This window comes from Centropristis striata, chromosome 11 (assembly GCF_030273125.1).
Source record: "Centropristis striata isolate RG_2023a ecotype Rhode Island chromosome 11, C.striata_1.0, whole genome shotgun sequence".
NCBI lineage: Eukaryota > Metazoa > Chordata > Actinopteri > Perciformes > Serranidae > Centropristis > Centropristis striata.
The window spans coordinates 31,284,520-31,406,415 of record NC_081527.1 but is presented as its reverse complement, the minus strand read 5'-3'; the positions used below and the strand labels follow the sequence as shown (position 1 = coordinate 31,406,415).

At 37.6% G+C, this 121,896-nt stretch overlaps 10 protein-coding genes and 1 long non-coding RNA gene across 12 annotated transcripts in view; 6 read left to right on the top strand and 5 right to left on the bottom strand.

The window, feature by feature from the left end:
• Nucleotides 1-913: 913 nt before the first annotated feature.
• apol1 (apolipoprotein L, 1) lies at nt 914-19,659 on the bottom strand. The gene is made up of 39 exons (XM_059345386.1): nt 19,450-19,659; nt 19,269-19,322; nt 17,664-17,735; nt 17,365-17,430; nt 17,162-17,230; nt 16,600-16,668; nt 16,441-16,509; nt 16,267-16,314; nt 16,002-16,073; nt 15,853-15,921; nt 15,673-15,720; nt 14,163-14,234; nt 13,990-14,058; nt 13,294-13,362; nt 12,520-12,588; nt 12,276-12,347; nt 12,117-12,185; nt 11,968-12,030; nt 11,789-11,851; nt 11,628-11,687; nt 11,226-11,291; nt 11,080-11,127; nt 10,913-10,987; nt 10,661-10,708; nt 10,397-10,465; nt 10,203-10,256; nt 10,015-10,086; nt 8,200-8,265; nt 7,873-7,929; nt 7,727-7,786; nt 7,553-7,609; nt 6,710-6,766; nt 6,460-6,549; nt 6,297-6,347; nt 4,873-4,926; nt 4,149-4,226; nt 4,009-4,048; nt 3,445-3,496; nt 914-2,214 (listed from the first exon to the last, which is right to left on the bottom strand). The coding sequence occupies exons 1-39, from the start codon at nt 19,450-19,452 to the stop codon at nt 1,245-1,247; spliced, it is 3,309 nt and encodes a 1,102-aa protein (XP_059201369.1). The 5' UTR covers nt 19,453-19,659; the 3' UTR covers nt 914-1,244.
• Nucleotides 19,660-21,300: 1,641 nt separating this feature from the next.
• Nucleotides 21,301-57,943, bottom strand: tep1 (telomerase-associated protein 1). Its single transcript, XM_059344061.1, has 55 exons — nt 57,771-57,943; nt 56,549-57,081; nt 56,202-56,402; nt 55,919-56,068; nt 54,921-55,085; nt 54,699-54,836; nt 53,738-53,809; nt 53,408-53,532; nt 52,198-52,355; nt 51,696-51,805; nt 51,484-51,562; nt 50,575-50,767; nt 49,496-49,946; nt 49,194-49,346; nt 48,864-48,935; nt 47,972-48,093; nt 47,462-47,527; nt 46,768-46,911; nt 45,440-45,731; nt 44,506-44,624; nt 44,170-44,283; nt 43,901-44,018; nt 38,147-38,335; nt 37,865-38,052; nt 37,632-37,773; nt 37,177-37,356; nt 36,970-37,062; nt 36,159-36,294; nt 35,821-35,980; nt 35,308-35,441; nt 35,116-35,204; nt 34,220-34,331; nt 33,629-33,839; nt 33,281-33,401; nt 32,751-32,875; nt 32,553-32,652; nt 32,149-32,304; nt 31,646-31,858; nt 30,656-30,712; nt 30,403-30,538; nt 29,508-29,762; nt 29,239-29,390; nt 28,401-28,508; nt 28,180-28,284; nt 27,758-27,887; nt 27,550-27,635; nt 27,145-27,271; nt 26,913-27,043; nt 26,706-26,827; nt 25,501-25,647; nt 24,773-24,872; nt 24,483-24,612; nt 24,272-24,354; nt 23,057-23,161; nt 21,301-21,903 (listed from the first exon to the last, which is right to left on the bottom strand). The coding sequence occupies exons 2-55, from the start codon at nt 57,077-57,079 to the stop codon at nt 21,784-21,786; spliced, it is 8,016 nt and encodes a 2,671-aa protein (XP_059200044.1). The 5' UTR covers nt 57,080-57,081; nt 57,771-57,943; the 3' UTR covers nt 21,301-21,783.
• Nucleotides 39,993-42,835, top strand: ftr66 (finTRIM family, member 66). The gene has a single exon (XM_059344062.1). The coding sequence runs from the start codon at nt 40,060-40,062 to the stop codon at nt 41,731-41,733; it is 1,674 nt and encodes a 557-aa protein (XP_059200045.1). The 5' UTR covers nt 39,993-40,059; the 3' UTR covers nt 41,734-42,835.
• Nucleotides 57,944-59,333: 1,390 nt separating the features above from the next.
• On the top strand, nt 59,334-69,245 carry zgc:66427 (uncharacterized protein LOC406256 homolog). The gene is made up of 5 exons (XM_059345067.1): nt 59,334-60,112; nt 61,782-61,877; nt 61,966-62,071; nt 65,302-65,403; nt 66,678-69,245. Exons 1-4 carry the CDS (start codon nt 59,587-59,589, stop codon nt 65,357-65,359), a joined length of 786 nt encoding a protein of 261 aa, XP_059201050.1. The 5' UTR covers nt 59,334-59,586; the 3' UTR covers nt 65,360-65,403; nt 66,678-69,245.
• A 4,068-nt stretch (nt 69,246-73,313) lies between these two features.
• On the top strand, nt 73,314-76,926 carry LOC131980009 (protein lifeguard 1-like). The gene is made up of 5 exons (XM_059344132.1): nt 73,314-73,583; nt 74,172-74,372; nt 74,968-75,096; nt 75,552-75,695; nt 76,648-76,926. Exons 1-5 carry the CDS (start codon nt 73,314-73,316, stop codon nt 76,780-76,782), a joined length of 879 nt encoding a protein of 292 aa, XP_059200115.1. The 3' UTR covers nt 76,783-76,926.
• Nucleotides 76,927-84,796: 7,870 nt separating this feature from the next.
• LOC131980010 (protein lifeguard 1-like) lies at nt 84,797-92,888 on the top strand. Its single transcript, XM_059344134.1, has 5 exons — nt 84,797-84,912; nt 88,582-88,745; nt 89,558-89,752; nt 92,436-92,564; nt 92,658-92,888. The coding sequence occupies exons 2-5, from the start codon at nt 88,593-88,595 to the stop codon at nt 92,754-92,756; spliced, it is 576 nt and encodes a 191-aa protein (XP_059200117.1). The 5' UTR covers nt 84,797-84,912; nt 88,582-88,592; the 3' UTR covers nt 92,757-92,888.
• A 2,245-nt stretch (nt 92,889-95,133) lies between these two features.
• Nucleotides 95,134-105,916, bottom strand: parp2 (poly (ADP-ribose) polymerase 2). Its single transcript, XM_059344129.1, has 17 exons — nt 105,589-105,916; nt 103,993-104,202; nt 103,520-103,687; nt 103,206-103,276; nt 102,646-102,696; nt 102,259-102,355; nt 102,061-102,136; nt 101,879-101,981; nt 101,635-101,788; nt 100,130-100,268; nt 99,958-100,021; nt 99,732-99,866; nt 99,497-99,624; nt 98,949-99,048; nt 98,217-98,315; nt 97,840-97,964; nt 95,134-96,195 (listed from the first exon to the last, which is right to left on the bottom strand). The coding sequence occupies exons 1-17, from the start codon at nt 105,659-105,661 to the stop codon at nt 96,036-96,038; spliced, it is 1,953 nt and encodes a 650-aa protein (XP_059200112.1). The 5' UTR covers nt 105,662-105,916; the 3' UTR covers nt 95,134-96,035.
• Nucleotides 105,917-105,967: 51 nt separating this feature from the next.
• On the top strand, nt 105,968-112,394 carry mettl17 (methyltransferase like 17). Its single transcript, XM_059344135.1, has 14 exons — nt 105,968-106,296; nt 107,130-107,271; nt 107,359-107,508; nt 107,614-107,701; nt 108,441-108,522; nt 108,726-108,799; nt 108,890-108,984; nt 109,097-109,167; nt 109,903-110,010; nt 110,205-110,273; nt 110,404-110,454; nt 110,556-110,648; nt 110,903-111,099; nt 112,137-112,394. The coding sequence occupies exons 1-14, from the start codon at nt 106,228-106,230 to the stop codon at nt 112,228-112,230; spliced, it is 1,383 nt and encodes a 460-aa protein (XP_059200118.1). The 5' UTR covers nt 105,968-106,227; the 3' UTR covers nt 112,231-112,394.
• A 3-nt stretch (nt 112,395-112,397) lies between these two features.
• sdr39u1 (short chain dehydrogenase/reductase family 39U, member 1) lies at nt 112,398-116,319 on the bottom strand. Of its 2 annotated transcripts, XM_059344130.1 has the most exons (6): nt 116,131-116,319; nt 115,510-115,616; nt 115,279-115,361; nt 114,519-114,640; nt 114,046-114,198; nt 112,398-113,340 (listed from the first exon to the last, which is right to left on the bottom strand). In XM_059344130.1, the coding sequence occupies exons 1-6, from the start codon at nt 116,144-116,146 to the stop codon at nt 112,913-112,915; spliced, it is 909 nt and encodes a 302-aa protein (XP_059200113.1). In that variant the 5' UTR covers nt 116,147-116,319; the 3' UTR covers nt 112,398-112,912. The 2 variants fall into 2 exon arrangements, with proteins under 2 accessions (XP_059200113.1, XP_059200114.1); XM_059344131.1 differs by lacking the exon at nt 116,131-116,319 and having other exon boundaries at nt 115,514-115,574.
• An 879-nt stretch (nt 116,320-117,198) lies between these two features.
• LOC131980392 (uncharacterized) lies at nt 117,199-119,347 on the top strand. Its single transcript, XR_009395223.1, has 3 exons — nt 117,199-117,284; nt 118,736-118,770; nt 119,141-119,347. It is a non-coding gene; the product is annotated as an uncharacterized LOC131980392 (long non-coding RNA).
• Nucleotides 119,348-119,591: 244 nt separating this feature from the next.
• The window catches only part of ltb4r2b (leukotriene B4 receptor 2b), an 8,117-nt gene continuing 5,812 nt past the window's right edge, over nt 119,592-121,896 (bottom strand). Inside the window, exons 3-5 of the mRNA XM_059345430.1 lie at nt 121,843-121,896; nt 121,695-121,738; nt 119,592-121,045 (exon numbers count right to left, since the gene is read on the bottom strand). The exon at nt 121,843-121,896 is cut by the window's right edge and continues 147 nt beyond it. Coding sequence (XP_059201413.1) covers nt 120,793-121,045; nt 121,695-121,738; nt 121,843-121,896 — 351 coding nt within the window. The 3' untranslated portion in view covers nt 119,592-120,792. The remainder of the gene's footprint in view (nt 121,046-121,694; nt 121,739-121,842) is intronic.

The window sequence follows — 121,896 nt, the reverse complement described above, 5'->3', positions numbered from 1 at the left end:
CTCCTACATGAAAGTGCTCATTTAACAGTCTTTAGATTATCTTGAGTGAAATATGTATTTTCGATTTTGGGTTGGACTGTCCCTTTAACAGAACCACAACTAAAGTTGACCTGACACTATATCAACATTATGTTAAATATGATTTAGGGGAACCACAATAAGTACATTAAAAAATATGCCAATATTATATTAAATGGTCAAAAAAAGATGGTTACTTAGGTATTATCAGATATGTTCCATGTGTTCTGGAGAAAAAGATACTTCCTACAAATGTTTCTGAACAACCAATTTACACATTATCATTAATGTATCACAACATTCCTTATGTTTTAATGTTGTGAACTGATTCAGTTAATCACTAGTTTGAAATGAGATATTAGCTAATAATAACTTATTGATGGACAGCTGGTGCAACCCCATCTTGCTTATTTCACACCATGATTTTGTCTTTTTTTTTGTGTAAAAATATAGCTTATTACAATCATTCTTCGAAATAAAGCCAACATCATCGAGCCAAAACAAGATATATATAAAAACTTCACACATCAGATCAAAAACCTCAAGCAGAGGATGAGGGGGATTGGTTTTGTTGCAGCCCTGATTCCAAAATAAACAACAAAGACAGAGAAAATTAATGCAACATTGCATCATAGTATATTTCTAAGGCTTGTAAATAATAAAGGCACTTACCCCTAACGGTATCTCTACCCCTGGTCAGTTCAACAAAGTTCTTGCGTTTCAATATGAACCAACACACTTTGATGACACTTTAAAGTCTAGATTATAAACTCTTTCTACTTATTTATTTAATTTATAGAAACTGTTCTATCCAGATACATGATTTAGTTAAATCTTTGAATCCTGTTTTCTTAAAGACAACATGGCAGTTTCACACATTGGCACAACAGCCAGAGAAGCAGATATGATACTTTATGTACCAAGAAGCCTCAGGTCCTCTCAGTAGTGTTTATGGTGTTTAGAATCAAGAAGTCAAATTCTTAAAAGAAAAGTCAAAAAGTTTCAGAAACTAGAGTATTTCTTATTCAAGAAAAGGCCTGGGTTTTTGTTTTATATTTTAAGAAATGAGCACCAGCCACCTCATAGATGCTAACAATGTTGCATTATGCTGAAGTTTTGAGCTGCTACTTATTCTGGGAGTCTGACAATTCTTGAATCTTCCCTCTGAAACTTCATAATTAAAGCTTTTAGACAGTTTAAGGCCTTCTCTGGTTTCTAAGTTTCTGTCAGACATATTCTCTGTTCTCATAGTCCTTTTTAATGGCTTTCTTAATGCGGTCGATTTCATCTTCACTTGAGCTTGAGTCGTATTTGTACTCTTTCTCTTTCTCTTTCTTGTCACCGTCTGAAGGAGCCGTATTAGTGTCTGCGTTGTTGTTGTCTGGTGCGGTTGCCTGCAGCTCCTCTCGGATCCCGTTGAGCTCCACCAAACCATCGTGCAGCTGCGTCGCCACCTCCCTGATTTTGGCAGCGAACTCCGACTTGGCCCCTTTCTTCAGTTCTTTGGAGTCTTTGGCCACAAAGTAGATGTCCATTCCTACAAAGAGTCCGGTGAGCACGCCAGTGGCCATGCTGGCGATCTGGACCGCTCTGGCTGCTGTGCTGCCCGCCACGTTGGCGATCTGCACCACACGCATGATCTCGTTAGCGTTGATGAGGATCGCCTTTCCTGCCATGGCGCCGTCCTCGTAGAAGCTACTACTGAGCACGGGGAAGTCACGGTTGTAGGCGTGCTTTTTCATCTTGATCAGATCGAACTTCTTCAGGTTCTCGATACCCTGCTTGACGAATTTCAGGCACTTGTTGAGGTCGACCATCTTTTCCTGATAATCCTGCACAATCTTCTCCACCTTCTTGCGGTCCATCGAGTTGTTGACCTGGTTGGAGATGCCGGCGCCTGCTGATGTCAGACCGCCCGCCGTGGCGACGCCCAATCCCACCGCCGTCACAATCAAGGACACTCCCATGGTGACCGGGGCCAGAGCGAGGCCGGTGATGGTGCACACGCCCCCGATGGCACTAGTGGAACCCCCGGTGATCTGAGCGATCTTTGTGTTCTTGCTGAACTTGTCCAGGCCGTCTGCCATGGTGTTGAGGTCGATGACGTGCTGCCACAGGCTCTCAGCGCGCTCTGAGAACAGTTTGTTGAAGACACGGATGCCCTTCTGCACCTTGTCTGCGGTCACAGCGAACGCCCTGAGACAAATAAGTTTAAAAAAAGAGTGATTACACAGAGCACAGTCACTGTATCTCTCACTCATACTAACATATGTAGCCGTGCACAGTCATGGTTTATTGGTCCCAGTTTTGAAATGACCAACTTCCTCCCTAAAAAACTGGAGATGATACATTTACATTTTTTTCAACAGTTTCCTTTTGAACTACTCTGCTGAAGAAATCCTCTCAGTTATAACTGCTAACAGTGGATCCTGTGAGAAGATTTTTACATGTACATATCTTAAACCTTTGTCGCTATCTTCATAGATACATACCACAGAGAAAATAATGCTGACAACCCCTTTAAAACAAAACTGAGATTATTTTATATGGCCAACAAAGTCTTTTAGGTAGCTATGACAACACCTAGTAGCCTTAAATCTCTGTGTCGGCCCTCTGCAAGGAACCTTTGTGTTATTCTGGACACTGACTTCAAGTTTAATAAACAGATAAGCTCTACAGTCAAAACTAGCTTCTTCCAGCTACGAATATTGTCTAAAGTAAAGGCTTATATCCACAGAAATGATTTTGAGCAAGTCATCCATACATTCATTACATCACGTCTAGACAACTGTAATTCTTTGTTTGTTGGTCTCGACCAGTCAGCAGTGCTACAGGTTGTCCAAAATGCAGCCGCCTGCCTGCTGACTGGAAAGAAACGGCGTGAGCACATTACTTCCATCCTTGCATCTTTGCACTGGCTACCTGTACATTTTAGGATCCAGTTAAAGGTTTTATTAATTTTCCTTAAATGTCTAAATGGTCTGGCACCGTCTTATTTATCAGAGCTTTTAAAATCCCACAGTACGATGAGAGCACTTAGATCGTCTAACCAGCTGCTCCTGGTCGTACCGCGGTCCAGACTCTGGACTTGTGGGGACAGAGCCTTCTCTCTGGCGGCCCCAAAGCTGTGGAACAGCCGACCTCTCCAGGTCAGTTGAGCACTTTAAAACATTATTAAATACCTATTTATTCTCCTTGGTGTTCAGTCCCAGCTAGGCAAGAATCCTTGGCTTTTTGACTTTTTATTCTTTTATTTCCTTTTTAACTCTAACTCTGTTTTGAAATGGACTTTTTATTACTATATACTATTTTATTGTTTTCATTGTTTTTATTTATTACTAGATTTGTGTATGATTTTTATTGTATTTTCATACAGACACAGCCAGGTGAAATATTACAGTATGTCTTATTTGAACATTCACTTACTTGGCCTCTTCTTTTTCTGTCATGTCCTCATCTTGAGGCGTGTCCTCCCAAGCTGAGAAGGTAAAAGTAAGACAGGATGATGTTAAGCTTTCTCATAATGTCACATACATTGGCAAAAGTATGTGGACACAAAACATCCAGAACATCTTATTCCGAAACAATGGGATTTAAATATGATGCAATAACAACCTCCACCTTCATAGTTTCAGGCTTTCCACTAGATTTTGGAACGTGTCTGCAGAGATTTGTTCCCTTAAGGCCACAACAGAAATAAATAAACCCAGAAAACATTTTTTAATGGAACTAGCTATGCGCACTGTAGTGTTGAAATATTCTTCTTCTGTGTTATACTGGACAAAATACTATTATATTGAAGAGAAAAACAAGGCCACAGTGAGTAAAATGTGAGAGGAGCAAAAAACCACCTGAAACTGCTTGAGGTTCAGTGGGTTAATTGCTACTTAGGGGCCTAAAAGAAGCTGCCTACATACTTTTGGTCACATGGTGTAAATGGTTTAAGATGAAAGAAAAAAATGGGCCCTGCACACATTTTATTCAACTTACACTCCACTGTGTTCCACCATTCCATAAGGTCCTCCACATCCTGAAAGACACCAGAAGATTTACATTGATTTGCAGGATTTTATCCGAAATGAAGCATACGATTTTATTAAAATGTGACATATTTTGCTCCAGAAACCAACCCGTTCATCTTCAGGTCTTGCAGGGTCAATGCGGAAGTCTTCCAGCTGGTCAAACAAGGTTCTATTTCCACCTTCATTCTGAAACAACAGAAATAATACAGCTTGAGTTCATATATTAAGACTAATAACTCTAAAGTGTATGTCAGTGAGACAGAAAAGGCTGAGAAAGAAAAAAAAGTAAGTATTCAAATCAACTTATCAAGTGTTACATATCGCCAGTTTCACTTTTATACTGTATATGCTCAGAAAATGAGAAGTAAGTGATGGTTAAAGGGATTCTGAATGCACTGCTGGTTTTGCAGAAGTTAAAAAAAATTTAAAAAGGAAGCAGAGAAACAAGTTTGGGCGCATTGCAACCTAATCTGTCATCGACACGCACAAACACTGTGAGGTTGTGGGGGTGGGTTTCATGTCGAGAGTGGAAAACACATGTTGACTATAATAGTCTCTGTTGGGAGCTGAGCGGACACCCTGGAGACAAATATATGAAAGAGGTTGTTTACAGGGACGGGTCAGGTGACTGAAACAGGGCTTTTGTAATCCTGAACCACAATGACTAAGACTGCAGGACGACAGTCTGGTGGACAAATATGCTATAATAGAGTGGGTGGGAAAAGGTTAATAGTTACTTTCAATGTAAAGCTCCATGGGAGAGAGAGGAAAGAAAGAAAGAGAAGAAAGATCAAATATACATATTTGTCTCATTCTGTGTTATTTTCTCTACCTCTGCTGCGTTGCCTTGAGCTCCATCCTGCTCTCTCTTTTGTTTAACTTTTCCCTGAAACACACCAAAACACACAGTTAAATCATTTGCAATATCAATATGAAATTTTGCTTTTGGGAAGATTATGATTCCCAAACAGTCCAGACAGATACAACACAATGTTTCTGAGGCAGAGAGCTTTTCTGCAGGTAGAACTGATCTTAATGATGACAAAAAAATAAATTATTATTATTATTATTATTATTATTATTATTATTAATAATAATAATAATAATAATAATAATAATAATACATAATTTATATAGCACCTACCGCAACATTAAATGCAGTTAAAAGTGTTTACAATAGAAAAAAATAAATAACAAGGATACAAGGAGCAAAAAACATTAAATATAAAATAATACAAAGAAAAATGTAATAATATTCTAAATTAAATATTAAAACCATAAAACCAATATAAAGATAAAAGTGGAAATAATTAAAAGCTTCATTTTAAAAATAGGTTTTATTTTGTTTCTTAAATCTCTTGATGGAACACAAAAATAAAAAATAAAAAAACTCTGGTCAAAATATTATTGGAATAAATAACTTATTTTTCTGCTTTTTTTAATTATCCGCTAAGTAACTAGCTTAGTAATTTGCTTGTAGTGTTGAAGGTAGCATGTGCTTGGAATTTCAGCTATGCTAACTCAATAACCTTGCCAAAATAACACGCCTATTTTTAGTTAGCAGCAAGAAAGATATATCGGTGACAAACAAAACAAAAAAACTGTCTTTGATTTTTTGGGACCATTTGTGTTCAACTGGTACGTTTATGAATGTACAAAGCCAATTGTCAGCAATTTGCAGACTTTTGCTCTTTATTTAGTTATAATTAATACATTTAGTAATTCATAAAGTTAATACCCAAATGTTCTAATTTATCTTGAAGTGTTCTTCTAGTTCATTTGCTAAAACCCTGAAAAAAAGTCAGTTTTTTCATATTCACCTGCTACAAAAAAACAACTAGGTATGAACCCCCAAATTTCATCATTTAATTAAGTATTAATTAACTTAATTAGCAAGAATAATAAGCACTAAATGTTTGAAATATGTATATGAGGTGTGCAGTGCTTCATGTGAGTAACATGTAGTATGACGTAAGCCAGATCAGTTTACACAAATTCTAGTTTCTCCAGTTTAGAGACATGCAGAAACACACCATCTCCATAGTGATACAGATACACAAACAACAACTTAAACAACAATTAAAAACAGCTCATCATTTGTTCAGGATGTAAGGATGCAGATGGTGTGACTCAATGATATAAACTGCTTAATGTGCCCAAAGTGCCATTATACCAGCATCTGCATTGTTCAAAAAAGAGAAATAATTGTCCACACGGGAGGAACAAGTTTGTGTGTGTTACATGTTTGAGTGTTACCTTGACCCGAGGCATGAAGGGATTGTGTTTCTTAGGTTTCTTGACTTTGGCCTAAAAAGAAAATCAGAATTACAGAGTTACTCCAAAGAAAATTGAGGTCAAAATATACCTTTAGCAGTAATTCATTCAACAAGCATTTAGTTAAAGATATTAGTTAAAATACCTCTGTTTTGTCAGTGCCATCCTTGTCTTTATTTTCCTCTTTGGATGAAGAATTGTCTTCTTCTTCCAGCCCTTCATCATCAGACTGAGCCTGAAGTAGACAAACAGTGAGAACATAGTAAGTAAGAAATAAAATAAATAAGCACCTTTGTCAAACGGAGGAGGTAAAGAATAAAATAAAGGAAATACAAACAACTGAAGTAGTTGAAAGAACATAAATGTCTACACGAAGAGCAAAATCAAGAAAATACCTTGGCTCCAGCAGCTGACATAAAGGGATTATGGCGCTCTTGTTTTTTCGCCTTGGTCTGTAAAAAATTGGCACAGTGACAGTGTTAGGTGACATGAGAAGCAATAACTGGAAGATCAACATTTCATTACAGCTGTTGCGTTGTATTTGAATGTAAGCTGCATCTGGGCTGAATGTATTCCACAGTTCATAAAGAAGGATCCACACCTCTGTTAATAAGTATTGTGTATAAAACAATGCAAAACTTTTACAAAAAATTGAAAAATAATGCCATGAAAAACATAAAGCCTTGGGTTTGAAACAAACATCATATAGCTTCAATTAAGATCTGGAACAATATGGTATTAAATATATAAAACATAATCAGATAAAGACAATTTTAACACTCTGAAAGCTTCTTAAGGTAAAATAAAAGTTGAAAACTGTATGTTAAGAGGTTGAATCGCATTATGACTGATAATAAACATGAGCTTCCATAACAACACACTGACAATAGCCTGAGGGGCTATTGTCAGTGTGTTGTTATGGAAGGTTTTGTTTGCCACATGTGATTTGCATGGCCTGATACAAGTGATAAGAAGGAAGCAGGAACTAGAACAATGAGATCCAGTCAGATAAATCACCAGTAAATACTGTTTGTGTTTGTTTTCACCTGCATGTAGCAGCAGAAGTGGGTTCATGCCTCACAAAGGTCATTAAAAAGACATAGTACATACTACATAAGTCAATCAGTCAGTCTCTATAGCAGTCACTGTGTGTATCAATCACATTTCTGAGCTTAATACCAATACTAATATCAATTATTATGACAGTTTGACAGACAATAGTAGAGGGATAAACTCACTGTTTTGCTCTCTGTTGGCTTCACTTCATCGTTGAGGCCTTCATCATCTGATCGGCTCTGCAGAAAATTACACTCAATTTACAGGATGTTTTAGCAAAGAGTTATATATAAGATAAGATAAGATATAAGATATCTTCAAATATATTCATGTTGAAGCAGATAAATAAACTGTACCTGATTATCCTCAGTATCTCCTGTTTTTGCTTTGTCGTACGTGGAGGTCCTCTTCATCTCCTGTAGAGAGAACACAGCCTTAACAACACAATAAAACAGACAGACAGTTAGATGACAGTGACTTCTTCTCTGAGTTGTGTTCGAACCTCCTTAGATGGTCTGGGTGGGACCGTTGGAGTTTCACTTCTGTTCTTCCTCTCACGCTGGATCATGTTGCACACACACATAAACAGAGTTACACAGTGTGGTGGAGAAGGAGGACAGGAGGTGTGAATATAAGCAGATTCAGGACTTAAGAAAGAGGTATGGGGATGGGGAGGATGTGGTGGAGTTCCAGTGGAGGATGTGGTGGAGTTCCAGAGGAGGAGGAGGAGGAGGAGGAGGAGGAGGAGCGTGAGGAGGGAGGGTATTTTTGATTGATCAGCCGTGTGGGGTCCCTGATGACTCATGGGTAATGTGACATATAGACTCACCGGTTTCGGTTTCTCTTCCACTTGTTTCGCGTTCTCCTTGAGCGTCTCTGTGTCTTCAGTGTCCTTCTGAGCATAGGACAGTAAATATGAGCTATTAAACTGAATCAACTCAAATCAGATCACTTGTGCAACGATTAAAGGTCCACACCAGTGGTTTTTTTGCATGTTTGACTCTAACAACAAATCATGTACTGTATACGTCAAATATTTGGTGACCAAAAGCAAATGCATGTTCTCAAGTTTCAGATTTCCAGATGTGTTTTTCCTACTTTTCCCAGCAGCCATTAGTTGCCATTTATTTCTGTCAGCCATGAAAATTAAGTGACTATGTAACTTGTTTTGAGTTGTCAATTTTCCGTACTTCATCACAGTGAACATCAAGTCTGAAGTCTTTTTTTTGCCAAAACTACTTATCTGTATATAGAACAGAACTAAATGCAAACAGAATAGGGAGGAAGGAAAAATACATTGTAAGATTTAAAATTGAAATAGGGTAAAACATGCAAAATCACTGGTATGGTAGTTTAAGTGTGCACTACTCATTACCACCACCTGTATCACAGTCACAACTGCAGTGACTTTCCGATCCGATCATGATAATCTCCCTCCCCACCTTCACCATGACCAGACACTATCAACAGCATAGTTACTTTATGTCCAGAGCGGAATGGATTCAGTTTGGACATGGCTCCAGCCATGGCGCTCTGAGGGAGGGACACATCATCCAGAGATTTAAGGAAATGCCTCAATGTGTTAATTTGTATAGTATTTGTCGTCCAATGAGTAACAAGAAAAGAATGAATGCTAAACTAGGTTTGAGGTAATCTAGGCTACCTTCATTAATAGTAATTTCAAGCACCAAAGCGCACTGCTGCACAAACTGGACGTTTCTTAAATCTGTAAATTAATTTGCAAATTAACTGAACCATTCATGAACTTAGAAATTACATTTAGAAATAGAATGCTTCATTACTTCTAAAAACAGCGTTCTCTCTTTAGTGTCAGATTAAATTTCCAAACCATCCAAAGAAACACAATATAGGTTTTCCACAAAAGAGAACAGAAACATTGATGATCCAAATGTAAATTGTCCAACTCAGTATGTATTTTATCATTTAAGATTAGACTGACGAGCCATTTTAAGGACAGTGACCATGCATTCCGTTGTAAACAACACCATAAATGTGTCATCGCACTGTATGACACCTGTCAAATTTCCATATTTTCTGGTTTCCCTTGTGATGTAGTTGAGTTTCATGAGACACAGTTTTGCCTGGCCTGGGGCGCCCTGTTAGCCGAGAGGTTTTTGTGCTGGTTTTATGTCCAGGCATGAACTTTTTTCCTGCACGGCATTCCTCCTCTCTTACACCATTGTTCTGTCACTACTGTGAACCAGGTAAATCAAAGCATAAAAATACCCCAAATATTTATAAAACCAGTTTTGTCTGTTTTGTGCAAAACAAGTTGAAGATAGCTTATTACAGGTGTTTGTTCCCTGTGCAGTTTACTAAAGGTTTGACATTCTCAACAAGACCAGGCAAGTCAGGTTAAGGTGGACTGCAGACAGCCAGAGGTAAAACCTTTGACTCATGACTACAAAACAAAAAAAAAACAAAAGTCGTGATGAAGCCAGACACTAAACCCCTGACGGCATCAGACTATTCCCCTAGATTAATAACAGCTAAAGAATTTGTTGATGCTTTCCTAGCCCTCAATTTGGCAAATGTCTGCTGAATAAAAATAACCAGTTAAATGTCACAAAGTTCTACAAAACTGAGACAACAACAGGAAAAAGTAAATGTCAAAGCTGTAAACCTGTATGTTGCTTGAGGACTTCTCACTCGCAGGTGGATCCTCCTCGTCATCTGAGCTGCTCTGCTTGTCATGCTGCAGGGAGAAGACAGAAACCACACAGTTTAATATTTAAAAAACAGTCCTCTTTCAATGCAAACATTCATCAAAAAAGACTTCTATCAAAACATTGCAAACTAAACCTTTCTTACTTTCTGTGCGGATCGAAATGGGTTGAGCTTTTCCATCGCGTCAGAAAGTTTACTCTGAATATCAAACATAATACAAAGAGAAAAAAACAAAAACAAAGTAACCATATGCGAAATGAATTTAAGATTGTAACTATTACAGAAAAGCTTTAACAAAAAAAGAAGCAAAATTAACATTTAAGAAAAACCTTACAAACCTGTTTGTGACTGTGCTGGCTGTCTCCTTTGTCCAATGTCTCCTCTGAGTCAGAGTCAGAGTCCTTTTTCTGCAGATGGAGACAATATTTATCATAAAATACAATCATACATCAAACATGGATTACTTAATATTTAAAAATATATATATATATATATTTTAAAGTTTTAATGCAATAGATCAGTTAGGTTCAGGGGAATGTTAAGGGGAAAGATGAACTGATGACATGCAGCTAATGTCAAGAGTAAAGTACACCACCTCTTACCTGTTTATCAGTGTAGAACGTGCTCTTCATCATCGCACTAAAACCATTCTGAAATAAGACAAAGACACTGTAAAAACACTATAGAACACACTAAAAAAAGAGTATAGTCATAACCTTCACCTTAACAACACAGCAGATATTATAGACTAAAAATGGAGCCTATCGCTAATATAAGAAAGCTGATTTTCATGTCATGATGTCTCAGTAGAGTCCAGACTTTTTTTTTTAAGTGACTCTGATAAAATAATCCACCTGCTTGGCTTTGGGCTTCTCTGTGGTAGAGGTATTCTCTTTTGAGTCTCCTGAAGGTTCAATCTTCTCCTTATCCTGTTGCAACACAACACACATTGCCAAAATGTCATAATGTACTGGCTGCTAGAGTCATTTATCAGATGCAGCATTAGGTGTGATACAATTACCTGAGATGAGGTGAAAGGATTCTTTAGGATCTTCGCTCCCACTCCGCCCTGACAGACAATCAAAAGCAGTTCAAGTTACTAACTGATATTATCTATTTTATATTCTGTTAGTGTTTATAGAATGCAGGTGCAAGTTGATATCTCACTTTTGAAGACTTCTCTGCAAGACTGTCACTGCTGGCAGAAAGTTCAACATCCATAGACAAATCCTCCTAAAAAAAAAAAAAGGATACAGCACACAGTTAGGATGATGCAAATCAGATGAAAAAATGTGTTTGATTTCAAAGTGACACAAAAAGGCTTAGCTACTGAATAAAAAAAGAAAACAATTTAGTAAATCTAATAACAAATGAAATGGTTGTTGTACATTTGAAAATCTGACTATAATGTGTGTTTTTATAGTTTCTGGCTATCATAAATGGTCTAATTTTAGCAATCTTTTTACAAAAACATGGATTGAAAAAAACCCCAGATGGATTGGTAAATTAATAAAAATCTGTTCACTCCGAAATTTCCATCAAAACGCCCTTCATCGACAAACTTCTTACCTGAGATTGAGATTTGGCCATTTTCTTTCTGAACACACCACTAAATATTCCTCCTTTCTCCTGAAAAAAATTATATAAAGCCAACATTTAATGTTACAACATTTACTGTGATGTTTTTTTAATATTACAGTCTTACAGTGGCTGACTGTAACAAACCTCACCTTAGTGTTCTCAGACAGATTGTCGTTGCTGCCTGAGAGCTCGCTGGGTTCAGACAAATCATCCTGAAGACGAGACACAGATGTCAACCAACTGATTTAATCCTGTCCCGCTAATTTATAGTAACATGATTTAATGTTGAGAAGAATAAGCTGAAGCAATACTCCATAAATGACATTACCTGAGATTGTGTCCTTGGCTTTGGTGATTTTTTAAACATCCCACTGAACATCCCTCCTGTCTCCTGGAGAAAAAAAATACATGTTTTTAGGCAAAACTTTTCCCAGAATGGAGGAACTGAGTAAAGTGGCTTGCTTTCAAAAACCTTACCTTAGTGTTGCTATTCACAGAAAGATTGTCTTTGCTGCCCGAGAGCTCGCTGGATGCAGACAAATCCTCCTGAAGGCAAAAAACAAACATCCATGATTATTATAATCTCCTCAGGGTGTAACAGGTCAAAGTGAGACCAGAGGGATGCACAGCTCTCACCTGAGATTGTGTCCTCGCTCCAAAAGGCTTTGGGGATTTTTTAAACATCCCACTGAACACCCCTCCTGTCTCCTGGAGAAACAGTCACAAATTTTTGCCCATAATTAATAATGTGAGCAAAGTTTCATTTGGAAAGGTACAGACTTTACAAAGTATTTTGCCATGTCTTTCAAATGCTGATGAATGCAGCAAAACAAAAAAACACATGTCCAAAATTATTTTTGAAAGTTTTCAAAAACCTCACCTTAGTGTTGCTATTCACAGAAAGACTGTCTTTGCTGCCTGAGAGCTCGCTGGATGCAGACAAATCCTCCTGAAGGAAAGAAACAAAAATAACCATAGTGATTATATATTATATAGTGATTATTATCATCATCATCTCCTAATAATGTAACGCAGGTAAAAGTGTGACCAGTGAGACACATAACTCTCTTTCGATACTGAAATATCGATACTTCAGATACCAGATCTGTATGCTCTAAAATCGATTCTCAAATGAAAATATCTTTTTTATAATTTTATGAACTTAATAAAATATATAGCCTACTGGAAAATGTGGATAAAAAAAAATAACATTTTAACTATATAATATATTATTATTTATAATGAGTCTAATTTGCTTTAACTGTTAAATAAATATTTTAAAATGTTGGTATTTACCAACTTGTGCAAACATTGTGGCATCTATTCAATTAAATATTTTACTGGCACTTTTTGAGTGACCCAGGATTATAAAAAAGAAAGTGTTTGTATCCCCTTATTCCCCTTATATATATTGTGAACGAGGCTGCTACCTCATTATACTTCTGAGTTTAAAATAAATAGCTAAATAAGTGACTCTGATGTCTTGTATTCTTAAACTATTTGAAATACACTCCTTTTTTTAGATTAACCAGGCAAATTAGGTGTATTTGCACAAAGTATTGGTATCGGATCGGTATCGCCGATACCAGCCTGAATTTTACTCAGTATCGGATCGGAAAGGAAATTGGTGGTATCGAACATCACTAACTCTCACCTGAGACTGTGCTCTTGCATAAGGCTTTGGGGATTTTTTAAACATTCCACTGAACATCCCTCCGGTCTCCTGAAGGAAAAAAGGATAATACAGGAATTTAATTAAGTCTTCTGGTTTCTGAAGTCAGATGAGTTGGCACAGACTTTAAACAACAGCCTGTTCATTCATCTGAATGCTGATGCATGCAGGTTTACCTCGCCCTTCCCAACACACACAAAAACAAATCAGGAACACACATTTACCAACTCTCCTGCCACTGAGCTGAGCTCTATACAAACAGCATTACGATACAGTTACAGTATCCCACAGTTCAATGACACTGCCACACACTCAGCCCTGAAAATCTGATGCTGCATTTCTGATGCAGGATATAAATAAACATCGAAATATAGAAGAATAATGACTTTTCCGTTTCAAAGAAGAATGCATCAATGTTTCTAGTGGTTGATGGGAAGATTTACAGGACAAAGTTGAACAGAAGTGAGTGCAGTTGGAAAGTGCACCCAAAACAGGAAAACAAACTTCATACAAACTACAGATGCAGAGTGGTGGGTTTAATATATACAGGACAGATGTGGAATATGACTGTAGCATTAGTAACAGCAGGGTGGAATAAATCAAAGTAAGAATTGGGTAGATAGCTTGAGCAACAACATCAAGTGATAAAAATAGCTGTTGTAGTTTGACAAACCTCACCTTAGTGTTGCTATTCACAGAAAGATTGTCGTTGCTGCCTGAGATCTCGCTGGATGCAGACAAATCCTCCTGAAGGAGAGAAACAAACATCCCATTTCAGATTATTTTTTATCTCCATCTCTTAATGATGTCATACAGATAAAGGTGAGAGAAGTGAAATGCACAGCTCTCACCTGAGATTGTGTCCTCGCTCCAAAAGGCTTGGCAGGTTTTTTAAACATGCCACTGAACATCCCACCTGTCTCCTGGAGAAAAATACATACATGTTGAAATCAAAATGATATACATGTTGAAATCAAATTAAAAACATGAACAATTGTTTTGTGTTTTGAACTGATGCAGCTGTCAGATGGACAGGCAGGGATTTAAGTGCTTTACACGTTGGCCAGCAACTCTTCCAAACTGCTGATGCATGCAGGTTCAGGCTTGTGCTTCCAAACACCCACAACAACAAAAACACACTCTTGTCAAACTCACCAGCCAATGAGGTCTATACACCTACTGTAGGTTCAATGACATCAACAACATATTTCACCAGCTAACACTGAGGAAGATCTCAATGTTCTTTTAGTGTAGAATTTAATGTGATGCATTTCCCACTTCATTTGTGTGTAATACAGCAACATTTTGGAAAAAAATTTGAGAAATACACTACCGGTCAAAAGTTTTAGAACATCCCAATTTTTCCAGTTTTTTATTGAAAATCAAGCAGTTCAAGTCAAATCAACAGCTTGAAAGGGTACAAAGGTAAGTGGTGAACTGCCAGAGGTAAATAAAAAAAGGTGAAATATAACGTACATTTCAGAATTATACAAGTAGGCCTTTTTTCAGGGAACAGGAAGTGGGTTAACAACTTAACTCTATGGAGTCTTGGGCTATTTTGTCCATTTTTTAATTCTTTTCATGTCTCTGTAAGTCATTTTGTATCTTTTTTTGGTCATTTTGTGTCTTTTTTGGTCATTTTGTGTCTTTTTTAGTCATTTTGTGTCTTTTGGTGTCTTTTTTGTCATTTTGTGTCTTTTTTTGGTCAATTTGTGTCTTTTTTTAGTCCTTTAGTCCAACATAAAATGTGATTTTGAATCTTTTTTTAACTTTCAAAACACTATCATGCTCAATAAAGAATTGTAAACGTTGCAAATGTGCATTAATTTCAGAGTACACTGAGACATTAAACTGCATCATTTTCAATTAAATTCTGTAAAAGTTGGTGTGTTCTAAAACTTTTGACCAGTAGTGTATGTCTGTGATTTTGGTTACAGAAAACAGTTTACTTCAACTGTTATCCTCTAATTAAAAAAATATATGAGCATTTTTATTATATGTTTGGCAAATTTCACATAAATAATATATATAAATATACATAAATTGCATTCAACACACTGGGACAGGAAACAAGAAATAACAAAATATGTATGCATATCAGTAAATTAATAAATAAATGTGTTAATTAATACATAATAATTAGCATTCCCATGGAGAATTCTTTTCATCATCAAATGTACTGCCGTTGTCACATAAAAATATGAACAGAAATTAATTAAAATGTATTGATTTAATCTCGCTTGTATCTATTGACTTAATTGTGTCTAATTCTTGTACGTAATTATATTTTTTGTTGAAGCTGTATTTTGTATTTTATTTATATTTGTTTCCAGTTGTTTGTGTTTTGTTTGAGAGACTCACCTTAGTGTTGGTGTCATTAGTGTCTGTGAGCTCGATGTCCAAAAGATCCTGAAACACACGAGATGACCAGTCAGCCTCTAACAACAGGACATTTTACATCATAGGCATGTAGATGATGATAATATTTGACAGATGATACATGACTGTGTGCAGGACATCTAATAGAAGATTGTGTTTCACCTGTGAAGGCCTCCGGACATGTCCTGGTTTAGATCGTTTCAGTATTCCACCAAACACGCCTGATTTTTCCTAAAGAGAGAAATGCAGCAAAAGGTTTAATTTAAAAAATGAGGATACTAAAAATGCAAATATGAAGAAAGTAAACTCACCTTTGAGGACTTGTTGTCTGTTAAGCTGTCACTGCTGCCAGACAGTTCAGGATTTTGTACTGAGAGGGAGGCCTATTAGAACAAAAATATCTATTGAATTAATTGTGTCTCATTCTGTTATGTAATTGTCTTATCTTTTGTTTAGGGTTTTGATCTCTGACTGATGTACTTTGGTTTTGTTAATTAAGGTCTTTTTATTTGTTTCCAGATTTCTGTGTTTTGGAAAGTTTAAAAAAAAAAAAAAAAATTGGTTGATGAGTCTCACCTTAGTTGTGGTGTCATTAGTGTCTGTGAGCTCGATGTCCAAAAGATCCTGAAACACACGAGATTACCAGTCAGCCTCTAACAATGGGAAACTTTACAATGGGAAACTTTACATAATTTTATTTTACAGATGATATATAACTGTATATAGGACTACATATAGAAGATGATTCACCTGTGAAGGCCTGCGGACATGTCCTGGTTTAGTTCGTTTCAGTATTCCACCAAACATACCTGATTTTTCCTAAAGAGAAAAATGCAGCAAAAGGTTTAATTTCAGAGTGAGTGAGGAAAGTAAAAATATGACATAAAAGTATGAAAAAAGTAAACTCACCTTTGAGGACTTGTCTGTTAAACTGTCACTACTGCCAGACAGTTCAGGATTTTGTACCGAGAGGGAGGCCTATCAAAAATGAAGAAATTAAAAATCAAAAATACGTTGTTTCTTTTACTCATTTTTGTTGACAGATGCACCACACTCAGATACTCCGGCTAGAATATTTAGAGTAATTACAGAAAACTTTTAGAGAATTACAAAACTAACTTAAAAAAGACAGTAATACAATGCAAGGTAGGTTAATAAAGTGATCAGTATAATAAGTAAAAATCTTAAACTAGTATTAGTTTAGTCAATACATATTAAAAATGCCTAAAAGGTGATAATGCACAAAGATATTCAATATACTAGATGTAAAAACTGAAAAAAGTAGCAAAACCTCAAATTTGACATTTTAACTTGGTAAATGATAATGATAAATCCTAAGCGAAATTGCTGTTGACAAATCTTTTGTTGATTAACAACCTGCTTAATCAACTAATCATCTCAGTTTCTAGGTAAACAGTTACAGTTACAACAACATGTAAAGCACAGAAAGTTGAAGAAGGCCGTTACAAACCTGTGGCTGTCCCTCTTTGGCAGTTTTCGTCGTCTTCTTAAACATTCCTTTAAATACGCTTCCTTTCTCCTGAAATGATAATAAATAAGTCAGTCTGCATGCTAAAAACAAACACCGTCACTTATTTCTAAAGTTTATTTCCTCATTTTACATAAGTGAGGATGTAACACAAATAATTCAGAGAAATGTTTCCTGAGCTTCACCTTGTTGCTGCTGTCGGTAAGACTATCATTGCTCTTCGAAAGTTCACTGCTGACTGATAAACTGTCCTGTAAAGTAAACAAAGACACTGTGTTAGTAGATGCAATACATTTTACAAAATAGCAATTATTGTAATGTCACTGCTGTACACGTCAACAATTAAAGTACAGTTGTAGTATGAAATATTTAGTTATAAATATTGAATATGTCAGTGAGCAGTATTCAACAATGAGTTTCTCATAACAAGCGAGATGACACAAATCTGACATTAACTTTCACATGTTATTTCACATGACATCACCTGTGCTTGTGGAAGTGGTTCTGCAGACTTGGAGGGTTTTTTGAACATCCCACCAAATAATGCTGCTTTTTGCTGAATTAGGAGTAAAAAAAAGAGAGAAAATTATGCTTGAAAAAAAGGAATTATTGCATCTTAACCATATCAAATGCTGGAAAAAAAGTACCACTAATAATTTCTGTGGTTTTAGTCAGCATGAGTGGGTAACAGAAGGTAAACATTCACTGCCATGATCTGTGAGTCAGCAGCAGAAATCTGTCTCTCTGAAACTGGAAAAGATGCTGCAAATGATAAAAAGATGCAATTCTATGTTCACATCTCACAGTCCAGCTTCAAGTCCGGATTACAAGTCTGGACATGAAGCTGGTTTCATGTGTGGACTTGCAACCTTGATGACAGTAAATAAAGAGTGATTGTTCTGCTTCTGACTCTGGGAAAACTTATCATATTGCTGACTTTCCTGATAAATAATCACATCAAAAAATGAGACACTGAAGGATTAAATCACTGGATAGAAAACAGACAAACCATTGTGAACTGTTGGCTCTCTGCTTTTTGATTTTAGTTTTTTTCATGTATTTATCATATTAAATGATATGTTATTGTGCTGTGAACAACAAAACAATGTTTTGCTACAGCATTCTACAATACAAAGTAAATGAAAAGATAACAAAGTTTAATGCTTTAAATTGTGTCACCTGTTTGTAAATAAATATTAAGCATATATATATATATATATATATATATATATATATATATATATATATATATATAAATTCATTATTGGATTATTATTAATAATGCATTTATGTAAGAAGCATTTAAGTGTTTTCAAGGTAGGGCTGATTACTTCTTAATATACTGTTTGGTGGTTTAATTTTTTAAGAATGCATAATTGTTCAAAATAATTAATATGTTTTCAAGTTTGACTGCAAAAGTAAATATGCTAGGTTAGTCAGCTAAATGTAGTGGAGTACTCGAATAAAGTAAAAGTAACTTTTGCTACATGAGTATAGTACTTGAGAAATTGTAATTAACTTAGATAAGTTTATAAATATTATTATTAATAATGCATTCATGTAATCTTTATGTCATCATTTTTATTTTTTATTTATGTCATCATTTTTATGTTGTACATATATATACACAACATAAAAAATATGCTTACATAAATAACACACACACACATATATATATATATATATATATTACAATGTGTAGTTGTTTGAAATTGATAATATGTTTTCCATGTTAAATCTCGACTGGAAAAGTAATTAACACAGTAAGTAAAGATTTAGTAAGTAAAGCTGCCTGCCTAACGAAGTAGAAAGTACAATATTTACCTCTACTGTGTAGTTGAGTACAGCACAAGTACCTAAAAACGTTAAGTAACGTTTAGGTACTTGAGTTAATGTTGGTACATTCCACCGCTCATGTTGACAGTTTCAGTCAGTAACTCAGATTTAGGTCAGATCAGTTAACTCTGCTAAGTTAGCTAAACATGGCTGTTAACTGACTTTAGCGAACTACAAATACAAGTCTGAGGGACCTCTAAACACAAACGTTAGCTAGCTAAAGTTAAATTAAACACACTGAGAGTCTACTCACAGCAACGCCTCCCCCCTCACACTCCAGATCCAGATCCAGGTTATCGTATCGATCCTGTCAAACAGTAACACACATTTGATCCAACGGTTAATTAACCGACATTTTTAAAAACTTACTGACGATACAGCGACAAAAATGAACTTTATCTGTTTTTAAAGGACGAATTTAAGCGTTAACCCACCATTGAAGCTCCCCACGCCTGCCCTTGTTTAGTGTTAGGTTATTCCGATGGTTAATCGATGCTGGTATTGATCGAGAGTTTCTGTCCGTCCCCGTGTTACACTGTCGGCTGTTTCCACTCGCTGAAGCTGAGCAGTGAAAGATCCTCCCTCCGCGGTGAAAATAATGACAGAGAAAAAAAGGAAAAACAAACAGGCTTGAGATCAGACACTTCCCACCTATGACTTGTTTGGGGTTTTTAATAAAGCAGACTGAAACCGGAGGATCCGGTTTTTTTCTTTTTTTACCTGTGTTGTCTTCAAGGAGAGGGCGTGTCCGTTGGTCTCACCTGGGAGTTTGATATTTGCCTGATGCTGCTTTCAAGTGTTGCTCGGAAACTCCTGCTGTCAAATGCCCCATCGCTATTACCATCTTAATTCAAACATGAACATGATTGCTTCATGTTGAATTAAGCTCCACATATTCTCAGTATTGTCAAGTTTCCATCATACATATATATGTATGCGTATACACACACACACACACACACACACACACACACACACACACACACACACACACACACACACACACACATATATGTATGTATATCTACATATATATGATGCATTCAAGTACATAACTTTAATCATTATTGATTAGCAGATCTCTATTTTGTGTTAAGTCTGCATCTGCAAGGTAGCAAATGTTACAGATAAATGTAGTCAAGTAATATCTAGAATATTTGCTTCTAAAATGTTCTCAAAATTGTTAGCAAGAACAGAATAGCATTTGAGTAAATATACTCACATTTCACCACTGGAAAAAAAGAGACAAAATAAAGTATACTCAAAGCGGACAGGATATATGCTATATGATTGATTTTTTTTTGGTAAATAAAATAAATACATTTAAAAAATGCAGTGCAGGTGGAGGTAAAATAGAAAAAAATGTTGAAAAAAAGGAAATATGTTAAACAGGAAGACACTACACGCTCTCCAAAGTATACGGAGAAAAACATTTATCATAGTGCCTGGATTACCTTCATATTTTCCAAAATTTTACAAGTTCCAATATATCTTTGAACTATGGTTAAGTACACAGAGAACCCAGTCATCTATTTTTGCTGCAAAAACAAGAATTAGGAAAAGTTAGTTTCCAATGTTGCAGTCAGATTTTCAACCCAAACACATGTACTGTATAATATCTTGTTAATAAGCTATCAAATGTTAAAGTATGCTGATGTTTTTTTTTTAATATATTACCTAATTAAATAGTTGTATGTAATGATTATGTACTGAGTAGAGTTAAGGCCACAATTAATGTTTTGGCATAGGTGTCAAAGTCAAATTACAGGTCATAAAATGCTGTTTTAATGGGATTTGATTTATTTAAGACTTGGACTGTAAAGACTGTAAACATAGCCTAAGGCTAAATGAAACCCTCCAAACTATAGTTGAATTCTATAACATTATCATGTGGACATTAATTTACCCATTGAGGTTCACATCTCTATTAATTCTATAGTGAAATAACTGATATTCAGGAGCAGGTTTAGTTTTATTTACCGAACATGTCTTATCGCTCTAAATGTAGCTCATTGTCAGTATAACAGAAGCAATTCAGTGCAGATAACAGGGTTGTAAAAGCTGATAAGCCGTGTTTACATGTCTGCCAGGTAGCGGGGCCTCTCACCGAGTTACCATAAAACATGTCAAATACTAATTTAAGATAACAGGTTTTTGATAATCCACCATTCATTCTTTTGTCCCAGGGACACAAAAGACATGCTTCTAAATACTTATAATTTAATCTATTATTTGTTAAATTCAAAGAAAGTATTACATACAATTTATACATGGGTAAATCCATGTTTTCTCATTAAGTCCTTTAAGACAAATAAAATGAAACCAAACAAAAAAGTGCAGACTTAAACATTTGCTTTATTGTCAAAGGAAAGATCAATTGTTATTTACTCCATTATTCCACTTTAACTGTTTCATACCCACATTTCCATCTTCATGTTTTTACCATTTACAAAGAAAAATAAACTATTAATTAATTCAGCTCGCACAAAACTATATCTGCTAATATTTTTTAAGGCTTACTAATATTTTATACTTGCTTGTTACATTTGCAAGTTGTTTTGCGATACAAATTAAAGGCACATGGAAACAGATCTCTGCAACTATTACAGATGCTCATCCCTGTATGTGGTGTTAATACTTTACCTTCATTTATTTTATATGTATATATATATATTTATTTATTTCATATTCACCCTGACTCAAGCAGAGAGGAAGCAAAACATTCATGGCAATCTTGGGTTACTGTAGTGTTTAAGCATTTTTGAAGATTATTGTTTCCAGGAGAGGAAGTAGACCTTCCCCTGTCCGTCACCACAAACGAACATGGTGGGGTTTTCAGGGTTCACCTCCACATGTAGAACAGGACCGCCACACACAAACATTCCCACCTGGAGAAAAAGAGAGAGATCAGAAGGTGGATAGTTATTTGTAGACTGTTTAAAATCAGTTTTGGGTACTTTTCCAGAGGTTTTACGTCTGTTTGAGGACAGATTCTTCCACCACCAAAGCGAGTAGCTAATAAATCTTAACTCTGTACAGCAGATTGACTACAGAAGGGAAAAAAAATCATTATGCAATTTGAGAAAAAAAGTCTAAATGCTGAGAATAAAGTTGAAATACAATGTTGAGAAAAAAGTTAAAATGTTGAAAATTAAAGGCAACTTTTCAGTTCGGTAAAGTAGACTGCAAGTTACAACCAGATTTTCCTCAAAACATCTATTATATGTCTAAAAAAATCACATAAATTACATAAAAGCAGATTTGAAAATGATGAAAATGTGTTCCTGTGGCAGTAAGTCATTAGAGGAACATTGTTTAGGAAAGACGGCGTCTATTCGAAAACAGTTATTAAGACTAAAGGTAGTCTTGAGTAAAATCAGGTTGTAGCTTGCACTCTACTTTACCAAACTCAGAAAGTCAACTTTATTCTCGACATATTGACTTTTTTCTGGAGGTGCATAATGAATTATTTCCCCCTCCTCTCATTATTTGTTTCTCCTACCTGGCCCTAAACCACTTCCATATTTGTTGGTACTAGTTTACGTAAGTACACACATATTTTGTTTTACAGGAAGAAAAGTACTGAATGTTGATATAAAAATACAAAGAAGTTGAATGTTTTTTTGTAATTTCTTTGGCATATATTGTTAAAAAAGACACAATATTAACAGGAATTTGATCTAAAAAGGATAAAAAGGCATTTTTTTATTTAATCTTGACTTCAAATTAGTCAGAATACTGCAGAAGTCATATTTGGGAGTTAAATATGAACCGACAGCCAACATTTTATCAGGGAGAAAAGTGAGCCGGGCTCTGTCCAAAGGTAAAAAATAAACGTACACACTTTTTGTACAGATTAAACAAACAAATATAACATGTTAATTAGACAGCTGCTGGTATGTTGTTCAGCTAAGCTAAGTCTTCTGGCTGTAGCTTCTTATTTTAAAATACAAATACGAGCGTGTCATCGATCGGCCATTCTCATATCCGCCAGAGAACAAATATTTCTGAAGGCGTTGTGTTGTTTTGAGACTGATGTACCTGTTTCTTGGTGCTTCTGTCCCACAGCTTCATCGTCCTGTCGTAGGAGGCCGAGATGATGGTGCGGTCAGTGAGTTTCAGCACACTGATCCGGTCACTGTGAGCCTGCAAATTCAACATCAACATCATCATTAAAACTATAAAGTGAAGTTCTGGCTTAAATAAACAGTTATTTCTAATGTTTGCTTTTATATTTCCTTGATAAAATACACAGCTGCTGGTTATTGGCAGGCAGATGCTTTTTTTTATCTTCTTGTAGTTACCTAAGGTTTGAATTAAGGGCATGTTCAACGCTTAAATTATTGCTGAAGCAATTTGTGTTAAAGAGAAAATGAATCAACAACAATTCTGGTAAATAATATATTGACCAAGCTTTTCTCTGTGTTGCACTGCTTGTTTTTGTATCATTGGCCGGACAACACATCTGTGGAAATGAATGTGCGCGCATCATTTACTCACCCCGTGTTACCTTAAATTCTTGAAGAAAACTAATCCAAAACTAACAAAAAAACTTTTGATGAAACCCTAACCTTAACCCTATATATGAAAAAACTGAATTTTACAAACTACAAACAACATGTTACAAACAACATATTTTGTTTGTAATTTTTACTATTTTGCCTGTATTTTAAAAAAAACCCTCAAACAACTGGTGCAGTATAATTCAAGTCTCCAGCTGCATGTTTGTGAGATAGTTAATGTTGAAGTGTTTAGGAAAAATTTGTGTGTTTAGGAAATTCTGAGCAAACGACTGTATAAATGTGACTTGGATTAAACTGCACGAGTTGTGTGAGAGTTTGTAAATTGATGTTTTAATAAAGTTTTGCCTTTGTTAAACGTGGCCCCCATTTAGTTTTATACATCAAGAATTTTCTAAATTTTTTGATTCTTTGTTCACCGTGGAGGCAAGAGAGAAAAACTAAGAATTCAAAATACCAGAGTGAGTAATTTACAAAGAATTTTCAGGTCATTTTGGGGGTGAAATATTCCTTTAACAAAATCAATCATGATCAGTGATTAACCCATGTTGAAACCACTGTTGAAAGTAGCTGCAGTATTAGCTGCCTCTTTAAAAACTATATGTAATGTGAACCCTGCTGTGACTACAGTTTTCTCATTCCAGTAAATGCTGCTGCCTTTTATTTTGTTAAATGTTACATAATAAAAATATCAACTAATCTCTTGTGTTCAGTTCCAGAGTTTCTCCACTCTTACAGGTTTCTTGCTGCTCCACGAGGAAACCTCCGGAGGCTGGTTGAACCACATGTTGCCTTTGATGTCTCCACACACGACAAGATCTGAAAGAAAGTGCAACATGTTGGAAAATCACACAAGAAACAACAAATAATAGGCTGGTATGTACATGACTAGAAGCAAGAGCAGTAACAGCCTCAGTGGAAAGAGTAATATTAGCAGTTGTTCGTACCTTTGTCCACAGTTGCAGCTGTTATCAGGCTCCCCTTCTTCTCCTCCAACTCCCCCTCTTCTTCTTCTTCAGTATCCAGGTCAATTGAGCTGAAAGCTGAATTTAAAGAATATTTGGGCCCCATGGCAAACTGAAGAAAGAGGACAGACACAGCAATCAGCATTCATTTTTAAATAAAGTCTGTGGTAAACCAGAAAGGGGTTTGACTTCATTAGTCATTGACATGTAAGGATTTTTTTTTAATGTGCTTGGAATATTAGAATTATTGAGAGATAATATGAGAAACTCACGATGAAGCCAACTCTGATTCGGTTTTTTTCTTCGCCCACCAGCCACATGCTTTTCTCATCGTTGCGGATCAACCCCATAATTCGGACTGAGTTGGCCCACCTGCATGAAAAGACAAAGACATGAAGCTTAAAGGTTGGTTCAATCATTTCAGTGTGTAAGAAACAAAAGCCAACAGCACCGAAAACTGAGCTATCTGGAACTGAGCTGAACTGTGTCAGTAGAAGCTAAAATTAAAACCAAATAAAAAGCAAATTGCTCCATATATAGGCTGTGAATAATCAGAAAAAGCATTCTTTTTTTTTTTAAATATGTTTTCTTGAAAGCATTTTTTCTTTGATTTCCAACTCTGTATAATGTACTTTTTTACCAGCTGTACCTGCAAGTAATATGAAATATTTTTAGACATACTGAGACCTTGTATACATCTCAGAATAAGTACTCTGATCCAGGATACAAGGCTCCAATTAGGTTCTGTTAATCTAAGGTGCATTAAATGACCAATATTTACCACTTTCTGCTAACTGGAGTGATCCTGACGGGCTGCCGTAATCAGAATAGTTTGTCAAACTTGACAAAAATAAGCAGCAATACTTCAAAGGCTAACATCATCATCCAGCAGTATTTTAAATTTTGTAATCATCTCCACAATAAATGGGTTTGCTTTAATTAGAAATTAGAATTTCCCCGGTCTCACTTCAACAAAACACTGTACAGTATGTAGAGTTACCTGTTGACTGTGTAGTGCCAACTGTTGTCGTCACCATGTCTTGTGACATCAGATATATTTCCTGAGTGTGACACACCGAACAGGATGGAGGAGTAGATGAGGCGGACCACTTGCTCCTCCACTCGGTACGTGGTGACCTTCACTAGGCTGAAGCAACAGAAACACACAAGCTTGTTAATGTGCAGAATCAAACTGCTCACACATGCTACACAAAACTGTGTGAAAGCAAATGAAAGCGGGTTCTGTGCATGATCATTTTTATAGAAATTAGAATCAATAAATAGATTTGATACATGATTTAAGTTTCATAATATCATATCAAACCCCAACCCTGGCTAAATTGAGGATGAATGCTGCCAAATTAATTAATTATTTAATTAAATGAATGATTAGATAAATAAATAAACATGCAATATACAATATACACATCAACAATAAATGTACCAAAAATAATGCAAAAGATAAATTTAAAATAAATGAGAAAATGTGACATAAACTGATATTTGATGAGTTATCACATAAATTCACCTATTTATTTACTCTCCAATTTAGTTTTTTAAAATACATTTATTAATTGTTTAATTTATTCATGAAACTAATTTCTGTGCTCTTATGTAAAATTAATGTATTAATTATTTTGTATAATAATAATAATAATAATAATAGTAATAATAAAATTATCTATAAAAATAAATAGATACAAAGATAAATAGGAAAGCAAATTAATAAATAGGTTAATAAATACAACGGTCAATGCATGGTCAATGCAGTTATCATTTGATTATTTACCAGATCTGTTTCATGGCTTGTTTACAAACACATTATCTTAATTATGTATAATATTTATACATAAATAATACATAAATAATAATAATAATAATAATAATAGATAAATACAACAGTCAATGCATGGAGAAAAAGAGGCAAACATTGGAACAGAAATTTTGATTATCACATTTCTTCAATTAATTTACTGACAATTATTATTTATTATTATTTAATGTTTTGGTATATTTAATGGTATTCATTTTTTATAATATTTTTGGCTTCTATTGCCTTACATACTTTTAGTGAATGCAGGACTTTTACTTGTAGTGGAGTATTTTCACAGTGTTGATAAGAATTTGTTCAAAACTTCGGACTAAAAAATACAGTTTGGGTCCTGTATGTTAGCTGAGCAGTGTGACTGTTTTGCTGTTGTTTACCTTGCAGTGCTGTGTTGTTGATTCCACACCAGCTTCCAAACATCAACAGCGGGCTTCATGTAGCTGACAGCAAACTGGCCTTCAGGCATGGTGCAGATGGCTGTGACGGCGCCGTCTGAAGCCTGACGCACACAAACAGACACACTTTGTGACTCAAGAACATAGATGTGTCCAGCATACATCCTGTTTTCTCGTGAATGTCTTCACCTGCTTGTGTCCGACCACAGTGTTGTGCTGCCATAACTCCAGCAGACCAGATTCATAACCAGCAAGGAGCAGATCTCCTCTCTGGGAGAAGCACAGAGCTGTGACCGGTCCCCCCAGACTGGGAGGACTCTCTGGAAAGACACAACAAGTATTAGTTGCAAAAAGGGGAATGAGTTTAATGAATGCATGCACACTTTCCTTTATCAATCATATTAATTGAAGGCTGAATTACCTTTTGTCCACGTCCAGCATCGCAGTGAGCAGTCTTCAGAAACAGTGACGAATTCTTTGAGGAGTTCTTTGCTAACAACTCCACATATCGCACCGCTGTGACCCTGGAAGGTGCCAAAGTGCTCCACCTATATATAAAGACACGGAATGTTGGAAAGAGGAGAAATAAACATAAAAATAAGAGACAATGTCCACTCTTATTATGGTTAATAACCCTAAGGAAGTATTTTTGACACTGCAGCTAGAACAGTATTAAAGATGAGACCAAATGACAGAAAATGTGAGAATTAAACTAAAAAGCACATTATCGTACAAAATTTTAATTAATTATTGTAACAGAAATAGTTGATTAAATTGGAAAAAAATCTTTTAAAACCACATCTGTGTTATATTTTGGCTGACAGACCTGTAGTGGTTTCCAGAGCTGCACTGTGCCGTCATCAGACGCAGAAAAAACAGCCATTTCTTCTGGGTTGATCTCCTTTTTCTCATCTAAAAAAAAAAAGCAGGCATTAAAAATTCATATTGAAATAAGACAAGTTATGTTGTACAGTATGACATAAAGAGGAGAGGAGAAAAAAAAAAAAGGGTGCACTCATTTTCCAGACATTTACCAGTATTTTTCAGGAGACAGCAGTGGTGGATACGTTGCTTGTGTGCAGCGATGTGGCTGATTTCCATGTTTGTTTCCCAGTTCCAAACATGCAGCGCTCCCTCTGCACAGCCGGCCATCACATACCGTCCCTGCACACAGAAACACCAATTCAACACAGAAACACAGTGAATGCTGCTGGGAGTTTCAAAGACAGACCTGCAAGCTCATTTAACACAATTGAAATGTACATAATGGTTTATCAGGGGAGAAAGAAACAATACATCCTATTTTCTCTGATTGCATTTTTCTTTAATGGTTGCAATTTCTTCAAGTTGTGTTCAGTTGTGACAGTAGTCTGTTCCCGTCTGAGCTGAAATATGTCTGATTCCATCCACCAGGCAATTATCAGTGCCTCTTAAGGTAAATGTATAATTTTCTCACCAGACAGCAGACAGATGTGAGAGGATTCTTCCAGGAGATTTCTCCGACACGTTTGCCCGCCTCTAGATCCCACAAACAAAGCCTCCCGTCGTTTGAAGAGCTGATCTGCACAAGATTAAGGAAACACAATGATGCTGTAAATAACACAGTATACTGTAGTACTATGAATCTCTCAGATAATCACCATTCATATGCTTTTAATTAATGAAGTGAAGATTTACCACACAGTCTGGAGTCCAAACACAGCCGGTGATCCAGTCCTTGTGAGAGTGAGGGAGCGACTTGGAGAGAGCAGGAGGAGATGATTTCATATCCCACACCATCAGGGCCTGAGACAAAGACAGAGGTCAGCACTGACCCTACTTATACTGACACATTTCTCTAACTTGAAGCGATAAAATTCATAAGCACCACAAACAACATCTTTCGAATTAACCATCAAGTCAAATATACGTAGATGGAAAAAGGTTTAAACCAAAAAATGAAAATCCGAGAACAAGAAACTGTAGTTTGGATAAAATATTTTCAAACACACCTTCAAACTGTCCTTCAAAAGTATACAGCATGATTTGAAGCAGAGGATACTCCCTTACACCAACTCTCTGAAGACGCTAATAATTTCACTGTGACTTGTGGAAAATAGTGCTTATTTTTGTGAATCTGACTGTTTTTGCAATTGGCCAAATGTATGCAAATTACCTAATTTAAACACTTGCAAATAGCACAGGAGCATCAAGATGTCATTTGCTTGGCAGCACAGTTAGGGGTGAATTTCACCTTTTGTTTATTTTTGTGTTATTTCATGCAATCCTTGTTTTTGCCTGGGAGTGACCTCAAAGGAAGAGCTACTATGGAAGAAATTGTTTCTAAAGGCTGACAAATTTTATATCTACTCACAGTATATTGTGTCATATTGTCAAACCAAATGAACATAAAAATACTTCTTTAAAAACTGTTAAAATCCAGGTAGCAACACATTTCTATATTAATACAGTCAGTATTTGTATCAAAAAACAAATTCTGATATTGTCACAACTGTACATCACAAACACACTGTACCTGATCTTTGCCACCGGACAGCAGCTGTTCACCATCAGGGCTGAACGCCAGGCAGGTGACCCCCCCTTTGTGGCCCCTCAGGATCGCATGAGGCTCGATACAGGGATCGAGGGCCAGATCGCTCAGCAGCCACAGGAAAATAGTGCAGTCATCTAATCCAAAGAAGAATACAGAAGAGAAAATAATGTTTTCCTTTTCTTAAAAGAAGGATTAAATTATTCTGTGGTGGAAACAATTAAAACATTTAAAGGCAGCAGGTCATGTTTTACCTGAAGCTGTCGCCAGGTATGTGGAGTTTTGTGCGAAGGCCAGGACAACAGCTTGCTGCGCTCCAAATGTTCCCCACATTTCCAGGCCTCCCAGCAGCCCCTCCACTCCTTCTTTTCTCTTCCAGACTCTCACACGTTTGTCACTTCCTCCAGTCAGCAGCAGATCAGGTTCGGTCTTCTCTGCGTCCAAAACGACCCACAGCAGGCTCAGCACGGACACATACAGCCCCGCAGAGTCCCCCCAGATCTTCTCACCTGCGTTTCAATTTAAAACAGTTATCATTATTTACCAGATCTGTTTCATGACTTTTTTACAAACACATTATCTTAATTTTGTATAATACATAAATAAGGGAGGTGACTTGAATTAAAGCTCAAGTTCAAGATTAAAGCACATACTTGCATCACAATATATACACTAGGTTATTTATGAATTGTATTTGTATTATTATGTCTTTGTTATTCAATATAATATTATAAATCAATATTTCATGGTTTAGCTTCTGCCACATCAGTTTTCTATATCAAATATGGTGCGTTTTTATTAGGTGCATCACTTTTTGTTAATAGTGTTCCCTTGATTTAGTATATATTTCATATGTTTTCTGCTGCATCTATCTATCTATCCATCTATCCATCTATCCATCCATCCATCCATCCATCCTTTTTGGTAAAACCCTATTCTGGCAAACTATAATTTCCTCAAGTAAATAAGTAAACTTTCTTATTAAAGCACTCTTCCAGAATGTAATCTTCTAGAATGTAAATGGTAAAATTACAAAGTTGTATGATTGGAATTAAGGATTTAAATCCATTCTTCTCATTTTCTTTTGTTAGTTACCATTTACCAAAGTAAATACATTTTTTTAAAATCAATCCTTGCACGTAAACACACCTGAGTCAAGACTGAAGAGTTTGATGCCGTCACCGTGATATCCCACAGCAGCATAGTCTCCGTTAACAGCCACACACAGAGCAGCAGGCTCAGACGACGCAGACTTCAGTTTCTTCAGAGGAGGCTCCTGCTCGCACTGAAACACCAAATGAGGTGATCAATTTTTGAGAAAAAAACATCATGCCATAACTGTTCTATGTACAGACTTTGGCATGAAATTAAGACTTGTACACAATATGGATAAGGAGCTTACTTCATCACGTTTTAATGTAGCGACTGAACGGCCGAGTCCTCCTGACCAGAGATGAAGCTGTTTTACAGAAGGACAGGAAGACACAGAGAAAAGAGGCTATTTATTACAGAATAAAAGACAATGTGCTCCTCACGTTGCACTTTACTTTACTTGAGTCTTTTCTTTCCATGCTACTTTCTACTTCAACTCCATGGCATTTCATGGAAAAAAACTTAGCTTTTTACTTCACTACATTTATCTGACAGCTTTAGTTACTAGTTACTATTCAGCACAGAACACAAAGAGTTTTTTGATAATTGTTTAAGTCAGTTTTCATACAAAAACGTTTCATGGTTCCATCATCTCAGTGTGAATATTTGTTGCTGTTCCTTTTAATAAAACAACATTTTTTATGTGTTTTTTTGTAAATGTGTTACATTGGGATCTGGGCAATTGTGCCAGCCTTTTAAAGTAAAGAAAGTAATCAACACATGAATCCGTAATTAATTAGTCACTTGTTGCAGTGCAATACAAAATGGTAAAAATGAGCTCCACTGCAAATAAATACAACAGTAGAATCTGTCTTTTAATGCACTATTATTTAGTAGTAAAGGCTCTGAATATTTCGTCCACAGGGAGTTGGATGCACAGCCTCAAAAGGGACTGCAATATGTTTGTTTAACCAAAGAAAATTCAGAAAAGAGCAGCATTCTAGCGTATTAATCTTGTGAAGTCAGTCTACGGAAAAAAAGACTGACATGTTTTGATATGAATTTCGTGCCAGTCTTATTTTCTGTACGTTTTGTGCAAACAAACGTAGAAGAACACATATACAAGTCTTACAAATGTGTGAAATGTTTTAGTTATGGCTGTCATTTGTTAGATTGTTTTTGGTTAAAAAGTAATGGAGTCAGTAAAGTAGAAGAGTATTGATATTATAACAATCCTAACACTCTGGCCTGCACAGTTCATTTCTCTGATCCAGGTTCAGTGAACGCAGTGATGCCTCACCATGTGATCAGAGCCGGCGCTCAGCAGCATGCTCCCCTCGTCCAGGAAGGTGAGGGCGTCCGTGGCTCCGCAGTGAGCCTGGAAACATCCCACACAGGTGGAGGTGGGCACCGACCACACTCGGACCTCTCCAGACACAGAGCCAGAGCAGAGCATGGAGGAGGAGGGAGAGAAGGAGAGACTGCGCACTGAGCGCTTGTGACCAGACAGGGACTGAGGGAACAGACAGAAGAGAAATAATAAATAAAAAAAACCCAACAAAACAATGGCTTAAAACATTTAATGCAGACAGAAATACCTAGATATTTTAAGCAAAGATATTTAATAAACAAATAGTTACTCCAGTTCGTTGAATATGCACGTAGCCCTCTTAAGTAAATCTACATATATTTGTTTAAAGCGAACATATTTATCCTCAACAGTCTCCCTTAAAGGTTCATTTTGAAAAGTTAGTGTGCATTAAACTGACTTCATCTCTTGATAGTATCATCGTGATAACTTACCGCTAGAGGTTTATTCTGCAGCCAGTTCCACATAATCACATCACCGTTCCAGCAACCAGCAGCCAGCAGGTGACCCTCGGGGTCAAAGGTCACACAGTTCAAAGGGCTGGAGCTGGTCAGGGCTGCTATCTCATTACCTTTAGCAGAGGACCACACCTGAAAAGTAGAAAAATAATCAAATCCACATAATTAAGGAAGAATTTCATTGACTGTTTGAGTGACGTATACAATTTATAAAATAGCTGACAGTGTAATTCACAGGAATAAATTATATTGTAAATTTCTGCTGCCATAAATGTCTTGCTTCCTCGGACACACGTAAAATAAACCAAAAAAACACCTACATCAACAAACAAGGAAGTGATTTAGCACACAAAAATAATTGTGATTTGTTTAAGACTAACTTTCAGCATGAAGTCCAGAGACACCGTTGCGAGGTGTTTCCTGTCTGCAGTGATATCACTTCCTGTTATCACATTAGTGTGGCCCTCAATAAGAGCAGTCCTGTGAGGAGAAGAAAGATGAGTCAGTTCTCTGAAGAAAAACCTGGAATTCTGGAAGTGTGAGGATTTCATAAATTATTCTTTAATATCCACTGTCACCTGCAGCCATTCTGGACGTCCCAGACCTCTATTCGCCCGTCAAACGAGGTCGTAGCAAGACGTCCGTCCTTGAGAAAGACACAGCTGGAGATGCCGTCACAGCTGCTCACCAGCGACTTCAATTCCTGCTCACAGCCAGGAAAGAATTCATATTACACATTTTTGTTGCTCTTTTTCTCAGCATGTGTAATAACTGGAGAGTAACTCTTCTCAGGCAAACAATATGATACATTTGCAATCAATTTCTGCAGGAATCAGAGTTTTTAAACATCATCAAGATAAACCTTTTATACTGATTATTCTTCCATCATGGGTAATAAACAAGAGTAGTATAAAAAAGGGCGTACATTTAAAACAAATATAAGTAGGAGAATATAAAAGTATAGAACAATATCACCAATAAAAAAATAAAAAATTGAGTCATTTTACAGTGTTGTATGTACTTTTACTAGTAAGGGATCTAAATACTTTTTCCACCACTGCAGAAAAGCAAATTTCCACAGTATTATTATAGTAGTATTGGTTCATACCTGTCCAGTGTGAATGTTGATGAAATGCAGCGTTCCCTGTCCGGTGCCAACCACCATCAGATCTCCATCCGGGCTCACAACCAAACAGCTCGGTTCAGAGGAGAAGGTCGACACCAGCTCACTGCGATGAAACACATGATACCATCCACACATTACTATAACTATCAATATTAAATCGAGCTCTCAACATACATGGTTAAACAGACCCCCTTAAAGAATGATGCAAGCAGAAGATGCAGTGTATTAGCTGAATGAAAATGAAGATAACCTGCTGAAAATTAATTCTCAATGACAAATCGTGGATTTTGTGATCACTTCTTCTAACCACCTTGCAGACAACCTTGTTACCTCGTCTCCTGAAGAACTCGATAGTCATTGTTGAGCCACTCAACTACTCGGGGACTTCCTTTTCCCATCAGGTCTTGTGCCCAGGCGTGAGCAGAGGTGTTAGGAGGCTCGTTGAGGGCTTGCTGAATGAAAAGAGATGGCCAGGAGGAGAGCAGGCTGCCGTGACGCCGAAGGAAACTCTGGCAGTCTTCTACACGACCCTGGACGTCAGCTGAGAGCACAAAGAGAAGCTTGTTATATAATTTGAAATTTTTTTCAGCACTTTCTTGAGGGTGCAGATGAAAGCTTTTTATCTCCAGGAAATGCCAAATTTTACAGGATACAAATATTAAGACCTTTTTAAAATTAATTATATTCAAGAATTTTTTATTTAAAATCAAGAATGGGACAATAGCAACAAAAGTAACAATGACACATACAACATCTAATAGAAATACATAACAGTAAACCATGCAGAAATAAAACAAACAAATGTGAAAGTTAATTAAGGTGCACACAAGAAAATATGAAATATTAAAGTGAGGACCATTTAAAAAAACGGCAGAGCGATCAAAACCACATCCATCATACAGTATCATCATGCATACTCACCGTGTAAGGTGAGATCCAGGAGGTGGCGCAGGAGTCCGTGGCGCACGTTAGCATACATGAAGTAGTAGCTGGACAGCAGTGATATCAGCGCCTCCAGCTGGCCACTTTCAATCTGACCAAAGCCAAATAAAAGGCAGTTAAAATCTGAAATTAATATCTTGAGTAACCGTGGTTTTCTGGAGGGTTTTGACAGGGATGTATTAAAGTTCTCTGCACACGTGAAATGTCCTAACAGAGCATTTCTGACCTTTATTGACACTTATGTAGGTCCATAAAGTAGGTGATACCTGATAAAGGTCTACAAACCTTTGATAAAAACTGACTGATGAGAGTAAGTGCTTGTTTACTGTACTTATTTAGTTTGCATTTTTGCTCATGCTGTATTGTAGGTGGTTTTTTATTTTTTATTTATTTAACCTTTATTTAACCAGGGAATATCCCATTGAGATTAAGAACCTCTTTTTCAAGGGAGCCCTGGCCAAGAGGCAGCAAACACAGAATACAGTTACATATTTACATAACATACAGACCTTAAACACATCATGAGAAACAAGTGCATGTTATGGAATTGGCCTCAATAACTCTTAGTTTGGATTTAAAAGTGCTCAAAGAAACAAATTCAGTTAATTTCCATTCTTTCTGGCGCATATTCCAGCATAAGGTGCAGAGTAAACAAATGCCCTTTTACCCAACTCCGTACGAGCAGAAGGGACAGAAAGCAACAATTGATCTTGTGAACGAAGAGAATAAGATCCTGCATTTCTCACAGTAATTAAGCTGCAAATGTACGAAGGCAGCAGTCCCAATATTGCCTTATAAATGAAAGTATACCAGTGACTAGCCCTTCGAGTGGCCAGAGCAGGCCATCCTACCCGAGAGTATGGAAGTTGACTCACCAGGTGGGAAGGCAGGTGAAGGACAGAGTTGGGCTCACAGTGAAGGAAAGTGTCCGTGCCCTGGGGGTCGGTGAGTGCCCACAGATGAGCTGTACAAGGACACAGCGCAGTGATATGAGGCCAGTTTAAATATACCGTGACTAATACTGTAGATACGGTACTGTAATACTAAGATGTGTGCGTGTACTTTACCTGCCATTACCAGGTGAGCTCTGGTTCTGTCACTTTCTGTCGGGAGGAGAAAGTCCTCGAAGGCCTTCTTCACCTCCGGGTTGGTGAGAGCCAGCTGGTCGTCAGTGTCGCGGCAATGAGACGAACCAATCAGACTGCAAATAGGGTTTGAATAGGTTTGATATCTCCTCCTCCTTTAGGGATTTTATTTCAAATTTGTCTTCCAAAATGTGTATTCCCTCTCACATGGAGGAAATGGAAAAGCACATAATCAGTTTAAATCAGCTAAGATATTAGGTAAGGGTGTTTAATTTGAGTGAAAAAGGTTAAAAGTGTTGAAAAAAGGAAAACTGCAATCTTAAAACAAAACAAAAAACTAAAATAACTAGAAATTATAACACAGGAACATAAAGAATACCTTGAGATTTGATCAGCTTGTTAAAAATAATTTTTACGAGCAACCAAAGAGGACAAATGATGGGATTTTTTTCAAGCATGTCTACTTTTTGGATTTGTAGCACTTTTAAGTTTTACCTTTGTAAACTCTGCACTATGCGGGTGAAAGTAGCCATGGGAATGCGTCCTTTGGGCTTCCTGGACAGTTGCAGAACTTCCTGCAAAGTGACTTGTTTGTCCGATGAGGACAGACCGTTGCATGTGTTCAGTACAGAGTACAAGTCTCTCTCCCTCAGGCCTGTCAATCAAGAGGAGGAAATATTGCAGCAACCAAAAACAGTCAAGAAAATCACAGCTTTAGTGCCACAAAATATCTCTTGAATATTCCAGCACTCGTGTATGACACTGCCCTCCAATTAACCCGATCTAGCACCCTGTAAGGTTTAAAAGTGATGTAAAAACTCGGCTCGTCTCACCAGTGGAGCTGATGGTGAGAGCTGCCAGCGCCCAGCGGAGTCCCAGCATTTCTCTGTACTGTGAGCAGAGTCTGTCCAGACTGTACTGCACCAACTGGCTCAGAGACTGAGGCAAACCCAGGAGGTTCTCCTTCAGCTGAGACACAAAGTATGCTGTGTTAGAGCAAGTTTTATTAGTCAAAAAATCTGTCAAGATTAGCACATTTGCTTGCAGGAAGAGCCAACAGACATAATTATTAAAAGCAGATTCAGAGTAAATAAGAAAATCAATATGTACAATATACTACAACAACATTACATACATTCACAAATGAATTGATTGCATGAGCAGGTTTTTAGTGAAATTAGCTAAATGTATTGTAAATATACAAATTAATTAAATAAAAAAAACTCTACTGCAAATTATTGTACAATAATACTACACTTACTGTGCAGGCCGAGTGCAACATTACTTTGACAAGATAATACGATCACAAATTTACTTATTGGATTTGCACCACTTTTAAGTCATTTGGGATTCATACCTCTGTAACTACTAAGTGTGTGTGTGGGTTGGTTAGCCCATCACTAAGACTAAAATATTTCAACCTATTCTAAAGACCATTAAATACCATTAAATTACCATTAAATATGCTGCAGATGTTCCCTAAAAGGTCTGTATAGGACTGATTCCTCTTTTGTGAGGGACTTCTAAGCTTCTTCTGTGGTGAAACATATTTAAAGAAGGTTTCATGTGAGCATCCACCCAATACATACGCCAGCACTGGAATATGGTTGTTGAAATGTCTAACAAAAAAAAGGGATAATAAACCTTATCAAAGGAGGCGAAGTTCCTCAGGTCTTCACAGGCCATGTGCAGGTAGAGAGGACTGACTGCTCCCTTCTTCATGATCAGCATCTGGAGCTGGATGAGCAGAAACAGCAACGTTTAGAGTGTCAATGACAGAATCTGGAGACCACCACAGTTCACATAAAAAAGTGAACACTGTGTGTACAGTCAAAAACACATAAGAAGAACCTGGTTGTTGAATGCAGAGTCACTGAGTTTCTTCCCGAAGCTGTCCAGGCCTCTCTGAACTATCTCCCTCCGGTCCAGCATGGTGAGCTGTCCCAGGGAAAACAGGACAGTGCTGCTCTTCTTGGCCAGAGTATGTAGCAGTGGTGCTTTGGTTGGGATGCTCACCACCAGACAAACACCCTGACAAGGAAAAGAAGAATTTGAGTTTTACTACAGCAGGAAAACACCAAAAAAATTCAACCATACAAAACAACAGCATGAACAATAAGTTAGTGTCCAGCATCCAATCCATGTTTTGAAATTATTTATTTTCTCGGAATAATGCCCCCATCCTCAGGCTTTGCAATTTCTTTTCTTTCTTTTTTTTTTTTACCCATTATGGCCCAAGCACACTGCCTCGCCTGAACAGGTGGGGTGCATGTGTTTTCCCTCAGTTTTCTACTAATGTAACTGACCTGTGGAAGCTGCTGTGGTATCCATTCAGAGCTTAGCTGACCTGTGCCATCTTGCACAAGATCCACCCCATCAACCAGCAGCACCAGAGGTTTATCCTTCTTCACGTCACTCAAACTGGAGTGAAATTCTGACAGCAAATCCCTGTGAAATGAAAAATAATAAGTGCAAAGACAGTATGATGCAGATGTAAACAACTTTAAGGACAATATAATATTAATATAAATCTAGCTACCTGTAAGTATGAGGAAGAGGTGATTCCTCCTCAGCATCTTTCATCTTCCTCAACCACTGAACGAGGCATCGGAGCAGGTTTTCCACAGAGCTTGCTGATTGGCTAGCAGCTGTGGAGTAAGAGATGACATCACAGATAAGGTTTCTCCTGGACTTTACTCCAGTCTTGAGGGATTCTCCTAAAGCTGCCTGTGTGGAGAGAGATAAATATGGTTAGAAATGTTTCCTTATTAGACTCCTGATAGGAAAACAAAGCAGAATAAAATTCCTTTAAGAAGTTTACCATGAAGACAGTTTTGCCCTCTCCAGGTCCTCCCTCCACCACCATCATGCCTCCTTTGGTCTGAGCCTGCTCCACGATCTCCACAGCCCCACACAGCAGCTTCGCCCTGCCGAAGAACTGCCTCTGCAGCGCCCCCTGGTGCACCTCCTGCTCCGTCACATCAGACACAGCCTCTGCCTCCTCGTCCTCCTGCAGCATAATGACTTATTACTTACAATCAGGGACGGACTGGGACTAAAAAACAGCCCTGGACTTTTTCAAAAAGTTAGGCCCACAACCCATACCCATTTTGTGTTTAAATAACCACTTGGCAGCATCTCAAGATACTTTACCATAAGCCTACTAGACAAGATATTCACAGCGAATAACATTTCACAATCAGTGATTATTAGTGTTGTTTATTTATGTAGCCCCAGTCTTAAAATAATCATAATACAAATGTTGTGGTGTAGAGCATCCTGGCAGTTCCCTGCACTCTCCCTGTCATCTTTTGAGCTGCAACCATCTTCAAGTTGAATTAACAAATTATTTAAAAAATATGTTGTTAACTATATGTTGAAGGTTGTTTTTGACATCTTCCCCTTTTTCTAACAGATCAGAAGTGACACCAATGAAATGGAAATAAATGGAATAATTGGAATAATGAAGTTATTTAATAATTTTCCATGTTGCGTTATTGGTTTGTTGTTCATGGTGTTTCACGCATTAACATTGACAGCCCCAAACACGTCAGGTTGGACTTCACTAAATTGCACAAATCATCATCATCTTCATCATCATTATGGTGAAAGCTCGACGTTCAAAGCAACTGAACCCTAATAAATGTAGTTTAGCCTGTTAAACTTGCGTCCTGCTCCTGCAACGTAACAGCAGCTCTCGCTCATCTGTGCTCGTCTGTTCTCCTCCTGGCCGTCCTCCACAGTCCACAGTGGTTCAATACTAAAAAGCTCAGGAAGCTTTCTACATTTTAATGCGTTCGCCTCTAAAGATTTGACTCTTTGATTTATCAGCCTTATGCTTCCTACGTGACATTTTCTCTCCTTTTGTTTTTGTTAAAGTTTTATGTCTTTTCCCCATGTACTAAACGATCGTAATGGCCCCCCTGTTGTTTTGATGTTAATATCACTCATCAGATTTTTTTCTGATGAACCACAAAGGCCACAGACAGTAGAATGTAGGACGGCTGTTCTGGACTTTGATAGAATTTTTCTATCACTTGTTGCTTTTACAGCCAAGATTTTGTGTGAGCACTTAGATCATAAAAAGGATTTATTACAGACTTGAAATGCCTGACACAACTAAACCTGTAAATCTGAGCGAAGTCAACAACGGAGAAAACTCAAATCTATTGCGTCATGTTGATTTGTGTTTTCAATAAAAAAAAAATATGTAAAGGACTTCATCAAATGAGTTTAAACAGAGTGAGGATTTCATTACTTCTGCAGCTGTGAGTTATTTTCTGGTTTTTATCTACTGTATCTGAATTATTGTAATCATTAAAAACTTTAATAAATGTGGAGCCATCTCCAAAACCCTCTGACTCTCAGAAGAGTTTGCCTCCTAAAAGTTGCAGTGAGCAGTGTGTTGAAAAGAGAAATGAGCTCTGCTGTAAACGAGAGTTGAACACACAGTGTCTCTGTCAAAGCGCTCCTCTTCCTGGAGTGACTCAGAGCCTGATAACCCCTCCCTCTTCTCCCTGCTCTCAAACACAGCCAGCTCCACTCTGTCCACGTGTTTCCTGGTTCCCTCCCCTTCAGATCTCCTAGTTTGAAGATGGGTGTAACCAACTGGGTGGTGACGTGCAGCAGCCACTCACTGCACACACACACACACATGTTGTTCAGATCAGAGCTCAGACCAGTTTCACTTATGAGGAAGTGAAACTCAGACAGTCGTTGTGACTGAGAGGTGAAATGGCGCAGAAAGGAGCTCAGCTGGATCGAGAAGTCTTCTCTTGTCCGATCTGTCTGGATCTACTGAAGGATCCGGTGACTACTTCGTGTGGACACAGCTACTGTATGAAGTGTATTAAAAGCTTCTGGGATGAAGAGGATGAGAAGGAAACCCATAGCTGCCCTCAGTGCAGACAGACGTTCACACCGAGGCCTGTCCTGCTGAAAAACACCATATTAGCATTTTTAGTGGATGAGCTGAAGAAGACTGGACTCCCAGCTGCTCCTGCTGATCTCTGCTATGCTGGAGCTGAAGATGTGGCCTGTGATTTCTGCACTGGGAGAAAACTGAAAGCCCTCAAGTCCTGTCTCAACTGTCCGGCCTCTTACTGTGAGAAACACCTTCAGCCTCACTATGAATTACCTATTTTTAAAAAACACAAGCTGGTGGAGCCCTCCAAGAAGCTCCAGGAGAACGTCTGCTCTCAGCATGATGAGGTGATGAAGATGTTCTGTCGTACAGATCAGAAGTCTATCTGTTATCTCTGCTCTGTGGATGAACATAAAGGCCACGACACGGTCTCAGCTGCAGCAGAACGGACGGAGAAGCAGAAAGAGCTGGAGGTGAGTCGACAAAACATCCAGCAGAGAATCCAGGACAGAGAGAAAGATGTGAAGCTGCTTCAACAGGAGGTGCAGAACATCAATCGCTCCGCTGATAAAACAGTGGAGGACGGCGAGAAGATCTTCAGCGAGCTGATCCGTCTCTTGGAGAAAAGAAGCTCCGAGGTGAAGCAGCAGGTCAGATCCCAGCAGGACACCCAAGTGAGTCGAGTCAAAGAGCTTGAGGAGAAGCTGCAGCAGGAGATCGCTGAGCTGAAGAGGAAAGACGCTGAGCTGAAGAAACTCTCACACACAGAGGATCACAACCAGTTTCTGCACAGCTACCCCTCACTGTCAGCACTCAGTGAGTCCACATCCAGCATGGAGATCCGTCCTCTGCACTACTTTGAGGACGTGACAGCGGCTGTGTCAAAAGTCAGAGACAAACTACAGGACGTCCTGAGAGAGGAATGGACAAAGCTCTCACTGACAGTGACTGAAGTGGATGTTTTACTGTCAGATTCACCAGCAGAGCCCAGAACCAGAGCTGGATTCTTAAAATATTCATGTGAGGTCACACTGGATCCAAACACAGCATTCACAAAGCTGTTATTATCTGAGGGGAACAGAAAAGCAACATTAATGAGTAATCATCAGTCCTATCCAAGTCACCCAGACAGATTCACTGCATATAGGCAGGTCCTGAGTAGAGAGAGTCTGACTGGACGTTGTTACTGGGAGGTGGAGTGGAGAGGGGATGGAGTTTGGGTAGCAGCTTCATACAAGAATATCAGCAGAGGGGGGTCGACTGACACTGCATTTGGATACAATGACAAATCTTGGTCATTACAATGTTACAACAACAATTATACATTTTGGTACAACAACATCAACACTCCCGTCTCAGGTCCTTGGTCCTCCAGAGTCGGAGTGTACCTGGATCACAGAGCAGGTATTCTGTCCTTCTACAGCGTCTCTGAAACCATGACTCTCCTCCACAGAGTCCAGACCACATTCACTCAGCCTCTCTATGTTGGACTTTGGCTTTGTTACAGTTATGGAGCCACTGCTGAGTTCTGTAAACTCAAATAACCAACAAGTCATTTAAGGGACAGCAGGTTAAAATGTGTTTTAACTCTTAAAGCTCCCATGGTGTTCACCTTTGTGGTGTTTTATTTGAAATTTTGATATCTATAGGAAGATACATTTGTAGTTTTATGTGCTAAAAACCATCTGAGTTCAGTTGTACATCTGCTCTCTCAGCCTCCGTCTGCAGCTCCAGCAGCTCAGATCATTTTTCTTCTGATTGGCTGACAGTTTTGAGTGACACACGGCCAGGCTAACCACAGTTAATGGGTTGCAGCCAGACAGAGTCAGACAGACGGCTGAATTCTGACTAAATTTCTGATATTTTAATGTAAAATTTGTGCAAATATATATCGACTTCATGGCATTCAATGATTGATCATTTAAATTTTTCCACATAATTTTTTATTGCAACTAAACTGTGTTTTCTACAATATGGGACCTTTAAACTGATTTCTCTCCATGTTTGTTGCTGAGAGCTCATCGTTTGTGGCATTTCTTCTCTGCAGAGATCAGCTGTCAATCAAACATTATGGGCGGTGCTTTGACATCTGCTCATTAGTTGTTCTGTAAATGTTTGACTTCTTTCCTGTGTTCGTTGAGCCATGGAGGCTTTCACTGCTCACTGCTTGCATGCGGTTTTTCTTTTCCTACATGGCTCTTAAGAGAGAAAGCTCCAGATATTCAAAGAAAACATGTAAAAAAAAATTCATAATTACATCTACATTTATGTGTTTGTTTGACCAAATATACAAATGAGGCTCTATGATGTATTATAAAACTATAATTATCATGTTCATAATCAATAAGGAAATCATTCATTGTTTTCTTGTATATCTCTGATATTCTGGTCAAACTAATTGATTGTGTGGATGAAGTGAATCTGTTCATGAAATCACTGAACAACAATCATTTAACAGACTTTACTGATTGGATGTGTCAACAAACTGATTTCATAATTAATAAACAAACACAAACAAAGTATTTCTTCTCGTCTTAATTCCAGGGTTTCATACAAAGCTGATGGAGAAATGATGACACTAATATGAGAGTAAAACTGAGGCCGTTCTCCTCCTGAAACAACACAAAGTTCACTGTTCATGTTGAGAGCAGAAGAACATTTGTCAGTCTGTCTCTGACCAGGGACGGACTGGGACTAAAAAAAAGATCCATCCATGATTGCATTTAAATAACAACTTGGCAGCGTGTCAATATACTACACCACAAGCCTACTTGACTAAGTATTCACAGCACTCTTCTTTGTGTTTTTGTTAAAGTTTTACATATTTTCCCACGTAATAAATGATCATATTACAGATTTTTTTCCTGATGATCCGACAGGGTCTGGTGGCGGCTGTTCTGGACTTTGACAGGATTTCCTATTGGTCAGTCCACCCCTGCTTACAATCTACTGTATGTTCGCTGTGTTGACATCTATTTAGTTTGATGCCAAAAAATTAATTGAATGCTCAGTATAATTTAAAAATAACATTTGAGACAAGACATAAAATACCTTTAGGCGTCTTATTTTAGTGTTATATTTACTCAAGTACAGTATTTAAGTTAAACTTTGAGGCAATTTTTGGCGGTTAATTGAAGATTTCTGTCCTACATGTTGCCGGACTCGGCTCTGCAGTAACGTTAAATTGTGCACGGCCTGTCAGATACTACAGGCTCCATTAGCCCGTTAACAAGCAAACATATTATGTTAATCATATGGTCATATTGCTTGATTTCTGCATCTTCTAACACTACTTTATTATGAGTGAACATCTCTCTGTTGACTGCAGAGCATGTGCAATAGAGCAAGGGGAGACAATCAATCACAGATAGCATCGTTCTCACAGACAGAGAAAATAAATAGCAAAAGACTTTAACAAGTGATACTATAACTCTGCAGGTATAATCTGTGTGGAAATCACTTTAATGCAAGTTGGATTTAGTTACTTGATGCTGTCGACACAGATTGCTGATGTAGGCTGCTTTTTAATTTACCAGAATGTGTCATTATGACAAATACCGGTTCAGCCAGTTGGCATGAAATCAAACCGATTTAAGCTTGTACACCGGACCAGACTGGCTAAACCGGACGTTCTAACTCACACCCTTGCAAAAACTGATGAAATATGAAAAAAAGAGTTTAGAAACTTATTGAATGTTCAGAGTAACTCACTTCCACAAACTGCTTCACTACAGCCGTCCACAGGTCTTCCAGCGCAGCTTTTCCAAAGTCCTCCAGTCTTTTCAGATACGGTTTCCCGTCCACAACACCGCCCCACTCACATGAGTAGCTATGACAGAAAAAACAACAAGTAGGCTCAGCTACGAAACATAAAATTATATTTTAGTGGTTATATTACTTTAAAATACAAGTCTTTGATGAGTCTTCACTATAATCTTTTAAATATTGTTGTCTTCAGAGCAGAAGGACAGGCGACTCACTTTTCAGTGACCTTGACTTCACTGGCCCGGATCATTCTCTTCAACGAGGCCATTTTAGACTCCGCCTCCTTGGATTCAGGGACAAAGTCAGATTTCCAGGCCACTGGAACTGACCTGAGAAACAATGGAGGAAAATTCAGTTAAAACACAATATATTTAAGTGGATTTCCAGCAAAATATGCAGTACTGAAGCATTGCAACTAACTTAATGGAGTAACAAATACTTGAATTGGTGTGGGTCAGTCATTCATTGAAATGACTCACTTATTTAAACTTAACATATGAAGAAGAATGTTTTTGTACTAATTCTGATGTGTGAATGTGAGCATGGATTACTTGGTGACGTTTGGATCTCTGAAGTAGCACAACATTCGCTGTTTTGTGTCGGGGAAAAGAGCCTGGAACTGACGGATCTCCATCTCTGTGATGGACAGGCCGTCTGGGGCCGACGCCAGCTGCACACAAAGAAAGAAATTCGTTTCTTTCATTATTTTAAAAGAATATCTTAAATTAAAATTCACGCCTAAAAACAGGCACGAGTCTCTTTCACTTTAAAATATTAAAAATGTATTTTTCCATGCCCTATATCATCAAAATTTCTACCTCTATATAATAATTTTCTGAGCAAAACCTCTTCTCCTACTTATATTTCAGGATAATTATTCGACCATATCCTCTCATTTTCAACTGATGCAGTATGATGCAGATGTAGTTTCACGACACATTGCAGTCTTGCATTAGGAGACTAAAATTCAACAAATCTAAATCTCCAATAAATACTAAATTGTTTAATGCTCCATCAAGATTGTGATCAATTAAGGCATTTTGTTGTCTGTTATATCTAAACGTTCACGTTCAATCTGCAGAAAGAGGTCCAGTAAATTAAACGTAGTAGTAGTAGCAGTAGTAATACACCACTTGTGTGTGGGTCATGTTTTTTTCACAATACTGACCTGCTGAAATTTTCATCTTATTTCCTACATTTAACTTTACTGACTTATAGTTATCTTAACTTATTCCATTTTATTTAAAGATGTGAAGGATGTAATTTAAGGCTGTTTCTTATTGAACTGTAAAAAAAAAAAACCCTCATGGGAAAATACTGGAGTATGAAGGGTTATCTTTGAATGGTTGTTTGTTTGTTCCGCTCTTGTCTGGAGAATATAAGTAAGGACATTTTGAATCCCAATGTCAATATTCCAGGTTCTTGCATCAATACTTCTTTCACATGTTTACACCGAGCACAAAGTATCTATATAACAAGTCTTACCCAGCTGTGCTGCGGTAGGTCAGGGAGGACCGGTTTGGGAGGCACCAGGCCGTACCTCTCCCCCAGGATGACTACCATCATCTGGCTGCGACACACCTCCGACAGGCACATTTCGGCGGCCCGCCCCGACTCCTCCTCCGTCACCCCCCAACGCAGCTCCACCTCCTGCAGGTAGAGGCAGTGTGACGCAGCACGTCGTCGGAGCTCGGGGAACACGCTCCGCACCAGGATGTCGCGCTCAGCGTGCATGTCTCTGAAGGTGGAGGAGATAAACACACGGACTCCTCGCCACCTGACAACAGAGGGAAGTGTTGGTGTTAAAGCAGTGAGGAAAAGAAAAATGTTTCTGGTCTTCAATGCTGAGTAGAAAAATTATCAGATTTGCATTTTTGCATAGACTGTATAAAAGAAGTCGATGTAGCCAACGTAACATCACTCACTGGTTAGCGGACAATTGTTTTGAAGGCTCGAGTCTTTTATTTTGGCTGTTGCCATCTTGTTTTTTGCAGCCAGAAGTGACCATATTAGGACATGTTTGTAGCTAGTTAACTTGTTAACTTACAAGGTGCATAATTCATGTTGACTGTGATATTAATTGGAAGGCAAATTTAGTTGTAAAAAAAAATGAATTTATTTGAAAATAATGAGTTTATTCTGAACTTGGAAAAACTGCTTTGATTTCAATGCAACTGATTCCCGGAATAACATACAACACCTTTTTAAAACCAACTCCCTTGAAACTTTTAGGATTAAGAGAGATTCAATATTAATTACTTTATTAATCGCACAATGGGGAAATTCAATTCCAGTTACAAGCCCGATTCCTAACCTCTAGGCCACAGACTGCCCAAACTCTACTTTAAACCTCCAAATCTCTAATTGAATTTTTTTTTCCTATTTTTTTTTTTTAATCTATCAATCAAAAAAAATAAACTAACAAAATTATACAATTTCAGGGCTTTATTACATAATGACGTTTTATTTTACTTTCTAATTTCACTTATTTGTCCTTCAAATTGACTCAGTATCATGGTAAAGTTTTGTTTTTTTTAGACGACCAAAATATAATTGACATTTAGAAGTATGAAGGGGTTAGGAAAATGTTTACTCAGGAAATAAATCAAGTGAGAAGTAGTGTTATTTTCTCATAGACTTCTATACAATCCGATTTATTTTTGCAACCACTGCAGTCGCCCCCTGCTGGCCTTTAGAAAGAAAGCTGGTTATAACCACATCTGCATTGGCTTCACTTTTTCAAACCTGGAGTCTACTTCTTCTTCTTCTTTTAAAAACGGTTTACGCTTTTTTGCCACAAAACATAAAATTACCTTAACTTGGGGCTGGCTGGTAGTGAGATGACATTATCTGTTGCCTGAGGGCCTTTAGCTCCATCTGGTGGTGGGATGTTGTAAAGTTTGTCTAAGTGCTCCACATGGTCCAGCAGCCTGGACGATCCTCGTTCTGCCACAAACCTGGTCACACGGACAAGGAAACAGTTTATCATTCACTTTCCTGCTGAAAGTTACATCAGAAAATCAATTACCACTCTTATGTCTGTAACCATTTCCGAACTCGGTCCAAATGTAACAAAAGTCACCTACTAGCACCCTCTAAAGTTCACTAATTAACTCATTATCTAGTTTATTTAATTTGTACAAAAAGTCCAAAAATGACAATTTCTGCCAGACTATTTCTTGGCAATGACCAGTGACTTTGTGGTCGTTTTCATATTTTAGTTTTTTTACAGATTGAACAAACAAGATGACATGCTAACTAGCGAGCTTCAGAGGTGCTGGTAGGTATATTGTGTTCGCTTCAAACTGAGTCAGGCTAGTTGTTTCCAGTTTTTGTGCTAAGCTAAGCTAAGCTTACAAGTTGCTGGCTCCAGCTTCATATTTAACAAACAGATTTAACAGTGGCATTGATCTTCTCCCCTAACTTTCAGTGTGACTGGGTTTTTTCATTTGTCACATTTATAGAAATAATTTAAATCTGTTTTTGGATTGAAATGAGACATTTTACCTTAGCATCTGTTCACTGAAGCCACAAAGCTGCATACGGTTCCTTTCAGGGAGGAAATCAGGCTCTCTGCAAGTAGACAAAAGAACAATAAATCAGTTTTTACGGAACAATGTAAGCAAGATATATTATTTACACTTCTTAAAGCCTCTGATTCCTGTATGTTTTGTGTCTGCTGTTGTGTTTTACAACCCTGATTCCATAAAAATCTGATATTATCTTATCGCAAGAAAAATGCTATCACTTTCTTATCCTTTTTGACATACATATACTCAATTGAAAACTGAGATAGGCAGCAAATTCTACAAATCTTTTGTGATATGATCTGTCCCGGTCTCTATTTGTAAATGAAAATCTAGAGATAGTTATTATATGTCAATAATAATAATAATAAATAAATCACACTGGGGTTAGAAACAGGAAGGTAAACAAAAAAGTAGCTATAAATGTGTCTACATTACGCTATATTTGTGCTAAGAAAATACAGAGGATATATTCAATTTAGAGCTTTACCTCTGGCCGATGTAGAGTTGCACCACGAGGGCTTTGTTGTTTATGTCCTTCGTGTAGCAGTTGATGGCCCACTCAACTTCACCGTCGATCCAGTAGTCAGACAGCAGGATGATGTTGTCCACCTGATGTACAAAAGCATGTGAGGTCAAGGATCACAAGCACATATCTTGTACTGTCTAAAGTAGCGGCCTTTCACTTTACATCAACGACACACTGTGTGTGTTTAATTTGGACTTAAACTACAAGCTCAAAAAACAACAGTGTGTCTCAATTGATGATCAGGAAGTAGCCTTGGGTCATGTGAGTTGTTGTCCTCATGAAATTGTCAAATAACCATCATTGCTGATGAAAATCTGGCGTGACTCAGGCAAAAATAATGTATACTGCTGACTTTTTTCTTTGAGGCTGTAGCAGAGCAGGTGGCAACCTGCCAGTCTGAGCAGTAAAGCAAATGCTGTAGTTTCTTAAGGCTGCATTCTTTCAAAAGTCCAGCAGGGGTCGACACCATTGGTTGCAAAAGAAGCCCTATCAATCTCAAAGTAATTTATTACCTCAGAAAAAATTGTTGTGGCAACATTATGATCTCAATAGCTAGTTTCAAGTCTTCTTCAATACAATATGATGTTTTTGTGTAAATAATGGTTCCCATTAATAACAAAATAGATGATAAAGTAGGGTATGATTTGGGCCGTGGCCCCAAATTCTCTATAAAATGTGAAAGAATGTTAATGGTTAAAGGCAATGTTTATCATCAAGGTTTTGAGGGGTTAATTGTGTAAGCATTTGTGATACAAAATAATGACATGATAATCTATTACTATTTTAAATGAATTTGCATTTGCATTTGGCTCTCCCCTATCAAATTAAACTACATATGTACAAATAAACTAACCTTGTTATTCTTGGTGAGCATTTTGGAGAAGGCATGGTTGTTCCTTTCTTCATATGTTAAATCTTCACATAGCTGCGAGAGAAGAAAGTATTTATTAATTAATGAGCAGAATCTGTTTTCTACCAATGGGTTCAAAGATGTATGTGGAAAATAACACCAATGTGGCATTTTATGGCTTTTTTTAATTTATTTTTTTACATGTTTGACATCAGCACAAGGGTTCAAGTACTTCACATCTGTTTAATCACTCGGCATGAAAGCTGGTATGAGATGTTAAAAGATAAATTACACAACACAAGAAAGAAGTCACAGGAAAATAAAAGCCTTGACCTTCATTTGCTTAACCACACTCCGGACGTTATCGAGAAGATTATCAGACTTCAGCTCAGCTTCCATACTGTGGTTCCAACCAAGTATGCAGATCTGACTGTCCTCTGCACTGCTGCCCATCATCAGAGCGAGCAGAGCTGCCATCTCCTTCGTCTGAGCGAATGAGAATAAAAATGTGAAGGGTGGGAAGTAAAAACAATACATTTAAAACAACACTAACTTGGTTTTGAACTAATAAAACAGCTTATATATCAGTCTTCTTTTGTCTTGTTGCTAATAAGGAGAACAGAAGGAGAACTTACAGAAGGAATGAGCTTGTCCTCTGGGTTTTTCTTCTTCTTCTTCTTCGTGCTCTCTTTTTTTTTTTCTTCCTCCTCCTCCTCCTTTTCCTCCTCTTCATCCTCCTCCTCATCCTCCTCCTTTTCCTCCTCTTCATCTTCCTCCTCATCCTCGTCCTTTTCCTCCTCTTCATCCTCCTCATCCTCGTCCTTTTCCTCCTCCTCATCTTCCCCCTTACTCTCATCCTCCTCCTCCTCCTCCTCCTTCTCCTCGTCTTCCTCCTTTTGCTCAGGGTCCGGCGGGAGGCAGAAGTCCTGTTTCTTACAATAGTCATTATCATGCCTGATGTTACAGGAGAGCATGATGGCGGTCCGCCCAGGGAGCGGGGGCACATTGTAACGACAGGAGAGCTGAACGGCCGTCTCCAGAGCTTTGCGGTAGCGACCCAACAGCTCGACGGTGTACTCCCTGTGACTGGATGCACAGACACAGAAACGTTATGTTAATAATTATACAGATTTTTTTTTTTTTAAGGTATTATGTGCAACTTTTTACATGTATTATCACTTCGTATTGCCAATCTTTGAACCAAATGTGTGGTAACCTAAAAAACTGAGAATGTTGCTGTTTTTTTTAAGTGATCCAACCAAACAATTTTTCCACTCGAGTGGAAATGGCACACATTTCTTTAGGAAAAGGTCGTTCTTCAAATGTTTTCTAGTCAATACATGTGAACAGGGAATTGAATAATACATTACAAAAGAAATAAGGAGAACGGGAGAACAACATGTTGCCAGACAACATCTTATTTAGGTTATTAATAGCAGTTTTATTATTTAGAGAAGTGACAGTATTACTCAAGATCACTTGTCTGCACTTCAATTACATTTTTTACTACCCATTTTCTGTTTTAGTTTCTCCTGGTGCTGTTCTTTGCTTTGCCTGTTGAGCCACAGCGACCACCAAAACAACCATTTTTCTGTTCATTTCAAACTGCTTCTCTCACTTCTTGTGCACTGGAAATATTAAGTTTAAATCTAAAATGTTAGAAATTAGTAAAATATGAGAGAAAATGACTGAAAATCAAAGAAAACGGTCGCACTTGGCCTTCAGGAGCTGGGTCTTCTTGGCTTTGTATAGTCGATAGATAAACGGCACTCCAAGTGTCACCCTTATCCGGCTTCTCGGAGTCGTGTCCCATTCCTGACTCTTGAAGCGCTGGCTCTTGGGAAACTTATTAAGGATTTCCTTCAGGATCTCTTTAACAGGAGGGACTGCTTTCTCTGATGCTGAGGCTGTGGGACAGAGATGCAGAGAGGAGGTATTAGAGGCATTTATTTAGTAAGGTTGGGCAACATCATTGGCGTTATTGGAAAACAGGACAATCATATGAAACACTGATATTTCAGGAAGAGAATGTGTTATTCTGCATTTTTCATATTGTCAACAAGTGAGAGGACCAAAACCCAACAATATGTTATACAATTAAAATAATTTAATTTAAAAGAAGATGAATCACACACTTTTTATATAACCAATCAATTTCTTATTTCATTTTCAAGTAAAAAAATCCAAATATGTGATGATTCAGGTTCTTAAAATGTGAGAATTCCCTTCTTTTACTGGTCTTGCATGATAAAAACCTCAATAATTTTAGGTTTTGAATTGTTGGTCTGATAAAACAAGACATTTGAAGACACCACGTTGTGATGTAGGTGGGCTTTTTATTTCACCAATTATTGATGTTATCATTTGTCAGGCCCCAGTTTTAACATAGGAATTGTTGACAATTGTTGACAAAAAATATCACCTGCTTTATCTTTTTAGACACACAGCAGTTTTGCATTACTGTATTTATTTAAATGACCCATTTGCATTTTTATTCTTGTTCTTTTTGGCAAGATAGGACTCATCATTTTCCCAAACACTGAATTTGTGAAATGTGATACCAAGTCTTAAAAATCAGCATTAAGATTTTAATACTACTTGTTGTATACTGCATGCATCTCACCCAAAATTTCAAGCTGCATTATGACTTTGTAGGCAGCGAGGAATCTGATGGGAAACTGACGGCTCTGAATGACTGCTTTCTGTAAACATAAAAAGAAAGAAAGAAAATGAGGAACACAAATAACTGCCCCTCTGAAGCAAAACTCTGCAAATCAGTCAATAGTAATCTTTACAATGGGGATGTAGTGCATGCTTGACTCTGTTGGATTTTACCTGATTGGTCAGTCTGCTGAGGATCTTCTTGTGATGAGCCTCACTGATGCCCGTTGTGATCATGTTCCTCAGGTTCCTCAGCATCGCCATGAATGGAAGAGACTTATTGTCTGCACAGTAGAGACATCAATCATCGATATGTGTGATCATGGACGTGTAAAGTAAAGCAAAACAGTACTTAAATACTTTAATCTTAAAATAAAAGATTTTGTGATGGTTTACATCCATCATCATGCACTTTGAACTGGTGATACAGTAATTACGCTCCTGAGCAGCAAGACTGTGCAGGTTTGTTTGTTTTTACTCTTCCTGTAAGTTGCTTTGGATAAAAGCGTCTGCTAAATGACTAAATGTAAATGTTATAAATCTATCACTTTTATTCTTTTAAACAAGTATGAGGAACTTTTTAACTGGGAAAAAAAATAGTGCTTTAATTTCCCAGGATTAAAGGAACAGCTTGATATTTTGGAAGCAGCTGCCTGTTTGTGTGTACTCAGCGGACCTATGAGCTTCTCCCAGGTGGCGGCCTTGTTGCCCTGCAGGCTGAGCAGCCGCTCCCACGTCTCTGGCTCTTTGAGCTTCATTCTCTTCCCGGCTCTCTCCCTGTCCCACGTTCCCTTCATTCCACTGCGGTTGAACGTCTTCGGGTCAGCAGGATACCTGGGAACAACGCAACCACATCACATTTTCAAAATGGAAGCAAGACAAAAGTAGTAAAGTTACTCACGTCTAGGAGAACAGAGATCACATCTCTGGTGTCTACTTTTCTATCTTTATATTGTCTAAAGAATAAATTATTAAACTGCTCAGTTTTTTCTAAATACAGAGCTTGGTGCAAAAAGTAGTCAGACCCTTTACATAAGTAAAAGTACTAATCTCACACTGTGAAATTACTCCACTACAAGTAAAAGTTCTGCATTCAAAACTACTAAGTAAAAGTAAAAAAGTGTCATCATCAAAATGTACTTAAATTATCAAAAATAATAGTATTTATAATGCAGAATGACCCCACTCAGATTGTTTTATATGTTCTAAAAGTATTATTATATCATTTGTATTGATGCATTTATGTAAGTATCTCAAATATGTACTTAAGCACAGTACTTGAATAGATTTACTTAGTTACATTCCACCACTCTACTTTAATGAAGAGATCATCATTCTTGTCCAGGTAACTTGATTTTTCTGCACATTTCCATTTCCCTAAAAGTTGCATTTGTGGGTTATAAACTCTGTACAAGGCATTTTGTGCTGTAGAGTTACATAGAACTGCTAAAGAAACTGTAATTATCTTGGCTGCATTTTAGACAGGCTTTTATCGGATGGAAAATATGGCGTTAAAAGCCCCAACCATGATAAATCAAAACATGTACTTTCAAGCTATAAAAGCTACCTAACTGGAGCTCTAGTTCAAATGCAATTTGTGTGTTTTAAATAGCGATATAAAAATGACATAACATTGGACTTTTCATGGACTCAATCCAAACAACTGACTAGGTGTAAAAGTTAAGACACTTTGAAAAAATGAAATAAAAACAGGTTGCAATGATTGTAAGATCTTTTGCGGCCTACATTCAAATTAATACAGTACAACTGATGCATTCTGTTAATATCTATGTTTTACACAGCATCCTAACTGTTTTGGAAGAGCTGTGGTACAGTAGGCTAGTCTCTGGGAGTCATGTGTGAAAGTGTGCTTTTGTGTGGCTTACTTTTTCCCCAGAATGGCCATAACGTATTCAGCTGGTTCTTTAATGTGAAGCTTCTTGATCATCTTCTTCACACTGAACTCACTCTGCTTTTTATCCACCGTCACTTTTTTTTCCTCCAGTTGCAACTACGAACACACACAGAAATGAAGTTTTGGTCTAAAACAAATACGGTAATGTTCAGAATGAATATTTTTATGACAGTTTCAGTTAAACAACCTGCACTTGATGCTTATCTGCATACAGAGCACAGAAGGAAACAGATAAGAAAACAATTAAATAAAAGTATCTTTAAACATCCAAAATCCTTAAAAGTACTGTACATTGACTTACAAACTTCGATAGCATAGTTGGTTCTGATCTGAGCAAGTTTGCCCACTTTTTCAGCTGCTCACCATCCGGTTTCTGGAAATCAAAGAGAGTGTAGGTAGAACAAACCATGAGAGCCGATATCTGGTGTTGCATTTTTATGTATGAAAAGCGCTATATAAAAAATAAGTTTTGAAGCTTGTTAATCAGTAATAATTGGCCATAGTTAAGTTTGAATATTTTGTGAAGCACTTTGAATTTACTTGTTGCTGAAATGTGCAATATAAATACACTTGCCTTGCCTTTTAATCTGTCAATTAGTCATAAGCATTGATTATTGCTATTTAACAATAAATGGGAGCAGTTGTTGCAAGCTAGTTTAGAAGTTAACTGGCTAACTGAATAATCCTGTTGTGGCAATACCTGAACTCTAGTTTCTGTATGGCAGGTGTCTGTGCAACTCAAAGCTGGCATTCCTTGGACTTTCCCATGAATAGTCGGGTATTTTTGGTTTATAAATGACGTGTAAACAAGTCGGTGCCTTTTGTAATCATATAAATTGATCTGCATGTCACTTTTTTGGATTACATGTTGTTACATTAATGTCATATTTAATGTATATTGTCAATTAATCCTTTTTTACAGAGTAGTCTGAACGACTTAATACTTAGTATCTCTAGCTAACCAGAATATAATTCTCCCTCAGGGAGCTTTGCTGTAGTTCAACTTCTACCAGCGTGAAGCTACAAAAAGTAGCTTCCGCATGACTGGTGTTCATTTAGAGAAATGAGTCAATTGTTCTAAAATAGAAAGCACAAAGTTGGTTAAAGGTGTGAGGATGTCAACCACGGCTTTCTACCACAGTGGAAAAACTGAAACAGTTTCTGTCTGTTATTAACAAGGGTGTGATATTAGTATTGTTTAGTATAACCTTATTTTCACATTAAACTACATGAAAATAGACCAAAAATGAATGTTTCTGTACCTTGGCTTTGCGATTGTTGCGGTTGTGTTTACATCGGTGTTTGCGTGTGTTGTACTTGGCCAGCTGATACTCATTAAACTGCTTGAACTTGTCAGTCATTGCCTTCTTCAGGCAATTTGGCAGGGAGCGACTGAAGCACTGGAAACAGACAAACATGGTGTTGAAACTCAACAGAACTAACAGAACTGACACATTCAGATTCCAGCACCCACTGAGACTTACTGTGTTGTAGATTCTGACGACTTCCAGCCAATCTGAGGGCAGCTGAACAGCAGCACAGAAGTATCGGCGGAAATGTTGCTTTGTGGAGGGCTGATTGGCAGCCAGAGCCAATAAGAAGTTTGCTGTGATGCGGATGTTCAACTCCTGTCGAGTGTAAACTGCCACCTGAGTGGTAAAAGAAAGAACAAGGCACTTGTTGCATTGTAGCGGTTTGACAGTGCCGGGGTGCCAGTCAGAGCTAATCTGACAATTTTCTTTTGTATTTTTGATTTGTCAACCTTACACAGGACCCATGCCTACCCATGCATGGACCCTACTAACAACCAGAAATGAAGCAACCTTTTCCAAAGACAACCCAGTAAACACAAAACACACACACACACACACAAGAATTTGCAATTCAACACAGTGAATTATACAATTCAGTGCTGCTGTTGCAAATGTCGAGGAAAAAAAAAAAGGAGGCTCTGTGGCAATGCAGAGGAAAACTGCACTAATATGTTCTGTCATTGCACTAAAGTGAAACCTTTGAGACTTTTTGTTCAACCATAAAATATATCAGGGGATATTCTATGTCAAGAAATTGTGTTGTTACCTGGAGCTGGACTAGCTGGATTCTAGTGTTATCTTGTACATCGCAATCTCATCTCTCTCTATGTAAAACCCAGTAAAAAGTGTGATTTTTATTTTCTTAGCTGGTGAAATCTATTTTCTATCTGCTGTGTACAATGTTGTCATCTTGTGCTTTATTCTCCCTTAATGTTTATTTTAATAAAATATATTGAAGTAATTCAATTTCATATGAATTCTTGAACAATGGCTTTCTTTACAACATGTCTCAACTGGTTGCCCACTATAATGGCTTACTTTAGTTAAAATAAAAGTTCAAGTCCACAATCCAGTTTGGGTGCAAATAATAATGCATTTAGAGGATTACCCTGCCCACACACACACACACACACACACAAACACACACCCAAGCAGACATTTATACACACCTTGAGAAGAAATTGTGGGTCACTGACAGAAATGTCCTTTGCCAGGTTTATGATCTTGGTCCAAACACTTTCCTCTGAGTCCCAGTCCGTCTGGCCTGGAGCTTTGCTCTTATTGACCAGGGAGCAACACACCATGTTCAGCAGGAGATACTGAGGAATAAATAGAAGTGTGTGTTCACAACTCACACAAACATAATTTTGTAGTACTCGTACAGAAAAATGCAAAGACAGCCCCCAACAAAGAGAATCTTTATGTAACATACATACAGAGTTTTTTTCCTACCTTTTTATCTTTCAGCTTTTCTTCAATAATTTTATTTCCTCTATCGAGCTCAGCAAATTCATCCTGTCTGATGTCCATGGTTTTTTCGAGGTCCTGGTTGCCTAAATCTGTTTCCAGAGCAGGTAGTTCCATGGCTGTCCCAGCATCCTCCTCTTCCTCTTCCTCCTCCTCCTCCTCTTCAGGAAAAGAATCATCAGAATACTGCTGGTGCAGAAAAGTTAAATTACAACAGTAATACTGCCAAATGGTATGCAATAAAAACTGTGTTTGGCAAATACTTTCAATTATTTATAGCAGCTAGAGTAATTTCATTTTCAGATTGTTCTGAAAGACAAATGGTATCTGACCTCTGTTAGTTCTTCAGAACAGGACTGCATCATTTCAGAAGTTTCCTCTATTTCTTCTTCTCCTCCATCGTCCCTCTTCTGTTCTCCACCCACAGCATGATGGAGGACTGAAGGAGGATCAGCAAAGCGATTGAACAGAGTGCTGTTGGCCAGTGAGGTGGAGAGCAGTGAGGCATTAGGGACAGGTGCAGAGGAGGTGAGGGAAAAAGAGAGAGCAGGTGAACGGCTACTTAGGAGCCTGTTCTCGGTGCTGAGGAGAGAGGAGGTGAGGGAAGGAGAGAGGGAAGAACCAGAGAGAAGGGAGGATGAGGTGGAAGACAGGCTGGAGGGCTGGAGAGAGGGGCAAGAGGAAGGTTGAGCTGCAAAGTTTAAGAGGGGAGAGCAAAGCTGGGGCATCAGCGAGGAAGCCTGAGCCAAGAACTTATTCTCCAGACTCGGAGGAACATAGTTGGAGGAAAGACTTCTCCCACAAGTGGCCTGCTGCTGATCCCCAGTGGCCACATTTGTCTGCTGCAAAGTCAGCGCCTTCATCCCTGCAGAAAAACAAATCAATCAGAGGGTCAGAGACACAAACCTTCATAATCCTGCATGACATTAAGCATTGAGACAAGCAACTCAGCAGCATTCCTTCAACTGTTTGAACAAGCATTGTACTACTGTTGCTAAGGGTGTGTTGCCCGTTTCAAACCATCCATAAAAAGGGAGCAAAGTCTGGAAATAATCAGCATAAGGCCCCGGTAGACTTTTCACAGTTTCCCTAGACACCAGGACCAACATAATGCACAGATGATGCATAAACTAGCCAAGTGCAACGAAGGTAAGAAACCCCACACACAGGAGTACAATCCAGTTAAATGCAACCAATACAAAAGCTCACTGAAGACAAAAAACTGAGCACCAGATCCAATTTAAACTCATTCACTGACAGGACATGTTAAAAAAACACATACTAAGACGTTTGAAGTTGATCCTAAGAGCTAAGTTTTCATCTACTCATAAAAAATGTCACGTATAAACAACGCGTGCAGAAAAAAACAGGCATGTACAGAAAATCATAAAACTGCTAATATATCAAGACAACCACTGGATTTTACTGCCATGAATGAACTGCAGTGAAACATTAGTCAATATTTTTTCTAGTGGCCTACTTCTCTGTAATGACTCAAGAGTTTTAGGTGCGGTGGTTGGCCATGAACGCCCAGATCAGACGCAGAAAACTTACCGGAAAGACCGACAATTTAATCCCCAATGGACAGAGCGAATAGTGGGGAAAAAACGTGTCTTCTCGTGTATAATGTTGTCGTTTTTACCCTGCGGCGTTATCATCTATTTCTGAAGCCTAGTGAGCTAAGCGAACCTCCTGATTTACTGTAAATTTCCTCATCGGAGCAGCTGCCTGGCTACTCGATTGTCTTGAGAGCGCTGATTGGTCAGTTTTATTGTGTACTTTTTTACCGTAATAACACATATATGGGTGCCTACCCTCAAATAATCGAATATTAAGTCTGAATGAAGAAGGAAATTCTTTGAAAGAGTAACATTATAATTATGAAAAATTATAATTAATAATTTCAAAAAATGAACATAATAACGCATTTATTTTTAATGTTTAGATTTAAACGTTTTGTTTTAATTTTAAATAACTCTTTATTTAAATATATTTAAATAACATACATAAACATAATTTGGGCATTATAAAGATAGATGTATTTTTTACTCAGTATCTTAAAATATATATATATATATATTTACATATTAAACATACACAACGTATCTACTCAATCCCAAAAATATAATACATTGAATAAATACAAATAAGGTGCAGGAGCAGAAGTAAATAATACAGAAATAATATACAAGAAAAAAAAAAAAACCCCAAAGAGACAAAAATATGAATAAATAATTAATAAAAGTAAACTTGAGTAGTTGCCATTAGCAAAATACATAAGCTCAAATTTCTCTTAATAATTATTCTGTTATATTGAAAATATGTGTTTATAGTTTTAAAAGCATTTTAAATTTGTTCCTGAATGTTGTTAGGATAGGAATTTAGATTCATGGGTATGCAAATGACCTATTAAGATTAACAAATTGACAATCTTGTGATTTTTTAAATTTTGATATTAATAATAAAGTAAAATATCTTTATAATGAAAAAAAAAAATCTGCTATGTACTTGCTTCTGTAATGGTGCAATTTCCCCATCACTGGACAAATAAAGGTTAATCTCATTTTATGTCATTACATCTACACATTAGTTTGTTGGCTGGATAAAAACCATGTATTATTTGCAAAATATAAGAATCAGAATCATTTTAATTGCCAATTGTTTTTCACATACAAGAAATTTGCTGTGGTGTATTAGTGCAAAATAACAAAGTACTAAATATAATATATACTTTAAGGAAACAATTACTTCAAGTTGGAAAAAACAGCAGCATAAATAGGAAATATGAAGAATAGAAAAAAGTCAACATATATTAACAGGAGAAACAATTATATAAAAAATTGAATTATTTGAATAAGGGAAGGAGCAGCACGAACAGAAATGTGCAGGTTAGATAAGGTGGCTGTGCATATGTTAATCAAATATAATATATATTATTAGTATTCATAAAATACAGTTATTTGATTGTGTTTTTATTGTATTTATTTAAATAGTCTATTGGTAGAAGCCATACTTTAATGTTCATGCTGCAAACTGATGGGGTGACATGATGACGTTACCGTAACTGTTCGTGTACGGCTCAAAGGAGGAAGCGAAAACGCTCTATTTCCGCTGCAGCAGCGAGAACGGGCACGTCAAAAAAGAAAGGAAAATGTGGACAGTTGGGACAAACTGAGGCGAGAGAAGGGACATCGAAATACATACATCGTACTCGTTGAGCTCGGTTGCCAGGCAAGTGTTATTATTTGACGTTCCCGGGCGAATATTTGCCAGTTTAAGGGTCGTTTCGAGGTTAACTCTCCCCCCTTGTTGTGTGGTGGTTCGCTGAGAGGAAACCGCTCGGCTAGCCAGCTGAATTAGCTCGCTCGAGATGGGGACGAGAGCAAGTCGCCTACAGGAAGACCCGGTTCCCTCTGCTTTCGGAAAAGATGGCACAAAGCGGGATTCCTATAGGCGAGCCCGCTGCACCAGGCCCACCAGTCTCATGGTCGACTTCTCGGGGAGCTTCGAGGACACGGAGGCCAACCGGAGCCGATCGGAGGAGGGAAGCGACTCGGACCTGGGGCAGCATGGGGCGAGCGCCGACGGCAGCCCCGCTGACCACCACAGCATCCCCTCCAGCATGAGCCAGGCGTCACCTGCGGACGACAACAACAGCGAGGGGAAACCCGAGGAGGACGGAAATATAAGCCCGGAGCCTCCCGTCGTGGCTGAACATCAGTCCGGAGAGGAGACAGGCCGCACGCCCCACCGCACTTTTTCCGAGCGGCTGCCCGGGAATCGGCACTCTTCCGCCCGCAGCGTGGGCGCAAGATCCGCCCGGGTCCGAGGCACACACCAGCGGCCGGTGTCAGAGGCTTGGATCGGCCTTTACCGTGTTAACAACCGCCATGGCAGTAAGTTAACACATTTACACACAACAGTTACATATTCTATACATACTTTTTTATTATTATTGTGGCGCATACATGACACTTTCCCTAATAATTGGCTGGTCTCCACCAGTACTTGATTTTTATTGCTTTAACTTGTTTTTATCTGTTCGTATACATGGATTGATGACAGCTGGGAAACACCGGCTACAATATATTGCTCAATACCTCTACATAAAAAATGTGACGAAATTTGGGAATGACTAATGATACTTCCATGGAACAGCTGCTGAAGACAGGAATGGGTGACATGAGTTCAGAGACAATAACGGGAACATGGATATGATGGTTAAGTAGGGGGTAGGAGTATTCATTGTAAACTTTGATCAACCACAATAGTAAAATAAAGTACTCTAGAAAAATACTGAAAAGAATATGACTGCACAATTCATCTCCATTTTATTGAAATAGAAACAATAAAACCACAGAAAATATATTATTTGTTAAACTAAAATATGTGTCAAAATACTATTCTGTATCAAGTACTGTGGTGCTGCAAGATGTTCCAACCTACAAACCTATAAGAAAAAAGATGTTTGGTACAGATCCTCCCAAAAAATAGCTCATGATGATATTCCAATTTAATTAAATTTTCACTTAAAATGAGAATGATTCAAAATTATAATTCCCTCCAATATTGTGTATTGCAATTGCAACATTAATCACTGTAATAACAATTGGATTTTTTTTACTTCCCAAATCGTGCCGCTCTACTCAAGAACAGCTACTCAGGCCAAGAAATGATATCTAACACTCTTCCAATTGTGCACAAACTCAAGACATTAAGTCTCACATCACACTATGAATTTTGCATCAAAATATCTCCCAGCACAGCCTCAGTCCACCCAGCCCGAAATTAAAATGGATTATTTGGGGAATTTACATTCCTGAACAGATAATCTCTTTTCCCGTGCTTGCATGCTGACGAAAAATCATCAGAGACTCTATTGTATGAAGCAAAGCTGTGGCGTAGAAGTGGAAGTGGTGACATACGAGCTCACAAGATATCACAAGTGCTCGTATGCCGTGGCCATCTGAGTCAAATCCTGCAGCCTGCAAGTTGTAAACATTAAGTAACCAACCACCTTGTTGTTAAAATGGGAACTTGAGGCTGCGGAGGAAGTGAAAATGCACACTTGGTCTGCATTAGACAAACAACAACAGAGATGGTGGTTGTGTGACGGCTTACATGACATTCTGAGCCAAAACACAACAGTGTGGTGGGTTTCCCTGGCCAGCCCTCTAGCAAGTGTAGGGAAATGGGTCACAACTTCACATGCCTGCTCACTGCTGGCAGCAGCTCATAGATGGAGGAGGGGAATGTAGGGCAGCAAGGCACAGTGTCTGTCCCATCCACTCTAGTGGTGGCTCACCCTCCAGTCACTGTTTTGCATACAGTCGTATAAAGTTATAAACTATTTTGGGTCAGTTACACTCAAGGTCACATCATTCACATGATCTCCAGGATGAGAATGACTGGTTGTGTGTCAGACCGCTCTTCGGTTTGCCAAGTCTGCCTAGATGTCCAAACATGGCACTTGTGCTCAGTGTAATGTGTGCATCATCTATTATTTGTGTCCCGATGTGACACCCTGTGTTAATCTCAGCTCTGTCGTGTCTCTGCTCCGCGCAGATATCCGCTGTCCCTTCTGCTCGAAGCCTTTCCCGGGGGGTCGGATCGAGGATCACCTGTTGAGCTGCCTCACGTCTCCTCCCCTACCATACAATAGTAAGTATAATTTCACAGAAATTGCCTGACAACTGTGTTTTTCAAAAGGCTGGAAACACTTAAGGTTGCTATGTTTGTGTGTGAACAGCGGATGTGCTCAGTAAAGACAGCGGAGAGTGCTCCATCTGTTTGGAGGATCTGGTACAGGGAGAGACCATCGCCAGGCTGGCTTGCCTCTGCGTCTACCATAAGAGGTAAGTCCAGTTGATATATTTGCATTAAAATAAAATACAGACAGATACAACTGCGGAAGAAGAGTGTGAAAAATGCAAATGGGTGCAGGTGATAATAAATACAGTGTGTGCATACGGCAGAGAAGCAGATCTGAAAAAATGTGGTAACTGGGGTAAAGATTTTTTTTTAAATATGGAAGCAGAGGTTGCTCTGCACTCGTGCACATACATCACTTCACATTTCTTATAATTAGAGACCCATAACAGCCACTGCTGAGTTATTGTCATAAATACTTATTATTTAAATGTAGTGCAGTGTAAGAGCATAAAGCTGTTTAATTCATGTTGCAAAATGCTTGGTTGCATAAACTACCTTTAGTTTCAAACTCAAGTTTTTACCTTCATGCACAATATTTCCCTTAACTTCAGGTTCATGTAGGAGCACTGCAAAAAGCCTCTTAGGATGTCTCCTTGCATAAGTCTTTAGACTAAGGCTTTCATTGTATTTGTTTACATAACACAGCACACATGCACTTTAGTTACTGTTGTTATGCTTTACTTGCATCATCATCTTTTAACTAAACCTGACAGTGTTGTTGATAGCTAGCGTCTCCAAAATAGACGACAAAGGGAAACTGAACAGAAGATGAGAACGTTTTTCTTCTCGAAGATGCAAAGTGCAAACAACTTATCCAAACTAAATTCAACCCATCCATAACATAACTACCACAAGTAGAAGATGTGGGAATAAATAATTGACTAAATTAGTGCGAGAAATCTCGCTGTGAAACAAACTGCTAATGAAGTAGTAAAGAAATATGAAAATATTACTATAACAGAAAAGGAGAAACATGGAAAGGTGTCGACCAAAACTGGTGAGTTTCAATAAAACATTAAATTAATAAATGAAACACAGCAATGTTTATGTTTGGCAAGCTGGCTACTAAGTTGCTAATGCAAACGTTAGTGTTTATAACTTTAATTGGATAGTTTTGAATGGGGACTTAATACTTATCTTTTTAATATAGCCTATACCTACTTTTAGATAATAGTAACATGTTCTTCCCCCTTATTTCCGTAAATATGTTTGGTTGAGAAGTTTGGATTTCTGTTTTTCTTTTGTGTTTTTGCTGCTAATTGTAAATCACTTTAGGCTGATTTCTGTGCATGAAAGGTGCTATATGAATAAAGATGACTAATTAACTCATGTTGCAAGAGGAGGGCTACGACTGAAAATAAACTGATAAAATCAGTCAGTCTTATGTTCCACAATTTTATTTAATTTCAAGAGACTGGCATGGTTATCTTGAACTGTCTGGAGGAAAATGGTCACTGAGGACCTTTTAGCAACACGTAAGTGAATGCTGAAGTAACTTAAGACGAACACTTGGAGATCAAATAGTTATCTCTCCTCCATAAGGATTTTATGCAACTTATTTTATTAAATGTAAACCTTTTTAAGTGGCTCGATGCAACCAGGTACAGCAGTGTGTTTGCTTCTGTTTTCTAAATGTTAACTTTACAACTGAATAAATGTAATATTTGGCAATAGAGCTTTCACAACTGTGAAAATACCTGCATCATCTGACATTTTAATAAGACTTTGTCATGGTTATACCAAGGGAAGTTTTGTAAGTGCTTTCAGACTTCTAGTAAAAATAAACAACGTCTCAGCCCATTTACTGCTAATTTCCATTTTCAAAGCATGTTGTCATATTTAACACTCTGGGTTTTTCCCAAACTTTCAAGGAGCCAATGGTTTCCTATAATTTTAGTACAGCATGAGAGCAGACATGCTGAGACTTGAAATTTGCCAACATTAGGTAGTCCATCAAAGTGAAGATCCTGTCTGTTATTTTTTTCCCACAACAGTGTGTGTTTAAGCAGCTGTAGGTGCTTATTTATTTGTAAAGCTACACTCCAATAATTACCTCGACAACAATGGGAGCAGACACGATGTTTAACTGTAAGTGATAACCGGTTTAGAGAAAGTTTTCAGTTTTAATGCCACAGTTTGTGGGTGTGGCTGTTTGGCTGTGTAACTGACATTCTGGTCCACCCAGCAGAGCAACTGAGATTTGGAAAAAGCTTGGAATTTTAATTTAAAAGATGACTGTGTTGAGAATAATCCTGGAGCTCATGTTCAAACGCTGAACATAAGGAAAACTGTATTCGTGTACGGCTGCAAGGAGCCTATTCTGAATATATTCTCTATTAGTTGAATAATTTGGTACAATAAAATGTCAGGACATTTTTGAAAAAAGGGAATCATTATTTCAACCCTCTGGAGACCACAAAAGGGCTGGCGCATTACTTCTTCATGATGTTACAACATAAAAAAGGAAGCAGCGTGTTTTCATGCTTCCAACTTCCCTCTAAAGCCAGTTTTTGTTTGATGATAGACCAAGTGAAACTAAACAGAGATAAGGTCAAATATATTCAGTATAAAAACAAATAACTAATTATCCTCATTTTACCTCTTATGTTATATTTGCAGCAAACATTTAAAATTCTTCATTGAGCATGACTGTGTTTTGAAAGTGAAGAAAAAAACATAATTTTCAAAGTCTGATTTTATATATTTTTGGTTTGTCTTGGGTTCAAATTTTTGATCTAGTAAGTCAAAATAAAAAAGAAATTAACAGGTCATAAAGGTGAGAATGTGCTGGAAAAAAAGAAGATAAAACATGGCACGGTAAACCTTTGTTAAGTGGCAGAATGAAAAGTATTCAAAAATGCACAAAATAGCCCACGGTCAAAAGGGTTAAAGTTTCATGTGATGCCAAGAATTTGCTTCTTTTTGTTTGTTTTGTCAACCAACAGTCTAAAAATCGACCACTCTCCTTTAATTTTTATAGAAAGAGGAAGAAAATGGAGCAAATTGTGCTTATTGAGAAGCTGCAACAAGTAATGTTTGGCTTTTTTTTCATGAAAAACGGGCAATCGAAAATCAACATAATCAGAATAGTTGCAGATTATTTTGTCTGCAGATCGAGTCAAATAACAATAGGTCCTAGCCGACTACACACACACTTTATCTCGTCCTCTTGCATTTAATGAGAGGCCTTAAACTTATTCACAGCCCACTGCAGTGATTACATTTAGTTTGGTTTCACACTGTCAGTAAGTGGATAAAGCCTTTTGGGAGATAGCATGTTCAGAAACTCACCATAGAGGTTCTGGCTGACATGATCTAATCACAAAGTAATGTCTTGGTGTCCCCACCCCGTCTCTGTTCTGTCTCCCCGTAGCTGCATTGATTCCTGGTCCAAGGTGAAACCCTGCTGCCCTGAACATCCCTTTGATTGACTCGCGGGTCACATGTATTCTGCACAGTGACCAACCCGACTCAGGTATGTACGTGAAAGCCTCGCTAAGACGTGCAACCAGCAAGTTTTTCCAATACTCGTGCCGATAAAGTATCTCATTTGTTGGTATTTATATGAAATGCTTATTTTTAGATTGCTTACTTTGAGAAAACAGAACTACTAGTCAAAGTTCTAAAAATGTTTGTGGTAACTTCTGCACTTAATGAAAGGAGACCACGCAGCTTCACCGATCCAACGTGACTTTATCTCACACACATAGGAGCAGGCATACATCGCCAGGTAACATTTCATGTACAGGAAGTGACATATTCCCTTAAATAGAAGAACAAACCATCCCTGAGCACTGCCTATGACCAAACTTCCGTTTTGCTTACAACAATGTTAATCAGGAAAAGTTCTTGTTTTCAGGGATTATGTCTAAAATTTGTTTAATTGAAATCATGAACTATCTGATGACGATGTGGCCATAACCATCTGCTATTTAGTATTAACTACCATCACTTTATTCACTACTACTTAGAAGGGGTGTAACGATTCTCCAAATTCACGATATTCCAGCAACGAGGGATATAGCATTCATTGTTAGACTACCAAGTCTTGATTCACAAAGATCAATAGCTCACTGGTTTGAAGCCCTACCTTTAATTTACATACTCAAATTATTTCCTAAAAAGTCAATTAATCGTCAAAGCTGTTGTTTTGTTCTTTGATTTCTTTAGTCAGTTAGTTATGTCTTGTGCTTTTTTCATGCTGAATGACTAATTTCAAAGAAACTTACGAGCAAGTCTCTGTTAAACACAAGATTAAAGGTGGTGGTCTTTATGAGTCTTTGTGTAGAAAGTACGTTATCTGTCTATCAAATCAACTAATCGATTAGTTGACAAAATTGTGTAACTATTACTCTACTAAAAATGTTTTTAGTTGAGGACAGCTGTACAAAATGAGGTATTGAAGTTTTTTTCATAACCGTTTTGTTTCATGATGATTGAATATAATGAAATATTAATGACAAGTTTTTAAAATGTATTAATAGAAAAAATAATCATTAGATAAATCAATAAAAATTGTTTGAATTGTTAAATTAAAGAATTCTCGTTAGGTGCATCATTGAACAAAATTTTAACTTTTATGTGATTTTGTATGAATTTGCCATATCATGATATGATACACCGAGAAATACTTTTAACATGATACAGTTCAAGCATATTAACCAGCCCTGTTGCAGACTTTATTGTAATAGTCATTACAGTTTGTATTATTGTGTCTAATGTCCACTCTGTCTTTCTTCGTCCTTACAGGAGACTACACTGAATCCAATAAAATCCCATTAAAAATGTGTAATTGAACAAATAAAAGCCCACTGCCCTCTCAGATGCAAACCGATATTTCAGTGGAGAACAGACGACCCTAAGAAGAAGCTCCTGTTAGCGACGCCCGGCGCGCTGTGCTTTGGATCGGTCCATTTGAACTTGGTCTAGAACATTTCAAGCCAAAAACCCAACAGTAAAAAAACGGCCGCTTCATCTCCATCTAATTTCTGGTCGAGACACTTGTTGGAACACAAGTGGAGGAAGTTACGGACTTTGCTTGAATCTGCGGAACATATATTTAAAAAATAAATGAATAAATCATCCCAGAAGGATGGAACTTGCCCCAGAAAGATCTTGAACTTGAGGAGGAAGACACAAAAAGTTAACTGTGACTCTGGATCCTCTCCTGTGTATTTTTTCTCTCCCTCCAAACGGGATTGGTCATTTTATCAAGTATTTTGCAGAAAGAGTATTGTTCCATGTCATACATCGGATGAATGTTTTCTTTCCTCGGCGGACCCCAAATGAACCAACCTCACACCGAAAAGCGCAAACTGTCTCCACATTGCTTTACTTTGAACCAGCTGGAGGTTGAGGGCTTGTTTTTTTGGTGAATGGTGGTCTGCCGTAAATAGATGTTTCCTTTTTTTTCTATTACCTGTAAACATTTCAGGGGAAGTTTGGGGGCTAATTGTTTTTTGAGTAGGTCAGTTATTTTGTAGGTGATTAGTTAGCGCTGAGTTTAACGTGCTGCTACTTGCTGAGTGTTGAGGAAGGTTATAGGTATTTCATAGGGCCATAGTAGCGCTGGTGTTGGCACCAATTTGAGCACTTTTGTCCTTCAAGGCTGATTTATTATATTTTTTTCCACATCTTGGATAAGGTTGCGTGTGTTCAAATGATGACCAGGGACAGGAAATGTCCTGTGCATGACTGTGACTTTAAGGAAGTGTGACTTTGTGTGAGTGTGTGTTTACTGTAAATTGCCCAGAGGTCTGCTTCGTCAAGCGGGTTACCCCCTTTTTTTTTTTTTATGCTAGTTTTTTGCTAACATCCTGTTACATGTGGCATTGGTACGCAACATGGCGGCTCACATGGTCCCATTATAGTTTGAATGCGGTTTGTTTTTTTCGTCCCACTACCCCCATTGTCCCTCCTCATTCTCAAACACTCTCTGGGGATGTAGTCCGGATTTTTTGGACCAAACCCCAAGCGGTGGTTGTGCCATCTGGTTATAGATCAGGGAGGGATAAAGGAACGGATGGACTGAGGGATGTATTTTGGGGGCATGTTTACACCATGTGGCATCTGCCTCTCTCCCAACACTGGAGGCTATGGACAGCTGATGGTTAATTATTACATAACTAGCCCCCACCCCTTTCCCCTTCTTTTATTTTAGGATTTTAAATATACCCTCACAGTATGATTATAATTATTGCTAAATGTGTTAAATGGCTTTTTTTTCCTTTGCCTTTTTTTCGTGTGTGTTGATTGCCTTTGCCTGGTGAAGGGGTTCTTGTGCAAGCAAGTATTTGTAGTGTTTTTTAGGGCTGAGCTGAGGTGGAAGCCCGACAGTAAGGCTGCTCAACCGATGCTGTCTGATACAGGTTGTACATGGGCCAGGGGAAAGAACAAAAACATGAATTGATTGCTTTTACTGCCTGTTTCACATGTTTAAATCTCTGCGCTCACAAGTGGTATGGATCAGTTAAGAGGTCACAGGTTTCCTACTGACTAGTTTGTTCACCCCAGTTGCTCTCACGCTGTTTTTTCCCCCTGATATTTTGCAGTCAGAGGTGCTACGAGTTGTCTGGCCACTAGAGGGCAGCCCTGTGCATGTTTTTTTTGTATTGGAGAGTAGAAAAATGATGCCAAAAGTCTGTCTGTGCGTTTTATTTTAGGTAGGGAGGGGGGGCATAGTGTGAGAGAGTGCAGAAGACGAGAGGTGCATTGATCATTAGGTGTTACATTTGTTGTGGTGATAAGTTATGATGTTGTATACTTTGGCTGGGAGGGGTGGGGGGGTGTTTGTGTGTGTGTTGGGAGGGGGGGTGGTGTTTGGGTTGTCGATAAAGATAATAGACAATCTGAAAACCCCACATTGCTCTCATTTAATTTTTTACCCCCCCTGTAAGCTGTGTGGTGCAATACCTCAATCTTTACCAATGCTAACTAAACGCTCTGTGTGTGTAAACTAGCTCCTCTACAACCAAGGACGGTATTTTGTATAAATGTCCCTAAATCCTTGGGGTTTTGAATCGCAGGGCAGTCATCCCCTGTCTGCCCCGGGCTTCGATGTATTAGATGAGAATGTCTTTCAAAGAGTCACCACAGCAGTATCTGCACCCCCCCGAGATAGATAATGGACAATCTGCCTTTACTCTGGTATAGAAAAACAAAAATTGAATTTTATTTATTAAATTGTAAATATGTAATGCAATTCAAGAAAATGGCTTGGTCTTTGTCTGTTCGATATACTGTTTCTAAGCTCCAATCTTTTGTATGTCTCAGAAATTGTTTTTATATGTATTTTTTACAATAAATATGTGTGAGAGATGTTTTGTGAACGTCTGTTTTGTGTTTTTAAGTGTCAGTCAGTGGTGGAATGTAACTAAATACATTTAGTACAACTACTGTACTGAAGTACAATTTTGAAATACATTTTATACACATTTTAATGCTACTTTATACTTTTATTCCACTGCAACTCAGAGGGAAACATCATGCTTACTAATTACTATAGATATTCAGATAGTTTATACAAAATATAAATTAATAAATGATCTATAATTATAGCTACCCAGCAGTATATCAAGTGATTAAAATGAGCTCCACTTTTACCATTCTTCATACTGAGTACTTTAAAAGTACAAAAACTTTTGTACCTTTACCTTGCAGGACTTTTATTTGTTACAGAGTATTTTTACGCTGTAGTTTTGCTACTTAAATTAAGTAAAGGATTACAAAAACTTTTTCCACCACTGGTGTCCATGATGTGTTTGTGGATGTTCGTCACGTTCAGTGAGTGAGGAGGACACACTGTCCTGAAGAGTTTAATTTTAATAAGGAATTTAAAGAGGTACTGCACACATGCTGTAAACTTAAAAATATAACTGCACATTTAAATATATATTTGAGAAAAACTTATAATTGTTCAGATCCGAGAATTTTATTTATATATATTAAATGCTTTTAAAAATGAACTTTTGACTTACACTTTTAGGCCTACATGGGGAAGAAAAAACAGGATTTTTGATAACTTTTTGAACAATATTTATTAAATTAATATTTATTTTTCATCTGCTCATTAAGGTCGTCTGATATCCGTATCCTTAATAAGGGGAAAGCTTCAGATCTAAATTCACTTCATGATTATAATGTTTAAACATAACAGTGTGTGCAGCTGTCAGGTTTGAAATCAACAGTAGGCATTGAGAGCGCATGGAGTAGTTAAATAAATATATTAATTCATGAATTCACACTTATTTTCTGCCAAAATTAATCGCGTGCCTTATTTAGAGCAACAGTATTGCTTTTAGCTGTAATAATAATTCATATTCTTCATAGAAGTGGGTGGAAAGCAATTGTTTTTTCCGGTAGTTGAGTCAAATGACGCCCCTAACGCCCCCTTTACGTGAAAACACACAGAGCCTGAAGGGAAAGAGTTAACTGAGAAAGTTGATAACCACCTTCGTGATACCACTAATCCGTGACTGCGGTTGTTAGGCTTAGTAAAATGAGACAACGAGAAGATATCCTGGGTATGTTGAACTCAATTTGTGGTACAGGGCTCTGGTTAGGTTCTCCAAGTCAGTTACCGCAGCAGTTCAGCCAGAGCTGAAGCTACCTCTCCTGTTGGAACGGGAAACTCAGAGTTTCCCTCATTTCAAGGTTGACATACTCATAGTTTTCAGATAACAGGCTTTCTGGAACCGGCCCCTGATCTACTTGAAATAGGTTGTGTTGTAACAAAGAAAACACATAATTTAGCTCAGACACAACTGCCATTTAGTTTCACTTTCTATGTGAATTTATGGAAAGGAATCTAAGATGTCAGACAACGATTAGGAGACATGGATACAGGCTACAGCACATACTTAAAGCTTCACTTACAATTTCTCCCTAGCAACAGCTGACATCAAACGTTTTCTGGTCAAGTATCCCAAAACGGAAATAAACAGTTTGATAAACACATACATATAATTGTATATACTCAAGTCTAGACAGTCTTTGTGGACCCTGTATTACTGACATGGGACCTGTGGAAGTCCCCAAACCCTACTTTAATAACTTTTGACCAAGTATGAGGCTACGCTGGAGTTTCTCATTTCCTCACTGAGTTTACATCATTCCTTGCTTACAGGAAGTGAAACCACCACAGCAATAAATGACACCCAATCACGGGGTTTGCTTTTGTTGTACTCTCCTCACACAGCACTGCACGGTGTCAACCAGCAGAAAAGGTAAGCAGCAACATTCACTTTGTTCTTTATTGTTCATAAATCATTATCATTATAATCATTATTATTATTATTATTATATTTTTTCTGTTCTGTGTGTAAAGTAAAAGCAAATATCCTGCTGTTTAATCTGTAGCATTTTTATTTGCTTTACTCATGTTTAGGGATGTAATAGTTACCTGTTTCACGATAAACCACAATCAATAGTTGGTATTACTCTTTCAAATTTTAATCAGCATTTAAATGAGGTTTGATTTACCACGCTCAAAAGAAAAAAATCCTGGTAAACACCGTCCAGCATCAACCAAAATGTGCAGCAGTTTCCCAGACCCAAGTGTGCACGTGAAGCAACGTTATACATACTAAATTGTATGTACAATGTGAATTATTTGTTAAAAAAGAAGCCTTCTGAGTACCTTTACATAGTCATATCTGTCCACAACAATCCACTAAAAATGTCTATTTTAACTCCAGCTAAAACTTATAACTATTTGGCTGCCAAAAATGGAAAATCTGTGATTTTCTTCTGTAGCAAGTTCATAATGAAACTTCTGAACCAGGAAGAAAATAAAAAATGACCACTTTATTCCAGACAAATCCACAATGACTTTGAAGCCTTGAAAATCAACTTCAAATAAATGAATGGAACTGCAGTTTTCCCCTCAAAAATGCCAAATCAGCTGAGCTCTCATTGTCTTCTTACTGTAACTTGCTGCAGTGTTTTCACACTGTGGGAATTCAGCTTTTGAGGAAATCTTGGGCAATTTTATATCACATGACAGTTAGAGAATCCAAGATGGCACAACATCCCACAATGCTCGCTGATTGGTATGGAGTGGCCACACAGCTCATGTTTTACTTCCTAATGTTTACACCATTCTTGGGCAACAAGAGTTATCAAGAATTGACTTTCAGCCAACAGCACATTAATAAAAAAATCGCCTGTATCTCAGGTGCACTCAAATAAAACCACAAGTATCGTTACAAAGTACTCTGCTCTCAAATAACACATACGTGTAAGCTGCTTTAATAATAACAAAATCAAAGCCTAACCTACTCTGCTCATTCTTCTCACAGGTTTTCAGCCTGTGTCTTTCACCACAAATAGATATTAGGAAATACGAAAGTGCTTATGTCAGGGAAGCAGATTCTAGCAGACTGTCTCAAGCTTAAATGTCATGCATATTCTTGTTATACTTATTGAGAAACCTGAAAGGAGAAAATGACGTTAGCACTTGAGCTTGCCTATATAAACTGGACCTACAATGTACCTACTCATTCATTCTGGTGTATGTGAGATGAATACAGAGCACTCTGTCCATAACATTTAACTTCTTAACTCTGTACCATTTACAGTAACTCTCTCCATAACAGTGAAATGCACTGAATGACTTTCTGTGTCCTCTCCTTTTTCATCAAACCACAACAAAAATGCATCATGTCAGACAGCCAAAGAACCAGCTCTCGGTAAAGAGCACTGGTTCCAGAGCAGCACTGACTCCTTGCTGGTCTCGAACCATGAATTGTTTACTTTTGGGCTGCGGGGGCAGGAATATCGTGACCTACAGAGCTTCACTATGGGCACAAAATCAAAGTAGGGGTCTGTGTTGGAGATAAACTGTCTCCCAGTAGTGTGGTCCTTGACAGAAGTTCAAAATAAACTTAAGGGAGCTCCGAGCACAAAATCAGTGGTTAAGCAGATAAAGTGACATGGCTCTCAAGCCTGTGGAAAAGCAAACAGGTAGTTCGCAAGTTGAACAAACTGCCCTCTCACACCAGCACCAGAACTGGGTTTGCATTGGTCGAAAAGCAGTGAGGCCCCCTGAGCCCTTAGACCCCCGGTAATGAGTCCCATGAGTCTTGTTTTATTGAAAAATCTAGATTTGATGTAAGAAACCCTATACATGTCCACAGGCAGATATCTAAAAAACAGTCTTGTTGTATTTAAGAATTCTGATCTGATCTGAAAAACGCTGTTCATGCTGGCAGGCAGCTATAGAAAAACTACCAGTGTTTCATTTCAGTTCAGACACCAAATGTTATCAGTATGATAAAGTAAAACAGGAACTCCCCACTTCAGCTCAATAGAGGGTATCTTATTTACTTTTGCATGAGTTGATCTATTTATTTGACTGGACTTTTTTGACCCACAGTTTCCAGCAGAATGTCACATACAGCAGACTTCCTCACATCCAAAGAGACACAGGGCGCTCCTGGTTATGACGTGTCCTCATCACCACCATCATATGAAGAGCAGCAACCTCCACCCTACTCCGAAGCTACGACAATGCACCATCCACAAAAAAACGAGACAACTTGCACTGGGTACGAGTCTTTCCGTGACATCATCCCCGAGGTCTCATCGGAAACAACGCCACTGATAGCCTCATCTTCTTTTGATGACAAGACAGTGAGAAGAGCGTTTGTCAGGAAGGTTTGTATGACTTTCAAGTTATCCTACACTTATTAATAACTCTGGGATTAGAAAAAGAATATTATTATACTTATTTTACTTTAAGATGTCGGTGGGCCTGAACTTTAAGTGTTTTAAAGTGTGATTGCTTCTCCACAGAATAATAAAGAACAGCTGTTGAAATTCTAGGACATGGCCATTAATCAAAATAAATGTGTATCACGATACCTATTGTAATCTCATATGTATGGTTCGGTGAGGTTGTAGGCAATACCAAGCTCTAATCAGGACACTCTGATGGTTTTACATTCGAATTTTCACGAGTCACATGTTGACAAACAGGATAAGAAAGTGGGAAAGAGAGAAAGAGATTCAAGAGAGCTAGGTCTGATGCACTGCATGTTAGAAAGTATAATAATCTAACCATTATGAATAATAAAACTCTTCAGTAAATATGGAAACAAGGAAGATCAATTTCTTTAAAACCTGTTAATGGTCGGAAATTATGTTTAAAAAAACACCCAAACCACATAGTTAGAAAATCAGTTGCTGTACAGAATATTTAGCAATGAAACTATTTTTGTTCTGTCTCTATCTTTCCCTGTGCAGGTGTTCAGCATCCTCACTCTCCAGCTGCTGTTCACCTTCAGTGTGGTGTGTGTGTTCACCTTCTCCAGCGTGGTCAAAGAGGCGGTGCAGAACAACCTGGGGGCCTACCTCAGCTCTGTCATCATCTTTCTCGTGGTCGCCATCACCCTCAGCTGCTGCAAGTCTTTCAGTCGCCGCCACCCCTGGAACATCGTTGGACTGGTGGGTTACAAATACAAGAGCATAAAACAAAAAATATTGAATGGGGGAAATTACCTTTACATAATGTAGGTACGGTCACAGATACTTATAATAAAATAAAATAAATTAAAGTATTGGACTTAAATGACAGTCAACCCTAAAAATATGGCAAAATAATCATAGCTTTGTGGGTTAAAGGAACACATGTGATATGAAATATTTGAGGTCAAAGTAGCTTCCTGGAAAAAAAAAAAGAAAGTTAAATATTCTGGTCAGAGAAACTGCATTAATTAAATGCTGCTTTCTGGCAAAACTACTACTAAATAGATATAATAGAATTTAATTGAATTAGACAAAAAAGTATGTAAATAAAAAAATACATCTGGTACAGTACATACTTTAAAGTAGTACTGATAAAAATACATAATTAAAAAAACAACTTAATTACATTTTTTGTCCTTTTTTTGAATTTTGAATTTAAATGGACTAAAGTTGCGTTCACATGAATAAAATAAAATCACAACCAACTTTTCTTGTATTGTGATTATTAATTAATAGGGGAGCTTTCTCAGATGATATTGGAGATGCTTAATACTTTGAATCTTTGTGCCTACAGGCGGTGGTCACCCTGAGCTTGTCATACATGGTGGGAACCATCGCCTCCTTCCACGACACCACTGTTGTCGTCATCACTATGGGAGCAACACTCGCCATTTCTTTTGCAATTATTATGTTCTCTGCACAGGTAAGGAGCTTAAATAATCTGTATTTATTTTAAGCAGAAAATGTAAAGTCTTTCGTTGCTTTATATATTGATTTTAAATGTGTTGCTCTCAACTTCCTTGAAAAGAAAAATCTATATTTTACTCAGAATAGTAGAAAAACGGTAGAAGAGGCTGAATGTGAGCTGGAACAATTGGTCTGAACTGAAAAATGTGTCAAGGATGATGAGTTTAAATAACAATTAGATAAACAGTCCAAAGTTTTTTAAATGAGTCCAGTGTGTAGGAAGGATGTGCAGATTTTTTGTGCATTAAAACCAATTTTATGTAGAATAATCAACGCTTCATGTATGGTCTGTGTTCCACTGATTTGAAAAAAAAAAATTGTCATCAAATAAGAATCTGTGTTAAGCAATATATGGGAAAAAATATTACTGAAATCAATTAATGTACTAATGTGTTCCTCTGTTATTTTCAGACTCGTATTGATTTCACTGTTTGGTACGGTGTTCTGCTGATTCTAGCGGTGGACATGCTCATGTTTGGGTTCTTCTGCACCTTCTACTACTCCTACGTCACCAACGTCGCCTACGGATGTCTGGGTGCTCTGCTGTATTCACTGGTACGGAAGAAACGAACAATGTGTACCATGATAATATTACTAATACGCTGCACTTCCCTTGCTATAAAGCAGAAGGAACAAAACTGTCCTAAAGGTTAGAGGCGCAAACTTGTGACGGGAAAGTTCAGTGGGGAAATTGAACGAGGTGTGAATGTGAAAAAAAAAAGTGTTACTAACAACATTAGAGATGGATCACAGTAGAGCCTGACAGATACAGTATATCGGTTAACAGATATTATTGGCCAATCACAGGTCTATCAATATCTGTGTATATGCTGTCTGATATGTGCCGTTATGAAAACCTTTCTTTACACAATATATAATACAGAAAATGTAGCTTGGAGTGATTTAGAAATGGTGTTAGCTATTCATTTTATTATTATTTTAATATTCAGCAATTGACTGAAACTGAACAGTAATGATATTTATATTATTTATTTTTATTCTTATTTATTCTTGATTTTCTCAGTTATCATTTATAGAATTGGCTGACACTGTAATACATTGTTTGTGTGATGCATAATAATGTTAACTATTATTTCATAAAGTTTTATGTTTGAGAAAGTTGCTCTCTGGTGGTGAAAAATCAGTGCACAATCCACATAAAAAAGGTCTATTTTCATTCTAGCTCAAAAAATACTAAATATATAACATGTCAATTAAAATATAAAATGTCAATTATTGATTCATTATTCCCTCTAAAATCCAAAATCTGCATCAGTCTAAAACATTTCATATTGGTCAAGCTCCAGTTCCCAGTCCCCATAAGCCATGAATGTGTGACAGTAAGCCAGAATGCATAATACCAGGATCCTGAAACTAAAGCAGCTAATTAGTTACTTTCACCTGTCCTTTTTCTATTGTCTTTCATTATTAAATACCATATTTTACTATGAGTTATTTGATAATAATCTCTCGCCCTGTCCTAACTCTTCCTCTCCTCTCCCTTCAGTTCCTGATGGTCGACTGCCAGCTAATGATGGGGACGATGAGCTACCGTTTGGATCCAGAGGAATACATCAACGCTGCTCTCCTGATCTACCTGGACATAGTCCTCATCTTCCTCTACCTGCTGGGGAGGAGGTGAAACTGAGTACACTACATTAACACACAGACACTCCAACTGTACCATAATGAAAATGTACTTTGTTATTATGTATATAATGTAACTACAAATGATTATCAGTGTTTTACAGATTTTTTTCTTGTCTCAGTTTTAGTTAAATAAAGATATATTTTTAAAAAATGTTGTATTGTATTTGTTGTTTTGTACCCATACAGGAATTTCACCAATCAATTATTAAGACACAAGAATTTAGGAAATTATTCAGTATAAATGTTTGAGTCAAACCTGCCCAAAGAACTTGTTATTAACCCCCTCTGAACCCCATCAAACCATATATTTTCTTTTTTTAAAAGCCAAAAGTAAACTTAAAAGCAAACTGTAAAAACAGCCACTATCGACAAAATTTTTACTTTCCGACAGTCCTTGAATAGATCATAGGTTACACAAGTTTCCATTAGAAGAAGTAACCAAAACAAAGCTTGAAAGTGATATTTCTGTCAAAATCACTTTATTCTACACGTCTCATTTAAAACATTGCCAAAAATAAACCCTTCAGAATAACCAGATCCTGTTAAAAACATTAAATTCTGCTCCTCCTTGACACAGTGAAGCCATGATTGATTCTGCGGAGATAAACGGTCACGTAACAAATATTTACTGAATATCTGTTTACACAGAGCAGAGAGGAGAGGACAGGAGAGGTTGTAAAAATGCAAATAGATCAATATGTGTAACATGTGGAGGCACAATTTTTTTCCAATATTCGTGACACTTGTGTTGTATATATAAATTCCATTTTATTTCCATTAAAAAAATATTTAGCAGAGAAATTGCACTTGCATGATTTTATGATGTATGTCATTATAACTGTGTTATTCTGCACAAAATACATTTTTGAGTTGTTCCCACTTCTAGCCATGGTTGTGCTATTTCCACAGAGCTGCAGGACTTATATAGTGCAGTGAAGGCCACAGTGAGTTAAGTTGTGCTCTGAATTTCATTGCTGCTTTGCACATATTTTTAATCTGTATTATTACGATAGAAAGAGCAGAGAGAGCGCAGTTCGCAGGTCAGGACAAGGACTAAGTAGCAGCATTACATTACATTACATTACATGTCATTTAGCAGACGCTTTTGTCCAAAGCGACTTACAATAAGTGCATTCAACCTGATGGTACTAGACATAGACCATAGGAATCGAGTAAGTACATAACTTTAAGAGCTAACTGTCATTGCTAAGGAGTGCTATATGTTAAAGAAGAAAAGACGAGAAAAGAATAAGAGGGTTTTTTTTTGTTGTTTTTTTATATATATCTGTTAGGTGACCATGACTTAACCGAGGTATTGTTGGAAGAGATAGGTCTTCAGCCTGCGGCGGAAGATGTCCAGGCTGTCTGAGGTCCTGATGTCGGTGGGGAGCTCGTTCCACCATTTGGGAGCCAAGACAGAGAAGAGTCTGGAAGTGGTTTTGAGGCGAGTTGACCCACGCAGGGTGGGAGTCGCCAGCTGTTTGGCTGATGCAGAGCGTAGAGGATGGGCAGGGGTGTAGAGTTTGACAAGGTCCTGGATGTAAGTAGGACCTGAACCATTAGCAGCAGAGTACGCCAGAGCTAGAGTCTTCAAGCGTATCCGCGCAGCCACCGGTAGCCAGTGCAGGGAGCGGAGGAGGGGTGTTGTGTGTGAAAATTTGGGAAGATTGAAGACCAATCGAGCAGCTGCATTCTGGATGAGTTGTAGAGGTCGGATAGAGGTCGGATCATGGCAGACCTGCCATGAGGGAGTTGCAGTAGTCCAGGCGTGAGATGACCAGTGCCTGGACCAGGACCTGAGCTGCCTTCTGGGTGAGAAACGGGCGGATTCTCCTGATGTTATGCAGCAAGAATCTGCAAGATCTGGTAGTGGCGGTGATGTTTGTTGAGAGGGACAGTTGGTTGTCAAGAGTTACGCCAAGGTTTTTGGCGGTTTCTGTGGAGGCAACCACTGTGTTCTGGACAGTGATGTGGAAGTCAGTGGTGGGGGAGCCCTTCCCTGGGAGGTAAAGTAGCTTTCCCAGGTTGAGTTTGAGGTGGTGTGAGGACATCCACTGGGAGATGTCGGCCAGACATGCAGAGATACGTGCTGCTGCACGTGTTTCAGACTGGGGAAATGAGAAGATTAGCTGGGTGTCGTCGGCATAGCTATGATAGGAGAAGCCATGCGAGTGGATGAGGGAGCCAAGGGAGTTGGTGTAAATCGAGAAGAGGAGCGGACCAAGGACTGAGCCTTGAGGGACCCCGGTGGTGAGTAGACAGGGTTCTGAAACAGAACCCCTCCAAGTTACACGGAAGGTGCGGTCCTTGAGATAGGATTTGAGCAGAGAGAGGGCAGAGCCAGATACTCCAAGGTGGTGAAGGGTGGAGATGAGGATCTGGTGATCCACAGTGTCGAAAGCTGCAGAAAGGTCCAGTAGAACCACCACAGATGAGAGAGAGGCTGCCTTCGCCTTGTGAAGCTGTTCAGTCACAGCGAGAAGGGCAGTCTCTGTTGAGTGTCCCTTCTTGAAACGAGACTGGTGAGGGTCAAGGAGGTTGTTCCCATGCAGATAGGAGGACAGCTGATTGAAGATAGCCCGTTCCAGAGTTTTGGAGAGGAACGGCAGGAGAGAGACGGGTCTGTAGTTGTCCACTAAGGATGGGTCGAGGGTTGATTTCTTTAGGAGAGGAGAGTTAGAGAGTTAGGAAAGCAGCCAGTAGTCAAGGAAGTGTTGATAAGATGGGAGAGGAACGGGAGGAGATCCGGAGCAATAGACTGAAACAGGTGGGAAGGAATAGGATCCAGCTGACAAGTGGTAGGACGGGCAGAAGCTACAAGGCTGAGCATTTGAGGAGGAGACAGTGGAGTGAATGCTGAGAGGGAGGGAGACGCTGATGGGGAGGGAGGAGAGGCAGGTTGTAAGACTGGATGGGTAAATGATGAGCGTATGTCCTCAATCTTTTTCAGGAAATGGTTGACAAAGTGGGTTGGTAGGAGGGAGGAGGTAGGAGGGGGGGTTGGAGGGACCAGGAGGTTTGTAAAGATGGAGTAGAGTTTCTTGGGGTTGGAGAATGAGGATTGGATTTTGAAGGGATGAGAGAACAGTTGAGGCCAGAGCAGGAGGAGAGAGAGAGCGAATGTTGCGGCGGACCAGTGTGGTATCTGTCGGTGAGGGCAGACAGTCCGATCGGGAGAGAGGGAGGGAGAACTTGATAAAGTAGTGATGCACTGATGGTCAGGGAGAGGCTCTACATGTGAGGAGAGATTATAACTGGCCAAGGAAATCTATATCTCTATAGGATCATTTAGATTGATTATTGATTTACTTTCACAGAATATGTTTCAATAATTTACTAAAAATCATCTTGCTCCTTAACAATGTGTCCCCATCACTTCTGAAATGAAGACAATATGCCCCTGCCTCTTACACACACACACACACACACACACACACACACACACACACACACAGTCGGCGCTTATGGAAAACTCTGACTTTATACTCTCCTAAAGCTTGTTGTTGTTGTTGTTGTTTGGTGAAGCAGATGCAGCTTGGTAAATTCAGTGCATGTGTAAGTGTGTGAATGCGTGTGCAGGTCTCGGAGGAGGACGGAGAGTTTAGGGGTCAGGGGATTTGACTGACTGACAGACACTCTGCTGAGGCAGCAGTAATACAACACTAAATATCTTTATATTATTAGTACTGAAAATATACTTTCATAAGCTTTAAATGTGACGTTAGCGCAGCAAACTAAACTATGGCGGGACAGATTAGACTCGGTGGGCCGCCAGTCTAGCTAATTAATGGGAAACACTGTAAATTATTATTATTATTTTATAGGCTTTGCTATGCAGTTAAATTAAGTTGGATTATTTTTTTTTCATGTTAAAAATAATAGCACCAACTATTTTTAGTATTAGAATTATAGACTTTATAATTAATGGACGTAGACACCTTGACGTCACCTATTGGTTTGTGGCCCGTTTGAGGCATCAAGTTCAGCTCAGCTTTACGCTCGTCGCCATCTTGTTTCCGATAGGGGGAACAGACCATATTTGGACTGTGGAGGAGTAAGAGGGATCTGATCACTGACTAAAAGCCTCTCTACACCTCAACCTGACTGATAGAAGCCGCTGCTAATTCATGTTAGCATTAACTGGAGCATTAACTGGGATGTTAGTTTTGGCAAGCAAAAAACAAAAATAAAATGTATGTTACTTACCTGAAAAAATTAACAGCGACTCCTTGGAGTGTCTGTTAGTTCAACCAAACGCTGAACAAGACATTTTTACTCAACAATATGTTAAAATAAACTTCATTAAAAAGTCATTAAGTGGAAATACAGTGTGAAAGGGTCAAAGTTATGAGACCAAACCGGTAAACGTCCTTTTTTATATCTATATAACGTTATATATATAACTTTATTGACACGTTGCCATGGATACCATTGCTTTTCTTGTCTCCTGACGACTCGCCTTGTTAATGACCTGTCAATCAAAGGTAGCCACGCCCCAAATCATACGATTCTTTATCTTTTATTTTCCTCTAAATTGGGCCATTATTTACACAATTAACATCAAATTGTCCGGAAGAATTTTTTTACTCGGCATTGAGACAATAGTGTTGTCCTAAAAAAATCTGAGGTAATAAATCAAGTGAATGAGCACAAAACAGGATATGCCCCCTGCGTTTAGAGGCCTATTTATTGCAGGGGGTGTATAACTTTATGTGCTGATAACTGTCATAAAGCTACCACTTTGGATGGGCTATCATACCAAAATATCATCTATGGACATGTACCTTTTCAAAAAACATTACTAGATTTTGCCACCTTGAGTGGTACCAAAATCTGGTCTGGCCCATGGACTAATAGTTAAGAATAAAACCGGTAAGTTTTGTGTCTGGAAGTGGAGTTGAAGTTGAGATTCATGGTTCAGAGCATGAGAAAAAACTTATTTTGAGAAAAAGGCCTTTAAAGATTTCATACATTCTTTATGGAAATGATTATTTGAAGACAAAATATTGAATCTAATTCATAGCCACAACAATATAGAAGATGTAATACACATTATTTTGTGCAGGAGAGTGGGAGCTTTCTAACGACGCCTGTGATGATGCGATTTTAGACTACGTTCATTCTGCAGTACAACACTAACTTTTAGTGATTTTAGGAGAACACTACAGGAGCAAATGGATCAAATGAAGTAAAAAATGTTTGTTTTGGATGTTTTTTATTTGGGAGAAAAATAGCCCAAAACATCAAAATTTACTAGTGCATGAAAAATATGTGTTTTTGCCTGTAGTGTCTCACCTTAAATTTGTCACTTTAAACAGTAAACAAGTAGCCTATGTGTCTGAAAATGGACATATAGAGACCTTTGTACCTTTTGAGTCCAAAATTTAAATTTTTTTCTCCTCTTCCACCAATTAGTATTTTACTCAAGTTAAATGATACTCATCATGTAAATATTGTGACGCAGCATCTAGTTTTATGTAACACTCTGTTGTCATGTCCAGGCTCCAGGGAAAAGCATATTGATTTCCTGCTTCATTTATACCTTTGTTGCTCTTTATTGCCTGCCTGAATGCAATTACCTGTTAAATATTACACAGCCACGTGAAATTTGACGCGATACAATATTTATTTAGTTGATAAGAACGGCCTGAATAGTTAAAAACAAACATCTCTGTCATAAAATACTGAAGGCTGTAAAGAAAAAGGCATTGTGTGCTTCATGCTTGGGTAAAAGATGGCTCCATTTCTCTCTCTGCCTGGAGAAAACGTTAAGTCTATTATGTTTTCCGTATAAATTCATGGGTCCGGCCTTTGAATTCAGACACAGCATTGAAAAATGTTTGTCCACCGTGTTTGAAGAAGGCAACAGGTGCTGAATGGCCTCCATTAAAAAGTAGAAGTGATAAACTGGCGCCTTTTTTTTTTTTTACTGGATTTCGCAATTAAATTTACTAGGACAGTGCCGTCAGGCTTCAATGTCTCACCTGCTGTAACTTGACATTGCCAAGATACCAACTGTAATATTTTGTGCACTAAAACTAACACTTTAAAAGAAAAAAAACTCACACACTGCCAACTGTCGCCATTAACTGTCCAACTAGCTCGCAAAGCTAACGAGCTAGCATTAGTTACACAACTATCAAGAAAAACACTGGTGCTGGATTGATTCATTTTTGGATGAAGTTAAGTTATTATCATAGATAAGTTTGCACATTTAAAATTACACTTAGGCAGTTTATAATGACCTCCAAGTGCTTCTGGACAGTTTGGTTTTGACACATCAGTTTTTCGTGCTAGCAGCTAACTAGGCATAGTAGCTAGAAGGAGGCTAGCAACTAATGAAGCTACAAGCTACAACTGAATGTGATGTGAAATGATGGTTAAGGAAAATATTTCATACTAAAGTTAAACAAATAAAAATAAAACAAAAAACCCTACAATCCAACTGCCAACTTTTAACAATGTAACTGTACAAATAGCAAACAAAGCTACGAAGCTAGTATTATCATTCCCCAATACAATTAAAAGATTTAGGCATTTAAAATTACACTCTAAGCTTTATGAGGTACTCTTGTGTACAGCTTTGACAAATAATGATAAAGAATAGTATGTGTAACAGATATTAATATAATAGCTAGCCTATAATATATATCTATAACATATTCTGTTATGTAAGACTGCTTTGATAAATATTTTAGTTAGTTAATTATTTTTTAGTTGGTTATGCTCTTCCAGCTGGATTGTTGTTTTTTTATTCTTATTTTTTTTACAACTTTTGGGAAACTGACCACAATTATTGATAAGATCCATTATTATGTCATAAAATGTTTCGGGGGAAACAGTCTGTGAAGATTGTGTAAGATGGCGTAGCATCTTGTGGGCTAAACAATAGGAGTAAAAATTACACCTTAGTTATACCTTACTTATAGCTTTTTAATACAATGTATTAACATTACTGCATGTCGTTTTTCATATATGTAAAGTAATTGATTTTTTGCTCTTGTAATGACAAAACATTTCTTAACAACAACAAATCAGACATATTGTGCAATGACTTTCCAGAGCTTTGTGAAACTTTGACTTTGAGCACACAAAGAAATGAAATAAACCCGCAGGGCACAAAGATGCTGCATGACTGTTGGAATTTGTCATTGTCTTCACTTCAAGGAAGTCATCTCATCTCTTTTCTCCACTCTTTATTTCCTCAGGGTACCACCATGCTATTCATCTGCGCTCAGAACAGCTCAGACAACGGGACGTTCTTCTTCAGGACGATGGACAGAAACAACACTAACAATATGCTCACTCCATCAGAGACGGTGAGGCATCAAATTTAATGCCAAAAACTATTTATTCTATTCATACATAGGTCAATGAACTGGTTAATGTACTACAATCTATACAGACGATTAAGTCACAATTTTATAATTACAATATTAATTTTGATTAAAAAACAAAATCCCCAAAATAAATGCAGTATAATAAATGCACTTACTAAGCTATTTTCCACTGATTCAGTTCTCACAAAAGTTTAAAAAAAAATCTAAATTTTTACTCATCAAATAGGTGGACTATATTATACATTTTTATTCACTTTTTAAATGTACTTATTTTATTTTTTCTTGATTCTGTTGTTTGACTTTTTTATGGCCTTACTGTAGTTTCATTAGCTCAATCATACCATACTGGCACATTTTGTTTTTCTGATACCTTTATTTATCTTGATGTATGTTTTGATATTTTATGTTAATAAGATGAAAAAAAAACATCACCCTGTTCAAATACTTTTGTGAATAATGCTTAACAAAACGGATATTTGAAACAATATACAGACAGATAATGGAGAAATTAAAGAAAACATGTCCAAGAAAGGTGTTTGTATTGAAATGGATGGACACAAGTGCTTCTGCAGCCGCCGTCAGCATACCCTGGTAGAATACAGCTTTAGGCACTTCCTGGTTTGCCTCACTGCTCAGACACGCAGAGGTTGCGGCCTGATTACAAGGAAAAGTAACTTTGGTAACTGTCGGGAAATGCAACTCACCGATCGTGACTGGAGATATGCTTTTTGTTCCACCACCCTCAAGTGTGTCGTGTCAAAAACTCTAATCCAGCAGAAAAGGTAGGCAGTACATTCACTTTACTCTCTATAATGTATTCCTAACTTGTTCTGTGTGCACAGTTAAAGCAAATACCCTGCAATGAATCACAGATCCTGCTTCTTGTAGAACTACTGATAGTTTGAATAAGTAAATAATTAATTTAATGATAGCTTGTTCACACTTATCAGCTGCAGTTGCAGGGTCACGGCTTACTAAGACACAATGTATATACCAGTGATATTATTAATATCGTTAAACACACCTGTTCTCTTCATGTGATGACAAGTAAAATGTTTGTCTTGATCCTATAACTTAAAATCCTGTGATTTATTTGGGGTAACATGAGAATGCAAGACCACCTGAAGTTTTTTTTAAATCCAAATAACAATGACACTGTTAGTTTTCTACAATGTTTGCTGGGTTTGAGAAGAGAAGTGGCCCCACAGCTCAAGTTTTTACGAAATTCCTAGGCAGCAGGATGTGAAAAAATATATTCTGTACGTGCTGTCGAGGAGACACATAAAACATTATCGGTGATTCACAGCTTAACGTTCCTTTTTTTATTTTTTATTTAAGGATTATACTGGATATACTGGTATCATATGAAACTATAAGATCTAAGGCGTTTTATTAAAAAAAAAACCCACAGTGAACAGTCCTGTGAATATCATGCAATTAATCTTATTTACATATGTATCTGGTATTTGGCAATGGTGTAACATTTTATTCTGAAAACTGAAAACCGCACGTCGACACAACAAATAAATTTTCGGCGCGATGCAATTTTTCAAAAATTGCTGCAGCAACCTATGGGACATAGTTAAACATGAAAATAGACTTCAAAGGGACATATATTAATGTTATGAACCCTTATACACCTTAATATATTTAATTAAATATGTTATGAGTATGTTTTATTATTTTTGACCAGAACAACTTGACATGCAGTGCTGAGCTGTGTCTCAAATTAATCAGGTTCACAGCTTTCAGATGATGTCCACCACTTCTGTGTGGCATTTATTGTTGTCCTGCTATTTCCAACTAAACATGCACTGCCCACAACCCCCAATTCCTAATAAAAAGGACTTGGAATGGTAAGAGGTTAAATGAAGCCATTCTTTTACACATTTCAGTTCAGACACTTACAGTTTTGAGTAAATCAGGAACTTCAGACTTCCCAAATATGATGCAAGGTTTTTTGATGACTTTGCCAAACTACTGTCTGTTGTGTGCATAGATTTTGACTGTGTTGTTTTAGTAGGTGATTTTAACATTCATGTTGATAATCCTGAAGATGGGGGTGCTAAAGAACTTTTAAATATTCTGGATAACTTTGGGCTTTCTCAGTATGTCACAGATCCAACACATAACAGAGGACACATATTAGATCTAATTATTACCAAAGGTCTTAATATCTCTGAGGTTGTGGTGAACGATGTTGCTCTTTCTGATCACTACTGTGTTTTGTTTAAAATGCTCAAGGGTCCATTCTCGGGCCGCTTCTATTCAACATCTATATGCTACCGCTAGCTCAGATTATGGAACATCACAAAATCTCCTACCATACTTATGCCGATGACACACAACTCTACATTTCAGTGTCCTCACACGACTACAGTCCCTTACTCTCATTGAGTAACTGTATTCATCAAATCAATGAGTGGATGTGCCAGAACTTTCTCCAGCTAAATGCAGAGAAGACAGAGGTGATCATTTTCGGCCCTAAAAATGAAAGATCTTAGATCAGCGCTCACCTTGGCTCTATGTCATTGACAGCTACAAATCAAGCCAGAAATCTTGGTGTAATTATTGACTCAGACCTGAACTTCAACAGCCATCTAAAGCTTATCACTAAATCTGCCTATTACCACCTGAAAAACATAGCTAGAATTAAGGGTCTTCTGTCCAAACAAGACATGGAAAAACTTATCCATGCATTTATTTTTAGGAGGTTGGATTACTGCAATGGCATCTTCACAGGTCTTAACAAAAAATCAATCAGGCAGCTGCAGCTGATCCAGAACGCTGCCACCAGAGTCCTCACAAACACCAGGAAACTGGACCATATTACACCGGCCCTTAAATCACTACACTGGCTTCCTGCGAGTCAGAGGATAGATTTTAAAATCTTACTGCTGGTCTACAAAGCACTGAATGGTCTCGGACCAAATTACATGCTTGATCTGCTCCCTCTCTATGAAGCATCCAGACCCCTTAGGTCATCTGGAACTGGCTTGTTGCGTGTCCCAAAAACAAGAACTAAGCGGGGTGAGGCAGCTTTCAGTTATTATGCTCCTCACCTGTGGAACAAACTACCTGTAGATCTGAGGTCTGCCCAAACGCTCAGCTCCTTTAAATCAGGACTGAAAACACTATTGTTTACTGAAGCGTACTCTTAACTTTAACACTTATCTGCTCTACTCTACTGCCCTTACTTTTTAACTACACAATGTTTGACTTGTGCTTTTTATTATTTGATCTCTTTTTTTATCCTGCTGTATCTTCCCTGTTTTAATTGACTGTTTTTACTGTTTTCAATTGTGTCTTGCTGTTTTTAATGTGGTCTCTTCAACACTTTGAAGTGTATATCGGCTCTTGCTCTCTGCCACTGGTTGTGTATACTGACCACAACCTGCTCGTTTTTTTGTCCCATATGTACAATCATAACCAGCGGCTCATGCGCTGGGCATTATTGGTTCAGGAGCACAACCTTGAGATTAGGCACAAAAAGGGTTCTGAAAATGTGGTTGCTGATGCCTTATCCAGGGTTTAGATATTGTATAGTAGTAAACCCTGCAGGTTTACATTTATGTGGGGGGGTGTTACATCCTTGGGGTACGTGTGTTTTTGGTTTTGTTGTGGTTGTGCCTCAGGACCGCAGCAGCGTCACTGGCTCCACAAGAGGGAATCCCCACTGGGTCACGCCTCCACCGAAGGCCGGATCGAGAGTTCCCCTGGCTCCGCCCTCTGTCCGCTCGTTGGTCTGGCGTCCAATCATCTGCCGCACCTGCCTCCAGCTCGGCCTTAAGAGCAGCTTCGCGGGGCTGTGGACGCCCCTTCTTCTTTGTCTGTGCATGGCTTGTGTAAAGTGTGTCTCTTGATCTGTTAAGATGGTATTTGAAAAACCTAGTGTGGGTATTGTTAAATTGAGGCACTCGTGTTGTTTGACTGTTTATTGGGCATTAGGTTTAGGTTTTCTTTTGCACATTTATTCACATAACACTTCGAGTATTACCTTTGTTAGATTCACTAGTTTATGGGTGGTTGCATTGTTGTATTTTTGTTTGTATAGATTAAAAGTAAGCGTAGTCAGCCAGAGTTCCTTTGTTTGTTGTGTTTTAAGTAAGATAGTTTTGGGGGGGAAATCGAGTTAGGAAGATTGTTTTAGTTTGTTTGTTTTATGAGTTGGCGCCACCCTTCGCCCTTTGTTCATTGCCTCACATTAAATCACCTTGGATCTAGCCTGAAGAAGGTTCTCTTTTCGTTACCTTTGTTTTATTTTGCTGTTAGGGTTAGTACAATAAAATCTGTATTTGCCTGAGTACACCGGCGTTGTGTTGCTTCCCTTTCCCCTAGACAACAACTGGGTTGTAACAAAAGCACTTTGAATTACCTTGTGTTGAATTATGCTATACAAATAAACTTGCCTTGCCTTGCCTTTACTTTACTGAGCTTTTTTTGTGCCACAGTTTCCTGCAGAATGTCATATACAGCAGACTGCCGCACATCCAAGGGGACACAGGACACTCCTGGGTATGACGTGTCCTCACAACCACCATCATATGAAGAGCAGCAACCTTTGAGCTACTCTTCATTTGATGACAAGACAGTGAGAAGAGCGTTTGTCAGAAAGGTTTGTATGACTTATAATGTGCAAGTTATCCCCTAGTTATACCTCGCTCGGTACAAGTCTTTGTAAGACATCAGCCCAGGGGAAACAAGAAGAGAGTTTCTTTGAAAGGTTTGTACAACTGTGAGGTTTACATTTTATTAAACCATTGTTAAATCATAATGGGCCTCTCATATGAACAGATTGGTTCTTAAGTGGCTTGTACAAATTATTTATGAGAGCTTGCAGATTCACTTATTTCCTTGTATTTTAAAAATTTTTCTTAGATACAAACACAATTTACCAGTTATTCAGACATACTGCAGGAGTCTTCTCAATAAATTATTGTATGAAGTAATGTTGAAAAATCTGTATAAATTACAAATTATAAACTGTGTGCAAGTAATACGAAAATGTTCTTGCATGAGGCACATTGTCACATAATAATCTGTAAGACATGCTTGAACTGGGGTTCAGGGGTTGAATTAAAGAATGAATGACTTACTTATTTAGTGCAACAGTTTTCGTAAAACAAAAAATCAGCAAACATGCTCAAAAAGGAGTAGGAAGAAGTCTATACTTACTCCTACCCCTGCTCACTATATGTATATCATTTCCAAGTAATATATTATATTGTTGATACTTATTTCAGATAATTTATAACCATTAAAATGGTCAGGGGTCAGGAGTTCACAAGATGATTAACAGGAGCAGAAAAAGTGTTTTGCCCTAAACTTTGTAACTGTAAATTTTACCTTCAAATGAATCAATATGAGAAGGAGAAAAATTGCAAAATATCTCTTTTAAGTTATTGTTCTTCACCTATTCCTGTGCAGGTGTTCAGCATCCTGACTTTCAAGCTGCTATTCACCGTCAGTGTGCTGTGTGTGTTCACCTTCTCCAGAGGTGAGGCGGAGCAGACCAACATGTGCGCTTTCCTCATCTCCATCATCCTCTTCATCGCTGTCACCATCACCCTCAGCTGCTGCAAGTCCTTCAATCAGCGCCACCCCTGGAATACCATGGGACTGGTGGGTATCAAACACAGGAGCCCAAATATCTAATGGGGTTAAATTAACTTTACATTATATACAGTGGCAAGAAAAAGCATGTGAGCCATTCACTTATTTTTTCTACCAGCATAATTGTTTGTGGTATTAGGTTAGGCACATTGTGTTTTCCTATACTTAGGACTTAGATGCAGATCAGTTTATAGTTTATGACAAATTCATGCAGAAAACTAGCCTGGGTATACCCATACTGCCTTGCGCGCTCGATTTCATTTCGAACCTGCAGGCAGTCAGGAAACAAAGGCCGTTTCTTAGCTCTGTTTTAGGGATCCAATCACAGAGCGGGGAGGGACGGCAAGACGATGACGCGTACTACTCGACAGATGGAAGCTTGTAGTTTTGTAGTTTTCTTACGGATCCAACATGGCTGCAGCAGACACGAAACTCTCTATCTAGCTGTAGACGGCCTTTTAAATAGTTTAGAGCGAAAGTTGATTTTAAAAGAACAACGTTTGACTTTACACTCCTGTTTCACCATGAAAAAGAATGTTTTAGCCTAGCGTCCGACAGGATTTGGCCAAAGCCTATTCTACCAACTTGCCCCGCTACCGCTCACTGCTGTAACGCCGGTGATCTCGCGACGAGCCGGGGGACAGCGGAGCCGCCCAGAGACCCGCAGCATCTGGTCTGTTGACCATAAAATCAGTGGATGTGTGTGGCTGAATGACATGAGGGGGAATAAGGCGTAAAAATAAATAATCTTGCAGAAAGCGAGAACTGGAGAAGCAAAGCAGCAAGCAACACTCACACACACACACACACACACACACACCAACACTGCCGGGAGAGTGTGAGCAGACGATTGGCTAAGAGCTCCGTACAGACGCTTTTGATAGACATTCGTAGCGCCCAATAAACGGAGAAATTAATGGCTGGTTTCCAGGCTAATCTCATTTGTGATTAGTCTGGAATCAGGCTAGCAGAAAACTAGGTCATTCCAAAAAGTTCACATACATTTTCTTGCAACTGTAGATACTGTCACAGATACTTATATTAACAAAAGGAAAAGCTTAAAAATAACCATGTGATATGAAACCCAAGGTCGCAGAGTCACATCTCAGATAAGGAAGTGCAATATTTAAATAGGCGAGCTGCTGCCTCTTCTAAATGTCACTCATCACAGAGCACTTTGCTGGAATAACTAAAAAGTAGTAAAGATAAAACATGTGGCTACTTTCCTCAAAGAACATACGCTGCTTTTAAAGGGGCTCAGAGTAACTGGTTAATTTTTTGTTGTGTTAAAACTAAAATCAGTTTCCTCTTAGGTTGTGTTGACATGCTCAAAGATTTACTTTCGACCTTTGAGGTTTTGTTGAATTAGGACAGGCTCTTCCTGTATTGTGATCGTTAAAGACACAAAATGTTGCAGAGTCAGGAATACACGCCCACCAGCGTCTCTGCTAGAAAAACCCCCAGAAGACTAATAATTTACATATTCCATTTCATAATTCAATATTTTTTCTGACTCAAATAGGTAAATGTTTATTATGTCACGTCCCCCCATTGGAAAATATCAAACAATTTTACACAAAGGTCAAGCTTTCTTTTCCCATTTTAAATCAGCCAAGCAGGTTTATGTTTAGAATTGTCAAGCCAGCCTTTAACACATTAAATAAATAATATTGTATTACTGTCCCCCCCGTTTTTAGTTTATTTTATCAATAAAAATAAAAGTATGCTTCCCTTATGCAAAAAGAAGCCTGTAACTGACTCATAGATTTTCAGATAAACTTAATACTTAGTTATTTGTGATGCTATGTACATATACAGATCAAAGATATTTGGTACAATTATAAAGCACAGGTCAGAATATATATAAATATATATAATAAAAAAAAATATATAAAAAACAACAATGTGGGATTCTTTTCTCTCCTTTGTTAAAGCTACTAATTTGTTGAAAGATTAACATGATTTATCTAGTATCACAGAGCAAACACAGATCATTTCTGAAAAAAAAATAGAATTTGAGGTGAAATCGATCAGTCGTCCTATGTTCAACACACAAAACTCCTTTTTAAAATGTTGTTTTTTAATTTATTTTTTCAATTTTATTTCTTTTATAAAATTATATTATAAAACTACGTGAAATGTACTTTTAATTGTACTTTTCTTGTGTATGAGTAACTAAAAAAAACATGTAAAAAATAAATTTTGGGGGGGCTGTCTGGCAGGTGCAGTGAACACTGTGCTTGTATTATCAATTTATTTTTAGAAATTCTGAAATGAAAGGCAACTGTCTGCAAACAAAAAAAATCTGCGTACTTATCCAGACCTGGGAATTAATGAAAAACGCTGTATTTAACCCATTTAGGCCTGAAACGCCTGTAAAACCTCTGGGCGATTTTAAAATAAGCCCCTAAAACCTGAAGTTTTTCTGGAAATTCAACAGAAGTGTCAACGCTTCTACTAAATAATACATTTTTCAGCCTCTGTAGCAGATAGAAATGAAATTCAAAAAGTATTTGAGAGCTTATACAAATACTACAAAACAACGTATTCGCTTTCCAGGCTTCAATGGGTTAAAAGCATAAACAATCTGGATAACTTTGAAACTTGTGAAGATATCTAAAGCATAATATGGGGCAGAAACTTTCTGATATGATACCGGAGATGTTTAATTTATTGAGTTTGTTGCCTACAGGTGGTGGTCACCCTGAGTTTGTCCTACGTGGTGGGAACCATCGCCTCCTTCCACGACACCACCGACATTATCATCACTATGGGAGCAACGCTCATCATTTCTTTTGCAATCATTGCGTTCTCTGCAGAGGTGAGACTTTGTGGCTGTATTAACGTATAAAAGGTCAAAGAATGCATTAATGAGATTAATTAATGTTCTAATGTGTTCCGTTGTTATTTGCAGACTTATGACTTCAATATTTGGTACGGTGTTCTTCTGATTCTGACTGTGGATTTGACCATGTTTGGGTCTTTGCACCTTCTTCTACTCCGATATCAGTGATATCGCCTGTGGATGTTCCTGGATGTCTGGGTGCTCTGCTGCATTCACTGGTACAGGAGAAACAAATAACTCCCTATGCAAAATGGCCTGTTTCAGAAGAATATATATTGTTGGAGCATAGTTATTGATGCGTTAAGGTGTACACATAATGAATTTAATTTAAGGACTAGTAATGACACTTCTGAGGAAGATTGGAGTCTCAGTGGAAAGTGTCAAGCAGGTAAAGAAACATCTCTTTGTAAAGTAAAATGCATAAATCTTGTGCTCTATGAGAGCTAAATGAGAGCAAACACCTCACATAACATTTTTCAGTCAGGAGATACTCTATTATAGATACTATATACTATATATACTTTTTAATTGCTGTCAACATGCTTTCCACTTGGAGCAGCCAGCCAGTTTGTATATTCCATCATATACACTAATCTTAATCATTGCATATTTTAAGAATTATTTTAAAGGAGAATAAGGGTTCTTGTATATTTTACTTGAGGCATCTTATTTTGACAGTCTTCTTGTAAATTCTGTGGTTGCTCTTATTTTGAAAGCTGCATGCGTTTAGCGACAGGGAGTTATTCAAAACAGTAAGTCAGTTTAGTGTGATTAAAACAAATTTAACTGTTAGCTAATGTTAGCTTGTGGCTAACAAACGGCATGTGCTGTAGATTTGGAAATGTTGTTCATGTTTTTTTGTTTTTTTTTAAATAGACTGAAATTGAACAATAACTGTCTATTTAGCTATTTTGTAAATTTTATTCCTATTTATTCTTTATTTTCTCGGTTATCATTGATAGAATTGGCTGATAATCTAATAGATTGCATGTATAGGGAAAAAGGATTATTATATCTCCTTCCCAGCGACACAAATTTAATGCTGACCTTTCTCCTTTATGCCCTAAATGTAAAATAGAGATAGGCAGTCTAACCCATTGCTTATGGTCCTGCAGGAATATACAAAAGTTCTGGCACATGGTGGGGAGGGAGATTAATAGGATTTTATCTAAGAATCTGCTATGTGACCCATTATGCATGTTGCTTGGGATATCAAATGGCTTTATTGTTGATAAGTATGAGAAGAAATTGTACAAAATGTTAACTTTCTGTGCTAGAAAATGTATTCTCTTAAACTGGATAACAGATAAAGCTCCCTCTAGAACACAATGGCATAAGGTTGTAATAGAATATATATCTCTTGACTATCTGACATGTATGCTGCGTGATAAAGATGACACCTTTCATAGAATATGGGACCCTTTTATGTTATACATTGGTATGAATATTTCAACCATATTTACACGAGGATTTACATAGGACTGGAACATGTGCTGGAACATGTGCTTAACTGTCATTTATTTTTGTATCTATATAATTTCTGAATCATCTGTCTTTTTATCTATTTATTTTTTCTCTGTGTCTGTGAGCCGAGTTGTAGTGTAGTATAGCCCAGTGTGGGTTCTTTTTATTTTATTTTATTTTTATATATTCTATTTTATTTGTTTGATTGTTCTTTGTGTTTGTTTGTTTTTCCACTGTGTGCTGTGAAAATCAATAAACATATTGTTTAAAAAAAAAAAAAAAAGGATTATTTTTATTCCAGCTCAAAAAATTGCTACATTAGTTATCGCTGCATTTCCCCTTCTAGAATCAGTATCAGCATCGGTCTTAAAAATCCCATTTCAATCAGGCTCCAGTGTGAGCTGGAATTTAGCCATCTTTTATTTTTATTTTTCACACCAGTTCTTTTCCTACTGTGTCATAATTTATCATCAGATATCTGGTGGTAATCTCTCACCCTGTCCTAACTCTTCCTCTCCTTGACTTCCAGCTGGTGATGGGGACGATGAGCTACCGTCTGGTTCCAAAGGAATACATCAACTTCTTGCTCTACCTGGTCATAGTCCTCACCTTCCTCTACCTGCTGAGGAGGAGGTGAAACTGAATATACGACAAACTGTAACCACAATGAAAATGAACTTTATTAGTGTTATTATATTGAATGTATGTAACTCCTATTAAGTGACAATGAACAAATGATAACCTGGATTTTTACAGAATCTTATTTTTGTCTAAGTTTTTCATTAACAAACATTTGTATTAAAAAAAGGACTGTTTTTGCTGTTTTACACCCATACAGAAATTTGACAATTATCAAAACAATTAAAAGCATCCAGTTTTCTCTTTTACGGTATTAATCAGACACATTCAATAGAATTCAGGTATTTACTCAGCATAAATGCTCACATCAAACCTGCCTCCAGAACCTCCAAATCATTTTGCTGTGTCGTTAAAGTCAGATGCTGATAATTCAAAAGATCCATAAGGCTATTTGCGTTTCATACAGCACCAAAGCAGAGATCAAAATGCAATATAATACAGCTTACATTGATAGGCCCATAGGGAAGTATGCAATATAAAGTAACATGGACAAAAGTATAGTGCAAAATTTAGTGCATATTTTCCCATAGCACATGGATTCATCCTCATCTTTTATCCTCAAAGTTCACTTTACTAATGGAGTATTATTCAGAAATTATTTGACAGGGTCCAACATCATTTAAGGACTCAAAAAGAACAGAGATGGTGTGTCATATTACTGGAGAAACCCCACTGCAGAACAAAGGAGAAGGTGTTTTGTTGGTGTTTTTATCACTTGAATTAGAAATTTACATTTCCGTTTTACATATTGAGTGAGTTGTATAAACTTTGGATCTGTCAAACCCCACTCTCGACATCACTGTCGGGCCGCAACTAAAGATTATCTTTGTTATCAGTTCATCTGCCAATTATTTTCTCCATTAATGTCCATAAAGTGTCGTAAAACATTGAAAGATGCCACCTACTAGAATCCTCTACAACTCCAGGATTTTAATAGCCTTTTTTATCCGGCCGTCAGTTAAAAAACACAGATGAAGATATATATCAGATATGACAAAGAGAAGCAGCAAGTCGCTGCATTTGAGAAGCTGCAACCAGATGTTTTTTGGTATTTTTGCTAATTTATTTTCTTAAACATTTTTTTGATTAAAATGTATCAAAATAGTTGCCAATCAATTTTCTTTCTACTGACTAATTACATCCTAAACTAAATGTTGCAGCTCTACATCACTGTAAAAGTGAAATCAAAGTAAGCATTTCTGTTTATTCAGGTTTAACATCATATCCCAAAGAACCAGAATCTAACTGTACACGAAGAACTATATGATGTGTTATTCCTGCTTTGTGGAGATGAAATCCCTTGAAATCTCCAGATTCCATGGGTCAATAGTGTTTTGGACGACCTCACCACAGTGAAGAATAGTTGAACTTGATCCGCAGCAGATACCTCATGCGAGTCTGTGCAGGGTTGTAGACGATGTACTCGTTGTACAGAAGGGAGTAAGAGTTGTTTTTACCCACCCCCGTCTTCCGCCCCGGCCCCATAGGCACGGTCACACCATCCCTGAGAAACAAAGAGAGGAATACACATTTATTTCAGGACCATTTTGTTGGTTTTAACACATAAAGTACAAGCTGCCGTTTGTTTTGGATATTTCCTCTTTCAGAGGCATTAGTTTCAGTCCAGGCCAGCACAATAAATGCAAATCAACTTGCAGAGATGAACTGAAACCAGCTGCTGGCAGGATGTAGCGGTTTGTATTTTTATTAATTCATAAGCCTGGTTTCCATCCAAATGTATCACAAAAGAAAGAAAATCTGCAAAACAATGGTGAATTCTTAAATGTTTGTTTCCATCAACTAGCATCATGGGATTATTATGAGTTGATTCATTACGATAAGCAGAAGTTGACGCCAATGCTCGATTTGGAAAACGGTCACAAAATTGCAGAAGAAGAGGGAAGTGTTATAAATGTCATGTTTCGCTTCATTCACATCATCATTTAGTTGCTAAATCTGTTTCAACTGCATTTTGCTGTATTTTGTTTTTTATCGACGCATCAACTTTTCCACTTCAGTCATTTAAGAACACAGAGCATCGTACAAACATGTCATTTTGGCATATAGTTCAATGTTTAATTGTTGACAACTTATGGACATAGATATATTTAATATGTTTTGTAATCATTTTGATCTAATTGTTGAGGTATTGACTCATTACTGCAGCTCTAACTAAAACATAAAAAACAGCCTGCATTCTTTTTTACGGTTGATCCGATTTGAATTTAGAAGGATGGCACTTGATGAAATTAGCGATATGTTTCATGCTCAGATGACTCAGATACTCTGAGATGAAAAACTGTATTTTTCCACAGAGAGAAGAGGCAGCAGAGTGGGAGAGAAAGCAGAAATAATGAGAGTAAAACAAGGTCAGTCCATTAGTGCATGAGTCACTACAGAGCAAACAGGTTTTATTATTTAGTATTTTGACTTTCATTTTAGTGGCTTTTATCCCAAATTGCCTCTTTCTAGAGTTAAACCATCCGACATTTCTACGTAGTGCTTGAAAATGACCCTAAACAAAAAGGTCTACATAAATAAAATAAACAGCTTAGGTAGTCTTGCCAAGCACTATGAGGATATTGGGAGTCTCCGAGGTTAAAGTTATACTCTAATGATGCCTCGTTGTAAAAACAAACAACAAAAAAACCCAAACACACTGGTGGTGATGGCTACACAGGATAGACACAGGAATACAAAATAAAACATAGCAAAAGTGTGTGTATTCTGTTGTGAAATTGATAGGAAAGCATTCATAATTCACCAAACTTTTTCACTATTTACAAACATGAACTTCTAAGAAATTAGAAAGTAAATTAATTTACATTTAGCAGAGTATGAGCATTATTTCTGAATCCTTTTCCAGAAAATTATGAATCTCAAATCTCATTCATCTCATTAGCACCCAAAGAAAAACATAATTAAAGCCAGCAGTCTTTCTTTATGGGCTACTTCTTCTAATGTTTATTATTTATATTTCCATTCTTCATTTTTCTATGTGCTCATAACCTGCAATTTTTCTTTGTCAATGCAATTAACACACTGCCCCTTTCAGACCATGTAATGATTTTTTGTTGGGTAACAGAAAGCACAATTAAATCAATGTTTGGCCTGTATGAAATGCATCAGTGTGATGAGAGAGACGTACAGATTGACAGAGTTTTTGGGGTCAGGTCCGGTCTGTCCGAGGCCCTTGGTGCTGTGTTTTCCTTCAGGCAGGTTGTTGGCCTCGTAGTCGGCATCCAGCAGCTCGTTAGAGTCTCCCAGAGCAACCTGCAACCACACACAGACACAAAACATGGACACTGAAACAGCTCTACAGGGTCTGAAATAAACAGCAGGTAAGTGCCATCTACTGGCACAACTGGGTTTTGGAGACTTGTTCAGATAAATAAATTTTTTAGCAGATAAAATCCAATGTGCAGACGCGACACTTTGTCACCAATAGAAACTGTTGTACTGCGACTGTTCCTAATATGGGATGAAATTTGTGTCCGACTACCACAATAAAAGTGACCACAGTACCTCACACAGGAGCAGCAGTCCCACGTTGTTGTTCTGAGTGGCGAAGCAGTAGTTGGCACTCTTGGACGACATGTCAGCAAAGTAGATACCTTTTCCAAACTGGATTACAGAATCAGAATTACGATTATCAACGGAATAACAAATGAAGAGCTGTATTGCAAAATATTGTGAACAGATACTTAATTCCAAAAGTTAAGCATAATGATCATCTTTTAAAAATAAAGATATATTGTGTTATGTTGCGCTTAGACTGCACATCAATGTTGGGTCTTATCCCTTTAATAATGCCTAATTTTCACTGCATGATTCAGCTTTACTCAACTCAACTTACTTTTAGTACCAGGTGCTTTTCTATATAATTTATCACTCTACGTCAGAAGGATTCTCAGCTTAATTGCGGCTGCTATTGTCAGCAGCTTGGCTATTTAAAATTGAAGGATTTGTGCACAATGTCTTTTTCATAATTTTTAAACTTCACCTTCTGCTTTTAACACAGCTCACTCTGAACCTCGAGTCAGGTAGCACAAATCAAAACTGTATTTAAGTTTGTCTTGAGCTTTGCCGTACCAAGCAGTGGAAATGTAAAATGGCTGTTAGCTAATTTGTTTAATAGATGCTAAAATTAATTTCAAGTTATCCATTAGCTTGCTGTTTTTTTGCAGAAGACTCGCATAAAGAAAAGTCAAGTGAAAAACAGTATATGCATGAGTTTTTCCTGTTCCTCCATCCTACCATGTAACCAGTGACTGGAGCTTCAGGTGGAGCCACTCGGAGCCCCTTACTGAGGATGCCGACCCAATTTGTGAGGCGGGAGCCGTGCCATAACAGAGTCCTGGTAGACAGACAGACACACACACACGTGGGCTAATTAATATGAGCATATAGAACTTTATAGCACTATAGATTGCAAAGCAGCACAGCTCAAAGGGCAGAATTTGAGGCAACATGAAGCAGACCGTGGCCTAGAGGTTAGGAATCGGGCTTGTAACTGGAGAGTCGCTGGTTCGAATCCCGGTACTGACAGGTCTAGGACTGAAGTGCCCTTGAGCAAGGCACCTAACCCCCCTGCACAGCTCCCCGGGCGCAGTAATGTGCTGCCCACTGCTCCTTGCATGGTGTGTTCACTTGTGTGTAAAATAAGGATGGGTTAAATGCAGAGGTTGAATTTCCACATTGTGGGATTAATAAAGTACTCTTCTTCTCTTCTTCTTCTTCTGGTTTTATCAAAGCCTTCAGGTGTGCTCACCAGTTCTCCAAACACCACCCCCAGTGTCTATTACCTGTTGTGCATCTGTGAGAGGAAGTTGTTACGCTCGCTGTCTCTGTCCACTGAGAAAATGTCAAGGACAGTCATGTTGTAGTCACGATGGGTGGAGGCATGAGTGGACTGGAGATACTTTTCTATCACCTTCACAGAGAGAAGAGGAAAGTGTAGAATTTTAGGGTTAGGGTAACATAAGGCTGATAAATCTTGACCTTAATCAATAAAGCAGTTATGAGTACTACAACACTGACTGTGAACTCGTGGCTGCTGGGGTCCAGAGACTGCAGCTGGCACTGGAGGGAGCTGTACTGTCTGTCCAGAGGATGTTCGTCACTGTTTTCACTGGACTGAACCATTTTCACTGCAATCTGAATGTCACTCAGAGCCTGAAAAAAGAAGTAAGACAAAAAATTTATAGATATCACAGTATGGAGTTGATATTTTAACAATCTCTTAATCAACGTAGAAGTGTTTTACCTCCAACAGTGAAATTTTTTCCTTCAGCTCATCTTCTGTACGAATGATTGGAGGAGTCCTCAACCTGCAGAATTACATCTTTTAGTTATAATAGGAGAGATCAGTGTGAAAAGCTTGCCTCATCATTCACCTTTCCTGCATCTTTTTAACCTTACAGCCGCATTCTACCTACCCAAAGTCATGAGGGATGCGGGTGTAGAACTGGTTGCAAGCCTCCAGCAGATCACGATTGCTGCCCTTCTTCTTCAAACACTCCTCGATTTTCTTTAGAGCCGTGTAGCCTGCACGGATCTGCTCTGAGGTCAGCTTGCCTGCAGGTTGAAAGACAAATACTGAAGTTAAAATATAAAGCACAACAATGAAAGGTTGAAAAATACAGATCGGTTGTTTGTCACCAGCTGAGTTTACTGTAACAGTAAGGAGGCACAACTGGAGCTAAAATGAATGATAACTTTGATCAAATACCAGCATCTTGAATGTTTTATAATGCCATTTTTGATCTCATAGACTAAACTAAGCGGATGAAGCCACCACGATGGCCTTTGTTATCTTGGTTTTTTAAGCCAGAAGCTAAGACAAGTGTGTGGTTACCAGAAAACACAAAGAGTAACACAAGTTCACAGCCATCTAAATGGACAATGTACCATGGATAGTCATTGCTACAACTTATTACCAGACCATAAACTCAGGAAGAAAATCTTCACTTAAATAATAAATCGAGTGAGAAGTAGGGTAATTTTCTCACAGATTTCCATTAGGGTTGTCAAAAGTATCGATACTCAAAAAAGTATCGATACTAAAACGTAGTATCCGGATACGATACCTATTACTGATGTTATCGTGGCCGGTAGCCCCCATTAATGTTGACCGTGTTATTATTAGCCATTAGCCGCAGCTAGCAATTAAAGGCTGATGTCACGTTAATGATTATAAACAACGTAAAAAAATTAATAAATCAGGCACGTAGTATGCCCATATTACGTCAATTGACACAGTGTCAGTATACATAAGCATTAAGAGTTAATAAGTTTACATAAATGTTGGTGACTGAAAAGTGTTATTTTCTCTCTTGAAGTCCCAGAATGAAGCAGAGAAAAGTCGACCTGCAACCAAACAGCAACACACACAGCCGACTCTACCGCTTTTTTATCAAGCTTTCCTAATATTGTGCACAGCATACAACCTCAAAATATTGTTCTAATTGTTGTTTATTGTATTTATTTATTTATTGCACTACCTCAGACCTGAAGCTTGTTATCATAGTTGCAGTTTCTTTTTGCACAACTGTTTTTTATTATAAATATTTAACCTGTGGTTCTGTTAATTTTTACATGTTGCATTTTTCTTTTTAATAAAAATATTTCTGTTAAATTTTGGGGTCTTTGTTTTTATCCTTGTGGTATCGAAAATGGTAACGAGTATCGAATATTTTCCTGAGTATCGCTATCGAGTAGAAAATTTTAGTATCGCGACAACCCTAATTTCCATACAATCAACTTCTTTTGACAAGCATTGAGGTTGCCCCCTGCTGGCCATTAGAAATAATGCAGTTTAAGGTGCATTTCAAACCCAGAAGTTGACCCTTGTGTGATCTATATAGAATTAAAGAAACTAAAGGAGTATAACAGAATAAATTCCACTACATTTCTGTTGTGAATTTGATTCTGTCAGACTGACCTAGAGGAGCTTTCCGGGTGTCAAACTTCATCTCCAGCACACACTCCTCCATGGCTTTGATGTCACAGATTAGCTCCAGGAGAGACTGAATCTTCACATCCAGCTTGGAGGTCTTCTTTTTGGGTGCAGCATCCACTACCGTCTTGTTCTCCTCCTGGAACAGTGAAATATATCCATATTCATGATAATGATAGGAGATATTGGAAAGATAAACAAGCTGTTGGTTATCTGCCATGTTCCTTACCTTTTCATTTGAGCTGTAGTCCATGAACACCATGTCATATTTTCCAGGTACTTTCTCAAAACTTTCTCGGTCTTCCCACTCGTTCTTGGTCTTGTCTAAAAATCTGTGACAAAACAACCAAGTTTCAGAATTTCGCTAAACTCTCTTCAATGGGAAACATCCAGAAATATTTTTAACCTCACTTTTTCATGAAGATATCTTTGGCTTTCAGCAGGTCTGCACCACAGGCTGTCAGACTGTTTTGACCCACTTTTCCCACTAAGAAAAACAACAAAGAAACCACAAAAATACATTTAAATCAGATAGTTTACATTAAAAAAGATCTTTCAAACTCTCACTCACTTTCTTTCTGAATTATGTTAAAAATCATGTTAAGTTACCTCTGCCCCATCTCATCCACACACTGTATGCCTTAGAGCTGTCGTCTTGCAACAGTTGGATCAGGTAGTATTTGTTGTTGTTAAACTGAAGATTTGTCTGCCAAATAAGAGAGAAAGTGTTTGCTGAAAGCCTTAAAATCAGTTTGCTGTCCCACAAATCATAATGTAAAATGAAAATTAAATTCACATATTTTAAAGTCTTCATTTGATTTCTGTTTCCAGATTTTATGTAAGAAAACATTATAGCAGATGTTGCATTCTTATTAGCTCTGAAGAGTCATACATGGCAAATACATTTTTTTTGAAAACTATCAGTATTACAGATTTTGTTATTTTAAATAAAAATCACTTGAGTCAACTTTAATTGTGTGTAATCAAATATTTTACCTGATTTAGCATCACGTCGTAAACATCATTTCCTTCATTGTAAACATGAGCCTGCAAGAGAAATTTAACAGTTATTAATATCAATAAAGGGAACAGCACCTGATCTGTATCTTGGATGGGGGGAATTAAAAAATTCATGCAAGCATCTCATTTATTTTCATAAAAACAATAATTTTGGAAAGTTTTTGTAGAAAAAAAAGGGACAGAATGTATTTTCACAGATTGAAAACAAGGACGTTGCCGGACAAAGGTAACAAATGCTCTATAATCACTAGAGATAAAATGAAAAAACTAAAAACTGAAAAAACTAAAATAGTTGCATCTACATTGATCATTAACTTATCTTTGCAGCTCTCACTTTTTATGTTAGTTTTGCTGTTTTATCTATTGATTGTTTGCTTGACCTGAGCACATAAACGTTGATTTAAGACCTGACATTAAATAGAATGGAGACACAAACTCATGTATAAGAAACCACAAAATGTGTCGTGCTCTGGAACTGTAACCGTAACCGGGGCAAATCATGAGTTTCAAATCCGGTGTGGACAAAGATACCGTACCTTTCCAAGTTTGGCTTTACATTCAGGGTCCACTGGAGCTTTTCCTTTCATGACCACAGTCCTCACAACCTCTGTTCAAGCATCAGAGATAAAACTTAAATGAGGGCAACTGACATTTTATATGAAGTACAGGCAACACCACATCTTTTTGACCTATATAAACTGAAAAAAAAAACAGAAACCACATGATGATGTTTCCAAAGTTACTGCACTCTGTGGGTTGCCAGTTACTCAACAACTTTAAAATCCTATTTCACTTTATAATAGCATTACATAAAGAACATAAATTATATATTTTTTCAAAAACAGGTTACCTTCAGTTTTTATTTCTTCTTTGGGCATTTTTTCAGTTTTTGTCTGACTCTTGCCCTGCCCTCTCTTCCTCTTAGCTGCAGGTTGCTCTTCCTTCTCCTCCTCTTCCTCTTTGACTTGAACCGGCGCCCCATTCTGAACACTTGAGTCACCGGCATCATTCAAAGTTTCTGAACATAAGAAGACAACAGAAGAAATATTTTAAATACCTTCAGTAATTCAGATTTTTTTCTACTTAAAAAAATCAACAAAAGCTATTTAAAAAAATCATATTATCCTACTACTATGGGTAACTATTACATAAAGGTGTCATGAAAATCTAATTAAAGAAAAATGTGCAATACGAGTTGGATTTCTTTGGTAAGTGACACCCTTAGACAACTGAAAGACTCTGAATAATCAACATGACAGAGTTAGAAAAAAATCATACCAGAGGGAATGACCAAAAATAACAAGACAGCTATGACACACATACCTGGTTTTACTGTCTGAGAGCGAATCTTCCTCTTGAACTTGGTGACAGGATTAATCTGTACCATCTTCTTCAGGTCGACTTCATAGGACGTCCCGGAGCTGAGAGATACAGTTACAGAAGTTTTTCCTGAAGAGACGGCTGAGTCCAGCATGGCGCAGACTGAAGGCAGGTATGGTTCCCACTGTCCTTTATCTCCCTTCCACTGCCACACTGATCACACAGTTACACAGAGAGCAGAGATGTTCAAGTAGTCAATCAACAGATTATTTTGAGTCTGTTTCAGTAATTTTTAAAGCAAAATAGACAAAATTCGGCTTGTTTCATGCTTATTAAATGTTGTGCTTTGGATGTCACCTTGGGCTCTGGGAAATCCCACAGGGCATGTTTCATAATTTTCTGGCTGGTTATGGGCAAAACAATTAAACAAGGTAATAATGAGAAGATTAATTGATAATGAAAGGGATTGTTAGTTGCACCCCGACTGGTAAATTGAGACTTCCTTAGTCATTATTATGTTTCTGTTCACCTTCTATCCCTAGTTCATTTTAGGAAAAAGTGAATCTGGCATTTAATATATATATCCACATTTCTGAAGAGGTCCTTGCAAAATAAAATGTGGGAGAACCTGGCCAATCCTGAGCAAATGGTACAGAGAAGAAATGAAACCAAAATATATTTTGTCCAGATGGTCATCAATCGCAAAGTCAATAGCTAAGAATAAGTTTAAAAGAAGTTCCAATATATTGAAAAAATAGTATTGTCTGAGATCAGCAATGCTTTCCCAATAGTATGTCCCTTGAAACAACCATGCAATTTGTATTACACACATAATAAATGAAGGTCTTTTAAACCACGCATGTTATTTACATTCATGTTGTATGTGTAAGAAGCCTTGAGTGACATTTTATTATATAATTTAATTTTGTTGGTTTACTGACAATTATGTGATTTCCCCTTGAAGTATCATGCATGTATCTGTACACACACATGTACGTTTCTTTTCCCTTTCTGCTAAATTCTAATATCATGCATAAATGGAAAAACAGTATGCATCTAACATATTGCAATTGCATTGTAAATGCATAATGTGCTTTCTATAAAACATGTCCTTACAACAACAACAAAAAAATGCCTAGACTAAAAAGCATTGGATGAGCCACATGTTGGACAAATGCACATTAGTGCTGATTTAACAGAACCCCAAACCTTCCAACATGACAACTCTCTAAAACAAACATTTCTACCTTCAAGATGTATTAGAGGGCTGGTGGATCATACTGCATTAGTTCTACCCAGTTATACTTATAAAAGTGCATATGGGATAATCATAAACAATACAACTTCCGTCCCTGAGCACTCTGGACCTTTAGGTTTTGTGATAGGTTGGTTTGCAGCTGACAGGTTTTTAACATGCTCAATTTATAACATGTGTCGAAGCTACCCTGGGTAGAAAGTTATTTGTTTTCTTTCAACTTTGCAACCACAGTAAGTTTATTCCCCTGCTGTCCTTTTGCCCAGACATGTCCCCAGCTGACGTCGTTACAGCAGCTAGCTATCCTGGCCGAGCTAACCTTCCAGCGGGAAACCAGCACCAACCTGTTTTGGACTCGACTTCTTCAGTTTCTTCTACTTTCTGACTTTCATTTCTCGAACTTCTTGTCCGCCTCATGGTGGTTTATGAAAAGAATAACTATACTAGCTAACTTAGGTTGGTACAGTAATAAAGGGAGACAGTAAAATCACAAAGAAGGAGGGGAACTTTTCAACTGTTTCCTCTTTGCCGGTGCTACCAAAGATCGTTAAATATAAAGAGGAATCACTCTGCGGTTAAAAGAAAACCCATTGTGGCCGGACGCATGCGCTGTAAACCCTTGGTCGAAACCCGTTGCTGTTAACGTCTATAACAAAGTCAAGTTTGATGCATTTGACATTAAAACTTTTTATTTACGTGGTAATGATTAATTTTGTCCATCCTGTCCTAAAATTAAAGTTTTTAAGAAGTAAGCCATATGTTGCCGTACTCGCAAACGAGGGCAGAGTAAGCACTCTTGTCTCTTTCTCTACTAGTGGGAACAGAACTTCGGCACATAAAGGTTCCGCCTTATCCGGCAGTCGGAATTATTTTGTCGATGGCTTGCTGAAAAAATTCTAACGTGCCTCCATGAAGCTTACCAAAGACTAGATGAAAAACAAAGTGATTTAAACACTATAATTCATCCTTTACGCCCTTAAAATATGGCTTTACGGAAATTTAGCGCTTGTGTCCTCTGTCAGAGGGCGGTTATGGTGAAGATCATGAGCAGGGTGAGTGTCATTGAACGCAGCATCTTCTTCACCATGGAGGTCAGACAGATAAGCTGTTATAACAGTACTGAGATAAATCAATTATTGGAGTGTAGTTTAGCGATGTTCACAGTGTTGTGTTTGAAGTGGAATAATCTTAGTATTCATAAATATGAATAGGTCAAATTCCTATTATTTTAATAAGTGCACCTTTTCTACCCAACGTAAACCTACAGATAATACATGTAACTGTTATCAACTATTTTTTAAATAGGAAATATGTTCGTATTTTTATTTTCTAAATTATTTGTTAAAAAATAAATGTTTTCCTAAAATATTATTTACCAATATTATACTGTAATACTCTGTGTATGTATGTCTTCTGCTGAAAGCTTTACCCCAGCATAAAATCTCTGAATCTGCCACAATTAATTAATTTGCTAAATAAAATATCTCAACTCATGTGTGTCCTGAATACAGTCCTCCAGTCACTTTACAATTAAACTATAAATTAAATATCTAGCAAAACAAAAAACAAGGTTCTGAATCACTATGATATAAGATTTTCTTAAAACTTTTTCTGATGTTTGCATTTGTGGTTATTTCACTTTGCTATTCATACATTATGAGTTTGTGTATTCGTAAACCCAACTTTAGAGAAGTGTTAAGATAAAATAGCCCAATACTGTGTATGTTAATTACAATTGTACGTATAAAATATTTTAAAACAAACACCAAAATCTTGCCTCTATAAGTGTCATATGATATTTAATCAGAAGATGTTTGTTTACTCCTAACTCACTTGAGCTTAAAGTGGCAGTAAATAAACATTTGCTTTTATTTTTCTTCCTCAGGGAGTGAGTGCAGCTGCACACCCACAGCCCCAGGTAGATTTCCTAAAAGGAGAATCACACAGGAAGCACCCCGGTGTGACCAACCTGAAAACTCTGCGCCTTCCTGACCAGCTGCAGACGGCTGCACGGTCCATTATTGACAGTAGGTTTTGAATGTGGTTTTCAGTTTATATGTGCTTTTATGTTTCTGTAGCTGCACTATGCAACTCTTCGATGTCTCCTCCTTTAGGAGCTCAGGTGTTTCAGCTGACTGAACGCGCTCATACTCTCACAAACTTCCTGTGGAGCAGAAAACGATCAATCGATGATTCGACTCTGAGGAAGAAAGCTGTGAGCATTGAGAAAGTACTCTGGGAGAAGGCGATGGAGAAGAGAGGAGGTGAGTGACACATGAATTTAAGAAAAGAATAATGGTTGTTAACAACGTGCAAAGAGATAATATAATGCAGCAACTGGAGCAAAGTAAATAAGCTTTATATTGCAGATATTGATGAACAATTGCTGGAAGACCGCATCAGGAGAAAAGTTCTTTCAGAGCTCAAAAGAACCACGCATCGCTGGACTGCCATGAAGTAAGCCTGCTATTTTTAAAGTTCTTTCATAGAAATAAATAATATATACCAGTTGTTTTTTTTAATCATAAGTTTGATTAGAGCTTCATTCATTGAGCTTCTTTTTATGAAGAAAGAGCTTTCTTTACCCAACGTAAGAAAAGAAGTCTGATTTGTGATGTTCGGACGGTTTCATGATAGAAAAATTCATAAATAAGATTGTTGAGCAATACTGAGGTAACGATTATTTAACACAATTACTCACTTATTCTCAATACATCATACAGTAATTGAACTTGAAACTTGGATTTTCATGAAATTTTAGCATAATTCAACTGAAAAATATTTAAAAGAAAAAAAAAATGAAATACAAGAAATAATATATACATATGTCTGCATTTAAATAAATAATATAAAATAATATATACAAATAAATAAGATCAAATATTGTTGTGATCTGCTACAACCTACTGAAAATTACTAAATCATTTAAGTCAAAACCAACTTTTCATGATCAAAAATGGTAATTGAAAATAAAATTTGATCAATTGCCCAGCCCTGGCCAATGCTGACCAATATATTAAGTGTTATAGAGTTTGTACACTTGGCTTCAGCGTCATAAAATTTCATCTGAACAAATCCAGAGGGGGAGCCCTCTCTGCAGTTCCATTTTGGAGCTTGTAACTGATGGTTGCTCCTGTTTGACTTTGAGTCGTGGATGATCTTTGTATATACAGCTCTCTCACTCTCTGTGTTTCAGATATGATGAGGAGGTCAGTGTGGTGTACATGGTGGCTCGGCTGGCTGGGGGCTATGCAGCAGTGAGGAGAGCTATGAATGAGGTAAAGAACAATGTGGGGGGATAATAGAGCTGCACTCAAAGAATCAGCCCATCCAGATAACAAAAAAGAAAACATTTTTTCTTCTTTTGGTGGTAAAGAATGGAATATAAATGTCATTAAAAACATTATGACTCCTGGATGTGTTTGGGGTCAGACTTCTGCCTTTGTCCTGCCTGTCCTAAATTACAGTTTTTACATTTCAGATAAAAAAGAGGGACCCCTCGTTTGCTCCTCACTCTCTCCTGGATTTTGGATCAGGGCTGGGAACAGTTGTCTGGTTAGTGTCAAACACTGCTGCTGCTGCATAAAGAGAGTTTACATGCATATAGAAAGACTAGGAGTGAGTCTGGCTCTCTTTCTCCCACAGGGCGTCACACTCGTGCTGGGGCGACACTCTGAAGGAGATGGTGTGTGTGGACAGCTCAGGGGCGATGAACAATCTGGCAGAACGACTCCTCAAAGGTGTGTACACAGACACTCGTATTATATAAGGTTCCATTTGTAACCTTTTCGTTTGGGTTTTCGTCTAAGACTTGATCAGAAAATCTAAGCATATGTTTTGTCTGTTGAGCAGGTGATGATGAAGGAGTTGAACCGCACATCAAACATGTTTATTTCAGACAGTTCCTCCCTGTCTCTCCTAAGGTAAAACCCCCCTCAGGTTTTGTTTCAGCATCATAAAAACACATTTTGTGACATTTTCTTCAAAGAAAACCTTTTCGAGCCTTCAATTTTAAATTCCAGAAAAATCAGATGCTTGTTGGATTTGTTTTTTTTCCTCAGTGATCACATTGTGATGCAGTAACAGTTTGATTAAATAATTTTTGCCCAAATGCATTGTAGTAATAAATTCAATAATAGCAGTTGGAGTGTCGAATAAACTGTATTTTAAAAGTCATATCTTAAGAAAAATCTGTTTAAAAAACCCTCACACCCATATTTTGTTTTTTATGCTTCCTTAGACATTTTTCACTGTCACATATTGTAAAAAGTGAGATTTCCATGTCTATTTTTTAAATTATAACGCAGGATTTTGGATGCTTTATACCTGTTATTATCATACAAGAAACCTCTATGTATCTAATCTACGGAGAAACTTACACATCCTGTATACAGAAACATGTCCGATCATATATATGGTTGGGATGTCACAACTATACTACTTAAAGGTAGAAAGGTATGATAGGTATATGTGCAGTGTTTGTACAACAACACTTAACTGAGACATACAAAATAAAAAAAAATACAAAAGAGTAATCCATTACTATCACTGACACAGTTAGGAAGTTAGGATTTCCTCTCCTAGTGTTGTGCGTGGAACATTTTTGGATTCATGGAGCAGCAGAAGGAGCCCTGACAGTCCTGCGTTTCTCCTTCCAGGTGCAGTTCGACTTGGTGGTTTCAGCTTTCACCCTGTCAGAGCTTCTCAGTGTGAAGGAGCGAGAGGATGCAGTGTTGACTCTGTGGAGAAAGACAAGCTCGTACCTGGTTGGTTCAAATAAAAACAAAAGTTCACCTGTAGATGCACTTTTTTAAACTATTGTTTCATTTAGTGATAGATAAGTTCTTGATTTTAGACATTTTTTGCAAAAATGGCAGCATATTTTCAAAACTATTCTTGTACATTTAATTCCTGTCTTATGTAACAACATTAAAATATGTTTTTACATTTTTTTGTATAGGTGCTTGTAGAAAATGGAACTAAAGAGGGCCATCAGATGCTGATGGAGGCCAGAGATACTATATTAAAGGTACTGAAATACAGAAGATAAGATGGCACTTTAAAAAATCCCCACGATGGATTTTGTTTGGTGGATTTCTGTACATTATTTGACACAGTTCACAGAAGCAAACTGATGACTTACACTTCTGTATTTCCAGAAACAAGACAAGACGGTCCATGACCCAAGACCAGCGTCAGTGTTCGCTCCGGTTTGTTTAAATCTCCGCTGCTTTGAAAACAACTTGCAGTACTTTCATCCAGCTGTATCACAGCCATCTTGCATCATCTCTCTTTTGTTTTGTCCCTCCAGTGTCCTCACAATCTGACGTGTCCTAAACTGACCAGTGAGCGCAACACACCTTGTAACTTCCAGCAGATGTACCACCCTCTGCCTCTGCCCGGGGTGAGACTAAACTGTGGATTACATGTCTGTGTACAGAATTATTCCTAAAAGTCAAACATCAATTAGCTCAGCATGAACGGTCAATATTGACCTTAAAAAATTGTATTTGGCAAAAAATATATCCCTCAGAGTGGAGCTTAAATTATTATATTCTGGGTCAAGCCAGTCAGTTTGTCAGACTTTGAAAACTCCTGGTGTAAAACATAGGCACATTCCACTTATTTATTTATTTATTTATTTATGTGCTTTTGCAGCACAATGGCCAGCAGACGGAGAAGTTCAGCTACGTGATTCTGAGTCGGTCGGGACCAGCGGAGGCGGGAACTGAAGGTGTGGACTGGGCACGGTTGATTGCACCGGTGCAGCGCAGAACACGACACGTCCACTGTCGAATGTGCTGCCCGGATGGACAACTACAACATCTGGTGGTGACGGCACGAAAACACAACAGGTAAAGGTCCTGCATCACACACACACACACTGTCAAACTTACATCAAGCATCAGCTTCATTTTACCTATCTTTGATTGGGAGTCAAAGTTTGGGTTTAATTGATTCAATGCCAGTTTTTGGTATTTAGAAGTTTTAAATAAGCTGTGTGTAGGATTTAATGGCATCTAATGGTGAGGCTGCAGATTGCAATCAATTGATTACCCATCCCTTTCCAAACATATAGAGAACCTGCAGTGGCTTTCAGGTAACATAGAAATGTAAAAGCCGCTCTTTAGAGCCGGCTTGTCTGTTCTGGAGTGGTGGAATAATTAATCAGATCCCAAAAACACACTGTGAAATTACTCCACTACAAGTAAAAGTACCGCATTCAAAAAATACTTCAGTAAAAGTACAAAAGTATCAGCATCAAAATGTACTAAATGTTTCAAAAGTAAAAGGACTCGTTATGCAGAATGGCCACGTTTTAATTAAGTAAGATTTTGCTCATTTTTACTACTTAATATACCTTTATGAGGTTTAATTTAAAAACGTAATAACTTAATTTTAAAAAGTCTAATTTTTTTTCCAAAATATTTTTATTGAAAAATACAAGAAATGTCCAATAACAGGAATACAATCATCATTTTCTTATTTTGTTATACATATTATGTATATGTAAACAGTCACATATACACATACACAAATGAAAATCTAATCAATTTAAATTTCTCATGTTTTTGTATTAAATCTCGACTTGAAAAGTAACTGAAGCTGTCAGCTAAATGAAGTGGAGTAAAAAGTAGAATTTGTTTAAAGTATAAGTATAAAGTTACTCAAGTACACACTCCACAAAATTATACGTATTTACAGTACTTGAGTAAATGTACTTCGTTACATTCCACCACTGATTATGAGTATTGTTTTCCACTATTGACAAGTGATCCCACTAAATCCTACACACTGCTGAATTAAGCTCATTAATTCTTATGTCGTCTTATGTGTACCAGACTATGGTTTTGGCTTAATTTGACTCGTCTGTTTCATTTCCGTCTATCAGAGATGTGTACCGCTGTGCCCGGAACAGCGACTGGGGAGATCAACAGCCGATAATTCAGAGCATGGAGGAAGACTTTGAGAGTGATTCAGAATGATGATTCAGCGAGGAAGAGACGCATTCTTTATACTTTTGGAACAAAACTGAGATAAGACTTCAGTCCAAGGACTCACCAGCTTGAAGTTGAACAGAACATCAGTATTTTCTATCAGAACTGTGACAGACTCATTCGACAACCTGATTAAATCAATGAAAAGTCAATGATTGTTTACCCAGCTTTATTGTGCACCACCTTCAATAAGTCATAGTCCATTTCTTGTAACAAACATGCTACAATTTAAACAGTCATGTGATATTTAAAAAAGTCCCAAAGTGAAGAATAAGACACTTCATTCTGCATGTTTCAGTTGAAATTGTTTCAATCTGGATACATTTCATCCCTTTACTGAAGGAATCCAGAAGTCCATAGCACCATTACAACTCCCATGATCCAACGCTACATCATGATATCACCAATCTCAGTCTTTTAATATTTTTTTCATTGAGAGACAAAAATCACAAAATCCCATTCTTTGCATTTAATCCTTAGATTGATCAAACTCTCAGAAAACCGGATTCATAAACTGGTCTTATGTGATATGAAAAAACCTCTCCAAGCAATCGTTAGACTTGTGATCCCGGGTTCTTGATCTGATTTGAGTTTATATTGGTTTATAATCTTGTATACGAACACACAGTTACAGAAAATCTTACGTCAGCGTATATTCTTTCAACACCTGTTAACCCCCAACAATCTCTTTCAGGGCAGAGGTCAAGTCTGGGTACTTGTATTCAAATCCAGCCTCTTGAGTCCTCTTTGGTATGACTTTCTGACCCTGTGTGAGGATCACAGCCCTCTCAGAGCCCAGTAGAGTGTTCATGACGAAGCCAGGCACAGGAAAAATGGTGGGCCTCTTCATGAGCCGCCCCAGTTCTTTGGTGAACTCGTGGTTGTTGTTCAGTGCCGGCGCCACCCCGTTGAACACTAGTGGGGAAGGTGAGGGAGTGTCCGCGGCGGGCTCCAGGGCGTGGGCGATGATTCCTGCCAGGTCTGAGACGTGGATCCAAGGGAACGGCTGTCTTCCTGACCCCAGGGTGCCTCCAAGGCCGAGCCAGAAGGGTAACAGCATTTGCTTCATGGCGCCACCATCACGGCCCAATACTGCCCCTGGTGGGATAGGGAGAAAGGGATGTTTTAGCCAGGCAAGATTTATGTCAAATTAAACTCTTTTCGCCAACCTAAATCTGAACCCAAACCACCCAAAAAACCCTGCAGGTACAAGCATACTAAAATAAATTCCTGATTTTGGAAAAACATAGAAGAAGCAAGACCGTAAATTTAAAAAAACAAGCATAAAATGTTCTAAAACAGCAGCAAACGTGCTTGATCCACAGAAAAATTAACGTATTGCCCACATTTCTGATGGTTATTGTCCTTTTCTGCAAAACATGTTAAAGCCATTCTGTTTGTTACAAACATGCAGCAATACATTGTTACAGGTCTGTCACGATAATTACAATATGGACTTATCATATGATAAATGGACATGACGATATCGTCCGTTTTGTTTACATGCAAGTTTGTTTACTTAATGTCACCAACACTTTAGCTAACATGATGTTTGACAAACAGCAGGTATTGAGAATATCAATTCTGTAATTGCTCTTTGAAAGGGTGTATTTGCATTATAAACGTATTATTAGTTATATCTGTTCTCAAAATTACAATAGTATCGTTTATCATGATAATTTCTGGGGCAAAATATCGTCTAACAAAAATGGTTATCGTGACAGGCCTACATGGTTGCTGGACATTACATTTCCAGGATTATTTCTACTGTAACTTCAAGTGAAATATGGACTTTTTACTTACCAGGCCTGACAAGGACTTGCTTGGTGGTTTTTGTCACATTCTCAGGAAGAAGTGCAGAGGCCTCCCACTCTTTCACAAGTTTGGATAGGAGGTCAAAGGGTGTCCATTCACTGTCTTCTGTGTACTCAGCTGTCATACTGGGCTTGTAACAAGCTGTGGGTCAAAAAAAAGTTAATGAAGAAATATTAAAACATTGACGTTGATGTCTTGATCAGTTTCTTCATATATTTGTACTTCTGAATACTATGTTATTTAGATTGTCTGTGCTGTAATTTTGTTTTACTGGTTATTCTGTAAACACAACGTCTATCACATATCAGTCCATCCAGGGAGAAGGATCCCTTCTCTGTTCTTCTGAGGTCTCCATTTTTAAAAAATACATAAAATTTACTTGACTACATTATTTTCTACCTTGATTTGTCTAACTTGCCACTAGCAACAGTATAAAGTTTTATTTTTCGGCAGAGGCTTACCTACACCGGATACTAGGACCCAGGAGTGAGGAGGACTGGGGGAGGCAGCAATGGCTTGAGCCAGAGTTTTTGTGGTGTCGACACGACTGGAGAACAAATCCTTTTTATAGCTTTCATTCCACCTGAAACCACAAATAAAAACACATCAGGTGGAGATCTAGGACCCAAAGCAAAGAAAATACATGATTAAGTACCATTATATTCATTCTTGGGGTCAAAAGCTACAACTGAGGGGCACAAATACCTTTTGTGGCCAAAAGTATGTGGACAGCACATGTCAAGGTCAAACTTATATTTTATTGTTCTAAAATGTGAAATTCTATTTTACATTGAAACTGATTGAGCTGCCGTCTTGTCCAGGACCTGGAAGAAGACATCTAGTTATTCAATGTGCCTTTCCTTATGAAATAAAGGATAAATTACCAAAATAGAGAAAACTTTTTTTCATAATGTATTTTATTACATTATAATTGAGCATGGATCTTTGTCATGTTGTAACAGGAAATTACGTTCAAAGACGAACCTTTGACTTTTCGACTATGACTTGCAGGCTCTGGGTGCATTCTCGTACCCATACTAACATACTATTTATTATGTCACAAAAATATTTATTTAGTATGTCCAAATATACTGTATGTCAAATGGAGTATGCAAAACATACCAGGATGGCTTACTGCTTTGGATCGCATTCTGCAGTAGGCAAACCAGCATGCTTTTAGTATGTGATTTAAAGTGCAGCAAATATTTATTTATTGCTCACCATCGAAGTGGGTTCATTATATTCTCTCCAGCCAAGTTGACGGCGCCTTCACATGGTGGAAGGCCATGAGACTCCAACTCACCCTGCAGGATCAAAAAAGGAGATAAACATTTAACATTGAGTGATCTACAATGCAGCAAAAAGGAGATATTGCAGTGAAGAATCAGATTCTGAAGATGAAAAATGAACTTGGCTTGACTACCACTCTCAATTAACCTGAAATCATCATACCCACGTTATCTTCCCAGGGCCAGGCTGGCGAGATATCAACGTGACCTCATGACCTTTGTCTCTGAGCAGGCGAGTCAGCTCACGGCCCACAAAGCCAGAACCCCCTCCTAAAAGTTATACAAAAATAGAGAAATGTTCATACAGAAAAATAATTAACAAATGCACACATAACCCATCACTTACCGGTTAAAATAAGTATGGGTGAGAGAAAAGACAGTTTATAGTTTCCCTAATTGTATTAATATATAATTGTACGATTGCACTGTATAATGGTGTATTTTCACATGTTCAATCAAATTGTTGTCACAGAAAGCACAAGAGTCGGAACGGTGCGCATGCGCATTATACATGCTTACAAAACAGGACTTTGACAAAGTTAGCTTTATATAACAATTAAAAAACACACAGTGAGAATTGTCTGGGTGTAATCACAGAGCTGGCACGCTTTTTCAACTTTGATTTCTTGGACGATTATAGTGCAAATGCACCTAAGTTGCTTTATAAACTCAATGTATGCCTGCAATACTAACGTTAGCTAACAGCTAGCTGGTGGCGTTATGTCACATTGACCTTAGTGAAACGACTGTTAAAAAGCTTATTTTTAGTAAATAATGTACATACCTATTAAAACTCTCATGGTCGTTTAGTTAAAGTCCAAACTTTAATTCAATTACTGGACGTTGCAGCAAAATACCCCGCTCTCTTCTCACGGTCCCACTCAGAATGCTGTCAGTGAGTTTGGTTCCTTTACCTTTTTGGACCAATAGGAGTTCCGTAGTCGGGAAGATACGTCATTTTGTAGTTTAAATCAGGTGGAATTCAATCACGGGTTTATTTCTATTTTATACAGTCTAGGGTTTATTTATACATGTGTTAATTCATGTTTACTTATTTAAAAAGAAAGAAAGAGATATTGAATATAATCACAGTTTGAAAAATGTTTAGAATAATAAGAATAATACCAATAGTAAGCGAAATTATTAAATTTAACTAATACTATAAATTAAAACAAGGCAATGTATAATCACCCTAACCCTAACCCTAAAATAATAAATGTATAATCTTGGTTTATGGGTAAATAGGGGGAGATAAAATAAATGGCATAAATCTTTATTAAAAGTTTAAGACCGTTTTGTACGCTATTATAATTTGGGATAAAGACGCTGTGGCTACAATTTGGGTAACAATTAATGTTTTAGTGTAAATATAATGATTTTAAGGGGTTATCTCCATGCACACAATGATAGATTCCTTTTCCCCATCTGTTTATTAGTTTCAAGGAAAGCAAAAAAACAAAAAGAGAGAAAAAAGAGCTGCCAAGGCAATGACAGAGTAAATAAAACACTATAAATAAGACACACGGTCAATTTAAAATTGGGAGGAGGGCAAAACAACTCTATAAATTAGCTTGTAATAATATTACTATGTATTTGCTATGAGTTCCCTGAACCTTCTTATAATTATTATTTTATTTTATATAAAATAACTGTAGTTAAATAACGGGGTCTATATTGAATTATATCACATATTTATTATTTGTAAGTTGGAAAAGAGACATGCTGTTTATAATTACTGTTAACACGTGTTTTTATAATGTCGGCTCTTTTATTGCGCCAGAGCCGGAAGCAGCGCGACAGAAGCAAACACGTGGTTTTGATAAAGAGATAAATTGAGCCTCAGGCTCATTAACAGCCTCTCTTCCTTGTTGCGGTGATGGAGGTCGGACGTGTTGTGGTGGAGGGACAACTTCCATGAAGCTTCACTCTCCACAGAAGGTATATATTCACATTGTTTATCATATTAGTTTGTTTATATCTTAGTAGTTTTGTTTATGGCTCTGCTTGTGGCTGTTTGTTGCGGTTATTTCCGCACAGATTGTCTTTGTTAGCATTGTGGCTTCAGTAGCGCCAAACTGACCGCATGGTCTCTGCTAATGAGCCGAGTAGGCCGTTATTCGACATGTTTTGGGTTAAAATTGATGCTGACTTTCAATTAAACTGCTTAAATGGTAGCGTAATTAACTCTTTGCAATGTTTTTAATGTTTGCTGTTGTTGTGGCCTTCAATTTATTGTAACTTAATGCACGCTATGTTGCATTTTGGCGTGTATTGGGCAATATAGTTTTAAGTGAATCAGCTCAGCTGGCAAGCATAAATCCTAACGAAAGTTTTATTATAATCCACCTGCGTTCAGCTGCATGTTTATCTGGTGCAACGGCTCAAATGGATGCAGTCTGTTCAACAAACCCGCAATAATCTCCACCTTTTATAGAATGTAGAGGGTTTATTCTCTATTTTTAAATGCTATAGTAGGTCATTTTCTTTCAGGTTTACGAATTTCAACTGCATATACAATTTCCGTCAAGTTTAGACCCAAAAAAGTACCATTAGGTCAATTAAAACAGAAATTGCCTAAAAGAAATGAATCTAAAGTTTATTTTTATATATTGTCAATCATCCTCTTTGTATGTGACTAAGCAAGTTAAAGTTGTATATTTTAAAGGGATGGTAATTTGTAATGCATTAAACGCATTTGAATATACAAAAAATATTATTTAAAAAATAATTTAATTAATCTTTATAATTGGAAATTGGTTAAATTCTAGTAGCCATAGTCGATTTAGCTCGGTTTTATTAGAGTACATAACCTACCAGTAAGGTTTGTTAGAATTGGATGGGAAATTTGGATGCATTTTAGACCAACAAAATGGACAAATGTCTTGAAATGCGATTGGTATTTCTATTTTGTCCACCTTGTTCATATCAATGAGTGTAGGCTAAATAAGGGAAACCTCAATATAATGCAGTTTAGTCAACGGCACCTCAAACTACACCCTTAAAATTGAAAAAGTTGAAAAAACAACTTTCCGAAACTGATTCAACTAAAAGCTTCAGTGTTTCATCAAACTGCATTAGTTTAAGCTCTGTGAACCTAATAAACTTGGAGTTCTGTGTTTTATAGTCAGGCATCATTTCCACGTGCTGCAGCAAAAAAAATTGTCACTTAAAAAAAAAATCTGCATCTCTGAAAGCCTGCTCATACTAAATCCACTTGAAGCTTCAGCTCTGCATTAGAGTCAAACCTTAATGATGATTTGCAGTCCGTGTTTCACCTGAACCTCATGATTATTATTTTACTGCACTGATGGGTTTGACTAAATAGATGCTAGTAAAGACGTTTAGTGTGTTACAAAGTTGAGACTAACCTCTAGTGTTTTTGCATTTAGGATATGGAAGCCTGGCCTGGATTTTTCTTGATAAGGTCAGTATCCGTTTATTTTAAGTTGATACATGGAATGTGCATATTATTGCATGATTTTACACTGACACTTCCCTAATTCCAAGAAAGTTTTGATGCTGTAGAAAAATGTAATGAATGCAGTGATTTGCAAATCTTTCACAGCCTATATTCAATTGAATACAATGCAAAGACAACATATTTAATGTACAAAGTGAGGAACATGTTTTTTGTGAATTTATACATGTGTGCACTCTGTCCTATCTTTTTGGGATTAAGGGATTTTAGTCTATAAAGATGATTAAAAAATTTAGAGTGTAATTTAGTGATGTAGTCTACCTTATGTATATAACAGGGCTGCAGTTTTCAACAACTGTTTCATTTGTCTATACAGGTAATGGGAACACTGCACTGACAGTCCACTGCTGCATCACCTTGGTTTGGTATTTTGAGAAAAAAAGTTTGTGTACCTTTTTAATGTTGTAGAGCAATTAATATGATTTGCTGCCTAAAAATGTTTACCTTTACTTCAAATGGTCTTGTGACATTAAATGTATGAACTGTAAAATCCACTGAATAAAGCTGAATGTATTAAACTGTATTTTTGCATTCATTTTTCATGATAGCATTCATTATATACATGCAGTTCCTCAGTAAGTAACTAATAGGCTAAGAAATTGCACTTTAAAACCTTAAATGTTTTTAAAATGGCTGCTTGGTAACATAACTTCAATGTAAAGACTATCATGACTTTAAGCAGATATCATTCTGTATTTAAATGATCTTAAAGCTATCTGGTATAATTATAAAAGTGGTGGTAAAGCTTGTACACGTGTAGGACTTAAATCTTTCAAGGTTTCTTTATTTAACAATGATTTGTGGTACAGTGCCTTAAAAGCAGTAAATCAGTGCATAACACCAACAAATTCAATGAGAGTACCTCGTATCATTAATCACACAAGTGAGATCAAAACTGACAAGGCAGTGACATGTAGCCATAAATAGACCTATTTACCCAATGTCCACTAAGATTTGTATGTACAGTTTACAGAGTTTACAGTGCCTTGTCTAAAAGAACTGGATGCGCTTTGTGTATGAAGTTTAAAAAAACATGTCACTGTGATGGATGAACCGGATGTGGAGTTTAGCTTCAGACAAGTCAAAGAGGAAAGTGATTCATGCTCCACAATAAGTATTGCGGGAGTTTTTTTTTTTTTTTGCATTCTCCATAATGAGATCTGTCACGAACCAGTATGTTCAGTGTTTATTATGCAGCATCTTGGTATGATAAAATAAATTGGGTCTTATTTGGCCTGAAAGTGGTCAAACCTGGAACATGCAGAGTTAAGCTCTAAAGAAATGTAGAGATCTAATACATGAACAAGCAACACTTAGATTTCCAGTATATAAATATTAATAGGCCTATAACATGGTGCTGACTATTTAAATTCACAATGCAAAATGAATCCACTGGGAAATGTACAAAAAAAAGCAGCAAAATGGAGCTTGCCTGAGACATCTGGGCTAAGCCCCAATGTACTGCAACTGATGCATACAGTATCTAATATTGGTTTCTAACTGGTCCCTGGCTTCCTGTCATTTCGCAATAGTGGCCCGTGTCTAAATGTATCCCTGCCCTATAAAACAGTTGTAAACAGATATATTTATGTATGCATCAGTTTGTATATTTCAGTGCTAAACTGGAGCTTCAAGCAAAGTTTCAACCATTAAGAAATGGAAGTTTGTTCTCAAAATGTCATCACACCCCAAGTAGATACAGTACTGTATGTTTATTTTTTTAGCCTTTTTTATTTTAGGTGTTCTGTTACTGCTACAAAATGTAATTTAAAAAAAATATGTATTTACAGTTCTGATACACAGGTCAGGTAGTTACACTTTCTTGTGCCTTGTACCATTGACTTTGAGTCAAACGTATTTCAACACAACCTATTTACAAAATAAAATAGCTGGCAGTCAGCTTTTAGCTTGTGCTTTTTTTGGTTATACAGATTTTCACTTTCAGGAGATCTCATTTATGCACAAAGTTCATTTCCCATTTCGTAAAGTAGGGGTTCCTGAGTCGTTTGTAGATTCCATATTGAGTCCCACGGCGTCTTTACTCTTTGTGGTTCCCGTGTGGTCCGTCGACGTGCCCTCAAAGAGCCGAGCCATGAAGGCGAAGCCGTTCTGCCTGATGTAAGACTTCCCAGCGAAGGTGTAGAGGACAGGGTTGGCACAGCTGCTGATGAAGGCCAAAGCAGAAGTCACCGCTCGACTGGATTTAGTGATGTGATCCAACCTGCAGATAAATAGAACACTTTAAGACCACAGCTGCAACTAAAACTAATTTAATGGTTGAGGAAAAGTAAATCAGAGTGGCGTAGCATCCTTAAAAGCCTAACTTCAACATATCAATGGATAGATTACAGAACAGATGACACAGATTCAGTCCAATTAGGGGTTGTAAAACAACACAAAACCCCTACAAAGAGACCGAAAATTACTACAAAATGACAACAAAAAATAAAAAAATATAGACATTCAATATCAGTCCAATGTCATTTTGCCTGAATGTGGAACTGGCTTTTTGTAAACTCTTGCAAACTTCTTGCATTTACAACACCTTTGTTTTCTTTCTTTTTTTATACTGCATTATTATTGGTAAGATTCTAGGGAAATAAGAAATATATCTTTGATTTCAGCAGATGACAAACAGCTTTTCTCAAATGTGTCATCAGATAAAACCCTGAGTAGCTGTTTATGGAACATGAACACTTAGTACAGTACTTTGGCTTTATTGTAGAAATTCAGAATGGTGCATGAACAATTGCTTTGCATTATAGTGCTGTTACTTATGTGCAACTCTAGTAAAGCAAAAAAGTACAATATATTTCAGTTAAAGTTGTAATTATGTTTGAGAAGGTGGGTGAAAATATTTTGTCACTCACGTTTTCCTTGTGCGTGAATTCTCAGAATACCACAGGGCTGTCACCTTGGATGGACAAAAACATCAGTTTTAACTTAAAAGATCAGAGAATCCCAAATCAGTAAAGCATTTCATGAGATGAGTGAAGCTGTAGACAAGCCCTCACACACCTGCATCATGTTGATAACATGGTACGGCAGCCAGAAGAGGCCAAACGTCACCAC

Coding starts and splice junctions, on each gene's coding strand:
- apol1 (XM_059345386.1), bottom strand. Junction 6,550..6,709: donor TGTCAGCTGCTGGAGCCAAG/GTATTTTCTTGA, acceptor TGTCTACTTCAG/GCTCAGTCTGATGATGAAGG. Junction 2,215..3,444: donor ACAGAAAAAGAAGAGGCCAA/GTAAGTGAATGT, acceptor TATTTGTCTCAG/GGCGTTCGCTGTGACCGCAG.
- ftr66 (XM_059344062.1), top strand. CDS start 40,060: ATGGCGCAGAAAGGAGCTCAGCTGGATCGAGAAGTCTTCTCTTGTCCG.
- tep1 (XM_059344061.1), bottom strand. CDS start 57,079: ATGAAGGCGCTGACTTTGCAGCAGACAAATGTGGCCACTGGGGATCAG. Junction 48,936..49,193: donor GTGTGGTTAAGCAAATGAAG/GTCAAGGCTTTT, acceptor CTTCTCTCGCAG/CTATGTGAAGATTTAACATA. Junction 24,873..25,500: donor TGGCACTACACAGTCAACAG/GTAACTCTACAT, acceptor CTTTTCATGCAG/GTGGGCCAACTCAGTCCGAA.
- zgc:66427 (XM_059345067.1), top strand. CDS start 59,587: ATGGGGACGAGAGCAAGTCGCCTACAGGAAGACCCGGTTCCCTCTGCT. Junction 61,878..61,965: donor TCCTCCCCTACCATACAATA/GTAAGTATAATT, acceptor GTGTGTGAACAG/CGGATGTGCTCAGTAAAGAC. Junction 62,072..65,301: donor CTCTGCGTCTACCATAAGAG/GTAAGTCCAGTT, acceptor GTCTCCCCGTAG/CTGCATTGATTCCTGGTCCA.
- LOC131980009 (XM_059344132.1), top strand. CDS start 73,314: ATGTCACATACAGCAGACTTCCTCACATCCAAAGAGACACAGGGCGCT. Junction 75,097..75,551: donor TTATTATGTTCTCTGCACAG/GTAAGGAGCTTA, acceptor TGTTATTTTCAG/ACTCGTATTGATTTCACTGT. Junction 75,696..76,647: donor GTGCTCTGCTGTATTCACTG/GTACGGAAGAAA, acceptor CTCTCCCTTCAG/TTCCTGATGGTCGACTGCCA.
- LOC131980010 (XM_059344134.1), top strand. CDS start 88,593: ATGTCATATACAGCAGACTGCCGCACATCCAAGGGGACACAGGACACT. Junction 88,746..89,557: donor GAAGAGCGTTTGTCAGAAAG/GTTTGTATGACT, acceptor ATTCCTGTGCAG/GTGTTCAGCATCCTGACTTT. Junction 89,753..92,435: donor CCTGGAATACCATGGGACTG/GTGGGTATCAAA, acceptor TGTTGCCTACAG/GTGGTGGTCACCCTGAGTTT.
- parp2 (XM_059344129.1), bottom strand. CDS start 105,661: ATGAGGCGGACAAGAAGTTCGAGAAATGAAAGTCAGAAAGTAGAAGAA. Junction 103,688..103,992: donor CTCTCAGACAGTAAAACCAG/GTATGTGTGTCA, acceptor TCTTATGTTCAG/AAACTTTGAATGATGCCGGT. Junction 101,982..102,060: donor AAAGATATCTTCATGAAAAA/GTGAGGTTAAAA, acceptor GTTTTGTCACAG/ATTTTTAGACAAGACCAAGA.
- mettl17 (XM_059344135.1), top strand. CDS start 106,228: ATGGCTTTACGGAAATTTAGCGCTTGTGTCCTCTGTCAGAGGGCGGTT. Junction 109,168..109,902: donor TCCTCCCTGTCTCTCCTAAG/GTAAAACCCCCC, acceptor TTCTCCTTCCAG/GTGCAGTTCGACTTGGTGGT. Junction 110,649..110,902: donor ACCCTCTGCCTCTGCCCGGG/GTGAGACTAAAC, acceptor GTGCTTTTGCAG/CACAATGGCCAGCAGACGGA.
- sdr39u1 (XM_059344130.1), bottom strand. Junction 114,199..114,518: donor GGTCCTAGTATCCGGTGTAG/GTAAGCCTCTGC, acceptor TTTGACCCACAG/CTTGTTACAAGCCCAGTATG. Junction 113,341..114,045: donor GCAAGTCCTTGTCAGGCCTG/GTAAGTAAAAAG, acceptor CTATCCCACCAG/GGGCAGTATTGGGCCGTGAT.